This window comes from Astatotilapia calliptera, chromosome 18, assembly GCF_900246225.1.
Source record: "Astatotilapia calliptera chromosome 18, fAstCal1.2, whole genome shotgun sequence".
NCBI lineage: Eukaryota > Metazoa > Chordata > Actinopteri > Cichliformes > Cichlidae > Astatotilapia > Astatotilapia calliptera.
The window spans coordinates 32,980,545-33,107,484 of record NC_039319.1 but is presented as its reverse complement, the minus strand read 5'-3'; the positions used below and the strand labels follow the sequence as shown (position 1 = coordinate 33,107,484).

Sequence of the window (126,940 nt, the reverse complement as noted above, 5' to 3'; positions counted from 1 at the left end):
TTAGACTGCTTTGTTTGTTTTTGTCAGTCAAGTCATTGTAACAGACTATTTTCAAAGGAAAGTTATTTGTTGTTGTTGTTGTTGTTGTTAAGCCGCTGAAGACTGACCTATGAATCATTCAAAGCATACAAAAGGCACCTAGCTCAAGGTGATTTCCAGTGAGCTATTAGCTGATCCACTCTGCAGTCCCACCTGGAAAGTGTCCGATTGGTAACAGCTTCATTTTTCAGTCTGACAATGATCCCAAACACACTCCCAATGCAGTAAAAACATTGGATAGAAAAAACACGCAATGAACACTATCAGTCATAGATCGGCTTTAATCTTGTGCATGACACTGTATACATCTTTTTTGGTCTTTACATTTCCAACACAGCCCCGTGGGATTAAAAAGCTTTTCCAAGCCCTGAACATTCTGTTTTTTGTTTTGTGGAGTGTGGAGTGAATCTGGTTTTGACAGATACAACTGTTTCAAAAGATTTGTGAGATTGTGTGAGAACAATTAGAAGTTCATATAGTGCCAAATCACAACAGCAGTCAACTAAACATGCTTTATATTGTAAGGTAAAGACTTGACAAAGCCAATCAAAGGGGCACAGAGAGATTGATTTACAGCCTAAACTCCAGGAATTAAATGACCCCCCTTTGATTCTAGGTGAGGTTGTTTTTCTGGGAAGAGGTTGGATTTAGTTTGGTGATTCAGTAGTGGTCAGTGTTTTGGAATGACTCACTGAACCAAAGCTTGTACTGATGGTGAACAATTGACAGACGACTTGGAGCCATGGGCTTCTAATACACTTTCTAATAACAGTTTTATTTTTTCAGTTATTATACAGGAAGTTCCACTTTTGATTTTACATGTGGTTGAATCTTCTTCACACTCACAGTTTGTAGATTATGAATCCTTATAGATGATGATTATACTGTAAAGAGAGAAAGCGGGAGCGAGAATGACATTTGTATATATGAAATTAAAACTTGAAAATATTTAGAATGTTTAAGCATGAGCAAAATTACATTCAAATAAAATTTTCAAATATGTCTAATTAAATTCTGAGTACACTGAAAGATGTTTGAACATTAACCTGTGACTGATAGTAATACTGAAATCATCCACAGGATAGCCTTCTGAACACTTGGATTTTAAAACTGCAATCCTGAAATGTTCTGTTTCTTAGTTTAATTTGAAAACATTTTGACACCTGGCCATATGCAAATCAATGCCAGGAGGAGGCTATACTGCATCACCACCTCAAGGATTTTAGTTCCATTCTTATTGCAAGTACAAAAACATATTTCTGAGAGTATTGGTTGTATTAATGATATTGTGTCTGTCAGTTCAGGCAGGGTATTATTAGATGCTATTCTTGGTAGCAAATTCTTACACCCATCACACCTCACTGAAGTGATTTGTTGGTCTATTTAAAGCCTCTCACAGCTGCATTCATTCTGTGAAATTCACCCCACCCCAAACTTCCTCTGCTGTAGTCAGACTGTTTTTGTAATCACCACAAACAGATCAAATGGATTTTACAAAGACAGACTTTCATTTTAAGTTTATGATTCAGTCACTATAGAGCAAAAATAGGTGATTTTTTTTTTTTTTTTTTGAAGACACCCACCTGGCGACCTGTGCAGCTGCTTTGCGACTGAGTTGCCCAAAGCCTGAGAGTGACCAGTGAAATAATTCAATAGAATCACCGAGCATACACAGATATATCTTAATCACAAGGAGGTTGCTTCCTATTTTTGCTCAAATCACACTAACTGCAATCGTTCCCAGTCAAGCTTTGCAAGTATTACTTTTTAATTTATAAACTCCAGATCTGACAGATGCTGAAAAAAACAAGCAAAAAAAACTACCCCAACCCCCCCCCACCACATTAAAAACAATCACCAAAGCAGGGGACAACTACGCTCTCTTGACCTGTGTAGTGCACTCTATGTAGTATTTTGCATTGTAGTAACTGTAGACTGGGATTTCTAATCGATTTAAAGGTTTCAAGCGTATCTGAGACCAGAAGCTTTGAAGTTTTCCGACTCCCATTTTGCAATAGGAAAGGATATTGATTCATCCATTCTGGAGAGTGTCCTGTATATTTTAGACAGTAATTTGGGGGTTTTGAGATAAAGGAATTGTACCACATTTTCTTGTTTGCAATTTCACTTGATTAGGCTTAAATTTCGTTTTCAAAATAGATTTACTTTTTTGACATTCAACAAATCCAGTTTTGATAATCCATATTGTTTAACTAATGTATCAAATAGAATAAAGTCTATTCTGTAATTGGCTAATGGGTTCTGGGTCAAGACAGTTTAACTACAGCCAGCTTGAAGGCCTGTGGTACATAGCCGATTATTAGAGATAGGTTGATCATATTTAAGATCGAAGCATTAATTAATGGCAGGACTTCTTTGAGCAGTTTTGTACGAATGGGGTCTAAAAGACCCGTTGATGGTTTGGAAGAAGTAATTATTGAAGTTAACTCAGAAAGATCAATTGGAGAAAAAGACTAAATGAATATCAATGGTGCTGAAAGTAGCTGTAGATAATATTACATCTGTGAGATGATTATTAGTAATTTTTTCTCTAATGGTTAAAATTGAATTTTTTAAATTCATGAAGCCATTAATAGTTAATGTTGAAGGGATGGTTGGCTCAACAGAGCTCTGACTTTTTGTCAGCCTGGCTACAGTGCTGAAGAGAAACCGAGGGTTGTTCTTATTTTCTTCAATCAGTGATGAATAGTAAGATGTTCTGTCTTTGTGGAGGGCAGCAAACTATTTCTCCAGGCTAAATGATGATCTTCTAAATTTGTGATACACCATTTCCTTTCCAGATTACGAGTCATCTGCTTTAAGCTACGTGTTTGAAAATTATACCACAGAGTCAAGTACTTCTGATTTGAAGCCTTATTTTTCACAGGATCTAGTATTTAGAGTCATACGAGGTGTGGAGGCAAAGTTATAAGCAAGATAATCAACCTCTGTGGGAGTAGCATTCAGGTAGCTGCTCTGTGTTGGTACAGGGCATTGAAGATGATAAAAGTGAGTGGATTATATTCTTAAACTTAGTTACAGCGCTTTCAGAAAGGTATCTACTGTGATGAAGTCTACAGTCTGACATTAAAGACATTAAATTTAGTGACCTGCGATTGACGTAACCGAGTGTCATTACTGCCAACATGAATTATAATTTTATTGGAGGATGATTTTACAAAACCAGTTTGGTCAGGATGTATTAAAAGGGGGTTATCTTCACTAATCTTTTTGAGAGAGCTTTGCAGATTATTTTAAGTGATATTGGGCGATAGCTGGTAGGAAATACAGGGTCTTCCTGGTTTTAGCAGGGGACAAATTTTGGTAGAATTCATATTTAGTGGTAGTGTGCCATTTTCCTTGATTTCCTGCAACATTCCATGGAATACTGGTGCCAGAATTGTCCAAAATTCTTTGTAGAAATCTGCTTGAAATCCATCTGGACCTGGAGCCTTATTATTGGGTAAACAGTGGCTTCCTGGAGTTTTCCTCATGTCAGTGGTAAATCCAGTGCTATTGCTTGACTGTCTAATAATTTCAGAAGGTTTATGTCAAGAAACATCAAGAAACTGATCAATTTCGTCATTGGATGGGTTTACAGAAGTGAATATAAAGTCTTGTAAAAGTCTCTGAAGGTGTTATTTATTCTTTTAGGGTCATATACTGTGTTCCCAGATAAGTCCTTGGTCGTTTTTTCTTTCTTTATTTTCACTTTCTCTGGTTCACTTAAGATCAACCTGATTTATTACCATGTTCAAATATTTGCAAGAAAAGATTTCATATTAAAATTTTCTGTTAATAATTTTATTTAATTCTAGATTTGCTGTATGTATTTTGTTCAGCATTTCCTGTCACAGGCAGGAGACAGACTTCTTCTAAGGATTTGATGATTTCTTCTAATTCCTGAATACATTTGTTTACTCTTTTCTTTTTATCTCATGAGAATGAAATTGTTTTACCTCTCATCACAGCTTTCCCTGCTTCCCAGAGAACAGATGCTGATGTTCCAGACACATCTTCACCGTCTAAGCCCAAAAATATTCCTGACAACTCTGTCAGGACCTCCTGCCTTTAGCCTCACTAAAACAAAGCTGACACATCCACAGGATTCAAAGAACGAATGAATGAGTGAATGAATCTTTAAATTTGTCTGCTTGATATACTCAGCTAATCATATGCACATCAACCGTTCAAGAGCAGTTATTTCAACTCACGCGGACAATGCCTGGCTTTAGACTGCCACATTCATGTCACTTCTAGTTCCTATGAAGTAATCACAAGGTTAGGGTTCAAATCCCTTACAGACCACAGAAAAAATTCTTTTTCCACTTGACTGTACTCTAAATGATAAATATCGCCATGAATTTGTTACAAATATAACATGGAAACTTAAATTTTATGGAAACTTCTTTTTAGCGTTATTCTAATTTCTTAAAGGATATTTGCCTTTTTCCAAGCCGCCACTGTAAATATATGTAAGAATGTATTCTTAATGACTTGTAAATTATGAAAAAGTGAGAAAAAGTAAGGCAAACACTAGTTCAACTTCAGCTGATATCTCTTGAAAACAAAATACAGATTTTCCAAAACCTCTATGTTTTATGTTGAACACATTCTGTTGATGGCATCAGTCAGATTTGAAACACTGAAAAAATAAACCAAAATCTGCAGTCTGGCTTTGTGAAGTCGTTGCTGTTTAAGTTGACTAGTTCAAGATTAGTTGCTGACTTTTTAATAACAGCACTGTGAATGCAGAATGGTGGAGTCATTTTGGTATATGTCAGTTTCTGTGCACCTTGCACCTTTGAAATCCTACTGCAGGAATGAACACCTGAATGTAGAAGATCCTCTACTACTATAATCATCATCATTAATAAATGTAAACTAAATCTGTTATATTGAAAATATGGTGGTAATTACTAGCAGTCTTCTACTCTGTTGGTGTTCTTTTAAGTACTTTCTAACCACCACACACATTCACACTCTGATGGATCCACTGGGGACAGTATGGCATTCAATTTCCTTAGCCAAAGACATTTTGACATGTGGACTGAAGAAGCTGAAGAGTGAACCACCTACCTTCCAACTGGTGGAACCCACCCGAGCCACAACCGCTCGCTGAGCTTGCTGAAGGTTAGCAAGAGATTGTGGGTTGGGTTAAAACGTGAACTTGAGAGTGAACTTAAACAATTACTTCTTACTAGCTTACAACTGCTTCCTTCTCTCACTTCAACCTGGTTGCGGCAGATGGCCGCCCCTCCCTGAGCCTGGTTCTGTCGGAGGTTTCTTCCTGTTAAAAGTTTAAAAGTTTTTCCTTCCCACTGTCACCAAAGTGCTTGCTCATAGGGGGTCATGTGATTGTTGGGTTTTTCTCTGTGTGTATTATTGTAGGGTCTACCTTACAATATAAAGCCCCTTGAGGTGACTGTTATTGTGGTTTGGGGCTGTATAAATAAAATTGAATTGAATTGAATTACAACTAAGGTATGCTGAAAAGCATACATCAGCATCAGCACGCAACACAGAGAACCTTGAAGCAGATGGACTACAGCAGCTGAAGGCCACAATAGAAGATTGGAGAAAAATTGCAAGAAATGATTTGTTTCAATATCTGCTGCAGCACTCAGAGTGTTGGGTCAGAACTTGGTGTGACCAACATGAAAGCAGAGCTTCCTCATATCAATGGTTCAGGCTGCTGATGGGGTAACACACCATGTCACAAAGACCAAATCATCTTAGACTGTTTACTTGAACATGACAGTGAGTTCACTCCACTCAAATATCCTCCACAGTCACCAGATCTCAATCCAATAGAGCACCTTTGGCATGTGACATCAGAATGTACCAAAACATCTGAGGAATGTTTCCAGCAACTCTTTGAATTCATGCCATAATCAATTAAAGTAGTTCTGAAGTCAAAAGAGAGTCCAACCTAGTACTATCAATATATAACCAATGAATTGACAGGTGAGTGTATACCAGGGGTGGGCAACTCCAGGCCTCGAGGGCCGGTGTCCCTGCAGGTTTTAGATGTGTCCTTGAACCAACACAGCTGATTTAAATGGCTAAATTAGCTCCTGAAGTTCTCCAGAGGCCTGGTAACGAACTAATCATGTGATTCAGGTGTGTTGACCCAAGGTGAGATCTAAAACCTGCAGGACAGCGGCCCTCGGAGCCTGGAATTGCCCACCCCTGGTGTATACAATAATTTAATTGTTTATTAACAGTAATTGTTTATTACAATTTATTTCACTATTAATGTACCATTTATTAACAGTGTTAACAAACAGCACATACTCACATCATCATGTTCATTAAATCCTTTAGTGACCCCTCATGAATGATGCTATCACTCAGAACATTTATTTACTCCTCTGAAGTGAACCATTCAGAGTCAAGCATACTTTTTTAGTTACTAGTATACTAAGTTTAAAGTAGCCTATCAATAGAATGTAGCGCTCACCTTTGTCCTGTCATTGTTTATGTATTAAGCATGTGTGCACTTTAATAACTGCCGGTGTGATAGATTAATAATAGACCTTTTATTTGCTACCTTGCCTGACCCCGCTGCTTTCCACTGCATGAGCAGACTGGATGAACTGTTAGAGCCTGTGTACTGTCCACACTATCAGTAGCATTCTCCACCTGATAGCAGGTGGAGAGATAAAGGCTTGCTTTTACAAGAACAGATCTGAGCCATGCACAGAAGATATAGTCATAGAAGAAAAAATATCCACCACAACTACACGGAGAGGCTAAAGCGGTTATTGTCAGGCTGGTATAATGTTACTTTTTGAACTACAAAGGACAATACAAAATGAGTTTAGTTAGTAAAAAAATAAAGTAAAAAACATAAAATTATATGTTAAAGTATGAAAGAGGACTCCAGCATGTCTGACCCTGTCTGTCCTTTCTGGCTTTCCAGTTTGGAACATTTTCAGCAGCAGGACAGGGCAGAGGAGATCAGGTCAGCAGCTGTTTGTGTTGCCAGTCAGTCTTTAAGGGGGATTAGAGGCGAGATCCCACAGCTGACAGCTTCGATGACTGCCACACAGATAGCCAACCCTTTAATGGATCCGGAAGTGGGAGAGGCAGCACAGCATTACTAGCTTTCTATCACATCAAAGAGAAATTCAGAGTCACACAGTACAGAACAAGCTTGACAGATGTAGGAAGCGAAAGGTTTCAAAGATTCTGGAAAGAAAATTACCTAGAGATGTGTCCAGAGACACCATAACAATGGCCAAAACACTTATGAATGACTTAGCCAAGTTGGGAAATGTAGTTCCAATGAAAACAATCACTCCAACCTTGCAGAGGGATGGAGTGCGAGGTTGCACTTCACTTGGCTGCTGGTTTAGCTCACTGGGATGAGCGGGTGACCATATGCTGCCTTGCAGAGAGCAGCCGGCCTAGGTTTGGTTCCAACCCGTTGCCCTTTGCAGCATATCTTCCCTTTCTCTCTCCCTCTGTTTTCCTGAGAAGAGGGAGCATAATCTCATCAAGGTGCAAGGAATCGTGAAGAAGAAAGCTATGTGAAGATTTTGAAAGAAAACCCCAAGCAGTCAGCAGGATAACTGGGTCTGGGTCATAATTTTGTCCAACATGCTGACCCATAATGCTCCCTTTGAAGAACTATTTTCATAAGTTAACATTATTAACTGGGAGCTTACTTGAAGACATATAAGAGACAAGTGTCAGTTGACTATTTTTTTATTTATTTTTTTTGCTGGATAACAATTATTATATAATTATTTTAAGTTCAATCAGAAAGATCTGTGGTCACACATCTGTCTGCTTTCCAGGTTTTTGGTGGCTAATTTAAGTTTTACATCACTTTCCCACTCTGTCAAGCTCACTGTGGACATCACTGGTCTAGTCCAATCATCTTTCTCCCTGCGTTCTCAAGGCCAATCAGCCTCCACTCCCCATACTTTAAATCTGTCATTCTGCCTTGCAGATGCCTTCATGCAACCCACCTCCTCCCCATCTCCTCCTTACCTTACAAGTTACTCAGTCTCCATCCAAGCCTCCATGTTCATCTCCACCACCAGCATCTAGACTCCACTGGATCCTGCTCTAACTCCTATCATTCTGCTGTGTTGGGCCGTCAGAGTTTAACTGCCAAATAGATTAATTGAAATCTGTATATCAATAAATCATGTTCAATTCTGTCTCCTTTTCAGGAGTGACTGTTGGCATCAGAGGGGTACTGAAACTTGTTTCTGCCACTGAACAAAGTTTTTTTTGACATGCATAACTCGAAATTTTGAAGGTATCTCTAAATCCCCCACTGTTCTGTCTGCTCTACAGTTGTACCTACATGATGCCTCCATTACTTTGTGTTGTCGACTCTGTGGTCTGCTACAGCTGAACACAGGATTGTCACACCAGAGGATCGCAGCAATGGCATCCTGGTAAACAGGAGCATGACTCATTGTCACAATGATATCACCAGATTTTGAAAAGCAACTACGAGTATTGAGATTGAAAAGGAAGAATGTGACCATTGACTTACTATGGTCTGACTGGTCTGATCACTGGTGTGTGCCTGCATGTAAATGTAAGTGTGTGTGTGTGTGTGTGTGTGTGTGTGTGTGTGTGTGTGTGTGTGTGTGTGTGTGTGTGTGTGTGTGTGTGTGTGTGTGTGTGTCATAGGGACATTTATAGTCATATTTTTTATAGTCATCCTTTGGGGGCACAAACCAAGTTTACTTGGTGATGGCTTGTTTGAGTTCAGGTTATGTTTAGGGTCCATACTGTCCATTACTTGTTACATGAAGGTGACTATGACTATTACACCGGTTGCAGTAAACTGTTATGTCTCAGCTGATCCACAGAGTGGCAGGGTTTTTGTTCACCCCCAATTCAAAAGCATACACTATACATATAAGTTCTAATATATTATATATAAATGTACCTGTCCACTGGTCGATCACATGAGCATGTGGAGGCAGGGAGTTCATAGCACAAGCATGCTCCCAACCTATTATAAGATTGTGCTTTGCATTATTAAATATAATGTGTTTTATTTATCCATTATATTTCTAAACATGAAGAAGTCACAAGCAAAGTGAGACCACACCACAGCACATGTTTAAACAAGGACATAAAAAAAACATGTATGTATTATTGTAGGGTCTACCTTACAATATAAAGCCCCTTGAGGTGACTGTTGCTGTGCTTTGGCTATATAAATACACTGAACAAAAATATAAACGCAACACCTTTGTTACTGCTCCCATTCCCCATGGGATGGACGTAGAGACCTAAAATTCATTCCAGATACACAATATAACCATCCCTCCCAAACAGTGGTCACAAATCAGTCCAAATGTGTGGTAGTGGGCACATCTGCTATATTGAGATAATCCATCCCACCTCACAGGTGTGCCACATCAGGATGCTGATCTGACATCATGAGTAGTGCACAGGTGTACCTCAGACTGCCCACAACAAAAGGCCACCCTGGAATGTGCAGTTTTGTCTCACAGCAAAATGCCACAGATGCCACAAGCAATGAGGGAGCGTGCAACTGGCATGCTGACAGCAGGAATGTCAACCAGATCTGTCGCCCGTGCATTGAATGTTCATTTCTCAACCATAAGCCGTCTCCACAGGCGTTTCAGAGAATATGGCAGCACATCCAACCGGCCTCACAACCGCAGACCTCGTGTAACCACACCAGCCCAGGACCTCCACATCCAGCAGGTTCACCTCCAAGATCGTCTGAGACCAGCCACCCAGACAGCTGCTGGAACAATTGGTTTGCACAACCAAACAATTTCTGCACAAACTGTCAGAAACCGTCTCAGGGACGCTCAACTGCATGCCCGTCGTCCTCATCGGGGTCTTGACCTGACTCCAGCTCGTCGCCGTAAAAGACTTGTGTGGGCAAATGCTCACATTCGATGGCGTCTGGCACGTTGGATAGGTGTGCGCTTCACGGATGGCCAGCATACTCACCCATTGAGCATGTTCGGGATGTGCTTGACCGGCGTATACGACAGCGTGTACCAATTCCCACGAATATCCAACAACCTCGCACAGCCATTGAAGTGGAGTGGACCAACATTCCACAGGCCACAAATGACAATCTGATAGACTCCATGCGACGATGTGTTGCACTGCATGAGGCAAATGGTGGTCACACCAGATACTGACCGGTTCTGGGTCCTCAGACCCCCAATAGTGCAAAAAACTGCACATTCCAGGGTGGCCTTTTGTTGTGGGCAGTCTGAGGTACACCTGTGCACTACTCATGATGTCAGATCAGCATCCTGATGTGGCACACCTGTGAGGTGGGATGGATTGTCTCAATATAGCAGATGTGCCCACTACCACACATTTGGACTGATTTGTGACCACTGTTTGGGAGGGATGGTTATATTGTGTATCTGGAATGAATTTTAGGTCTCTACGTCCATCCCATGGGAAATGGGAGCAGTAACAAAGGTGTTGCGTTTATATTTTTGTTCAGTGTAGATGGACCATGACAGTCTCAAAACAACATTTCTCCATATTTAATTTTAGGCTAATGTTGATTGTCCAATAATGCGTATTCAAATACAAATAGCCTTCAACAGATCGTTCTGCAGTCAAAACTCCAGTTCTCCAAACTGAATATTAAAAAAGCGTAGCTCTAACAACAAGATAATGGTTCTCATTGACTCTCAATAATCCACATTTTTTTAAGACGCGTGGGGTGGGGGATTCTTTCAAGTAAAAAAAAGCTTTTCCTGTAGATGTCAGCAGCACTACAATAATGAAATCCAAGCACAGAGGGTCTCTGTATTGCTCTTGGGAGTGCTGTTGCGCTCCAGACAGCGCTACACTGAATCTTACAAACGCTGTTGTTTGCAATCATGTGGAAATCATCTCACGATGGTGGAGCTGCTCGGGATAGAAGTAACAATGCAGATGAATGGTCAAATAATAAGTTAAAGAAAGATGAACCTGATTTCATCATCATTTCAACTGCTGTAACAAAAGAATTTGCCACATCTCAGATAAAGTATTTTTCAATTATTCACTCATATTTGTTCATGCTGAATATGTACATTAGCCAAAATATTGAACAGTGCAGTGAGATGCGGCAGTCTGTGTAAAATGATACACCTGTAAATCAGACGGTGTTACAGTGTAACAACACATAACACAGAAACACACACACTAATAGAGACATTAGTTTAGGTAATATAATGAGAGTAAATAAAAATACTGAACATATTTCAGTGGCTGATTGAGTTCTCATCATTTTTTTCATGCTTACAAAAACTATAAAACTATAGTTTTATATATAGTTGAAGCTTTCTATTTTAATTGTTTATCCATTCATCGGAGCTTATCCACTATTCATTGCTTCTAGCAGACTAATCTTAATGATGCATTGGTGTTGTCTTGACATAGGCTGTCCAGCTTCATTGGAGGATTGCACTGGACCATTGGTTCAGTACAGGAGGCAGGACTGACAGTAGGCACCAATCTTGAACAAGGGCTTAAAAAAGAACATGCTGAAAGAGTTACAGTGACATAAAAAGACAGAGGGGGAATACTGTGGCCTGTAACGATACTCCTAGAACACAAACACGTTTTGTAACTTACTCAGCACACTAAACATAGTCTTGGTCAGGTATCAAAAAGTGTGATTCAGATCCTTTCATGTCATGGATTTCCTCAACAAAGCCTGCTCATAAGATGCTGGTTACAGTTATGTAATGTATTTCCCAAAATATTGAATTTATCAGAACTAATTTTCTATGAAGTCTACATTGAAGACAAAGCTATTGACTGTAAGTAATTAATGCAACAACACTGAGACTGCTAAGCAGAAAAGATCTAGTGCTGCTTAAAATGAAAGTGAAGTTTACAGAATGGCATACAGTTGATATGTAGTATGAATATAACTGAAAATTAATCTGACTAAAAAGCAAAACAGCTATATATTTAAAAAGTAAACAAAAACAAAGACTTAATAACAACCAATGCAGATGAAATTATAAGAAAAAAATAAGAAAAACTGGACTTATTTAGAGCATGCTAAAACAGCACAACAGTACAACGTAACAACAACAACAACAATAACAATAATAATAATAATAATAGTGCCATTTATTGGTATGATGTAAGAGCCACTAAGAGTTGAAGGATCACTGTGTATAACAGAAATTGTTACAGAGAGAGCTCTGTGGACTTTAAGTGACTGGGTGCTGAGAGGACAGAAGTGCCTTGGTCAATTTGGCTCAATTAAAGAAACTAAATGAAACAGAATGACAGCAGACCGCGGAGAGCAAGAAAGGACAGCAAGTGATTGACAGAGACAGACTTCTACAGCAGCTGAGCCTCAGCTCAGATACAGTACAAAGGTTATAGCTATTAATACACCAGGACACATACAAACACACACATAATGTGACACATTTAATTTAATTGATGTCACTTCTGGTTCATGACGCTGCTCAAGTCAGCATTGCTCAGTTTACTCTCACCCTTTAACTTTGCTTTGCATTAATGTGAATAATCTGAAACCCCATGATATCCATTTTACTGTCAAGGAATCCATGTCAGTGGTTCGACCTTCAGCTACTCCAATATGAGCAATGTGACACGGGTAAGAGCACACTATGTACATATTGGGTGGTTGTGAATGACAAGAGCACTGAGGGAGAAGCTACTGTTACACTGAAGATAGCAGAAGAGTATTCTGGAGCTACAACTATGGGATGTCTCTGAGTGTCACAGCTGGGTTGACACTGCATTTTTGAAGAATCAGTGCAGGCGTGACCAGTGACAAACGCACAGTCTCACAGTCGCATGGCAGGAAACCAGGAAGGAGAGAACTTCTTCAACAGAAGCTCACTCAGCTCTGAACTAAAGCTGTGAATGGAGAACAGCAAACTTCCCTGACTCAGTAGAAGTGCCTGCTGGACTGAAGAATTTTAGGGCTGGATTTCATGGGTTGTCAAACGCCAGTTGTCAATTCATTCATACATACCCCTGGAAGTAAATACTAACGTCACAGCAGCTAACATTAGTGGACTTTTATCACACCCCTAAGCAACAGTGGATTTCTGGAGGATCAATCATCATTAATAATCATGCTCCAATGGATCTAATCTTTGAAAACTGCAGTTTGTTTCCCTAAATTCAGTGACTTTATTGTGCATTTGCATTTGTCTGGTCATTGCTACTATCTCCTGGACTACATAAGATGGTGAATTCTTCTTGTTTCTTCTTGAATTCTTCTGCAAATGTAATGTGTGGTTAGCGTTACATGCATTCTGTAGAGGATTACAGATTCATCACATGAAACAGTGAACACTGTTGGGTCTGAGGTGGATAATCTGCACAAACACAGCGAGCAGCAGGTGGCTTTTGTATATTGTTTGAAATTCAGTCAGCATTTTGGTCCAAATGTTCCTCAGCACAGTCCTTGTAGTCCTGACAGACCTGGCAGCCAGGTTTATGGGTACCACCTTGTTCCGGCGGCACTTCCACCTGTTGTTGTCAGCACTGGTGATGTTCGGTCCCATGCTGAGTCTTTGGGTGTCTCACCACAGCATCTTTGCCAAGAAGAATCACTTCCTCTACAGGTGAGACTGCTTCCTGTTACACTTCCTGTCAACTTTGTTCTGTCCTGATATTTAATATTTCATATTCAGTCGATATAATTTCTTCTTCCATCACGTCCTGTCTCCACTGCTCTCATCTCTGTTCTCCTTCTTCCAGGATGTTCTTGCACTCTGGTTGGGGTTGGACCTGCATCTTTGTTGGCTCTTTTGTTTTCCTCCTCTCCTTTTCCGTCCGTCGTTCCCTGTCTCTCTCCATCCGCCACCTCTCACGGCTTGCGGTGGCCGGTGGACTATGGCTTGGTTTTTGCAAACTCTTGGACCTCCTGGAGAATGCCACAGGAAGCTGCTATGAACCTTTAGAAGCTGGAACAGTGGTCACAAATGGCCAGACTCTGCTGGTGCTGCGAGAGGGGGAGAGCAAGTCTGAGTGTCTGAAAGCTGGAATGCTGTGGAGGGGATATGAGGTTTCTGAAGACATTTTCCTTCTCTGCCTTTGCTGCCTGCTGCTGGTAGAGGAAACAGCTGTGTTTGGACCTTATTTGAGCCTTGGGGGAATCTCAGATGCCCCACTGAGAATCCTCTTTCTGTTCTGTGTTCTTCTGCTCTGGCTCTGGATCTTCTTGTTGCTCTGTCTCTTAGCTTACTTTCCTCAGTTCCCCACCCAGCTGCTGGGGGGTGCTCTTGGCTGTCTCAGCTGGAGAGGACTATATCAGGGCTGGTACCGCCTGGGGCCCAGCTGGTACTGCCCCGGGAGGCCTGGTTTGGGACTACTTAACATAAAGGCTGTCGGTAATGACGTGGAGGATGCACAACTGAAACAACCAAATCACGATCACTGCAATTAACTTAAAAAACAAACAAACAAACATTTGAGAACTAACTGTAAAATAAATTGAATTCCAAACAAACAGATGTACAGTGTGGGTTATCAGACCTCTTAATTCTTTCATGTCAAATATGTTTATTTACCTTTTCTGTTACATACAACCGATGATTCACATCTGCTCTTCCTTTGAAAGCTAGAATTGTGTGACAGCCAAATCAACCCAGCACTGGAAAGACAAATGGAGAACACAGAAGCAGATTTACAGAGACATTAATTTGGTCGAATTTGCTCACTTTCTGTTTTGTCCAGATTTTTTGCTGTGGACTTCAAGGCAATGAAGAAGTGCCAAAAGCTACAGTCCTGTCACTTGTAGCCAGAGGTGGCAAAATATAGACATTCTGTTCTAAAGCAGAAGTGCAGTTCTTTATCATAGCGAGACTATCTCTGCACTCTGTTACATATTCCATATGTACGGGGTATGACCCCCATTGGCCGTGGCGTTACACCCCATACATATGGAATATGTAATGAAGTGGAGAGATAGTCTCTCACTCAGAGATGTTACAATGTAACCGTACAATAGTTGCATTAAAAAAAATACTCCAGTAAAAGTTGAAGAGTAGTGATTAAACTTCTTTACTCAAGTACAAGAGAAAAAGAAAGTGAAAAGCAGCTCCTTGAAGGACAATTCTACTAACCATTTTTATGCATAGATAACTGGACCTGCCGCTATATTAATATAATATTAAAATGATATTAGTACATGAGAATACACATATTAGTCAAATCTAAATTCTAATGAATGCACCCAGCTTGAATCTGTTGTTTAGGACACAATAAGTAAAGTATTTTTTTCTTTTAAAGAATGTTAAGTGAGATTTGGCAAGTGGGGGAACACTAAGATCTGTTGTACTGGCTCAACGTGGGGAAAATGCTAACACTCACAATAATTTCGAATGTAAGCTTGAGCATTAGTAGACAAATTGTGATCAGCTTAGCTGCTGCTCTTTGTGGATTTAAACGACTGACTTCAACATGTGTTTCACAGCCATCTCGGTGGAGTTTCATTTCTTACACTAACAGTATACTGGATGTTGCCTTTATACTAGACAGGTGGATGAATTCATTCAGTGAATGAATCTAAGCATCATCAGCTTAAATGCAAATCCATCATCTACACTACATGTAACCTAACACTGACAACTACAGCCACTGAGTATCAGGCTAACACAGTGTTTTACTGTAAATTCACCAGATTGATGCAAGCTAACCTGTTTATCCTGCACATAACTACCCTGAATGTTCATGAAACATTTGATGAACACATAATTAGTGCATGGTACAGTAGTACCATTTGCTCCAGTTCTTCTTGTTCTTGTCCCCACGCTTTGTCAGATGCTGACCAAGTCTGTAGGGGCTACTTTGGGGTTTAAAGTTAAAAAACCAGGCTGTGAGACCACGCGTGGAAATATCATAAACAAACATAAAGTACCTGCAAAGCTGTGTGCCATGGGTCCTTGATGTCATATATACTGTTTTGTATATTTTGTTTTTCAGGACATTTCACAGTATAAAAAATAAATATTTTATCAAAATACATCATATACTGATAAAATATGGGATTCAAAATGATAAAATCACAGATAACCTTTGAATATTATTTTGTGTGCAGTTTGTTACAGAATGTGTCGCTAGACAAAGCTCCAGCTGACTTTTTTTTTTTCGGGGAGATAAAAGAAAGAGCGTTAACTTCACTCAGAGATGGAGAAAGATGTAAGAAAAGAAAGGACAGGAGAGGAAGACGAGAGGTTATGTTTAAGGGTAAGAACTGCTCAGTGAAACATGGTAAATTCCAGTCTGTGTTTTTGGTGATGTTTGTCGAGCTGATAGAAATGTTGTTGAAAAATTATGTTGTGTAGAAATGTTACACTCTTTGTGCTCATTTCTCTTTAGCGCAAGCTAGATCCTGACTACAATATCACTGGTGTCGCCCACTTTTATACTTTTATACTTTAATAATCGCTATAAATGATACAGTTGAACCTAAAGTAAGGAGCCTGTTTTGAAGACGTAAGGAGTAGGTAGTATAGATATTTGTGTTAAAATGTAGGGAGTAAAAGTGTAAAGAATTTTAAAAAAAAAAATGAATACTCAAATGAAGTACAGATACCTGAAAATTCTACTTAAGTAGAGGAACAAAGTATTTGTAGGCTACTTGTTTGTTATTTTTAACAAGTAGAATAGTATAAACATGAACAGTAGCAGTAAATCAGACCAGATGACCAAGCAAACTTTAAACCAAGCCATTTTTACAGGGAATGTTTTTCACTGGAAGAAAGTCTAGTCTCACTAACATCTGGCTGTTAGTGAGAGTTCATAGTTCATAGTTCATAGTTCCGAATTCCATGACTTTATTTCTCCTGCTGACAGTTTTTTTTTTATCTTGTGCTCATTTAATAGATATAACTTCTATTTGATTTTAACTTGTGCTAATGCATGATCACTTTATCTAAAATATATTTAATAGTCTTTGATGGGAGTGAAAAAGGGAAAGAACTGTCAAAATAACTTGACTTGGTGTGAAGGCTTAAATACAACATTCAGACTGTTGGAGGTCAAAACAAGCTTACGTGAGGCAATTTAAAGTCAAAGCTCAGTATAACCAAAGCCAAAGGAATCAGGCAGGTGAACAAAAAACGATGGCACAAAGCATCGTCTGGAATAGGGTTACGGGGCTCCGTAGGCCTTGGGAGAGAGCTCCGGGGAAAGAATCTGGTGATCAGGCCTTGGCCCTTAGGGTGTAACCGGTTTCTGCTTCACTCTGCTCTAACAGGCCAGCCCAAATAAACTGCTCCACTCTGCATAGGGGTGCAGGGTGGATAAAGAAATCACAATTTTTATTCAGAGTGCCAGTAGATTTTCTTTGTGTACACCTGCTCTGGTGTTTACTGCTCTTTGTAGGTTTATGTATATGTATCTGTTTAAAATTATACTAAGGCTTAGGATTCACCCCTATTCATTGTTAGAGGTGTGTAAAATTCTTACACTTGCTCGCTGATAATTTCGCAATTAGCCCTTCAAAAATGGTTAATACTGGGTCAAAAAACAAGACAGAAGAGAGAGATTAAGGCGACTGAGGCCTCCAACTGTGGATCCAAAACAAATGGCAACCTCGGGAGCCAACTCTTATATTCCTCTAGTTAAGTTTCCTTGTACAGAGGGTACATTTCTTTTCTACTTTTTTCTAACTGGCCCACCTTGTGTGACTCACAGGTGTCCTGACATATGTAAGATTTATTTATATTATGCTTTTCAAGAACAAAATGCACCTATACAGTTCATGGATGTAGCAGCCCAGCAAACTACTATTTATTGATGACTTATCACACCACCCTCTAGTCCAAATACGGTTACCAACACTACTGTAGCCATATTGGTAACATTATGACTTAAAGTGAGTAATATCGATGTTTCTTCGCCCATCTTCTGTATACAATAAATAGTTTAAGAAGACAACTGAATGTTTTCTTAACTTATAACAGCATTTTTATTATTGCTGTATATTTTAATACTTTCCTTCCAGTATTGGCTGTAAAGACAAACTCAAGAGACATTTTTCCACCTTAATTCATTTTATTGATAAAACATCTCCAGAAAGAAAATATATACAAAACTTCAGCCATCAAAGAGCAGTTGATGGCTGCCTCGAAGTCTGACATCAAATCAGCCGTTAAAGTCCTCACACAGTTTTCACAGCACTCGAACATGTTGGGAGTTTGTCTCGTTCATCTAGCACATAGAAAGATTGTGAGCTTCTTGTTTGAAAAACAGATAACGTTTCCAATTGATGTGTTTTTCTGTAGGGTGTAAACTCAGTTTTCAACTCTTCCTAAATGAGTTCAATAATCTATCAGAAATTTTTCTAAAAGACAGGAATTCCTTCATTTAAAAAAAAAAAAAAAAAAAAGATGAGAAGGATCGATGCTGTGTATGTACAAAGCAATTCTAATGATCATCCTGGACTCACAGGAAGTACATGACAAAAGACAATAAAGGCATGGTTTTCATTTTTGTTTGCAGATGTCAATCTCAACGTTGCTGAATGTGCATCTGCTGGTCATTCCATCACCAAATAACTACAGTTGGTTCCTCAGTGGCATAATTCAGTGGTGGTGGATGACACTCAAGTCTGCAGTACTACAGCTTCTGAGCGCTGGTCAGCTGCAGCACCTCAGATGGTATAAACTACAGAGCACTGAATAATGACTGACCTGCTGTTTGTTGCTAACATGCTAACTGTTACAGCCAAGTCTGTGAATATTTTAGGTGTTTAAAGAGGAACGTGTTTGTATTATCAGTCTTAGTGAGAACTGACACAGGAAATGAAAGCTGGCCACTAGAAGGTGTCAGTGTGTTGTTAAGATTTTGGGGATAAAAAACCAAAAACGTTTTTTAAAAATGAAAAATTTCAGGGGGGGTGGGGGACATTATCAAGAGAATGAGGGGATGGGGGAGTCAACAGAGTCCAGAGCCTCCCAGTGACAATTCATCATGGCATCGTAGAGCTCCTCACTGCGCTGCATGAAATCTTTGTTCCACAGGTCGACGTCACACTCGGGAATGGGCTCTAGAAAAAAGAAACAACAATGCAAATCCCCACTCTGTGAGTGTCTCCGACATTTCTCTGGATAGATTTTTTCCCCTAATGTTATGTGACTCAGCCTTACCTTCTGCATTATCCTCATCTATGTCTTCAGCCTCCACATGGCTCTGCTGCAGAATGACATCAGGGATTAGAACTACTTTCTCAAACATGGAAATAAATCTGAAAACTGCCTGGATGTGATAATACATGGCACTAATTAACACAATATAAACACGGACAATGTGTCAGCTGTGCTATGTGTACTGGGTGTATACAGTGAACATGTTTCAGTGAACATTTTCACTTGGCAGTGACAACAGTTTGCAGTCAGTTAACTCAGCAGTGTCACTTGTCCTGTCTACACTGAAGCTGCTTTGTTCAATTGGCCCATTCTGGGTAAAGAGAGCTGGTGTTTGGATGAATTACTTGTGAGCATTCTATATAACATGATAAATGATGTAAATGAGAATCTTAAACTTTTGGAAGGAAGCTGATTGTTCTTTAGCAAAGGTTAGCAGTTTCTCACGCTAAAAGTCATTTTGCTAAGCTTTGCTAACTTCCTGAAATGTCAGGGTTCCTTTAAGCACTGGTGTGAAAGTGTTCCCCTTACCTCTACGGCTCCTGACATGTCTGTGGACATTGGTGGCATCCCCATGGGAGGTGGTGGCATCATGTGACCTGGTGGTGGGTATCCATAGGCTCCGTAACCGTAGTTGTAGCCACTGTTGTAGCCGCTTCCATAGCCGCTGTTGTAGCCGGTACTGTTGTAGCCACCATACTGGTCGTAGCCCCCCCACTGAGAATAGTAACCCTGGCTTCCACCACTATGGCTGCCATAGTAACCAGACTGAGTCTGGTTGTAGTTGCTCTGGTAATTCTGGCCTTGGCCCCCGTGGTAGCTGCTCATCTTCTGGCTGTAAAACAACAAAAAGAACAATTTTTGGTTTGTTTGAAGGTTATCTGATGAAAGATCTTCATGAATGAACATGTCTCAGAGGAGCCTGGATGGATTTAAAGGTGTAGACATATGCTGAAACAGTAAACTGGACTATACTTTTGTTACAGACAAATCAAATATAAATCAGTCATATGGTAATGGTAGAAAGTACACCTAAGTAAGCTTTTGGATATCTATATAATAAACCTAACCGGGTCCTTAGCAGGTGTTAAAGTTTAGGTAAACACTACATCAAACCAGTAACACATGGCATACTGCATCATGTCAGTTAGCAAAAACAGAGCCAAAATACTGGTGGTGGTCAGAGGGCCCGGTGGCGCCAGTGTCCGGCAGCCTCGCCTCTGTCAGTACGTCCCAGGGCAGCTGTGGCTACAATGTAGCTTGCCATCGCCAGTGTGTGAATGTGTGTGTGAATGGGTGAATGACTGAATGTAGTGTGAAGCGCTTTGGGGTCCTTAGGGACTAGAAAAGCGCTATACAAATACAGGACATTTACCAAAATGCAGGTCTGGACTTTGACTGGTCCCCTCCTGGGAAGATGTCTTGAATATTTTAAACTTGTGAATAATCTTTGTCACTGGAGAATGACTGACTTCAGAATGTTTTGAAGTGGCCTTCTAACCTTTCCCAGACTGATGCGCAACAATAACTGCTTCCCTAAGACCTTCTTAGCTTTGTGTTAAAACACACATGAACTCTCCAGACCAGCAAACTGCCAAAACATCTGCTTTTACAGAGGTGGTCACACTTAACTACATCTATTTGATTATTATCATAGTTCTTTGTAAATTATGAGAGTATAATATATTGTTGGTCATCTCAGGTTGCATTTACTCATTTTAAGACTTGCTATTATGTTATTATGTCCTAAATCTTGAAATTGAAAGAGGGTCTACTTTCATTTTACATGACTGTATTTTTCCAGTCAGGCTGACTTTGAGGCAGATTGAATTTTAAAGTGTGAATTTTAGTTCAGTCTTTTGGTTACTAAAAGACTATCAAATAAGACCTGATAATAATAAAAACCCCAGGTTTCTCTTTCTCTTGTCCTGCTAGCCCTCAGTGAAGCCTTCACCAGCACTGACCCTGTGCTACAATCATCCTAGGCTCTGGTCACTCACCTCTTTTCCCTCTCTATGGTTATAAAGCACTCTGCATTTAACAATTGGTCATTATTAAACTCTGACTCTCTTATTCAGAGTGTTTTTTATCCCACCTCCCACTGCTTTTCTCTGTCCTCTCAGTCTAACCGACTGTAGTAGATGGCCCTCCCTGAGCTTGGTTCTGCCAGAGTTCTCCTTCCTCCTTCCTGTTAAAAAGGTTTTTTTTCCTTTCCATCATCAAGTGCTTGCTCATAGGCCATCACATGAATGTTGGGGTGTTCCTCTCCATTATTGTAGAATCTTTGCCTACCAATATACAATCACTTGTGGTGAGTTTTGTTGTGGTTTGGCGCCAAGTAAATAAAACTGAGTTCAGGTGAATCCAAATTCCTCTGTCCTATTTTCTTTGGCACTTTCTCTATTCTATTCTCTCTTATCCTTGTCTGGGTCTTACCTCTTTGCAACAGCAATACTGAGCCTGAGTGGCTTTCCTCCCAGCATTGTACCCTGGCACTCCTCGATCGCCTTCTTCTGCTCGCTCTCCTCTCCAAACTTGACAAAGCCATAGCCTCTGCAAGTCAGAGAACAGTTACGCCTCCTTTGCACCGCCAACGTACACTCCATACTTGGCATTTAATAGCCACTTATAATGAGAAACAGAATATAATGGGTATTATTATGGTAGAACTGAAACTTGTTGTTTTACTTTTAACATGAGGTAGCATCACTTGAATTGTGAGTTGCTCTTGCTTAGCCTATATGGGGAAAACAATAGTTTTAGCATTAAGACGGCAAGAAAACATTTCTTCAGCCTTTTTTTTCCGAAAATAGATGAAGATGCACTGATGGTCAACGTCCATAGCACTGCTATCCAAATCATTATTATAGCACAGAAAACAGAAAAAAAAAATTACAGTATACTCTTACAACATTCATACAAGAAGGCAATACATCATACTATAGGAAGAAATACAAAATTCACAGTCAAACAGAATAATACTGCTGCTGCTGTCACGTGCACCTCAATGAGCTGACGTACCTTGAGTATCCATACTGGTCGGTGACTACTTTGGCTCCTTTGCATGAAGGGTACTTCTTAAAAACTTGATGCAGCTGGAAGTCATCTATCTCAGAAGCCAAGTCGCCCACGAAAACTGAGAACTCTGGCCTGAGAGAAGCAAGATCAAATATTCTTACTCAGTATGATAGACTCAGTACTGATATGTTGACTGCTTTAGCCCACATCCCACTTAATAAGGACTGTTATGCAAGTTATCCTTCGTATTTAAACAGGAAGTGTATTGGAAGCTGGATAATTTACGGAACAACTTTGTTCAGTTTTAGATCATAAAATTGTAATTGCCCATTTCCTACCTATAATACAATCTGGACCCCCTCCCATGATGCATGTCACCCTCAGCTTTCACTGTTTATACAATGAGGGCCAGAAGTTTATGGACAACATTTCTTTGGTCACGTTGCTTCTACACATCACCACAGTGGATTTTAAATTAAGCAATCAAAATGTGATTGACGTGGAGGCTTTCAGCTTTAATTCGAGGTGTTCAAGTGAAGTGTTGTGTTAATCGCTTATGAATTACAACCATTTTACTATATACCTATAGTATCAATTTTAAAATCCTAGATGACTTCCTTCTTGAGTTATTGCATTCACCAGATTTTTTGACCTCAAGGTCAAGGTCAGAGGGCTTAATTTGAAACTCCTACGGTGCTTCGTTCTCAGGGTGGGTGGCCCATGTTGCCCGCCCACCCACCTGGCAAGGTGATGGCAACACCCCAGCAGCCTTTTATGGCTGAGGGTAAAACAAAATAAATCAATAGAAAACTGTTATTGTCCAAAAATGTATGGACCTGTATGCCACTGCTGCATGTCATTAACTTCTATCTTCTCTCTGTTCTCATTTATTTTTTGCCCCGATTGCCGTCCGTTGTTTTCGTTCCTGTTTTCTGTGCCGTCTCTTCCTCCAGCTATGCAAGTTAGCTGGAGGAACTAAATTCTACAGAAAACTGCCTCCAAAAGTTTGGCGTTATGTAGCAAACAAAGACTGAATGGAAGTAAAGCCTTACCCTGCTTCTGGCCGTTTCCCATAGGTGGCATAGTTTAGCTTAAACTTCCGGGGCTGCACAAAGGAAGAGAAAGAACACACACTAAGCTAGGCAGACACACCAAAGACATGTAGTATAGCACTGATATTGCTGGAAATAAAAAGTGGAGTTACTATGGTTGTTATTTGGGTTTACATACCTCCACCACCCAGACCAGCCTTTAGCCCATTCCTCAGTTAGTTCCTACCAGAGACTCTATTCACCAGCTTCAAACAAAGTACATTCATGTACAAGCCTCTTAGCCACCTTCAGCAGCAGATACAGCCCAGTGAACAGGGGAGCCCAGTAGCTTGGCCAGGCCACGGGGCCAAAAGCATTTCAAACCAAGGAGCAAGCAGCTAAAGCTCACAACTTCCCAAACCACTTGGAACTGAAATTTGAAAGATGGGATGCCTTTTTTTGTCTTGCATCACCAGACTTAACTGGACCAGCCGTCTCTGCAGTTAGTATGAGACAGCTGCACTTAACATGATGTTTAACTAGTTTTGCTTCTTGATAAAACTGGTTTAAACTGACAGGGAAATCCTCACAGTGACAGCACTAAGAGCAACAAAAATCTGGTGTGTTCACAGAGACAATAACAACAGGATGTTAAACTGACTCCTAAGCACCTAACACTGTGTTTCTGTCCTAACAAAGCAGGACCAAGACTAGTTGAGCTCCACTATCCACAGATCAACAGTTAAGTACTGTTTGATAATTCTACTGAAAAAGGAAGGCGGTATTACATGTCAACAATATTTTTGTATTTATGATGAAATAATAATGATGAATAATATATGTGAGTAAATATCAACTGCACTACAGAACTGACCGGGTTTGATCCAGGAACCAGTTTCCCGTTGAGTCTCTGGACACACCGCTCCACACTCGCTTCATCTGCCAGCTCCACAAAACAGTATCCTGCTGAACCGCTGCACAAGAGAACAGAACCGGTAGCTACTTTTAGTGTTGAACGAGAAAGAGGCGGGAAAAACGCAGACAGATCAGGCATAACATTATGACCACTAACATATGAAGTGAATAGCACTCATTATCTTTTCATCATGGCACCTGTTGGTGGGTGATATATTAGGGAGCCACTGAACATTTTGTCCTCAAAGTTGATGTGTTACAAGCAGGAGAAATGGGCAACGCTTAGAAATTGAGAGAGTGGAGTAATGCTTTGTGCGATATTCTTCGGGGAAACTTTGGGTCCTGCCATCCATGTGAATGTCTCTTTGACACTTGCCGCCTATCTAATGAGTGCTGCAGACCGTGTGCAACCTTTCATGGTAACTCTTTTTCCTGATGGCTGTGTGGCTATTTCAGGAGGATAATGCGCCCTGATAACAGGAACACAGCAATGAATTTGAGGTGTTCACTTGGCTCCCAAATTCCCCAGATGTCAATCCAATCAAGCATCTGTGGGATGTGCTGGACAAACAAGTCTAAGTTCTGCAAGTTGTGAGGTGTGGCCTCCATCATTTAAAGGATCTGTTGGTAACATCTTGGTGCAGATACCACAGCAGAACTTCAGTGGTCTAGCGGAGTTAATACATATACATTTAGGCTGATGCATATATCCTACCCTGTTATCCTGTGAGTGATGATCTTGACCCCAAATGGAGACTCTCCCATAGCACTAAAGGCCTGTTTGATGAAGTTCTCATCCATATATGGGTCGAGCTACACACAAATACAAAGAAACATCATATGCACCACATTAGGTTCTGTGCAATATAATACAATGCATGTTTATGATTTACTGTATGTTATTACGCAGTAATACAGTACAATGCAACAAAGCATGGCTCTTTGTTCTAAGGCTACGTTCACACTTTAGGCGAAAGCGCATCAAATGCGACTTTTTTGACCCTATGCGACCCACATCCGATCATGGTATGACAGTGTGAACGGCACAAATCCGATATTTTCAAATCCGATCTGGGTCACTCTCGTATGTGGTGCTGAATCCGATACATATCTGATGTTTTAGAAAGCGACTGCTGTTTGAACGGTCATGTCGCATTAAATCCATCTTTTACGTCACTGACACAAGACAGACGCCAATTATCAGCGCCAGAGAAGACATGTGAACGCTTCCTGCCCATCCAGTGTAGAGGTCAGTGAAACTGTTGGGAAGACAACGTGAACATTTTATTTGTATAATCTGCAGATTCTGATAGAAATCTGCAACTATCCTTTGAAGCACCGCTCTTCTCTAAAACAGCGATAAGGATCATTATTAGGCCAAATGTAAATAACAAAATAACTTTATAACTTAAAGCAAAATTGGGAAACGTAAAGCCGGAAACAAGTCTTTACATTAAGGGCCATCAGTCAAACAATACTGTTTGCTCTGGGTCTAAACAGAGCGCGTTGTGTGTGACGTCTTCTTTTGCGCACGCGGGCCGCTTTGAGGGTTCACACTAGAGCGCGTTTGCTGTCACTTTTTATTTGTAGTGTGAACAAGCAGACAAAAAAAATCAGATTTGATCAAAAAATCGGAATTGAGCATCAAGACCTGCAGTGTGAACGTAGCCTAACTGATACTTGTTTCTACTACAGAAGCTACTACAGAATATTTAGTAAAAATAACCAAACGCACACAAATTAAACCTCATTTTAGCATTCCTATGTAATTAAGCGGTTTCGAAATCACATGAGAAAATGCACAACTAACATGACTGACAAAAAGCGACACATTTGGGATTTTGATGTCGCCCAAACCCACAGCAAAAGTCAAAACGCACAACCAATAAAACTGATTAAACTTCCTATAATTTATAATCTTGATAATCTCTTTCTGCTATTTGCACTTTTTTTTTACTGTAAATTTCCAAGTTAATTTGTAAATTTTTGTAGTAACCTGTAAATTGTAAATACTGTAAAACTTTTTTCTGTCATTTAATGGTCGGGCATTGCACAGCTACAAGCATTTCACCCCCATGTCATACTGTGTATGGTTGTGTGTGTGACAAATAAAATTTGAATTTGATCGATCATCTGTGTGTCTTTAGCACAGGCACAGCGCGCCTCCAGACCGAGGTTGTTTTTTTTGTTTGGTTTTTTTTTTTTCAAACTAAAAAAAAAAAAAAAATTGTCCTTTCGCTTAACCCTATACCAACTTTGAGTTTAGAGAATAATTTTGTGTGTGGCACTTTTTACGGCTTAATCTGTTAATCTTTGTTGGCGTTATATTTAAACTTTAATGATTAGCTCGCATCACTTGCTAAAGCTCGCCACAATACGAGGAGGAGCCTGGCCACAGACAATAACATTAGAGTTGTTTGATGACTTATCGTCGTTAATCGTTAATATGTGGTATTATTGAATTATGTTACACCAAATCTTTTCAAACTGTGTACACTGGAAGACAGTTTAGTCCAACATTTTACAAGTAGTAGGTTACCCTAACTCAACCTAGCTAGCAGTCGCCACACATAGCTAAGCTAAGATCACACACAGAAACATGGATTTCAAACATACATCACCCATCCAGAGACTCGTCTGTCTGTTGAACATCATGGATGCGAGATAAGATGGTAAGAGTATATATTCGTGGTACAAAAAGCAAATGTTTTGTTTAAAGTTATCTACACGGTCACACTGGACACGTCCATTCGTTGTTCCACTTCCGCCTTAGCCAGCAGACGTGTGCTCCGGTCTTTTCAAATTAAAAGTCTCACTCGAAACTATTGTAGCTGGCGTAGACCATAGGTCGAAATAGTCAGAATTGGGAAATAAGTCAAATTAATAATCACACAAATACATGTGCCTTGATTAATTTATATTGACATTTGGTAGCATTTCGAGGTCTACAAGGTGAAAATAAATATATCAAGGCGTCGGACATGTGTGATATGGACGCATTGCGCAGGCCAAAAGTTGGTCCTCATAAAAAAATATTGTCACACTTTCCTCGCTGGAATATTTTATATTTTATTTCCACAACTGTATTTATTACAAATCCGTTCGAGTTAACTTGACATGCAGCTTAAAAATAACCAGGTTCCACCGAGATTTGAACTCGGATCGCTGGATTCAGAGTCCAGAGTGCTAACCATTACACCATGGAACCACCACGCCTGAAACCACCGATGTATTCAAACACTTTGTCTTCTATCTGAATTTCTTATGTTATTAAGACTCTACAAAAGTGCTATTTTTATATCATGCTTGAACCGTTTCAGTGCTACCATGTGTCTGCTACAGTAATATCAAAGACTACGCAGCCCATTCCTTCATGCACACATATGCTTTATTGAGAATTCACAGCAAAAGAATGATTAATCACTCACAGAGCAAACCACCTGACAGTAACCCTCACTCCATAGCCTTTAAATAGCACACCAACTTTCATTAATTGCTTCTGATTTAGTTGTCCACTACCCTTTCATGTAAAAAGCCCCAGACGACACTGGAATAAATATGCCACCCAGCTTCCAAATTCAAAGAAACAGTTTATTATTATTGCCCTTATGTGCTGGTTAGAGGCAGAGTGAGTGGTCAGGTTAACCACACAACTGATTTGACCTCTGTATGGCTGGAACCAGAACGATTTAAACAGGTGTCAGAGTCCTATAGAAGACACAGTATTTAAAACCAGTAAACTGAAGTGACTATCAACTCATTGCTACCCCACTCCAATAATAAGTCATTTGTTATTAGTTTTATTTTGAATAAAATGTGAATCCCCTGTCCGAACCAAATGCAAATTGAGCCTACTCTTGTTAGAAAGGCAGGGACAGCCAGATAACCACACAGAATAAAACAAAACAAATTCAAGATGAGTAGGCTCTGTCTATATTGTATTCAAATTCCCACCCCTGGTCGGAAGTGTGAATACTGGTTTACATGCATTTCATCTGAAGCATTGCAGCTGAATACGTCACATCAGAATGGAAGGACTCTGGTAAATTTCCAAAAGTTACACGATTTGGTAACATTTGGTCAACTGATTATCGTTTCTAAAAGTGTCCGACAGGAGCAGGACATTGCGACTACTAAAGCACCCACTGTGCTCAAGGCTTAAGGAACTGAATACACCATTTAAGCAAAAGTTACAGGTGTCTATGAGCATGGTAGCCCTGTTTAATGTCTAATAATTGTATCCTACAGATTCACTGTAGATTGATTTTCCTAATGAAAACCTGCTGCCTACAAGTGTGTGAGGAGAAGGCAACAAAGGTCTGTAACTGACTTCTATCTTAATAATATTTTCTCATATTTTTCTTATTTAATTCAAAACTTTTCTTGTAGAACCAACAAACTAATGGATATAGCATCACTTGAAGACATTTTCACACATGAAGCTCCAGGGTTTTCTGGTTCCAAACAAACAACATATCATCACAACTGGTTCACATTCAGTCAAGGCCAAGATATCTGGGAATTTACTTTCCATTTTCTAACCATTTGGGAAGGGAAAAAGATTTAACGCTTGAGTAAATTTAAAAAATAAAAATAAAATAAAAAATCTACTGCAGACTTTATGCAGAAAAAATCTTCACCTCAGAAAATCAGCTCAGGATATTTTCCACAGTTGTACGTTCTTATATGTAGCACACATGTGTTCTTGTGTTAAAATGACTTTAGATTTCTTGCAGCTCCTTATGGAGCCACCAGCTTAGAAAACAGTTCTCACACAAAAGCACAAAGTAAGGCAATGTACAGCACTCACAAAAACACAAACACAAAGAAACATTACCCAAGTACTTGAAAAGTCTCTAATCCCTCTTAAACTGCCTACAGAGAATGACGCTTGGTATATCAACCGATGTTAGCATAGAAACATTCATTGACAGTCTAGTTTAGTGCAGATCAAACACACTCAAATCAGGTACAATGGAAATTTGTCACACTGTATATTTTACACTTAGCAAACCCAACATCTAACAGCCTTCAAACAGCTGCAGTACCATCAGTCTGTAACAGACCAATCCCACCATTGAACTTTTGGAACAACCAAAAAGGTCCCAAGTCAAACTAAAGGAACAGGTCACTCACAAGCTCAAGACACATCCTTGACTTTGTATTTCGCTGGGATTTTTCACAATGTAGCATTATTTCACAGTGAAACAGTCCAGCTTCAGGGGTTATAGAAATATCAGACAGACGGTACAGAAAGATTTCAGAGCAGTAAGCAGGAAGAGGTTCAACATTTTCAGTATGATGAAGTACTAAGAGAATTAAAAGGCTAATCAAAATTCAAAACCATGCACATGGAGTCAGTGTACAGTTTAGCATCCACCAAATCTGGCACCGGCATTTCAGCAGTTTTTCCCGTCAATTAATTTTCCAAGTGTGTAGACTGCACAGTAGCAGAAATTGTTTTCAAACTGGAGACAATATACATCAGTCCAGCTCAGGTTGTTTTACATACATCTGTGAAATACATTTCTCTATGAAAGGTTTTTTAGAAAACTTACATTTAGCTGATGGCAACATGACACCACTGAAACACACGATTGATTTTCTTGTGACGTTCTGCTTTTAAATTGATGTCAATGATTTTGACTGAGCTTATGTGGTGGGACTTATACACTGCTCTCGGCAGAGGTGAGATCCCCTTGCTGTATAATCTGTAGTCTTTAGCTTTGATGTTCTGCTCATGTATGTAAAACGGTGGAGGCGACGCTGTGTGAAGTAGCTGAGAAGGTGCTGACTGACGTCACGCTAAGTCTGACTCATGTATTTGCAGGAATCTGAAGAGGAATGCAGAAATATAGGAACTTTTGCATTATTTTAGCTGATTAAAGCTCCCATCACTGAAAGAGAAAGGAAGGACATCATGTGGTGTGGGAAAAAGTCCCTTTACTGTACACATTTAAAAATAATAATCCAATTTAAATCTGGTATGGTTGTTCAATCTTGCAGTCATATCAGACTCCCATACTCTCTGGGAGTTCATATTTGGACTTCACAGAGAGCAAACATCACAACCTGTGTCGAAACGACCAAACCTTCATGCAGCTCTCAGGATGAATAGAAACAGGCCGTGAGTCACAACTCGCAGACTAAAAAGCAGCTTTCAGTGTCCAAGCCCAAAGGTGGTCTATCAGGTCAGGAGCATGCTACATCATCAATTTGTATTTGTCCCAGGATCAGACCGCAAATAGCCTTTTGATTTTTATAGGAGTAGAAGCAGACATTTTGGACTACATCTTGTGAAATACATGTGCTGACTGACTCGTGACTGAATATATTTTACAGTGTAGCTGAGATAGGCTGCAGCCCTCCCATGACCCTGACAAGGATAAGCGGAAGAGGATGGATGGATGGGTGTATATATTACAAGAGACCCTGGACTACAGTTTGATAGACCTGCAGCTCAAGTGTGATCAAGAACAGCAAAGTAAACTATTACACCAAGTGAACTGTGATGTGTTCATATAACATAGGGTAGTTAACCCCATATTACAGTGGAAGTTTATGATATGAAGACATATGGAGTGTATTTGCCCCAGTCTCAAATAATACTACTATGGTACTATTAGTACTACTACTACTACTACTACTAATAATAATAATGAGGGGGATTACTCAATCTTGATGAGTATTCTAGTGTGCTTGCCTGTAACATGTTCTTTTCTTATTCTTGTTTTCTCTTCTGATTGTTGTGATAAAGACGATGAACACCAGAGATGTCCCTCTGTGGGTTTTGTTGCAGTGTTCAGTGTTGTGCTCCTCAGTTTGGGGGGTGGGGGGTTGTTTTCCACTGTATGTCCTTGTATGCAAGTTCCTGACAAAAGGAAGACATGTCGGTTCTCCACGCTGCAAGAAAGTATGCTTTCAGAGGAGTGAGTATTCAGAGCCATTGTGCCAGCTGTTGCAGTTTCCAGTCATAGCCAATTTGGCTCCACAGTCCTGCTCTTTTGTCCATGCTGGTAATTGTGACTCCAGTGCAACTTGATGGTAGATGTTTGGTGTCCCATGATGATGAAATCATGCAGGCCTGATTATGTTTCCAGCCCACTCTTGCTGGCTGCTGTGTCACCCTAATCAAACCACCTATGGCCCTGTCTCCGTGTGTTTCACTGCTTGTCATTGTCTGTGTTACCTCGTAGTCTTTTCAGTAAGGCCTCGTGATCTATACCTACACTGGCCACCAGTCCTCCTTCATTTTCTGGAGCTCCTCTGTAGTCGATGTTCTCTCCCTTTAGAGTTGTCATTTGGCCCCCTACAATCACAGTGATTACATGATTGAAATGGTCATTGGACAACAATACAGCTGCATTTAGTATTTCATTTCTTTTGAAGTATCTGTTTAGGTGTAGTTAAGCCAACATGCAGCCTAAGGTAATAACTGTTACTTTCATTAAGGAGGCTGCATGATTGGTTCAGTTTGCTGTTTGGATTGTCCAAAATATTATGGACAGTTATATAAAAATAGGATAATGTATTAAATCTTTTCAAATGAAACTGGAACCAGAAGCTTCTTGACGAGGACTCGTGCTTATTGTGTAGTGATCTTTTTAGCCTCGTCTGAGACGTACCATCTCACAATGCTCTTGTTAATTTAATGAAGTGGGAAAACAGGACAGGCTGGAAAAAAATCTTTGCTACGTTACCCAGTTCAGTCAGTAGTGCAGCACCAGCACAGATGTCCCACTTCTTAATAACGGTGGTGTGGACGTAAACATCTGCCTCCTCTGTAAGGCTTGTCTCACTTGAATGTGTGTCCAGCAGTGACAGTACTTTGTATCCTGAGAAAGACAGAAATATTAAACCATGTTAGCATCCTCATCCGCCATAGCTGAGGTATGACATCTTGTACTAATGTTTGAAAGCAGGAAAAAAGGAAAATTTTTAAAATTTAAAAACATACATTAGAAAAAAAAAAAGCAACAATAAAAACAAACTTTTTGCATTTTCTTAAATTATAGAAACTAACTAACTGACTGCAACACAAAGTCTTTGTGTGAATGGAAAATGGATTTGAAAACTAGACATTTAAGTGCAATTAAAGCCTTTGACTTTTAAATATTAAATAAATGTAAAGGACCACTCACCTGCTCCACCTGCTTCTATGATTGTTGTGCTGTTTCCAAAAGCATTCCGAATACGATTTTTAACTTTTCCAGAGTGAGAACGTGATACTATCACTTTCTTAGGGCTGGCGTTGTAGGATGAGCGGCGATTCACATTTGATCCATGACCTACGACCGCCCAGGCTGAAGGAATGATGAAAAGTACACAGAGAGACGGAAGAAGCTGTAAATGTCTCTTTTTCAGAGAGAGAAAAAGTCTTTTACAGTTAAAATAAATGAATAAATGTTTGCAAAAAACCCCAAATACATTTAAAGCAATTTGGCCCAAAGTTACACATGTTTTTTTGTATATGTTCAACTTTTCCAAGTGATTGACAAATGCCAATATGCAGGTGTGTGCAGTGTAATAGTGGCGCTCTGAATACAAATAAACACAATAAGTCTTCTGGATTATTTTGGCTTTAAAATGGTGTATGCTGCTCATTGCATTAGCAGCTGGTGAATGTTTAGAACATAAAGAGGGAGATCTGTTTTTAGGAGCTGAGACACGAGGCTTCAAAATGCAGAGCAAGAAGCTTTTTTTTTTTTTTTTAAACGTACAATGTATGCACAAAGTGTATCGGGTGTTCGGTGCCTCACAGCAAAATAGCCAAACTATTAACGAAGGTGACGCCTCACAGACATCCATCAGATAGAGCTGCCTGTGCCTTCAACTGTCAGTCCAAGCAGCCATGCCCCTAATAACAGTAGTCCTTAAGAAAATCCAGAGGTAAGTTGTAAACATATTCAACCCTGTACAGCTGCTGAAGTGAGAAATATCCACTGACAGCACAACAGGTTTTTATACCAGCCTATTAAAAATTCTTTATGGCCAAATTGGGCATTGTAACAGGGAAGTCTACAGAGAATGTGATACTTTTAGAGCCAGCCTCTATTGGCCAAGCTCCAAAGGAAGAGGAACGAATGGTTTCCGGCACTTGACATTTGATTAACTGTGTAGCACCAGAATTTGCTGCTTCTGCACCGTAACACAGCAATTGTGACGCAGTTGTGCTTTACAGTTTACTTATTTACCAAGATGACTTCCCAAATGGGAAGACCAATAACTTAGAAAAAGAAAACGCCCCTGAAAACTCACCAAGTGATGGACTTGGCCAATCATCCAAGAAGCTGACTTCGCTCAACAATGACCTTATATTATTGGACTGGATGTGTAACAATAAAATGTGGAGCCTTGTTTAATGTGAAAGCGGCTGAAGCACTTAACCTTACCAGTGAAGCCAGCAAATGGCTGGTGTACAACTCCAATCACAGGTTTACCATCTACAGCCACACACACCATGGTGGTCACATATTTCACCAGATTCTCTGTGGACAGATGAGCAAAGAGGCAGAAGGCAGAATGAGGATAAGACAGAAACGGATAAAAAGACATCTTAATCTAGAATAAAATGCATGAATCACAACAATAATTTATGCTGTTGTTAAAACCCAAAGGGTCCCGTGGCAGTTTAAATGTTTAAGCTTGATATACAAGCGTTTGAAAATGACTCTCTCTGGCTTTACTTTTTCCACAGAAATGTTCCTTAATAACACAGTTATGGATCCCAGCACAATACAAGTATCACTTTCATATTACATTTGCATGGCACTGAAAGCCTTTCCGCAGCCTCACATGCTACTTCTTAAGAAATCAACATGCTTCAGTTTAGAACACGTCACTGTGGCCGGTGGAAACGTTGGACGTCGGCGACTCATTGTCAGTCACCTAAATCAACTAATCATCTCTAAACACACTTCTGCTTTAATTACCGCCCACTGCACGCTTTTCAAGCGTACAGCAACCAGCATACTAATTTTAAACTAAAGTAGGTCATGTGCACAGCCTGTCACCCACAGAGACTCAGTATGCGCATACATAAGGACACGTTCACAGAGTCAGTCTCACAAATACACATCAGCACCCAGTGTGTTCCTCCATCTGGGAGGCTGCCAACGAAACAGGCCAACATTTAAACTGTTACCCGGGTACATCATGAGAAAGAATGCTAATGACATGATATATTTTACAAATAAATTATTATTCAATTTTAATCTCATTTTAATATAAATTAATAATTTATATTAAAACGAGAATGCAGCGGAGTTTCTCTTGCTCTATATTAATAAAGAGGTCAATTGTTGTTATATAACACTGTTTTATATAACAATACTGGCTGTAAAGACATTTTATCAGGATATATTTTTCTTTATTTAACAAATAATGAGCTTTAGAATAAACCAAAACATCTCAGTTGTGCAATTCTGAGCATGTTCAATGGCCTTGTGTCGAGGAAACAAACAGATCTTTACTGAACTTGTGTAACTGGATTTCTTTTAATCAATTTCCAACAAATGATTTTATACAGTATTGTGCAAAAGACTTGAGCAATCCCTTATTTATTTGTCTTATGTTCTCTTGTCCACACCATGCCAAAATACACCACGTTTCCATCTAACAGCACTTTCAGAATCACCTTTTTGGTGCAGAAATACTATTTAATGCCTATGAAAATATATTTATTATTTTTGCAGATTCAATTCAAGAAATGGGAATTAATTACATGTTTTCGAGACAGGGTTACTGCACCGAGCGCTCCAATTACCATGGACTACTGTTGCCTTCCCCCTCCACATCTTCTCGAGCCTTTCTCTCAGTATTTCTCGAGCGTCTCGTGTTCCTTCTTCCTGATGTTGCTGTCATTAAGTATTGCTACATCTATCACTACAGCCGTCTTCCTCTGCTTGTCCACCACTACTATGTCCGGTCGGTTAGCCAATCCGTATCTGGAAGTCCCACAGGATCTTAGCTCGGCCATGCTCAACCACCCATTTTGAATAGAATAAACAGACACACACAAACCCTCTATAGTCTATTCTATCTTTTGTTTTGAAAATGGTAGATTTGACATCATCAAACATCATACACAAAATAAGAAAAACCTCACTGAGAGCACACAAGCTGCCACACTATTAGTTGAATATACCATTCTCCTGTGGAACTTCAAATATGATATCAGTATGAGATGAGGCTGGCTGAGCGTCAGTGATATGCACACCTGTGTATTCCTGTGTCGCGTCTAGGGGATCGATCCACACAGTAATGCTCTCGACTGGAATGTCACTGCTCCCCTTAAACTTCTCACTTATTGCACCTGGAATGTTCTGGCTCCATTGTATTGAATTATCCTCCATGTTGTCGTGTTCTTCACTGTTCACCTAAAAACAAACACACAGAGAGGGAGATTAGTCCCAGTTTGTGATTTAACTCCCAGATTTGTGGAGCCGCTTATAAATGAGAGCCCTCACCTGCCAACAAATACAAGGCAAGATAATTTGTGTTTTCCCAGGAGATTTCAAGGCAGCATGCAGAAGTAAAGAAATCTGGGCTCACCGTAACTTCAGGGAATGTGTTCTTCAGTAGGTAAAACATCTTTCTGTGAGACTGCAGGTCGCCCATAGTGAGTGGATCGTTAGCTCCTTCCTTTGTTTTGCCCTTTGATTTCTCCTGCAGGACATTTTCTTCACGCACCTGCTTTACCTAGAGAGATTTACAAAGCAAAACAAAGCTCACATTTTCACCAGCTAATGATGGCTGTGTGTGGCTTACTTTTCTCTATAAATTCATTCATTATCCAGTTTATTCTACACTTTGCAGATGGTTTGCTTGATATCTGTGAAGGAGTCGTTTAGAAAGGTTTTTTTCTTTTGAAACATAAAAACATCAATATTTAACTACAATCAGAGATTGACACAAATTTGTCAGTGGCAAGAAATTTTATTTTCAGTCATATGGGGCTTAAATAAAATTGAACTCTTACCTCTTTGCCACCTAGTTCTGCTGCCTCCATTGAGACAGCCAACAGGTCCCTCAAGTCCACTGTTCTTCTCTGCCTGCATGGATAAATGGACAAAACAAGAATCGTTAGCTTCCCAATGAACTTTTCCTCACAGCTAACCTGCTGAAACTGTATGAGCCTTATCAGGTTTTATATGATGCTAGAATTTCAAACTCAATAATATTTAGTAGTACTTTTGATACTATGGGGAAAGCTTTGAGCTCATCTTGAAGTAATAGCAGTAATGACAAGTACGTCATTTCTTGACAAAGTAAACTTGTTAACTTTTATCAAATTTGCCCAGTTACACGTTAGTTTTACTCAGCTACGTATTTAGGATCACGTTTGGAGGTTTTAATCATTTCATTACAGATCATGACAGTAAATTATATTTTAGAACCTACTAATAAACAAAGGGTACAGCAAACAATACAATACCTAACACATCCAAATAATTTAATTATTATAAAAGAGCAGCACTATGAAAATATTAAAAATGAACTTTGGATAAAGTGAGCTTATGCCAAAATAAAAACAACTGAAAAAAAAAGAAGAAAAAAGTTCACACTGCTCTGCCTCAGTCGCAGCTCTTCAGGCCTCAAACAGTCTGATTTGACTGCTCCGTTCTGGATTTCACTCTTTGGTCCTCCACACAGCGAGCATTGTGTCCACTCTGCCACAGCTCAATATGCAAACCATTCAGCCTGCAATATTTATTGATCTTTTATCCAACTACAGTCTGGTAGCCATTACCTTAATGACAATGATTAATGTTGCTATTGGGTGATCGCTAATAAAAATTCACACGCACACCAGCCAGGTTGACATTTCTGGTAACTATTTAATAATTCAATGTTGTTGAAATGGGAGCTTGAATGACCTCTGACATTCCGTCATTTTCAGTCCAGTATTTGAACCTGATCATTGTGAGATGAATATATTTCTTTCTTAAACCACTTAACACTGACATATAAATCATTCACACATAAAAAAGGCATCCAGCTCAAGTGATGAGCCAGCGTTCTGCCTACACATGAAAGACAACTTAGCAAAGAGCCAATTTTAAGTTCTATTTAAGCACTTTATTAGCAGCAGTATAATAAAGTTTACTCCAATTTCTTTAGTTGAAGTTACAAAAATACCCAAGATAACAGGTTGAAAGGCATCGGATAATAAAATGCTTATCAGCTTTTAGCTGAAAACTTGGACTATCTCTGCATGGTACGAAGTGCATCCTTAGCAAAATAATGTTGAGGAATCTAAACAAGTAGAGGACAAAAGAAAAAGTGGGCCTAAAAAATAAAGATAAGCAGTATCTTAAACTCTTTCATTTTTCAGCATGAAAAAGATCCCAAAGACTCTGCAAACGTAGTAAAAGAGTACCCGGATAGAAAAATGGACAAATGAACATCATCAATCATGGATTGGCATCCTTAGAGCTGGGACTTAAACATTATTGACTCAGGGTGGGATGATTTTGACAAGAGAACGGAACAAAACGCAGCCAACATCCAAAGAACTTTGAATGTCCTTCGACTACTTAAAGAAATTATAGGAAAGATTACCTAAGAGAGTTCAGCCTTTCAAACTTCTTGAAATTACACAAACACGTTTGTGTTGTATGCTTGAATGTTTCAATGAATTGCTGCAGCTATTTAACATTTTTTTAGTAAGAAATGAAGGCTGGATCAAGACTTTTGCGCAGTACTGAATGTTATTCTTCATTTGCTGGCTGGTCTTGTCAATAAAGAACTAGAAAAGGGATGACATAGCTTCATCTTAGCCTTGTGATTATAGGTGTGGGTATTTAGCCAAAGATTTGGAGATTTTAAAATGGGCTGAGGCAGTGTTTAGTTTCAAACAGTGTCACAGAACTACATCAAGGCTAGTCCTAGGCATTTTTTAAACAAAACATACCAGTGCTATCACAGTATTCACAAAACCCACACTGATTACAACCCTCTTAACTAAAGCCAGTTCTCTCTCTCTATTTTTTTTCCCCTAAACTACACAGAGTCGTTTAGAAAGGCATATTCATTCTGCAGGACAACAAAGCCAACTGCACAGGCAAAATCATTCAGAGTCAAGTTCAGAACAAAGAGCCCTGCCACATGTTGCATGTGCCTCACAAAGCCCTGCATCATAGTGGGGCTGCATGAAGTGACAGCCTTGAGAAGAACTAAATCCATTGAAACTGTGGCAAGTTATTTCCTTAACTTATTGAAAAATAAAGACACTTATACTTTAATTTTACTGCCTGAAACTGTCAAGTGTTACATGTAAATGTAAGAGTGATATGAGCCTGTGTTTCAGATTACCTGGTGACAGTGAGGTACCAACTGCTATCTGTTCTCAGAGTGGATGTTAGTGAGCTCTCCCTGTATGCTGCCAACGGGGAAGACCAACCAGATTAACCTGTCACATATGTGCACCTTCTTCATTCTGACCAGATTTCAGCTCAACCATGAAGATTAACATCAGAGTTTGAGTTACAATTACATCAATAAATCTGAGATCATCTGCCAGAAGGTGTTAATAGGTTCCTTTCTAAGAAACCTTACAGGTAGTTTCTTTGTGAGGGAACGGTACATAAAACCACTGACACCTGCAGATGCCATGTATGATGTATTGTGCACGGTGCAGACATGTGATGGGTTAATCTGGTTGGACTGCCCCGCTGGCAGCATACCAGGAGCGGACTAACATCCGCTCCGAGTACAGATAGTATAAAGCAGGGGTCCCCAATCCCAGTCCGCGAGGGCCGGTGTCCCTGCAGGTTTTAGATCTCACCCTGGGTCAACACACCTGAATCACATGATAAGTTCATTACCAAGCCTCTGGAGAACTTCAAGACATGTTGAGAAGGTCATTTATCCATTTAAATCAGCTGTGATGGATCAAGGACACATCTAAAACCTGCAGGGACACCGGCCCTCGTGGACTGGGATTGGGCACCCCTGGTATAAAGTGTATGCTGCAGTTGTAGGGCTCACTAACAGCAGATCCCATAAAAATGTGTGCGAATAAGAACGTCAGGGAGAGAAATTACGAACACGCATCAGCACAGTTCTTTGGCGTCGTACTGTCACCAGATAAACTCGCGCGCTTCATCTATTAACAAAGAATTGTGTCAGCTGACAAGAAAATAAATGCATTTTAGAGACATGTACATGAGAATAAAACCACAGACAGACACTCTACGAGCAGTGACAAGTTTTATCACGTTTTACCACTTACTGTGTTGAGAGGGGAGTCTGGGACCTGAAGGCAGCCAGGCGGCTGGAGATGACCCCGGAATACAGGTGGTAGATGACACCGACTCCAAGGAGACAGAACACCGCCACACCGAGCGGTGACAACCGGATACCCATCGGAGCCATGGCTACACGGAGAGCCTTTTCGGGTTTTTTAGCCGGAAAATGATTACTCAAATCCAAAATAAAAGCACATAAGTGCTTACAGGAGCTAGCTGACGTGGCTGTCCCCCGCCGCCAGTCACGAAAACCTAGATCCGCGTTGCCTCACAACTGCCAGCTAATCTTCTGATAAACACGTCGACTGTGCTAAAACAAAGCTAGGAAACAAGCTGTCAAATAACCCAACACACTGGCTATTTTTTAGCAGCTGACTAGCCGTTTAGCATCGTCCGACATGTCTGAGAGAATTCACCCAAAAACGAGGCCACCGCTCCCGTTTAGAACGACATTCCGATTCTTGGACAGCTCCCCCGCTCCTGGTTCTCGCTGTTAACTAACTGAAACGAGCCAAGTGTTCACAGCAGAACAAACACACCTCTGTTCACTCATTTTCCCTATGCACCTACAGATGTCGCGACTGCTCACTTCCCTTCCGGGTTATTGCTGCTTTCGTCACTGCTGTCAGTTCTTCTGCGTCTTGACTTTTTTTTTTTTTAATTGCCGTTAAACTTCCAGATAGCACTTATTTTTATTACTACTAAAATTCTTCCATTTAGAAAAAATACATTAGGATGATTAAAAAAAACTTACTATAGCCAATAAATATTAGATAAGCTTTGGAAACCGATCTTTACCTAACAAAAAATCATATTTTGTCAGAAAACTGTTCATGATTTATGAAAATTATTAGTTTTTAATATTTTTACTAAAATTGGGTTCTTTTTATCGTAATGCTATCCTAATTTGACTTCTTATGCATATTAGCGAGTTATAAATGCATAATATTGACTTTGCAAGCATATAGCTTTTAGGCTTGCAAAGTCTCTAATAAGTGACTTCCTTATTTCTTTTCTTTTTTTAGGAGAAACTGGTTCCCTTTCTAGTTAAAGGTGAATGACATGCACTAAAAACAATATCTTCAGTAGACAAATTCACAAGTTTTATGTAACACTACACATACTGTGCACTGACAGTGACGGATGCGCCTACAGTATGTGCAAACCTCCCGTTTATTTTAATAAACGAATGAAAAAATAAACATGTTTATTATTTATCTATACTAATTTATTTTACGAATCCAGATTACTATCAAAGTTGGCTAGTTGCTAGATTTATGTGGCCACAGAACAGTTTCCACTTTGCCTCAGTCAATTTTATTAACACAGCAGTGCTTTTGGATCATATTCCTATATGGCTTCTTCTTTGCTTTAATCAGTATATTTTGGTGTTCACAGTTCTGGGATTACTCCCGAGTCCATGCACTAATCACACACACAAATTTCAGCCTAATTGTTGCGCACAGAGATTTCTCCAGATTCTGGTATATTATGCACCGATATGAAATTTTTTTTTCAGTCATCACAATTTTACATTGAGGAAATGATTCTGAAATCATTCTATAATTTGTAAACAGTGTTCTTCCGACTGGTGAACCTCTATCCCATTCTTACTTCTAAGAAACAGATTCACTAAGATGCTCTCATTATTGTTTCTGACCTGTTAGTTGTATCTAGCGACCATCAAATTCAAACTGAGCTAATATTTCCCATGAAATGATACACGTACTGAGACTAAAATATGGGTTTACGTCATTTTCAAATCATTGCTTGCTGTTTTTATTTACATTACACAGAAGATGTATGAAGATCATCATGAAAATCATAAGTGAGAATCTCTGACTTTTGGATTTTAAAGTTCTGCACATGCTGAAATTGAACTTCTTGGCATCAAAAACAATGACATTATAGATTTATTATTATTTCATATAATGCCTCATTTGAACATGTACACCAAACCACCCCATAATAAGCAGCTGTACAGAATCAGTAAAAAGATATAAATATCTAAAAAACTTGATACGAAGGACCACAAACATAGAGGGACGGCAGCATCAATGCAGCCACAAGTATCTCTTGTCTCTGTTGTTTTGCCATCTGGCACAGATCTTACAGCCTCAAAGTCTTTTTGCTGTCTGCTGATAGTCTGCACATCTCCTCAGCCTCACCAGACCTGGGACTACACAGACATCCTTCGATGTCTGTGGTTCTTCTTAATCACTTTCCCTCTCTTCCTTGCTCTGTTGGCATTTTAACAGAAATGTGGTAACACTTCAGGTCCTCTTCAGACACCAAGTCGGGTGCACGGCTCATGAGGTCATGACCGCGGAATGACTTGGGGAAGGCGATTACGTCGCGGATGCTGGGAGCTCCGACTATTATTGAGACCAGTCGATCCAAACCTAGAAAAGGATAAAGAAATAAAGAGACAACTTGATCAATATACTGTTCAATATTGCACAATTTACTCTGAATTCACTGTTCAATTGTCCATGCAGGCTTCGCAATACATGCATTTTATACTAAGGACCTGGCAGAAAAAAGCTTGATCGTGTTCAGTCGAATGGTACAGACAGATACAGCTGAAATGGGCTAATAGTAAGAGTCAGACAAGTTCAGCACTGCTGCGCATTTGTCAAGTCACATCTTCCAAACCCAAATCATTTTGCACAATAACCGACTTGCTCACAGTTACTGAAACTCCATTCAGGCCCGGTGCTGCTCTGCTCTGAACATCTTATTCAGGTGTCACTGTGTGCCAGCTAATGACACAAACAGTGACAGTGTTGCCACCCTGTGGTCAAACCAGAAAGTACAGCTTTCAACTTTATCATTTCTATTCACACACTTCACACAAAACAAATACCAAACAAAGAACCACAAGACTCACAAACTACAGAGCAGTTTGGATTGTGTCTCTGCAGCATGTCTTTTGTCCTGTGTCCCTCCCCTCACCTCCAACCAGTCACAGCAGATGACCGCCCCTCCCTGAGCTTGGTTCTGCTAGATGTGTCTTCCTGTTAAAAAGGAGCTTTTCCTTCCCTCTGTCACCAAGTGCTTGCTCAAAGGACATTTCAAGATTGTTGGGTTCTCTCTGTATTATTTTTTAGAGAGTATTTACAATATTAGGTGCCTTAAGGTGCCTGATGCTGGGATATGGCACAAAATATATAATAACAAAATTGGACCCCCCCTCCAGCCTTAAATTATTCATTCACAAACTCGGATGCACAAATTGACCAGAAATTTTAATAAAAGTACCATCCAACTGTAAGTGTCTCTCCTTCTCTGTTCAGCGTACCAAAATGTTAACTCTAAGTTTGAACAACAAACATTCTGAGAAATCTCATACAGTTATGAGCTAAAACATAAAAATCCCACAAATGAATTATAAACTGATCCATCCTTATTGTCTTGGTCCAGCACTGTAAATAATTATGTGGACTTTAGCTGCTGGCGTTGTAGCACGAGACAGTGGTTTGTGGGCTGAAGAATGACCTGCCTAATGAATGGCATGGGAACACTAATAATTACCCAGTTAGTGCTATAGTGGGGATTTATATACAACTAATGGAGAAACATGTGTAACTAAAATCAAGCATGTTGCCATGGATATGTGTTAGTGCTAAGAGCAATTCAAGAAAATACACTGATCTCTTTTCAGTGGTTAGGGAAACTGGACCGCCTACAAACAGTATTTAGAGTGAAAGCAATGATATCAGGTTGATACCGTGTGGTTAGTAAAAACCCAGTGTATGCACACATGTAAGTCATATACGAGCTCAGTGATAAATCGAGCAGAGTTGAGCTCACCCAGAGCAATGCCTCCATGAGGCGGCGCTCCTGAATCCAAGGCCTCGAGGAGGTGGGAGAGAAGTCCGGGGTCCTCCTGAAACACAAAAACAGTTGGAAACAGTTAGTGTTAACACTGAAACGTCCCACTCTTTCATAAGTGAAAGACTGAACTGCACCAAGATGGAGGAAGCCACTGACCTTAAGGACATTCTTCAGTACATAAAACTGCTCTGAGGCTTTGTGGATGCGAATGGAGCCTCCTCCGATCTCACAGCCATTTAACACCAGGTCATAGTGCTGACCACGAACCTGTGAAATACAGAATTTACAAACAGACGATACATCCTGCATTTTTCTACATAATTAAAAATAACTAATAAAGTACTACACGAGTACCTTATGTGGATCAGTATAGAGTAACCGTGTGTCCTCTGGCACTGGTGCAGTAAATGGATGATGAGCTGATTCCAGCTCCTCTGGATCATCTTCTTTGGGCAAGAAGAGAGGAAAGTCCACGACCCACAGGAAGTGGAAGGCTGAGGGGTCACGCACGACCACACCATGAGACTCCAGGAGCTTTGCACACTGCAGGCGAAGATGACCCAGCAATGGGCACTGAGAGCAGAAAAGAGAGTCAGATGAAGGGAGCGTTTGTATCAGCTCTGTGCTTCTTTGTTTGACAGCCGACTCAAACCAAGCCTCTTACAACAGTGTGGTGGGAGCCTGCTGCAATCAGAAGCAGGTCTCCTGGCTTGGCTTCAGTCCACTTCAGCAGCTCGTCTGTGACAGACGAAGACAGCAGCTTCTTCAGGGGAGACTTCAATGTCCCGTCTGCTCTGACCAGCACCAGGCTCAGCTCCTTAACGCACGAGGAGAAAACACAACTTGTGACTTTCTACTAGTGTTTGTAACACACAAGTGTTTGTAACACACAAGTGTTTGTAACACACAAGTGTTTGTAACACACAAGTGTTTGTAACACACAAGTGTTTGTAACACACAAGTGTTTGTAACACACAAGTGTTTATCTCAGAACAACGTGAGGCGTAAAAGAAAGAAAAGGATAAGAGACCTACCTGTCCAAACTGAGTCTTGGCTATTTGTTTCAGTTCTTCCAAATCCTTCCCAGTGAAAAGTTTCTGTTACAAGAAAGAAAACATAATGTGAGACACACAAATTCACATATGAGAGTTGTCAGCTTCTCTTGTGGCACAAAAACACATCTTCTGTTCTACATTTTCAGCATTCTCTGCCACAGGAAATGGTTCTGTTCTTACTGCTCCACTGGGGACACAGACGGCCCGAACGGAGCCTCCTGGTTGGCCAAGAGCTGATTGGAGGAATTCAATTTCCGTGGAAAGGAAGATCTGACTGAGGTCTATTAGCTGCACAAATAGACAAATAAAATAAAAAAATCATATAATTCACTCATGTTGTACATTAAACAAAAGAGTAAAAGATGTAGCATGTTCAGTAAGGACATAGTTTCAGTTAGGACCCCAAGAAATCAAACACCTTCATGTTGAATCTGGTGTCGGGTTTGTCCACACCGTAGTCCCTCATGGCCTCTTCATATGTCAGAGTTTGGAAAGGAGCCTTAAGAGGACCACGTTCTGCAGGCCAAGAGTACTGCAGCAAACCCTCCACCAGTGACATGATACCTGCCTGGTCCACAAAAGACATCTCTATGTCCACCTGGGAGAAACGACAAGAGGATTTTCAGAATTCAGACAACATGACATGATCCAACATGTCACATGTATGTGACAACAGGCCGGTCTATGGGCCAGACTAATCGGACTATATGTACTCAGATTACAGGAGAGACACATGGTACTCACACAATCCTGAATTGAAATCTGTGATAAAATATCACAGGAGCAAAGATGGCACCAGTATGTGTTTGCAAATCTTATTTTGGTGCAAAATCAGCAAACCTTTTAAATTACGCACATCATTGTTTGCAATGTTTTCACTCACAGCTGTAAAAGAATTCCAGCAGCAGCAGGATCCAAACAAAAAAGAGCTTTGGAATCAACTTGAAACATCGAGACAGGCTCGATCAAGATTTACAGTAAATTATATTGTGTGCTTTACATCTGGGAAGTGAGCTGCCATGTAAAAAGTACAGTTTAATTATTCTGTATTAGTTTTTTTAATTCGTCCTTTAAGTACTTTATTATTACATTTCTTAGCATTTTAAATTATTATTTTTTAGCAGTTTTATGCAACAGTGGGGTGATAAAATATCAAATCTTAGCAGTACCTTTATATATAACTTTTGTGGATTTAAAAAAAAAAATCCATAATGCTTAGGCTCAGCAGAGGACAAAAATATCCAATTTGTCACAGTAGTTTGAGAAGGAGAATCCTGGACTACATGCACGAACGGCACGCAATTAGATTTGAAGCATAACATTTTGATACAGGTTAGGATTCCTGTTTTTCACACAAGTGGCCTGGATTCAACACCCAGTATGCTCACCTGTACTTCAGGCAGGTGAGCTACACTACACAGTTTAATTAGCTGTTGAATGCACCAGTCAGCTGATAAAATATTAAAACTAACAGGTGGTCTACACACACAAGTGGTACGAAATCGCCCATATGGAAAAGATATATATATATAAATCTTATAAAGTTTGTATCTGTCGTGTGAAACTTGTATGAAAAGCATATAAGTGTGAAAACAGATATAAGATCCCTTGAAAAATTATATAATGAAACTTGTATGTTTTGGATACTTACTAAAACAATGTATGAAAGTAATGCGAAAGTGGCCACTTTCATGAGTAAATCATGTAAGCCTTATATGATTTACTCATGAAAGTGGCCACTTTCATGAGTAATCACATATAAGTTTTTACTATTTCTTTTCCGTATGGGCGGGTTTGAAGTCAGACATTTTATTTCAGAAACTGAACAAACTTCTAGTGGTTAAGATTCCAGATTTTCACACAGGCAGCTGAGGTTTGACTCCCAGTATAGGAAAGGGCAGTTTAATCATATACTCAAAGCTAACAGGACATCAGTCGTTTTCTCTTTTTCACGAATCTGTCATTTGTTTTGATGTGTTGCTCATACCGCAGTTGGCTCTGAGCTCTGGATAGCTTTTGCAACTTCTCCTGTTAGTTTTTTTTTTGTCTGTGAGTGTGCACACAACTATTTGCCTGCACTGCTGCGCGTGTGCTGCATATGTCACACATGCATGAAGAGGACTACTTGTAAATAGATATATGGGAGGTTGGCCAGCAATTTCAAATATCTCATGTCTGAAACAGACTGAAAAATGTATTTTTCTTTTTTTAAACTGTGGCGCTTCAAACTTGTGTGTATTCCATCTCACCTGGGTGAATTCAGGCTGCCTGTCTGGTTTGGAGCCTTCGTCTCTGTAGCACCGGGCTATCTGAAAGTACCTGCCACAGAGGAGACAGAAGACAGAGGTTGTTGGCCATTAACAGCAGGTTCTGACTCTAACGTGGTGGACTTCTAAAAATTCTGTTATGTGTGCAAAGCTGTCAGCAGTGGAAATCAGTCAGGTCTAAGTGCTTTATTTCAGTATGGGAGTGCAATCATCCTTTGGTTCTTCTCCCCGGTATATAGGCAGTGACATAAGATTAATACCCCTAGGCTTTTTTCTCTTTTATCCAAGTACATGTTTCACACACAGAGTACGAATCTCCAGTATTTGCTCCATGCCTAGTCATCACATTTTAGGCTGGTATAGCAAACTTGCTTTAACCTCCTAGGACCTGGCGTCCACATATGTGGACATCATATTTTGGGTTATTTAGAACAAAATACTCAATTTTGCTCTACAAGGGCCTGATATCCACTTACGAGGACATTATACTGCTACTGTTCTATCGAATTTTAAACGAATATCCTCATATGTGGCTCTCATTTTTCTTAGAAACAAAAATCAGGTTAAAAAACAAAACAACAACTGGTAATTGTTTGTTTTTACATTCATCAGGTCCCAATCAGCCCAAATATCAAAGAGAAATTAAAAACGCATGCCATGAAAGAGTTTGGGTCTTAGGAGGTTAAAATGGTTTCTTATTAGCTGATGGTGGTCAGAAGTTTGCAGACGCTCATCGTGAACATAAACGTGACAGTAATTTTAAATAACCTCTTTGAACTGTTTTTTCCCAGGGTGGAATGATACACGTGCTTTATGTACAGCATACATCTTTAATAACAAATATAACTTGACTATTATTTCTCTAATGTCCCTTACAATGCTTTGCCTCGACGAGACGCTTTGAGTAGCCGTCAACAAGCTTGTGGCATAATTCTCGATGGATATTTGACCACCACTTCTTGGTAGAATTTTTAGAGTTCATTTAAATTGGTTGGTTTCCTGGTCCCAGCCTTTATGTGTAACCAACAAATTTTCAACTAGGTTGAGGTTGCAGTATTGGGAAGACCGTTTCAACTGTCCAGCTGTGGATTTGTTGAAAAATTTGGAAGTAGTCCTCCTATATTATTCTCTCTATTTTGGGCAATTTACCCATATCACTGGTGGCAAAACATCCCCAAAGCTTGATGCTACCACCACCATGCTTGACGGTTGGTATGGTCCTCTTAGATTTGAAAGTCTCATCTTAATCCTCCAAACATACCCCTTGTAATTGTGGCCTAATAGCTCAATCTTTGTCTCGTCCAACCATAAAACCTCTTCACTTTCTGGGTCAGCACCCTCTCAGTCCATGTAATATAAAACTTGTTTCACTTGGGAAAGTGGCACTAATGTTCAAGTTCATGGCAGTCTTAAGCCCTGTGCTTCCTGGGTTGTTTCCTGAATAACCTAATCAATTTCCTCTCCTCTGAGGGAGAAATTGGTCTTCTTCCAGACAATCCAAACAATTTGCATTTACATGCAGTTGTTTGAATTTATTATCTTGCAGTATTCAGTTGTTTAGAAAGGTCTCCAACAGACCTTCCCAGTTTGTATACATCTACAGGTCTCCTTCCAAGACCTTAAGTGAGTTCTTTCCCCATTCTTGAGTGCTGGTCAGTCCAATGAATGCTGTCAAAAAATCATTTTTATACTGGCAAAAAGGGCAAAATCATGATCACTAACCAGTAGTTAAAAGACACTGTAGAACCTTGTACATACATACATTAAAGACGCATGTATGTACATCATCATTAAAAGCCCCAAATTACCATGACATTCATGCTCCCGACGAGTGGATGAAAACTTCTGACCAGAACTGTATGCTCACTATTCGTTCCCTTTTAACTCTGTTTTCGATCTGGACCAGTGCAGCGTTTAAAAACAACAAACATCTTTCTGTTAAATAGCAGATTGTGGAGCCTGCACCCACCTGTCTACACCAGCCACCATGAGAAGCTGCTTAAACTGCTGTGGACTCTGGGGTAAAGAGTAAAATAATCCTGGCTCTCTGGAGGGAACCACAAACTCTTTGGCTCCCTAAAACACAAACACTCATTAAGTTCATTAAAATATCAGATATGAAACCATAACATGTAAGCCAAATTATGTTTTTGCTGTTATATTTATATTTAATAGAACCAAAGAATTTTTTAGAAACTGTTCTTATAGACCATTAAAGGTGGATTGTTGTGCAAGTTTCTGCTCTTTAACCTGGTAAACATGTAAAAATGTCTACAAATGTCTTACCCCTGGTGTCCTTTTGAACAGAGTGGGAGTTTCCACATCCACAAAGCCTATTCATTACAGCAAAACAACAACAACAGCAAAAAGCATATGAAAATCAGAGCTTGCTACAGCAAGAACAGATTAGTTCCTGCACCTGGTTTCCTCTTACAGGCAACAACATCAGTGACAGTCCTGTGACCTTTTATGTCTGGGCAAATTAAAGACAGAACACAAACATGGCTGTCCATACCGTGCACATTACAGAGATACTCCCTCATCTTCATCACCAGCTGGGATCTCAGTCTTAGGTTCTTCTGCATCTGTGATGACCTCAGGTCCAGGTAGCGATACTGCATCCGCAATGACTCAGACTTCTGGTGAGTAAAAAAATTTTTTATTATTACAGCGTGCTCAATAGTCCACGTCCATGTAACGTTAAGTTACTTACTTTGACAAAGTCTTTTATCTCAAACGGCAGCTTCTGGCACACATTGAAGACCTCCACATTCTCTGCCAAGACTTCGATCTCTCCTGTCGGCATCTCCTGGTTTAAACACACGATTCAAAACAGAATTAGGCGACTAATCACCAAAAGTCTCATTATATTGCTACAGAAAGCAATTTAAGATTGATGAAATGGTATCAATTCACCAGATTATTTAGGACAGACAGTCACTCCTTGGAAAAGAAAGTTTCTGATCCCTGTCCTTTACTATGTTCATTAAAGGACAGAACATTATTATGCTATTTGATAAATATAGTGAAACATATTGATGAGAGAGTGTTGGTACTTTTTTTCCCCTTCCACGTTTAAAACCAGGCACTCAGTATATTAAGCACAGTGTGACTGGATGCTGTAGTAATTAGGATTCCTGGCCCATGTGGGTTAAACTCAAAGTACAGGAACTAGACTTTCCTCACCACCCCCTGCAGGTGGGTGGTGTTTCACTGCACCTTCAGAAGCACGTACAGACCTTGTTCTCCTGCCCCACTGGTCGGTTTCTGACTGTTCCTGTAACCTTGATGACAGACTCGGGCGTCAGATTGCACAACGTGGCTTTCAAAGTACTTGGAGACTTAAAACAGAGGAAACAAACTATTTAGTTCTGTATTTTACAGCACAGCGTTCATTGGTAATGTTAGTGTATTTTGCTGTTTTCTTCCATACTTCCTGATGAATTAGAATTTGTGTCAAGCCGCTGAAGTCTCGCAGGATGACGAACAGGTCCTGCCTGTAGGGGGCAGAGACACATACTGTTTCTCAAATTTATATGAGACCCTTTGAAGAATGATGAAAGAACTTTTTTTAAGATGGTCTTAGTTCTCTTGGCTTTCTTGAGATCTTTCAGAGTTTTACTTAAATTTTTTTTGGCCTTTTTCTGCTTGTACTCGATAGAGTACAGTGAAGAGTGACGGAGAGAGAGGGGAACACGTGTGGCAAAGGGTTGCGGGTCGGATTCAAACCTGTGCTGGCCACTCTCAGACATACGGCCTGCTCATCCCAGTGAGCTAAACCAGCACCCAGAGGTTTTCTTAAGACGTTTGCTGCTTTTTCACTCATTTCCAGTCCAGTCCTTGCACCTGACCATTTTCAGCTGGTTGTCATGAAGCCATTCTTAAGCAAGGGAAACGGGGAGAAAAGGCTGGGGAACGCCAAATTACACAAGAACCGGCAAAGGTCTTATAGAGCGATTAACCCAAATTGGACACTTTCGGTTTTGGAGGTCAGGAGAGAGGTACAACAGTGGGTTACTACAGCCATCTGTAAAACACACTGGGGGCTCAGTCATATCAATCAACCAGTGGCTGACTACCTGAGATACTGGACCCAGCCACACAGAGTGACTTTCTTCCCCGCATCATCTGATCGCAGTTCTCCACAGGTGTGACTCCTGAACGACAGACTGCTGGGACCTGATCGTAAGATGGATTTGGGACACAAGTCACAAGTTACACTTTGATACTCATTTTAAGTACTTACTGAAACTGAAGTGAATTTCTGCCGCATTAACAGATATGCAGAAATGTATAGAATTACAGTTTTTACAGAGACGGAAGAACAAATGTTTTACAAAATAATAAGTGTCCAAAAGTCTTAGATAATACAAGCAAACACGTCTCCTACAAAGTGGAAGATTCTAAAGGATTCTAATGAAACATGAATGATGTGGACAAGCTGGACTCAACTGAGAATCCTGTCCAATAACTACAAATGTAGACAGGCGAAGACCAGTAGAAGACCAGTAGAAGAAGTAGTGGCATTGGGCGCACGCACGTCACGTCAGTGTACAGGCTGGAGTACAGCCAGCTGATGAGTACCTGTGGAGGGCGGAGCAGCCCCGCAGAGTCCGTATGAGCAGCTCAGATGTCTGAGCTGAGGTCTCCACAGCAGCCGACCTTGACTGGGAGTCGAAGCTGAGCTCTGATACCAGACAGCATGAGCTCTGAGTCCTGTGAACACACTCCGCAGCACCAGCCTGCCTTTTGTTGCCATTTCTTTCAAAACACAGAGTGAAGCTCAGGCTGAGGAGAGCATGTTATTCAGAGCCGTGTCTGTCGCACTCCTCTCCCTCAGAGTAACAGGCTTGCAGAGTCCTTAAGGTTGTAATGTGAGCATTATGAAGCTCCACGGCAGTGAGAGCAGGTGAGCTGCCGTTACTCTTCCTGGATCCGGATAAGACTCGTGAGAAGTTTTCACGACTGCCTGCTCATGAGGATGGGCTGCTGTGCATCTGTTCAGTCTCATCCAGTCATGTGGCAATCGGCGCATTTTTACCGGACGTGACGTCACGTTGCTAGACGAGAACAGTCAACCTGCGACATGATCGATCTAACTCGCGAGGAAAAAGTCCACACGCTTTCAAGATTTCATCAATCTCCGATTCTTTTTCTAGAGACAACGCAACTTTTAGTTTAGTTTTTCAAGGATGTTATTTAGTCTGTTGCCAGATTATTTATACGCAGCATTAGAATTACAAAACCAACCCCAAGTTTGTTCTCTTCTTAACTCGTTAAATTTGTTTAAGAAAATAAACCACAGAAAACATATATTATAAAGAGTGGTGTCACACTCGTGTCACATCGTGGGCCACACACAGCCCACTTATGATCGAGTGGGCTGTGTGCCGCATGACTGGATGAGACATGACAGCCCACTCGATCATAAGTGGGCTGTGTGTGCAGTGAAACTCCACAATAAATGTGTAAAATGACAGAAATTTGTGATAGTTTGTGATAGTTCATTGCACTGAGTTCTAACAGTGCAATGACACAACTGTTTTAAAGCATCTTCCTAACTGCTTATCTGAGATGAGATATATCTCCCCTTGTGGTTTGTTTTCCGCTTCTCCTTGTATATGTGGCCTTAATGTATTATTGCATTCTGTTCATTAATTCTGTCTCTACAGATGTCTGTATCGAATGTCTCTGTATTTTCCATTTATATTAATTTTTACAGTTCCCTTAGGCAGTTCATTGTATCATTTTAAATTTATACAACACTAATTTCTATATTTTCATTTGTACTTTAAGTATTATGACAGTGCTATTATATTTCCCCATTTAAAAGCTTATCATGATCATGGCCAAATCTTCAAATTATCAGGTCAGTATATGTAAAAAGTAATCCCTTTAAGCCCCAAGTTCAGGCGTCACATTTTCCAAACAGCCGGTTTTCTGGTCTTGACAGAGAGACGCTGTCACTACTGTGGTCATCTCAGGCACACAGCCTCACCCATGTGCAGTGGAGAGGAGCTTTTTCCTTTTTCTTTGAAAGGATTGTATGTATGTTCCCACTTAGCCTGTTTGGTGCCCTGGGCGAACACCCACTCTCTGTTAATTCTTGATATTTATAGTGATCTGTACATCCATCCATCCATTCGCTTCCGCTTATCCTTTTCAGGGTCGCGGGGGGTGCTGGAGCCAATCCCAGCTGTCATAGGGCGAGAGGTGGGGTACACCCTGGACAGGTCGCCAGTCTGTCGCAGGGCCAACACACAAGGACAGACAACCATTCATACTCACATTCACTCGTACATTCACACCTAGTGGCAATTTGGATTATCCAATTAACCTATCCCCACAAGCTGCATGTCTTTGGAGGGTGGGAGGAAGCTGGAGTACCCGGAGGGAACCCACGCAAACACGGGGAGAACATGCAAACTCCACACAGAAAGACCCCGGCCTGATGGTGGAATTGAACTCAGGACCTTCTTGCTGTGCGGCAACAGTGCTAACCACCGTGCCCTAATACAGGGAGTGCAGAATTATTAGGCAAATGAGTATTTTGTCCACATCAACCTCTTCATGCATGTTGTCTTACTCCAAGCTGTATAGGCTCGAAAGCCTACTACCAATTAAGCATATTAGGTGATGTGCATCTCTGTAATGAGAAGGGGTGTGGTCTAATGACATCAACACCCTATATCAGGTGTGCATAATTATTAGGCAACGTCCTTTCCTTTGGCAAAATGGGTCAAAAGAAGGACTTGACAGGCTCAGAAAAGTCAAAAATAGTGAGATATCTTGCAGAGGGATGCAGCAGTCTCAAAATTGCAAAGCTTCTGAAGCGTGATCATCGAACAATCGAGCGTTTCATTCAAAATAGTCAACAGGGTCGCAAGAAGCGTGTGGAAAAACCAAGGCGCAAAATAACTGCCCATGAACTGAGAAAAGTCAAGCGTGCAGCTGCCAAGATGCCACTTGCCACCAGTTTGGCCATATTTCAGAGCTGCAACATCACTGGAGTGCCCAAAAGCACAAGGTGTGTAATACTCAGAGACATGGCCAAGGTAAGAAAGGCTGAAAGACGACCACCACTGAACAAGACACACAAGCTGAAACGTCAAGACTGGGCCAAGAAATATCTCAAGACTGGTTTTTCTAAGGTTTTATGGACTGATGAAATGAGAGTGAGTCTTGATGGGCCAGATGGATGGGCCCGTGGCTGGATTGGTAAAGGGCAGAGAGCTCCAGTCCGACTCAGACGCCAGAACTGGTTTGGGCTGGTATCATCAAAGATGAGCTTGTGGGGCCTTTTCGGGTTGAGGATGGAGTCAAGCTCAACTCCCAGTCCTACTGCCAGTTTCTGGAAGACACCTTCTTCAAGCAGTGGTACAGGAAGAAGTCTGCATCCTTCAAGAAAAACATGATTTTCATGCAGGACAATGCTCCATCACACGCGTCCAAGTACTCCACAGCGTGGCTGGCAAGAAAGGGTATAAAAGAAGAAAAACTAATGACATGGCCTCCTTGTTCACCTGATCTGAACCCCATTGAGAACCTGTGGTCCATCATCAAATGTGAGATTTACAAGGAGGGAAAACAGTACACCTCTCTGAACAGTGTCTGGGAGGCTGTGGTTGCTGCTGCACGCAATGTTGATGTTGAACAGATCAAAACACTGACAGGATCCATGGATGGCAGGCTTTTGAGTGTCCTTGCAAAGAAAGGTGGCTATATTGGTCGCTGATTTGGTTTTGGTTTGTTTTTGAATGTCAGAAACGTATATTTGTGAATGTGGAGATGTTATATTGGTTTCACTGGTAAAAAAAAAATTGAAATGGGTATATATTTGTTTTTTGTTAAGTTGCCTAATAATTATGCACAGTAATAGTCACCTGCACACACAGATATCCCCCTAAAATAGCTAAAACTAAAAACTACTTCCAAAAACATTCAGCTTTGATATTAATGAGTTTTTTGGGTTCATTGAGAACATGGTTGTTGTTCAATAATAAAATTATTCCTCAAAAATACAACTTGCCTAATAATTCTGCACTCCCTGAATTTGCAATAATGTCATTTTTTTTTTTTACTAGCAATGCTCCAAAGCTGTTCTGTGGATGTCGGCAACCAAATACCCTCTGATGTCTGTGTACGAGGAAACGGCCCAATCCGTTTGTGTGTAATGAACACAAATGTTGCTCTGTACGTAATCTATATTAAACCAGAGGCATGTTGATAAATATATATATATATATATATATACATAAGTAAGACGAGGGCTTGGTCTCTCCAAAGTTTCCTTTCTTTGTTTCTTCACGTTTCTGTGAGCAAAGAGAATTTTTGGATAAGAAGCTGCTGGGAAATCAAGCCCTCTGATCTTTGAGACCAGCCAGTGTTGCTGCCTCTCCAGTCTATATGACGCATCTTTTAAGCTGGTGTGATCACTCTGCTGCCCTCTACTGTTAGGAGTGGGATCAGCATGGAGACGCATTAATTAGCGCTCAGCAGTATAACTTACTAGCACTATTATTGAAGGTCTTATTAGTATGAATGACCATATTCTTGACATTGGGAAGCGTGGGCTGCAGGGTTGAGAATGAATACACGATCAGTGTAGGATCAAACCTGACCAACGCTGCTTTGACTTTTTGTGTTTATTTTTTTAAAGAGATGAAATGTAGAGTTTGATGTATTTTGCACATGTTCTTCTGAAAGGTGAACCTAAGGACTTTTCTGTACACACCATCTTATTTTAATACCAACACCATTCCTTTGACGTTGATTTTTCTTTTTTTCGAACTGCTGTTCGATACTGTTGCCTCTGACTGACAGATGTGTAGAGATGAATTGTAGTTGTGGGGCTGCTCTCCCCGACACTCCCTGCAGATTTTTGTTTAAGGTGAATTGTTTTTGTCCATTGAGTTTGTCCAAACACAGCTTTAGGACCTGCTCTGTTTAATCTGGCTCTCAGTGCCATTTCTTTTCTGTTAAAATGCTTCATGTTTGTTTTTTTGGACTTTATGCCTGTCATTGCCTTGCCTATTTTACCAAAAATAATGTTAATCAAATAATAATGGGTGTAGTTTGTAAGGTCAAGAGCAGACAAAGAATGTATTGAAAAAGCTGTTACAATCAGTTTCTTTGAAAAGTCTCATTTATTTGTACATTTTGGCGACAAAGCATCACGTGACTGAACTGACTGAGGACGATGAGAACATGGACGATGCGACAGCTCCCCAAAAATGAAGCGGATGGGACTAGGGTCAGACTAAAATAAATTAATTCTCCTTAGATAATTTTTTTCCAAAGATTCTTTCTTTTGTTTTCAATAGCTCTCATCACGCTGACGCAACAAAATCAATGTTTGTTCTTCAACATAATTCAAGGGTTAATTTCCAAAACTTGCTTATGATCTTCAATTTGTAGCAGATCCACTATCACATAGCAGCTGGAGCAGTCTCCAATGGAGGTCAGTCCACTGCTGCCACCTGTGGCCAAATACCATAGCCTACTACTAGATTAACTTGTGACACATCTGCACCTGCTGCTATGATCACATTGAGTAGAGGCTGAGTGGCTGCACTTACCCCTGGTACATCCAAATCTACCCACAAACATGTTGACAGATGCAATCCCAGCAATGTGGATTGTCAACACTAAAAACAATCAGTAAGCAAAGACAACAGGGATAAATTTTTTCTGTTTATTTAGCACCCACAACATTTGTAGTCGCCTTCTGCACAGGGAAAGTGCACACACACACTGTGTGGTACCACTTTCCACAGAAGGTGCATTCAATCTGCAAGATTGAATGAGATTGTCAGAGTCATTGTCTGACTGTTTATTACTAATCACCTGCTGTACATTCACAGTAACTGCCATCTCCTTACAAATGTTTATTAGATTGACCACACTTATGCAGACTGTATATCACAACCAACTCTGAAATGTTCGTTTGCAGAGGGAAGACACAGGCAGACTATGCTAACGACATGTGATGTTACAACACTGGTGAAATATTACTGTGTCATATATTTGTTCACGACATTTTTCGTATGGGCAAAAGTATTGATATCAGGATGGTGATTCTTATGACTACGTGTATGTCATTTGGCATTTTGTACAAATGTAGGCTGATAATAAATACATGATATCATTTCATTCATTTCAATGGTTTATTTCCATGACGCACAAACACACAGTTGAAAGGTACAAATGTATTGTGCATGAAACGAATTCAAACGTGCTGCAGATGTGTGTCACAGGTTGATCTGGCTGTAGGCTGTGGCATTTGGCCAGATGTGGCGCTGGTTGATTCGACTCAATGTTAGTGCACAAAGTAAACTGCTCGCTTTAGTTGTGCAGCAAAAACGCTGAAACCGGAGAAATACAACGTGCCAGGGGAACGATGACGACGACAAGTCTCCCGATCGTTTACTCTTGCTGTCCTGTGAACAACAACGGCGTGGTACTTGTTTGCTGTTTTCGCGATCGCGTCGCGCATGAGGATATCACCAGGTAAACTCGCCACATTTTTAAACATTTTGTTGTTCACCAGCATCAAAACTGACGGAGTGTGTTTGAGATAACCTCACAAGTGTCACAGCTGACACATTTGGCATTTTTTTTGCTGGTTTGTCGGTAGTAGCTCCTGAAACGCAAGTCTGCCACACATCTGTTCGACCAACGACAGTTGATCTAAACGCCAGTAGATCTGGAACACCGGTCGTCACGGCAACGCTACAAGTGCGTTTCTCAGCATGGGCCCGAAAAAAGCTCTGTCAGCCGAGGAAGGTGACGATATTAAGAAGTCGCTGGAGTTTATGACAGAGGAGATTTCTACTGTCAAACTGCAGCAGAAAGCCATCCTGGACCTGGTCAAGGAAGTTAAGGCTCTCCGCATCCAGAACGCCGAGAAGGATCGGCGGCTGGCGTACCTGGAGAACAGAGTGGCGGATTTGGAGCAGGACACCCGGATGAACGATGTTATCATCACGGGGCTTTGCATCAAACCCCGGTCATACGCCTGGGCGGTCGCCGCTGACAATGTAGGAGGGCCAGGAGAGGAAGATGTCAACTCCACGGAGCATCAAGTGGCTACCTTTCTACGGTCCAAAGGTGTGGAAGTGGATTATAACAACATTGAGGCTTGCCACCCTCTACCCCGAAAAAATGACAGTGACAAACCAGCCATCATTGTGAGATTTGCAAACAGAAAACAGCACTGTTAAAACAAGGAAAGAAACTGAAAGGATCCGATGTCTTCATGAACGAACATCTGATAAAAAGAAATGCGGACATTGCCAGGAAAGCACGTTACTTGAGGAAACAGGGAAAAATTCAAAATACATGGACCACCAACTGCAAAGTATTCATTAAACTCAATGGAACACCGGAACAAGCCAAAGTGTTGGTCATCAGAAATATGGAGGAGCTGGACAAATACTGAGGTCAACTTACTCTGGAGGTATGAATACACATGTGACGTGACACACAACACAACACATGGCACAGTCCAAAAGAACTTCATCTGCATCCGGCAACAATATCAACATAACTCATTGGAATTCTCTTTGTGATAATCTGGAACTGAGAACATTTCGATACACAGACCATAATGTTCTAGACTTAGAAAAGTATAGACCCGGAAAATAATTTCTTCTACAACATTAGCAGTAACTGCTGCTACTTCACCGATGAACAGTTTAAGCACACCATCAACACAAAAAATAAATTATCAATAATCCATTTTAATAGCAGAAGTCTGTATGCCAACTTCAACAATATAAAGGAATATCTCAATGAGTTGACAAATCCATTTGGAATTATTGCCATTTCTGAAACATGGATCAAATCGGAGAAAGGAATGGACTTTGGACAGGAGGGATATGAAGTGAATTTTGTAAATAGAAGGAACAAGAGTGGAGGGGGAGTAGCTGTGTATGTGGATAAAAACCTAAACTACAAGGTGGTAGAAAGTATGACAACTGTAATTGATAATTTACTAGAATGTATAACAATTGAAATTTATAAGGAAAAAGAGAAAAATGTAATAATTAGCTGTATATATAGAACACCTGGCTCTAGTATTCAAGTATTTAATGACTTCATAGAGGAAATATTTTCTAAAACAAATCAAAAAGTTATGTTTATCTGTGGTGATTTTAATATTGACCTGTTGAATCCGAAAAAGCATAAAATGACAGACGAATTCCTAAACACTATGTACAGTTTGAGTTTACATCCTAAAATAACCAGGCCTAGCAGAATTACACCACATTGTGCCACCTTACTTGACAATATTTTCACTAACAATATGGAAAACAACATTGTGAGCGGAATATTAATTAATGACATCAGTGATCACCTACCAGTTTTTGCAGTTTATGACACTAATTATAAGAAAAATCAGCATGAAGAACAACTGAGATACAGACGTGTAAGGACAGAAGAAACTATGAATGCATTTAAGAACGATCTATTAAATCAGGACTGGGACAATGTGTACAAAGAAGCTGATATTGATATTGCATATGGCATATTTTTAAGAATATTCATGGAGTTGTACGATAAAAACTGTCCAACAATAAAATACAACAGAAAGCACAAATATTCAGATAGACCATGGCTCACTAAGGGTTTACAAAATGCATGTAAAAAGAAAAATACACTCTATAGGGAATTCCTGAAACAAAGAACAAAAGATGCTGAAAATAAATATAAAAAATACAAAAATAAGTTGACCAAGATTAATATTGAACAACAATAAACATAATATGAAGGGAATATGGGATGTTTTAAACAGTATCATTAAAAATAATTCTGGACAACAAAGTTATCCTAAATACTTTATCGACAATGGCAATATTATGGAAAACACTGCTGATAAGGTCAACAGCTTTAATCATTATTTTGTAAATATTGGACCAAAACTGGCAGAACAAATTCCTGAGTCACTGCCATCAGTAGACTGTAGTTAAAACCTGATTGATAGGAAGCCTAACTCAATGTTCCTCACATCAGTGGAGGAAAAAGAAATAATTGACATTGTACACATGTGTAAATATAAAACATCTACTGATTGTAATGATATTGACATGAAAATCGTCAAGAAGGTCATTGAAGGAATTGTAGGACCTCTAATATATATTTGCAACTTATCATTTCAGACGGGAAAAGTGCCAAACAAAATGAAAATAGCTAAAGTTGTGCCGCTGTATAAAACCGGGGACAGACGCCACTTCACAAATTACAGGCCTGTTTCTTTACTACCACAATTCTCCAAAATCCTAGAAAACCTGTTTAATAAACGATTAGACAAATTCTTAGATAAATATAAATTACTCTCTGACAGTCAATATGGATTCAGATCAAAAAGATCAACATCTCTGGCATTAATCGAATCAATTGACGAGATTACAAATGCTATAGATCAGAAACAGTATGCAGCTGGAGTATTTCTGGATCTCAAGAAAGCATTCGACACAATCAATCATAACATATTAATTAATAAACTGGAACGGTACGGGATCGGGGGGGGGGGGGGGGGGGGGGGGGGGGTTGTACTGCAATGGGTGAAAAATTATTTAAGTGACAGGAAACAATTTGTGAAGCTGGGTGTCCATTCCTCATCATGCTTGGACATTGCTTGTGGTGTTCCACAAGGCTCTGTACTGGGTCCAAATTTATTTATTATTTATATAAATGATATTTGTAAGGCATCTGATATATTAAAATTAGTATTATTTGCAGATGACACAAATATTTTTTGTTCTGGGGGGAATCTAAAAGAGCTGCTGGATAATTAAAAAATGGTTTAACAGGAACAAACTATCGCTAAATCTAAGCAAAACTAAAATTATCTTATTTGGGAATTCCCTTAGAAATGCACAAGTGCAGATTCGTTTAGATGGTGTGGAAATTGAAAGAGTACTTGAACATAAGTTTCTTGGTGTGATTATAGATGATAAATTAAACTGGAAGTTAGGGCTGGGCGATATATCGAGTTTTTTAAAAATATCGATATATTTTCATACAAGATATAAGATGTGACAATATCGTTTATATCGATATATAGTCTATGTTACGTTATAATTATACTTGTGGAGCCGCAGGTTTGCCTCTCTTTCGTCCACTTTTGTCTCTACGCAACCTTACTTGGCCTCACCTCTCCTTCACTGAACACAACTCCCCCTCCACCATAGCTTCACCTGCAGGCAATGACAAGATGAAAGCGGAAAATCTCCGTTAGCGAGTTACCGTGCGTGGGGCTGGACGGCGTCAACGTGTTAGCGAGCTAACCGCGCTAACGACATGCAGCCCAGAGGGGCTGCACGGCTGCACCACTTGATGGATTGTTGGAGGATTACGGCTACCGGGGAGGAGCCTCGCGGAGTGATACGTACTGTGTGTGTATAAGGACCACAAATGGCACCTGTTCAGAGACGTGGTGCAGCTGTAAAATCTGTCTCTTTGTTATTATGCTCAGCGTCTATTAGTTTACATTTTGACTGCACAATTGTGAGCTTTTTGTTATGCACAAAAACAACATTGTTTTCTTTTATTTATGGACCATGATTATTTAATAAATGCTGATAATTTATTTTTGAGTAATTTCTTCATGTACATCTACGCTGTATGTAAATAAAAGTGCCCGTGTGACATCTGGGACACAGTGTGACTAGGAACACTCTTTTTGTTCTTAACTTATGGCTTTAAAAAAAAAAAAAAAAAAAAAATCGAGATATATATCTTATATCGCCATCCAGCTAAAAAATATCGAGATATGAATTTTGGGTCATATCGCCCAGCCCTACGAAGTCTCATATAAATCATATACATAACAAAATTTCAAGAAGTGTCTCAATCTTGAGATAAGTAAAACACATTCTGGACCACAAATCACTCCACATTCTCTATTGTTCCCTGATTGGACCGTATTTGAATTACTGTGCAGAGGTTTGGAACAATACTTACAAATGTTCGCTATCATCAATCTTTATATTAAAAAAAAAAAGGGCCATAAGGATAATCCATAAAACTGGTTACAGAGATCATACAAATCCACTATTCTTAAAATCAAAAAATCTAACATTCACAGATCTGGTTCATTTTCTCACTGCACAAATTATATATAAAGCAATAAATAACCTGCTTCCTGACAATATTCTAAAAATGTTTTCTAAAAGGGAACGGGGATACAATTTCAGGGGGGAATTAAATTTAAAACATCCTCGTATCCATACAACATTAAAAAGTTTTGCATCTCTGTGTGTGGAGTGAAGCTGTGGAACAGACTAAGTAAAGATATGAAGCAATGTCAGAGCATGGCGCAGTTTAAAAAGCGGATTAAGGATATGGTTTTTACAGGGTACAGGGAAAAGGTAGAGATTTGATAGGGTGTTCTTGTCTAATATTTTCATGTGTGTGCGGGTGCACGGGTATGTTGGTATGGGTGGGTGTGTGTGTTTGTTTGTTTGTTTGTTTGTGTGTGTGTGTGTGTGTGTGTGTGTGTGTGTGTGTGTGTGTGTGTGTGTGTGTATATATATATATGTTGTGTATCCTTGAGGTGTTAGAAAATGTGTATATGTGTATACGTATGTATGTAAATATATATATATATATATATATATAAAAAAACATTACACATAACATATAATGTAATTGCAAGGAGGTATTTCTCTAGTCTATTGATACTAGATAGTGGAAAAGGGGTGGGATTAAACAAGCTTATGCTTCTTCCTGCTCCTTTTTGAACATGAACGTTATTTGGAGTTGTGGTTGCTCGTTTTCCTTTTGTTTTGCTTTGTTCATTTGTCTCTTTTAATTGTATTTTGTTGTACTTTTCCAACATGTTCAAAATAAATATTCAATCAATCAATCAAACGTTGCCTAGCAACCGGGCTGCCTAGCAACCGGGCTGCCTAGCAACCGGGCTGCCTAGCAACCGGGCTGCCTAGCAACCGGGCTGCTTAGCAACCGGGCTAGACAGTTGGAAACGTTTCATACAGCTTTGTTTGACAGAAATGAAGGACAAAATCTTTTGTTCATTTGTTTGTTTGTTTCTACATGAGCTTTAATTTGATAAGTATCTGAGGCTGACTGTGAAATCATGATTATTGGGCTTCACTTCTGAATGTTAACTAGAAAAGAGTAATAATTAGGCAGAACCCCTTCAAACTCACTTAAAAGTATGTGAAGAGAAGATTCCCCCTGGTGGAAAAAACAAAAAACAAACAAAAAAAACAACAACAATTAGGGAACAGTAAAATCCAATCTCTACAGCCTTAAACAACAAATAATAGTAATAAAATAATATCTAAACCACAGAGAAGAGTATACACTAGAGCAGGAGTGTCGAACTCCAGACCTTGAGGGCCGGTGTCCTGCAAGTTTTAAATATCACCCTGGGTCAACACACCTGAAACAAATGATTAGTTCATTACCACAGTGTAAAATCTAATTAGTTCCCAGAACTCAAAAGAATTGAGGAAACTCGTTGCCTCAAAAAACTAAGTAAAGCTTACTTAAGATGACTGTTAGGACAACTTATACAGTGCAAGTCTACAGTATTAAGAATAACTTGATATTTCTGTCTGTACAATACTAATTGTTTACCTACTGACAAACATTTCAAGTTCAACTAAATGAAAAAACAATTTGTGGTAACCTGAATATGATTAAAAATGATTAACAACACTTTTTGTAATGATGTTAAAATCAGCCCAACTTTTATTTTCAAACACAAAGTATAACAGCCAACATACTGGACACTGTTCTGCTGAACAACAAACAATTATATTGCCATCACTGTTATACTCTTACGATGAAACAAAGTCTCAGATGTAATTATTCTGAAAATAAGTTTAGGCCTACCACAACTTTGTTTTGTACTTACATTACTTATATAATCAAAATGAAATACTTGTTGTTCTGTCACAAGTGCAGTCTCTAATTTAAACAACACATTCTTTTTGCATTCCAACACATGAGCTGGAATGTTGTAATATTTTAAGGATGGCTTGTTTCCAGTCCAGGCATTACTGCCTGATTGACTATCATGGATCGAGGTGATCCAAATATAGGTGCAGAAGAAAGTCTTTAACTTCCCTTAAGTACAGTGCCAGTGGATGTGGGTTGGAGATGCAATGAGCTTGAACCTGCAGGCGACCATCTTCACTCACCACACCATCTGTGACGAAGCACTCATCTCTCCTGGTGTCCTGCAAGCAAACAATCATATTTTTTTGGACATGAACTTAATTGCTTTCTTAAAACATTTTTTTCTGCATTTGGTATAAAACAGACTCCAATTTGGACAATCTCAGGCTCCTTCCCCACTGGAGAGGTGACATTCAATGTCCCAATTGTCAGTCTGGATAGCCGTGACCACCACCCAACATACAATAATGTCATGAAAGCATCATTTTAAAAAGGGCTATGAAAACATGGCCAATAACTTTCATTCTAATGATGTGCAAAATGATTTGGGCACAAAACAAATTTTGCTGTTAGAAAATTTGCAGACTTCACTATATTCAGTGTAGACCCTCTAAACTAAGTTTGGGGGATGTGATCTTTCAAGAAATGCAGACCAAACTGTTGTTGTTTGTTTACTTACACAGCATGTCTTGTAGAATTAACTGGAGTCACCAGCAACAGCCTAGTGCAGTCATATCTCAAGTCTAATAACAGAAGACAGGAAAAGATCAGTGAAGAAACAACTTCCCCAAACCAAAGCACAAATAAAACAATAAGTAAAACAGGCTGATCTAAAGTATGATTAAAGTTCAGCATGATTGATATAAATGTCACTGACAGTTGCTAATATATTGGAAAACCAAAATACTTACCACTGAGTTGATGTCTTTCTGTCCAACAACAGGAGTGCTGGTCCCGAGCCTCAAAGACAGTAAGAAGCAAGCAGAGGGAGAAAAAACAGAACTTTTTTTCAGAAACCAAATTGATCCTTAATGGCTGTGCAATAATTGTAACATAGAGTCTACTTATGTTGTTAAATAAAGGCTAGATTTGACATTAATAGATGTCACAGATGGTCAAAAGCTGCCACAAAGCATGAAAAAAATTTTCACACGTGAAGTCAAAACTTTCTGGGAAGTTGAGTATATTGGATGTTTAATGGTAGAAACAGACTTTTTAGACTTCTAGAGACTGACTGATGTTAGTTTAAATCAAATCTGAATCCGATGTGCTTATCTTTCTAGTTGTGGTCTGCACAGATGTCAGGTTTTTAAAACGCCAGACCCGACGACAGCGCCTAAGGTGGTGCTGGACCGAGGGAACCGCCAGCTCTCCCTCAGAGATGGAGAGGAGGGGGGGTTGATACCTGTTGTGATATTTTGATACCATGGTAGCATTTACAGGATATTGTTTTATAGTGATATTATACAGGAAAACTGTTACTCAATAAGGCCCATTTACTAGTTGTTTTTCTCTTTCTCTGTGACCCAAGAATTGATGTGTAAGACTCACAGGCTGGTACCCCAAGGTCGAAAATACCACAGAGACGAGACCACTCCCTTACTCCCATCCTCCCTTCCTTATCCTTTAGAAAAGAGCTTGTTAAAGGCCAGGTGGTTTGTTTCAGAATTCACTAATGAAAGAACTCTGTATTCTATGTCTAGGAGTGTATTTTGCTGGGATGATCATAAATTGTAGCTGAACTGATAAACTACACAAAGGATACTTCTTTGCTCAGAAGGCAGGAAGACGTTTCCTTATTTGGTCTGTACCGGTTTGAACTGAGAACCTGCTGACACACGAACCTTTTTTCCCTCTATATAAACTGTTGTATACTGAATAAACCTTTGAGTTGATTTTGGAAGAGCAACCTGAAGCAGTTTCTGTATCATTTTGTTCTCCTAACTGCTCCTGACATCGTAACTAACCCAGCTGAACGGCATACCTGAGCGTTACTTTGAATAATTAGGAATCTTATAAGGAAAGGACAAAACTCTGCTTATCGGTGCTCACGCCTTGGAGGAAACCCGATCCACGGAGAAACCCGGGACGGAGATTTCTTTCAATACCCCAGCAATGCCTCGAAGGGCGAGAGTCCAGTTGCTGATGACGTGCTTGCGTTGTGGGCATACTCCACCCAGGCCAACTGCTCGCTCCAGGTCGCTTGGTTCGATGATGCGACGCAACGCAACATGGCCTCCAGCTCTTGATTGGCCCTTTCGGTCTGACCATTAGTTTGGGGGTGGAACCCGGAGGACAAACTGACCTGAGCTCCCAATTCTGCACAGAACTCCTTCCAAACCCGTGAGGTGAACTGAGGGCGACGGTCGGAAACGATGTCCTGGGGTATGCCGTGGAGCCGAAACACATGCTGCGTCAGTAACTGGGCCGTCTCCAAGGCAGAAGGGAGCTTGGGCAGAGCAATGAAGTGGGCGGCCTTGGAAAAACGGTCAATAATGGTTAGAATGGAGGTGTTACTTGAAGAGGGAGGCAAGCCGGTGACGAAGTCCAGGGCGATGTGCGACCACGGGCGTTTTGGAGTGGGTAACGGTCGCAGGAGGCCAGAAGCAGGTGAGTTGGAGGTTTTGTTCCGTGCACACACCAGGCATGCCGCAACATAGTTCTGGACATCGAGAACAAGAGAGGGCCACCAAAACAAACGTCGTAGAAAGGAGACAGTGCGATTTTTACCTGGGTGGCACGAAAACTTGGCAGTATGTGCCCAGTGAATGACCTGACTATGCGCTGTGGCCGGAACATAAAGTTTCCCTTTCGGGCCCGTGCCAGGGTCGGGCTCCTGTCGCTGGGCGTCCCTGACCACCTTTTCAATCTCCCATGTCAGTGCACCCACGATGCAGGTGGGGGGCAGGATGGGTTTTTCCTTCTCGTCCTCATTGGTCACGGGTGCGAACTGGCGCGACAACGCGTCTGGCTGGTGTGTTCACACCGAACGCGATGGACGCGAATAAAACGCCCCAAACGCCCCTAATTTGACGCGTGTACATTCGCGTCTCAACGCGTGTCCAAGAAAAATCCATCGCGCGTCAACCGGAAATGTGGGAGGAATGTGGGAGGGAGTTGTGCCAGACCGGTATCTTTGCAAGATGGCAGCTATCGAGCTAGCGCTTGAAGAGAGAGTCTCCCTTCTCTATGTACTGTGGAGAGCAGAGCAGCAGCGTAAAAGACGTCCTCGCCGTACCTGGGTCCATCAGGTCCTCCAGAGGCATGAGCAGTTTGGTGAGTTTCACCACTTGCTCCAGGAGCTAGGAAACACTACAACAAGTACAACATATTCTTCAGTTTTAATATGTGACCATACTGTGCAGACTGCTGATGAGTTACACGGTTACATTTCATTAATCATTGTTAAACTAAAGTGGTAAGCAATTACTTTATCCTTTCACTTAAAATTTCCAGGAAAAACACTACCTTGGCTACTTTTGTGCTTACATTTGATCTATGCTGGGTCACTACTTTTGCACTATAATGCTGCTGCTGACACCTTGGTTCACACTGACAACTAGAAAAAAGCTGATAGGAAAAGAAGGATGGAAAATGCCTGGAATTTAGTTACACTTGCAAATACTGCTTCCTCCAAACTGCAAGCATCAATAAAATGTTACAGTATTGTTTTCTAGATCTGTGCATATATCCTTATTGGTAGTTTTCTCGAAATAGAAGCTCTTCATTTAAAAAAAACCAAACTCTGATAACATTGCTGAAGCTAGCGCCCACCCCTACTGCACGTACTGCAAATATAAAACTGATATATACTTACATCATGAAGCAGTTGATGTCTGGTTTCCGACAAATACAGTAAAGAGGTGCGTTCTCCCCCTCCTTACCAGTGTTCTCAGGCACTGGTACATGGTCAGTGTCAGACACTTCACTGTCCTACAACATACCACATAGGACCACATTAGAAATGACATGAATGTAGACATGCTAATTATACCTGGCTAAATGGATGCAGTAACAAAATGTTACTTAACTACTCTAGTTATTAGTTTCCAGATGTGTGCAGTTGCTCCAGTCTTACTGACAATATACTGTTTCAAACACCAGTGCCAACATTTTATTTTTTAAATCTTAGTATGATTCTGCACCAAGACTTGTGGCCTGTTGCTCGGTAACTTATTGTCTGACTACATTAACTACAGTTCATAAACATCATTCATTTTCTCCTACTTATTTTATTCAGGTTGTATTCCAGCTGTCATAGGGCAAAAGTACACCCTGGACAGGTCGCCAGTCTGTTGGAGGGTTATTAGAGAGACTCAGACAACCACTCACACCAACAGCAACTAACCTAACCCCGCGCATGTCTTTGGAGTTCAACACCAGTCTGGCCGAATCACAGATAAGCAGGGTGTCTGTGCTGCAGAGCACAGCTGTGTCAGAGACTCTCGACATCAATGTAGCGTTAAGGATGCGGAGCGATGGGTGCACTAACACAATGTAAATATTAAAGTTCTCGCCATTGTCAATATGCTGTTGCGCCCTTGTTCGTATTATTGCAACCATATCTCTAGTCTAGCTTACCCTAAAAGTTTGGAGAGAATTGGTCTGTTAATAAACGCGATCGATTGTTTGGGACTGCTCTAGCCATCACGTCGCATAAACAACTCTACTTCCGGTGGGAAAACTAATTAAGGGTAAAGTCGCACTAATAACACCTACCACTCACGTTCATAAGCATACACTATGATCACTTCCGCGCAGTAACGTTGTAATAAATATAATCCCCGGTAAAGTCAATTAGCGAACACTACTGGCACGTAATGCCAATGGCGACCATTTCACAAACTGTAGAAAATGCTCAAAATGTTGTCGGCACCAAAAGTGAAGGGCTGACAGTTGTGTTTATATACGAACCGTAAGCGCTAATGTTGGTTAGCATCAGCTAAAGCGAGGAAGTTTGACACTTGCAGAGGCAGTGAACGCAGAGAGAGCTTAAAAACGCATTGTGGGGTTTTTTTTGTTTTTTGTTTAGTCTTTGCTTCGTTGCGTTGATTTGGGATTTGATTTTTTTTTTTTTTTGCATTAAGACGTTGCACACAAAATTACAGATATAACGGTGACTTAGCTGCTCGTTGGATAAACCCATGGACCTTAGAAAAGATCAACACTACTCGGATGTAAGCACCCGTGTATAACACAATAGGCAAAATTACGCTTGCTAACCTTTCCACATCACAGGCTTCACATTAAATAAACATTTTTTCAAATACTCACCATGATCTGAGACCGTTTAAATATTTTGTTGCTCTGAAAATATGGCAGTATGAAGCTAAACCTTTAGCTTGACGGCTAAAGCAATGCTAAGATTTACACGGAAACGATCAGCGGACATCGTCAAAGTACTATTGGTCTACATTCTTCTTCTATGGTAGCAGCCTGGGCAGAGTAACAGCCAACTTTAAACTGCGCCATCTGTTGGCACATATTACAGTAGAAAACATTATTGCGACAACACGTTTTTTGGGGAAAATAACAGAGATTGAAACTTTATTGATAATTTGTCCAAGTTGAAAAATGCCCTCCTCCAAAAATATCACGTGACAACCTCATTGCCTTACAGAATTATGACGTCACACACGTAGAATCTTACCACCATTCTTTCCTTTGATCCGTTGACCCTTAAAACCTATAAATAGGGGTGAAGAGCAACGACTTTTAGTCCGTTTCTCGCAGCCTTGATGTGTGCAGCATTGAACCGTTCGCCAGAAAAGCCTTTTGAAATATTTGGATCCTTTGCAGTTGTAACTGTATCCAGACCCAACATGTCTCAAACAAATCCAAAGGGACAAGAAGTTGACCCATACGCTCTTCCCTGGGATGAGCCACTAGACTCTTCCCTTTCCTCTCTTCCTTGGTGTGACCAAGTGGAACTAGAGGAAAAGCGTTTGGAAGAAATGGAGGATGAAGCGCTCAGAAACACAGAGAAGATTAAGTTCTTGATGGAGGAAAATGAGCGAAAGAGCGCTGAACTAAAAAAGTTGTCATACCAGCTTCAAGAAAAGGAAGCTATAATTGAGGAGAAACAACAAGATCTCCATGACATGGACAAAAAGAACCAGGAGCTCCAAGGAAAGCTTGATGAAGCCCTGCAACAAAATAAAAAACTTGTCCAAGAGAAGAAACAAGATGGCATGAAGAAGAGAGGGCTGCACAGCAATCTCCAAGAAATGGAGCTAATGTACAGTGTAGACAAAAAAAGGCTTGATCGCACACTGCAAGAAAATGAAAAGCTTCTCAAAGAGAAAAGGCAAAAGGAGTTAAAAGAGAAAGAAATGCATTCCAAGCTTCAGAGCATCAAGCAACACATTGAAAGCTTGCAAGGAAAGCTTGATCAAGCTCTGCGACAAAATAGAAAACTCCTCCAAGAGAAGATGCAAGACAGCACGAAGAAGAGAGGCCTGCACTCCAAGCTCCGAGACATGGAGCTAATGTACAGTGTAGACAAAAAAAGGCTTGATCGCACAGAGCAAGCAAATGAGAAGCTTCTCCAAGAGAAAAGGGAACAAGAAATCAAACAAAAAGAAATGGATTCCAATCTTCAGAGCATCAAGCAACAAAATGAAAGCTTGCAAGGAAAGCTTGATGAAGCTCTGCGACAGAATAAAGAAATCCTTCAAGAGAAAGAGCAGCTGGACAGAAAGCAGGGAGACATGGAGTGCCAACTCCAGCTCATGGAGGTAAACGACAGGATGCTGCAGGTAAAGTTCGAAGAGACACTGCACAAATATCAAGACCTGCTTCAAGAGAGAGAACAGCTGGTCAGTAAGCAGAGAGAAGAAAAACTTCTTCTCCAGGAGTTTGAGAAACAGGAGGCAACATCTAAAGTGCTGAAAGAAAGGTTGGAAGAAAAACAAGCTGAAATAGAAGAAGTGGAGAAAAAATGCAACAAGCTGCAGAAGCAAAACACCGAAACAATCGAGGAGCTGAAAATCCTCATCCTCGAGAAAAAGGTGCTCGTGGAAGAGCAGCTGAAGAAAAAGAAAAAACGCTTCTGCTTCTTCTGGAGGAAGAACACTCCTTCTTTCAGTACTGCCAATGTCACCTCTTCTTCCCCCACCTCTGCTCCAGCTTAATTCCCCCCCCCCCCTCCCCTTAACTACTAACACCTCCCCCATCTCCCTCCCCTCTTTTCACAATCACCCCCCAACCAGTCCCGACAGTTGACTGCCCCCTCTAGAGCCTGGTTCTGTCATAGGTTTCTTCCTTTAAAGGGAGTTTTTCCTATCCACTGTCGCCTAGTGCTTGCTCAGAGGGGATTGTTGGGGTTTTCCTCTCCTCTCTCCCTTTACTTTCCATCCCACCCCCCCCCACCTTTTCTTTTTTCTTAATAATTGAACAATAAAAACAATTGGCCGCTAATTAAATGTGTCAAATCAATGTCTTTATTCAAGAATACAAGAAATGGGTAATAGCTGCATGTGTGTTTGTGTGTGTGCATAATATGCATACTTTACATGTTGGATCCAAATCCCACAAGGAATTAAATAAAACAAGAAGACAAACAAAAACAAATAGTTCTCTCCCTTCCCAGGTCAGGAATCAGGATGAGGAAGAAATGAGGTCAGATCAGTGCAGGTTTTTGCACTACTGACATAAAGTTTCTGCTGATTAAAAAAAGTATGTCGATATTTCTGAAATACATTTGCAAACAAATAACTTTGACAACTTGTGTTTTTTCATAAAAGAAAAAAGAAAAATCAGAGAGCAGAGCTGGTAAAACAGCTTAGCTCCGCAGGTTACAGGAGATCAGATGCCAAATACTTTTCATGACAGTCTTCGTTACTGCATAAATCTCCCCTTTTATCATTGATCAGTAAATCACTGCATATACATTCATCTAACCATTATAATTTCATGAGTAAAGACTCTCAGATGACTGAATGGCGGTTTTAGTAAATGTTGAACTTTATTGTGATTTCTATTTTTAGAATCAATAGCACACATTTTGATTTCGTTTTGCAAGCTGCTGATTTCACACAGATCCACTGCCCAAACGTGCCTTTGAGTTTTTCATCATTTAACAAGAATAGGCTCAGGCAATCATTGTGGAATTAGGCTTTGGGAAGGTCTGGGGACAGGTATGATGGTGGTGGTTTTAAAGCACTGTGGCACAACAGCTTGACTCAGGGAGATGTTAAAGATGCCCGCTAGGACATCAGTCAGCTGGTCAGCACGGGCTCCGAGCACGCGTCCAGGTATATTGTCTGGTCCAGCAGCTTTGTGTGGGTTGACTTTAGTGAGTGTCCTTCTCACACTGGCCGTGGACAGGGACAGCACTTGGTTGTCTGGCAAGGGGGTGGCCCTCTATAGTCCGTCTTGCGTCCCATTTAAGCAAGTGCGTGTTCACACTGCCCCTGGATGTCCTGGCCTCTGAGGTTAAGGTGTACGGCTCCTGGTTGTCAACTGACCAATTTATCATGGCAAAGCCTGTGGTGGACAAAAGATAAGAGGCTGATTATAAAAATGATCCATGCACGCCTTATGACCTACAGCATGTACAGTTAACACAGCTAAATGGCTGTGAAATTGTAAAATTACTTTTGAAATAAAGCTATTCAAAGTCAATTAACTGTGACTATAATAATAGCAATGTTAGCCAGCAAACAAAACGTTAGCACTAATTAAAATAAGCTGCTAGGTGATGTTACTGTTTCAAGTTCTCTCATTGTTTGACATGTAGGGCAGATATTTTGGTGACACTGAGATCAGCCAGACACTAAACAGCAGTGTAATATCAACGCTAGATTAGATGTTTTCTAATCCGATAAAATGACATTATTCCTGTTTATAGAAGATGTTTGTCGTCTGTTTGTTTGACTGACAGGAACAGGAAATAGTGGTTGGAAATTACTGTTGGTGTTACATGAGGGTAAAGAAGGGCTTTAAGCACCTGGGTAAAAACTGGACCCTAGACACCAACTACAGGCGCTCAATCCCACCTGCAGAGCGCCTGTCCGTCTGCCTGAGGTTAGTAAAACTATTTAATATGGTAGTCCTTTATTGATATTGTTATGATATTTTGATACCACGGTTAGCATTTACAGGAAAACTTACTCAATAAGGCCCATCTACTAGTTGTTTTTCTCTTTCTCTGTGACCCAAGAATTAATGTGTAGGACTCACAAGCTGGTACCCGAAGGTCGAAAACACCACAGAGATGAGACCACTTCCTTACTCCCATCCTCCCTTTTTCTTTATCTCCTGGAAAAGGCTCGTTAAAGGCTAGGTGGTTTGTTTCAGAATTCACTGATGAAAGAACTCTGTATTCTATGTCTAGGAGTGTATTTTGCTGGGATGATCATAAATTATAGCTGAACTGATAAACTACACAAGGGATACTTTGCTCAGAAGGCAGGAAGACGTTTCTTTATTTAGTCTGTACCGGTTTGAACTGGGAAAGCTGACACACGAACCTTTTTTTCTCTATATAAACTGCTGTGTATCAAATAAACCTTTGAGTTGATTTGGGAAGGCAACCTGAAGCAGTCTGTGTTTCCTTGTTCTCCCAAGCTGCTCCCGGCGCTGTAACTAACCCAGCTGAATGGCATACCTGAGTGTTACTTTAAATAATTAGGAATCTTAGAAGGAAAGGACAGAACTCTGCTTATCGCTCACGCCACGGAGGAAACCCGGGACGGCAATTTCCTTCAGATATCTGTGCTAATATGCTAATCCATCCAGTTATACACTGCTAACATGGATGTGCTATGCTAACAGTGAATGCTGTCGGTGTTTACTGAAAGCAAACTGTGGTACAGAGACGACTCTTTATAATATTTCTAGTGATACTCAGAAGCTCTCATCAAGTCCCGATTTAATTCGATTTATGCTGTTCTCAGTGTTTGCATGATAGCATGGCTGTGGTGTCACATCAATGTATGCGCTCGGTGTTTGCTGATATCAAACTGTAGCATTAGGGCCACTGAGTTAACCTTTGTAGTGATACTCACTCCTTTTTATTTAGACCTGGTTTAATTCTGGGATAGTTGAATATTTGTATATAATCCCTGCAGCTGTCAGACTCTATAACAGGGGTCACAGCCTTTATTAAAACAGAGTTAGATAAAACTGTGAACAGTTTGGTTCATCTTTAGTTACATGGTTCTATCTTGATAAGCTGTCTTATCACAGATTAATTTTTCAAAAATATTAATGATTTAAGCAAGGAAAGGGCTACATGTCAACATACATGTCAACATTTCTATTAATGTCTCACTTCATTCCTACCTGATTGACATGTTTAGGAATTATGAGTGATTGGCTCACTGTAGTTGTGAAAGTTGCTACCAATCAAATTATGATATGTTAAAGTTAAAACAAAACACAACTGTTTTAGATATTATCTAATATACATTTTCTAATTATCCTTATAATTACAAAAGGTTTTATGTAAGATTCATGTTTTGTGATTTAAATCTGACATCACAAAAGTGTTTTGGAATTTGAATAATGTATTTTGTAACTGCAGTACACATAATACTGATTTTGAACAATTTTGTCCAGGTTCCTTGTCACCGGGGACTCCTTCACGACCAAGCGTTCAGTTTCATAGTCGGTGTGTCCACGGTGAGCCAGATCACCCCCCAGGCAGCGACGTCCATCTGGGACTGTCTAGTGGACGACTTCATGGCTGTGCCTTCACCTGGAGACTGGCGCTCCATCACAGAGGGATTCCAGGAGCGCTGGAACTTTCCTCTGTGCTGTGCAGCTCTGGATGGGAAGCACGTCCAGACAAAGGCACCCCATATATCATATAGGAGACACACACATTGATATACACTAAATATTTATTTCATTTCTTTTTTGTGGTGCCCAAATTGATGCACCTGCTTGATTTTGTTTAAACAATTATTGCACACTTTCTGTAAATCCAGTAAACTTCTTTTCACTTCTCAAATATCACTGTGTGTGTCTCCTGTATGATATTTAACTGACATTTTTTATTGTAACAACCAACGATTTATACAGGAAAATAATGTCTATTAACAAGGTTGCCCAAACTTCTGCATCCCACTGTATCAGTATATTTTGTCATTAGTATAATATGAAATAAATTCTACATGTGTCAAGTCGTGTGCCAACATTTGCTGTGTAGTAGAACTGAGACATTAGTCATTATAAACATTTATTTGAAATAATATTAAAAGTCTCAAACAGAAAAACATTAAACATAAATATATAAAATATAAGAATTTACAGAGAGACAGGAATAAAAAGGACCAGCTGCTCTCCAGAGCAGGAACAAGGCTGAGGAGGAAATGCTCCATTGGAGACTGGTGTGGCCTCTTCAGGGACTCCACGATGGCCAGCTCCACCGCCGATGGACCGTCCTGGGACCCGTCCCTCATCTGCCTCGGAGCCGTCCTCCTCTGTGGGCCTGTAAAACAGCACAAAACACAAAGAAATGAGAAGGCTGCTACTAGATTTTAGTTTCAACATTGAAAAAAACAAAACAAACAATAACAGGATATAATCAGATTGGTTGTAGATATTTAGTAAAGGTGATCACAAGGGAATCCCACCGACTAAAAAGGTATCAGTGCTTGCTGTACATACCTGTGGGTGCAGCAGCAGGAGCTCAGGGACTGGGGATGCTCTGCTGCAGAATCAGTTGGTTCTATCAATACAGTATTAAATGTTAACAGGTTGGATATAATAATCGTAGAGTAGACAGTGGTCCCTCATTTATTGCAGGGGTTCTCAGAATAACTAGCCCCTGGTCACAGTTCTCACAATTGATTCTCAAAGTGCAAACCTTTGTAGATTGCAAAACGTAAAAGTATTATTATGCCGCAGTTTGTCTTCATCTGCCCGCCACTTTCGTGCGCCTTTTTCCCCTCACGGTGCAGGTGTCTATTTCCGAATGAGGGTCGTAGTTATGGGTGTTTTTGTGCTGTTTTTTCTATTGGACGCGATGGTTATCAAAACCAAACGTGATAAATTTGGCAAGCGCAGGAGACACGGCACGGAGCAGATTTGTCAATCAGGCTGCAGAATGCAATGCTGTACTGTGCAATAAAAAATCAGCGAAAAAGCAAAGCAGTGACGGATGAACAGCGGGACCACTGTGTGCTGTTTATTAATAAACAATAAAATATATTCCTAAATGACAACATGCATAAAAGCAGAACGGTATTTGTACGTCAGTGGGAAAATAGCGGTGGCTTGCTAGCTTTTGTGCGGCTTCCCCGGGTCAGTGAAAACTTTCAAAAGAGAAATGAATGAACTTACCAGGTTGCCCGATCTCTTCACATATCTTCCTCCAAGCTCGGTCCTTTTTATTCCTGTCTCGGTACTGAAAGCAGCTGGTGTTGTACGGCTCCGGGTTGTTTGCTACCGCATTGATTAGCCTTCCCCTCCATTGAAGTATGAAAGGCTTTGGCTGGATCTGCCCCTTTGACCTAGGTAACAGCCACGTCACCAGGCTCCTGATTGGTTGTCACGGCGCGATTTGACGCTGGAGTTCAGATTTTTCCAACTCGAGCGGTAGACGCGAAACGCGCGTATGCACAAAATGCAACACAAAAACTCACGCGCGTGGTTTTATTCGCAAGTCAAACGCGCCAGACGCGCTACACTGCCGCGCGTTTCACGCGTTTTGGCGTTTTCGCGACGCAAATCTGCTTCCGAATTTTCGCGGGACCCGCAATTGCGCGTCATCGCGCCTTTCCATTGACTTTACATGTAAACCTGACGCTCTATTCGCGTCCATCGCGTTCAGTGTGAACACACCGTTAGTGTTCCTAGAACCGGGCCTGTAAGTAATGGAGAAGTGAAAACGAGTAAAACAGTAAAAGTAAAACACAAAACAGCAAACAGCATAACAGTAAAAGAAGAACTGACTGCGTTACAGTTAGTGCGGGAGCAGCAGCTTTGCTCATGCGCGGTTCATTTGCAGTTTGGACGCATAGGTGTGAACATCTCCTGCAGCTGGGGGAGGACTATCCTCCGCCCGTGAGCGCTTTAGCACGGGTGAGGTGCCCACAGCCGCACCGCTGCTTGTTGAGAGTAAGAGCAACACGCCCTTTCACGTCAAAAAGTCGTCATAAATAAGTCTCCAATAACACCAGAAAAAGTCGCCAGATTTGTCGCTAGTCACTTTTTAGAAAAAAAAGTCGCTAAGGGGTCTGAAAACTCGCTAAATATAGCGACAAAGTCGCTAAGTTGGCAACACTGCGCACGCCAAGGGGCTGCGAGACATTTTTACAGCCGTATTTAGCACATGACTATGAAAGGCGGAAGAGGAAGTAGTTTCTTTGAATGTAGACAATCCGAATGTTATAGTTTCTTTCCACTGTGTTCCTGTTAATGATAAACTACAAATTTACTCTAAATTACTAAAATATTGATATTTTAATGTGAGAATCGATTCTAGAACATAAATGATCGATCCACACATCACTACAAAATAACCAGCTTCACTCATTCCATTTCAAACAGGACAGTGGCAACAACAGTAGGCTATGGCCAATGTTAAGTTTTAGATTTTAAATAGGCTGTATACATTTCAGTGGGAGCAATAGGACAGTCAAATGTCGCTGATTTTACTACAGAGTGGGACGGATTGTAGGGTAGCTAACATTGTCGCAAAACACGTTTTCAACACTGCAGGTTACCTGGGTGTAATGTTTTTCAGCTAAAAAGAAACATGGTCTGACTCCTACCTAACTATATAAAGAGTAACTGAAGGTTAAATGCAGTTAACATGTCCTGTTTTAAGCCAGGCACTCACACCTCCGCTCCGCTGTGTCTCAGCCACCATTGCTCCGGCAGCAACGGCACTAGAGCCAGAGCAGGGGAGAAGCGAGCTGGAACAAACCATTTTGGGAGAGAGGGAGGGGGGTGGTATCTATACTTTTGTTGTTAAAATGTTACGTCTCAACCAAGTACTGTATGCTTTTTATATTTTTAGTAGTGTGTCACACAAACAGCAAATATTATCAAAAAAAGTAAGAAATCTTTGGGGGTGCTTTGATTCATTTTGGCACCCCCAAAAATGGGCTAAAATCGCCCCTGCTACCAACTATACTTATGTGTTTCCTCAGTGGCTTTAGATGGTCAGATTCTGTGTTTTTACATACATAGGCTGTGTCCCAATTAAGAGACTGCACGCTTGAAGTACGCGCACTACACGTACTACGTACGGTGCGTACTATAAGTACGAGAAGTGCGGAAGTGAGAGGCTTGTGATATGGGACGGTATACGCTTCGTCGCGCTGTTCAGGTTGCCTAGCAACCATGATACTAACCGCGAGACACATGACATACAGCTTTGTTTGACAGAAATGAAGGAGAAAAATGTTTTGTTGGTCATTCATTTTTGTCATGACATCACTTTAGTTGAGTATCTGAGGCTGAGACCACGGGACTGTAAAACATGACTGTTGGGCTTCATTCCTGTGCTGAACAGTCATATAAGATTAGTTAGTAAATAACAATTAGTTAATGTTGTTCATGAGACTACATTGCCACAGTGAGTTGACTTTAAATATAATATGGCCAATATTATAGTATTGTCAGATTATTAGAGAGAGAGAGAGAGAGAGAGAGAGAACTTTGGAATTTGTATGTGCTTCGCAGTTATTTATTCACTTCACATAAAATGTAATAAATAAACTAAAATACAAAAACCAACTATTTACATTTCAACTTTTAACTATTTAAATTTTCAGCTTTCTCCTTTTAAACAAATTTAAAGTGAAACAACACAAAACACTGCAATGCAGAGTGAAGCGGGGAAAAAAAAGTGTGTGTGTGTGAGTGAGTAAAAGAAAAAAAAAAAACCAAAAAAAAAAAAACCACGGCTCCCAATAAGGAGTCGGCTCGCGTTGTGCACTTCAAAGAGCCAGCTGATGGGTCTGTCTAGCACAGCCCCTCAGACCATTCTATTACAACAGCAAAAGCAAGACACAAGTCACCAGAGCTCTTTGTGTTACTCGTGCACGAGGGAGAAAACAGTGACAGCGCCGTTCCTTCGCTTGACCCGAGTTGCTCTCGTCTGCTCCCTCATAATACTGGTCTTTATTGAGTTTACATGAATATGCATAAGTTCATTAACATATGACGTCTTACATAGATATACATGTAACCAAAGAGTACCGTCTGTGTGTGTGTGTGTGTGTGTGTGTGTGTGTGTGTGTGTGTGTTTCAAGATGTGACCCCATAAACGACTTCTGCCTGGAAGTCCAGCAGTTGATCTAAACAAAAGGAACTTATACTAAAACAGACATAGATGTGTTTATCCTACCATAAAACAATAAAATAAGGTACGACCTCTCTCATGACCCCAGGATCTGTGTGTGCATGCCAGTACACTCTGGAAGGCACACAGAGTCTTTACAGACTGCTAAGGATCAAACCTCTATCATTATGCGATTATAAAACTAAGCATATGAGTAAATATTTCTAAGCATAAATGACAATCATTAATATAAACCTGACACCGGCTCTAAGAGCCATTTCGTTCATGACCGACACATCACTAAGGGAAATGAACAAGAAGCTCAAAAACTAAAGGCATGAAAATAATTTACCAGAACAGCTGTAAATAATCCCCCAAACTAAAAATTCTAATAATAAACAAAGGCTCAGAAGCCTGGAACCATGACAGCAAAACTTAATAAAGGATTGTTTAACTTGGCTTGGTTACACAGATATGTGATTACCTGAAGAATAGTTTAAAAAGAACACACGCAAACACACACATATGGAATAAGTGCAATAGTTGACTCACCAACCCACAGAAGGAGAAGGAGGAACAGATGAGCCATTGCTGTCATTCAGCTTGCAGTGAATGCTGTGCTGGGACCTTTTTAAACCTCTTCTCACTGTGCTGGTGGCCATGGAGCCACCAATCACAGAGAATAATTTTATCAACAAACCCCCATTGGCTGGAACGGTCTTCATGCAAATATACAATCTTTTTTTTTTTTTTATTAAGAAAAATGTTTTGCTTCTCATTAATTTCTTTTTCTTCCATGTACTGACAAAGGGAAAGACCCTACAGTATAAGCAGAAGTTATTTTTTTAATACAATTTGACCACAGCTGGACTGGCCATCAGGTGTACAGGGTGCACTGAAAAAGAGAACGTGTTGGATTTACTTAATTCAGTACTGTACATTGGTTGCACACAATTTTTTTGCTTTGGGTGAAACGTAAACAACTGTGTTATATCGAAACAACTTATTCATATTCATAAACCTGTGCATTTTGGGTTTATAAAACGTGATTGAAACATGTTTAGATGAAGCAAGTTAAGCTCTTGGAATATTTCAATCATTCACAATTTTGTCATTTTATTCCAACACTAATTCAGTAACTTTTACCCAATTCTACTTGGTCACTTAAACACTGCATGTTGTCTTCATATTACATAATATTCAGCAAAGTCTAGATTTTGGTTAACATACAAAATTCAATGGATTTACAGGTTGCTGGAGGGCTGGGGCATAACGCAGAAGTTATAGGGTACACCCTGGTTAGGGTGCCAGTCTATCACATAAGCTGTGTCCCAAAACGTCGGCTGCATCCTCCGGAGGCCGCATTTGAAGGCCGATTGCGTCACAGCCAGTAGTGATGGGTCGGTCGCGAACGAAATGGCTCTTAGAGCCAGGTCTTTGACGTGAACCTACCTCTCTCTCTTGCACTTTTTTTCCGCTTCACTCCGCACGCGAGCCTTGTGCTTTACGCCAGGGCTCTAGAGTGCGACCAAATTTTTCAGTGGTGCGCCTAAAAAAAAATATATTTTTTCGGGTAACAAAAAAAAAAAAAAAAAACCAATCTCTGCAACTCTCCGTGTGGTCAACAACAGACACACATTATGCCCCTATCGTGGACTAAACCAATCAGAGATAGTCAGGGGCGGGACCTCTCTGATTGGCCGTGGTCCAGTTGAAAGTGCAGGTGGAAGAGAGAGAGGTGAGTAGCTTGAATAAAGCGATATCAATTCATTAACGGATTCCACACAAAGACGTAAACACAGAGCGGACCCGACGCATCAGAATCAGCTTAGTCTTTCTCGGCTTTCTCACCCCACGGCCTGAACACGGACATGCTGTCGGAGCTTAGCGATTCTGATGCTTCGGGTCCACTCTGTGTTTACATCTTGTTTGCGCTAGAATAAAATACAAACAAACACTGAAACTAATGAAAAATTACACATGATATATGAACTGTGGAAACTAACTGAACAATAAAACTCAGAATAAACAAATGAAAACATTATATGAAAGGTATAAACTGATTTGCATCTTATTGATTTGCAGGCTCACTTAGCTCCAGGACTTGACGACTGGCCCAACCCGTACAGTCTTTGTCTCTTAATACCGAATGTTGAAAACTGATACTCATGGACACCTTATTTCAGTCTCTTTACTTTGCATAACAGACCCAAAGCATTACATTAACATGATGTTGTCTAGTGGACCAGCACGTCCATTACATGTTTTGCCGTTATTGCTGTTTGCCGACTTATTCATCTTAGAGCAGTTTGTGTGTGTTTAATAACTCCACAACATTAATAGATGATTCCTTTGCTCTAAACTGAAGATTTGTTTATTTTGGGTTTTGCACATTTTGTTTCTGAATAATTGTTTGATTTGTAAATTCTTATTTCTGTGTTATGTAGAGAAATGACACTCTACATATTTGAAAACACAGACTTTGACCATCTGCATCCACTGAGGAAACACAGCACTACGATCGGGGCGATCGTAGCTCAAGAGTTAGGAGTTCGCCTTGTAATCGAAAGGTTGCCGGTTCGAGCCCCGGCTTGGACAGTCTCGGTCGTTGTGTCCTTGGGCAAGACACTTCACCCGTTGCCTACTGGTGGTGGTCAGAGGGCCCGGTGGCGCCAGTGTCCGGCAGCCTCGCCTCTGTCAGTGCGCCCCAGGGTGGCTGTGGCTACAATGTAGCTGCCATCACCAGTGTGTGAATGGGTGGATGACTGGATATGTAAAGCGCTTTGGGGTCCTTAGGGACTAGAAAAGCACTATACAAATACAGGCCATTTACCATTTCACTACAAGCACAAAAGTAGATTTGGTGGAAATTTCAAACAGGACTGCCTCATAGTGTGTGACTGTGTTGACTATAGCTAAGGACATTAGTGCTAAGTCATGATTTTCTCAGGATGTTGCTGCTCGCTGACTTCAGCTTACAACAAATTCCACTTCTGCTCACCCAGCATTTGTTTCATGTAAAGTACATTTATGCTTTTGATCTGTATTTAATGTTTTTAATTGAATGTCCTCCTCTTCTGTATGTGTGGATGTGGATCAGTGGACCACATCCACACATGGCAAATCTGTGAGGAACAGAGACGGTCAGCCACCAGTCAGTCAGAAGTTTTTCTCTTTGACGAAAAAGAAAATCAGTTGATTTCAACATGCCACAGAAGACACTCCATCACACTAATGCAGGGACCCATAATAAGACATCAGTCCTCTGAGATCTGAGAAGAGACTGTTTGTATGAAGTAAACCATGAGAAACAAAGTTTATCTGGACATACTGACATACAAAAAGCTTAACAAACACCACAAACTGACAACTGACCACAGAGCATATAATTAAAGTCTTTTTGTTGGCTCTGTTGGGCATTTATAAAGAGACCATGCCTGGTAAGATAACGCAACATTTATGCAGCACTGTTAGCGAAGCCATGCTGAAACCAAACCCAAATTTCATTGCAAAGTGTTTATGACAAAGGATTTAGCTGATGCTGCGGGCAATAGGCTGTTTACCCTTAACTTGAACTTTTACAGCCCTATGCCCCTAGTAGGTCTCTGAGGTCGAGTAGTCAGGGCCTACTTGTCATTCAGTATACGAGACTGAAAACTAGGGGCGATAGAGCTTTTGCTACTGTGGCCGCAGGCTGTGGAATTCCCTTCCTCAGGACTTACGATCCGCTGATTCATTGATTACTTTTAAAAAATAGCTAAAAACACATCTTTTTAAAATTGCTTTTTGCCAACTTTTTTTTTTATTTTTTTTTTTATAATCTGTTATATCTTGTAAAGCACTTTGTGATTTCTATCTAGAAATGTGCTATATAAATAAAATTTTACTTACTTACTAACCAAAGTGAGAGGAGGTTTAGCTCTTTATCTCACACCTCATCGTCCTTATGACTGCTCCATTGACTCGCTTACTGGTCCTCCTTCACCTTCCAGTAATCAGTATAATTTTTAAACCCAAATGGGTTGTTTCGGTTATTTGAAAATAGCATTTTCAGCAAACGCACCAGAAGTCTTTCAGGCCCTGGTCAATGACATCCTTTGTGACTTCATCATCCACATTTTCTTTATTTCAACAATATTCTTAACTTCTCCCAGTTGTCCTATACCTGTCAAGTCCTTCTCAAATATCTCGTAGAAAAAAACATCTCAATTTAAAAGGTGAGAAATGTGAATTTCATGTTGATTCAGTGTCATTCCTGGGCTTTATAGTTGAAAAAGGTCATTTAAAAGCACACTCAGTCAAAGTGGTTGAATGGCCAGTTCCCTCAAACAGGAAGCAGCTTCAACAATTGCTGTTTTGCTGACTTTTACTACCTTTTATGATTTCAGGAAAATAGCTCTATTGTTATCAAATTCAAATTTTATTTGTCACACACACACACACACACACACACACACACACACACACACACACACACACACACACACACACACACACACACACACACAGTATGACATGAGGTGAAATGCTTGTAGCTGTGCAATGCCCGACCATTAAATGACAGTGGTTTTACAGTATTTACAATTTACAGGTTATTACAAGATTTACAGATTTAACTTAGAAATGTGCAAATAGCAGAAAGATTATAAATTATAGGAAGTGTGCATGAAGAAAAACCAGAGTGCGTGTGGTGATGTGATGTGTGTGAGAGTCCAGTCTTATAGTGACGTGTGTGGGAGAGTCCAGTCCTACACCTGGTTCAGGGCCCGAATAGCCTGGGGGAAGAAGCTCCTCCTCATTCTCTCTGTTTTGGCCTTAAGGGAGCGGAAGCGCTTCCCAGACCTCAACAGTGAGAAGAGTCCATTGTTGGGATGGGAGAGGTCCATCATAATCTTCCTAGCTTTGGACTTGCACCGCTTGGTGTAGATGGACAGCAGGTCAGGGAGCTCTGATTGAATGATGCGTTCGGCCAAGCGCACCACCCTTTGCAGATCTCGTCTGTCCTGCTTGGTGCTGTTCCCAAACCAGGTGCAGATGTTTGCCGTCAGGACGCTCTCGATGGTGCAGGAGTAAAAGTTCTTGAGCACGTTCAGTGGCAGATGGAAGTCTCTAAGTCTTCTGAGGAAGAAGAGAAGCTGACGGGCTTTCTTAACCAGGGTGTTGATGTGACAGGACCATGACAGGTTCTGAGTGATGTGGACATCCAGGTATCAGAAACTGTCCACTCTCTCCACTGGCGTGCCACTGATGAGGGGCTTGTAATTCCTCGCCTTATATTTCCTCCTGTAGTGTCAGTACACTGATTAGGGCTTATACAGAGTCAGACTGATACACACGGTAGCTTGTATCAGTGTGTACACAAAGCTTAAGAGTGTTCAGTCTATAACGGAATTGTTTGTTGGGCAGAAACCAGAGCGTGACGAGTGGGGCAGTGGGCTGGAGGCCATGCAGTGTGCTCTGCAACTGGAGAAGAAAGTCAACCAGGCTCTGCTGGACCTGCACAAGCTGGCTTCTCAGCATTATGACCCTCATGTAAGCGGGAGTAGGAGGGAAGAGTTTGGGGTTAAAGACTGAACTAGTTCATGCAGTATATGTTTGACAAATCATCAAATGTTAACTATAATTTGTGTGCGTTTTCCCAGCTGTGTGACTTCCTGGAGAGCCACTACCTGGATGAGCAGGTGAAGTCCATCAAGAAGCTGGGTGACCACATCACTAACCTCACCCGCATGGATGCCCACACAAACAAGATGGCAGAGTACCTGTTTGACAAGCAAGTCTGGGTGACAAGAGCTAAATACTGAGACCTAGAAGTGAGCCTGGAGTCAAAATTATAACAACACAGGCTTTGAAGTAAACTCACTTCTGCTCCACCTGTTTCACTGAGAACGATTTCTTTCCTGACTTAAAGGTGGCGTCAGTTCTTGTATGTTGTGGTGTTTTTGTGTGAAATGTCACATGGAGGGATGGATGTTATAAGGTCATGGCTCTGCTTGTAAGCTGTCTGACTTTTGGAAATGTTTCTGATCTGCTAATCTGAATAAACAATTTAAGCTAGATCTTTGGTCTGTCTGCATCTGTTACTCATTTTACTGATTAGTTCAAGCAGTCGGTCTAAAGACTAAATAAATCACTGCTTCATTACCTTGTTGAATTTGTGAGATTATGGTGTTGACATGTTCTCTCAAAAGGTGTATGAGTTAATCTTTGTACACATTGGTACCAAATACAAACAAGGTATTAGATTATTCTGTTATTATATGTTACCTTATACGCAAGAGCGAAACACGTCCGTAGGTTTGGTTTATGATACGGCGTGTTCCGGTGGTGCGGCCGTGAAGTGCAGTAGTGGTTGGTGCTAGTTTTAGTACATTTGATAGAGGTTTTGACGGTGGTTTGTGGCGTCAGTCGAGTATAAAGGGCTGCGGTCATAATACAAAGTAAAAATTTAGTACATAGCAACACTTGGTTTATGATGTCAGGTATAACTTCGGGGATGCAAGCATCACTTTTATGATGCGACTTTGCCCCGTGGTGGCGGTCATAAGCGCAGAGAAAGGAGTATTTTGGTCTATGGTGCAGTGTGCTTTAAGAAGATCTAATAGTTGAGCTCAGAGGTTTCTGTGTAAAATTCCCGCTGAGGAAAAGTGTTGTGGGTGAGTGTGAAAGTGCGCTCTGGGTGAGAGAGTGTGTGTGAAGCTACGAAGCGCGCTCTGGGTGCTGTCTTGTGTGTAAAGCGCGCACTGAGTGAGAGTGTGAGTGAGGCGCGCTCTGAGTGTGTTTTTTGTGTGAAGTGTGAAGCGTGAACACAGTGACAGTGACGGTTGATGTGTTTGATTAGGAGGACATTAGAGCAAATACACATTTTAGGATCAAAGGTTGATGCCTAGTGTACCTGTGGAACATTTTGCCTATGGAGTGGCGACCCTCCTGTCCGTGGACGCGCGGCCAGGACCGGCGGCGTCCGGGTGCCGAGGTGGTGACTTGGGGAGGTGAGGGCCCCCGCATAACTACGGAAATAACACTGGAACGGCCGTGTAATCACGGGTTCACATTTATTCCGGACTAGAACAAGACACATTTTGCGAACAAACGTTGAGTCTAGATTAGTTAAGAAATAAAAAGGTTGAATTCCTCGTTTCAGTGGTTGAAATTGTTGTGTGCCTGTCCCCTGACGAGTGTGAAATTAAAATAAAGAGGGAATTTGGAGCCACATAGAGATAGACGGGCATAATTGGGTGTATTACTCTGTGGTGTAATAAAAATAAAAAGGAGAGATAGTAAGAGGTGTGTAGTGGAGAATTATGACGCTGTCAAGGTAGGCGTGTTGCCTGCTTATCTGTTTAACAGTGATGAAAATGAAATTAAATAAATCTCTTAGTGTGTTAATACAGGAAGCTGCGGACCTGGACCAACTGCCCCCACAAGCACAGCGGCCGAAGCAAAATTATAGGTAATGGGAACCACACCCAGCACGAATCAGCAGCTGTGAAAAAGACAGCAGCGAGGAGAGAATTAGAGGAGAAATTAAGAGAAGTTTTAACACATAAAATTGGGGCCAACGGACTTGTGGAGGTTGGGAAGGCGTCCGGAGCATCACAACAAAAAGGTGAAACAAAAACACACACAAGCAGAGAAATCTGAGAGAAAGGCTCCTTTTAAGGTAACGCCTAGTTTGAGAAAAGATAAAATTAACCTGCTTTTATACAAATGCACATACACGCAATGAAGAAACAGCTTACACTCATGAACACGTGAAGATTTTCCAGCAAGGTTAAAGAAAAATTAACATACTTAAATGATGAAGTCTATACATTACTGACAAAGAAACCCTCTGGGTTGCAGGACAACAATTTAACTAAAAAAAAAAAAAAAAGGAACACTGGTCTAACCAACCAGGCAAGACACAACAAATTTAGTGGTTAAAAGATTCAAATTGTGACATGTTTTCTGTTGATTGATTAATAAAAGTGATTACTGAATGAAAGAAAGTTCCTTTTTGGGCTTTTAAACATGATCTTAAGAATTTTAACATATACCGGTGTTGTCCTGTCAACTTGGTGGGTTAGGAGTTGATCATATCGGGAGACAAAAACCAAAAAAAAGGGGGAGAGAAGGCTGACACAGGGCCTGGCCCCATTGTCTCCCCTCTGAATAACACAGCCAACACAACAACATTTTCCTGTTCGTTTGTTTTTGTTTTTTGTTTGTTTTTGTTTTGTTTTTGTTTTTTTCTATACATATTTAATTACAGGCTGCTTTGCCGGCCCTGAAAGCCGAGGCTGACTGGACTCCTGCTCTCCCCTATACGTGACACTGACCAAATGCTGCAACAGCTGGACCCACAACAACGACCTGAGAATGTCAACAGACCTGCAGGAATGTGATCTCATGCAGCCGAGACGGAGAGCACTAAACCTAAGGCCCGTTTCACTACACGGGGGAAAATTCCCAGACTGCGTCAGCTGACAGAGCTGTGACGAGACGCCCGCCAAGCCCGAATGAAAAGTAAGGCCGAGCGAAAGAATGCTGACCTTGATAACTTTGCATTCACACTGTGCAGGACAGTGATGGACCAACACGGATGATCGGGTGGCGAAAAAGGGCGTGACCGAGACAAGAGGAGTAACTGAGGACAGAAGGCACCTCAGAATGGACAAAAACACAGAAGAAGATGCAGGTTTCACCTGCGGTGAACATCGACACTGGAGAAAGGACTGCCCCAATTGGGGTCAGAACCAGGACGGACTGAATTTTGAGCAGCAGCAGCAGCAGCAATGATCGCAAACAAACTGAAAAGGAGGGGGGCAGGACCCCAGGGCATGCTTCAGGCCGTGGTTTACCCAGAACACCAGAACAGGAAAGTGATGAACACACACACACACACACACACACACACACACACACACACACACACACACACACACACACACACACACGTCTCCAAACACACAGATTCAGAATGAAGTGAAATACACACATGAACACGTGCACTCGTTGAGTGAGTGAGAAATGACACACACACACATATACACACACACACACACACACACACACACACACACACACACACACACACGGGAATGCTGATTCACTGAGAAGTGATGCACACACATACACATGCACACGCTTGTGCAATGAAGAGTGATCCACACGCACACACACATACACGCTGATGCAATGAAGAATGCTTTGCTTATGCTGATATGCAAAATGCTGCACACAAACATCCCAATGCATAATTTTTTATGAGGAGCCATTGATTACTTAGAATGTGTTATATGTCACCTAGAAGGCATTTATGTAGATTTTAGGAATAAGCTCTAAAACGGTTTGGTTATGAAAACAATGTCTGTGCGTGATGTCTGTTTATGGCTCAAGGCCTTGACTGAATTCTTTGCTGTGCTTCACACAGCCCTGATGAGGAACAGTGGCACAGAGTGAAATTGATGAATTAATAGTGTAAGGTTAGGTCGGAGTACGGCATTTTCTGTGATTGAGTTTTAATTCAAGGAGGAACAAAAGGTGTTACGGCACCTGAGGTTCTCATTCCCACACAATATTGTCCCGGCAGGAAGCAAAATGTTCCTGTGAATTTCTGGTTGATTGTTTGGTTTTGTTTAGCGCTAGCTTGATTTTATCAGTGAGCTTTGGCTTGTGTTCTTTCTCGTAAGCGAGAGAGGATAGTTTTATGCTTGGACATGTCTGCAACGGGCTCTAGTTTGTGTTATTTTAGTAGTATTTTGTTGGTCATGTCTGTTTTCGTTTTTGTTACAGTGCACTGGAGAAAAAAAACATCTGAGAGGTGTGATCCACCGGTGGTGATATGTTGATATTTTGTGAGTTCATGATTTAACAATCAGCTCTTTAAACCAGGCCTGAAAGATTGAAATTTAAAGCGCTATAAAATATTATTACTGTAAACAGTTGCAAAGTGTGCTTCTCCATGATTGTAATTGGCTTGGGAGAAATTCACTTATAGGGAACACTGATCTAAAAGGATTGCACCGAGTCAATCCGGCCCAAAAAACAACAAGGAATTGTTTTCCTTTTAAAATGATGACGTCATCTTGCTGGTGATGGAGGCTCAAATAGGTTGCGCGGGAGACTCCATTATCAGCAACATCTGGTATGAATGTGTATGGAGGTATGCATGTGAATGGACTGTGATGGACTGACGACTAAAAGCTTTGACTGACTTGATACTGAGACAATGACTGCACCCACTTTAGGATTAGTAAATACCAATAAACAATTCATAAACAATTCACCCAGCCGACAAGAGAAGGGTGGATGCTTCGCTTTGTTTTGTTTTGTTTTTTCAGGAGCAGGAGGATAAGAGAGACTGGAGGAGGAGACTCTAGCTTCACATAAGTATGAACTGCAGACTTAACACTGTGGTTGCTGATTTTGAGTTACTGATGTTTGCATCAAGAAAACTGTGCTATATTAGCTGTGTTTTGATTAAGGTATCATGTTATATTATTGGGAATGCCAAATGCTACAGTGGAGATAACTATTGATACCACTCATGACTGGAATATGTTATTATTAACCATAGCAGGCCACTGTAAAAAAGTCAATTAAATTTTATAGAGGAAAATCGCCAAAATTGAACAATACCTATGAATGACTGGCCACATTCAGAATAGAGATATGCAATAATAAACATTGGTCCACGTGATTTAGGTTCTCACTTGAAATAGTAAGTTATTAAATGTAGAATATAATCGACAGGGACATTTGATAGAATGTGGTACTGCAAAAGAACAAGAGCAAAGTAAATAAAGAAAATATTGTGTTTAGTTTGGATAAATTCAAATTAAAATGTACCATTACACTCAGAGGATCAATATGAAATAAAACATATGCAAAATTTGTAGGAAGTACATGACTGATAACTGTTCTGTCCTGAGCGTTTGTTTCTAGAGCACCCACTTGACCACACCAACAGTTTCTCGCCACCGAGGAGGGGTACTTGCAAAAAGAATAAAATAAAAATCTGAGTTTAACAAAACATTTTAAATGTAAATATCAAGCTTACCTTTCTTTTTCCATGAAATGTGCTTGTGGGCACGCCAGACATTTTGAAAAGGTGGGCAAAGCAATTGGCAAGGCCACACCCCCACACATGTGATATAATTTTAAAGGTACTGTTGCCCTCTCTAAGAAACATCAGGAATTAGAGGAGTGGCAAGTAGAGTATGCGAGCTACAAGCAAAAACTAAAATGTGTACTACAGTGTGCAAAAATGAAATACTGGGTCATCAGGGGGTCATGAGGGACATTTATAAAACTAAAAGTCCCACTAACCTTAAAGTGCACTTGAAAAGCTCACACAAGAAGGTTAACCTAGCTTACCTAGAAGACCTCATCAGGGGGAGCACACTCCCCCTCCTTGAAGAGCTCACCCACTCAACCCGCATCCCCAGGAAACAGCTAACCCCAGATAAGGCAGCGTGATGTATCCCGAGACAACAGGACTGGGACATCTAAATAAAGGTGTGAAACAATCGCCTTCAAAAGGTTATCAATTCACTTGAACCAAAATTAGGACCACACGGTGCGGCAAGAGTTAATAGTTATTAGTCTCAACACCCAAGGATAACCAGAAGAGACTGATATGATGGAACTGGGATTTTGTTACACTTAATTTTTTGCAAAACACAAATAAAACTAAATTGAAACTAAGGATTTTCAGAAAATAAAAACTAAACTAAACTAGCAAACAATTGGTAAAAACTGATTAAAACTGATGAAAATTGCAAAACTATTACAACCCTGGTCCAGACTAAAATGGTGTTGGACATCTTCAGGGCAGAAAAGGGTTGGTGTGACCAAGGTGTGGTTTGGCTTGTTGTATGTACATTTCAAAATGTTACAGCTCTGGATGGACCAGTTACCAGGGCATGGAAGGATGACAGACTTTATTACATGAGGAGAAGGGACATTTTCGGGATCGAAGATCCTCAGGGATGACAAGGCTGGAGCAACGGTACTCGAGAGAAGAATTTCTGATACTTTCTGAGATATGATGTCACTAACCTTCTCTTTTAAGTGTCTAGCTCCAATGAATTGACACATGGGAGTGTGTCAAAAAGGGGGAGTTGAGTTTGAACATCAAACAATGGTGATATGAAAATTTCTATGAGTTTATTTTTGTGTTTAATAATTTAGCTATGGTAAAACTTAAGCTTATAATGTGTTAGACTTAGAAAGGGTTCACTAATTTTTGATTTCTTTTACACACACATAAATTATGATTAGAATAAGTCCTGAACATAATATTTTAAACCAAATTTGAATCATTAGAAGAACAATGGATAACAATATTAGATTATCAAGGCTAGGGAGAGAGGTGTTTTGGTTTTCTGTCTCTTGCAGAGAAAGGAACAGACACCAGACGGGGACCCGGAGATGTGAGGACCCTTCACAGCAGGGACAGATGTAGGGACTGCCGAGACAGCAACTGGGGTCAAGTGTCATGACGTTTGGGCTCCTGGAGAAGATGGATCCCACAAACACAGCAATAACCATGAAGGGGTTGGCGAAAACCAGGAACACAAGACCAACAAGGTTCGAGAGGCTCTTGGCAAAAAGGGGGACACGTCGGTGACCCCAAAATACACAGATCTTTGTTTGAAATCGGGGCAGAATAATCCCCAGAACTGTGCAATGACTAAAGGGTGGTCTAACCCCGGAGGTCGAAGAAAGAAGCTGAGAATCACCCAACTGGAAGATACTGGTAGCTGCAGCAATAAAAATAAAGGTTAAAAGCTCTTTAGACAGAGGTTCTAGTCTAAGTACATTTGAAAGGTATAAGGGGGCATTAAAATGGGAGTGGAAAACTGGAGCACCAAAATAAAGCTGTGGGAGAATTGGGGAGTGATGGGAGAGTCATCTGTAACTGCTGTTATGGTTGTAAATCTAACTTTGCTTGCATCTGAACTGCGTGAACACAGAGGTCATCCCACATATGGTCCACCCGTTAAAGGGGGACAGAGGGCCTCAGGATCAAGAAAACTTGGACCTTGCGACCCTGGAGTGCATGTTGTAAGTGATCTCTTTCAGAGATCAAAAGGGGGAATTATTAGATTATTCTGTTATTATATGTTACCTTATATATGTAATCAAAGTAGTTGAATTAGAATACTGCTGTAGATCACATTATACCCTTTAAAATAGAGTGTGTGAGCTGTATGTAGTTTAGTTCTCATTATACTTTTGAGTTAACAGAACATATTCACATATTAGTTCATTAGATAAATGTGCACCACTCTGTATCCTTGATCTGCTGGGAATGTGTTACACTGTTTTCTTGACATGCTTAATTGTTGAATCATGAAGAGAAGGTTGTAAGCAGGAGACTCTGTGTCTAAAGACAGGGGAGATAGATAGACCACATTCCACACCCCCACCTTACAGAAAGCAGAGAAACAACTGCCGAGGTCATAACTTAGGCGCTGTAACAGAGAAAAAATGTGATGTTTTGGCTTTTACGACTAGCTGGGGGCCACTAGAGACTATAAAAAGCTGAGCAACCCGTCACCATTTTGAGACATGTGCCTGACCCTCTGGTAGCATCTCTCCCGTCCGGATGTTGTAATGCTCTTATTGTTGAATTGTATGGAAATAAATGATTGTTGATTGAGCATTTATACACCGAGTATTGTCCTTCCTTCAGCCCAAAGATTCAAAGAATTGGGAGATTTCAACAAAGGCCATATCAGATGTAAATGTTACTGGATATCTTCTGGAGTTCTCCCCAGTGAAGTATCAACTTGACCTACACTTCTGATGCTGTGATTCATACATCATATCATACATCAATCATATCATGCTACACTACATTTGTATTTTGTCATTTTTTTCAGGAATTAAATAAACTCAAAGATTTGTGTTGGAGATTATGTATTGGAATTTCAGGAGCAAGACCACACCTCCAAACACACTCCTTCTGGCTGTCATCTATATAGGTTCCCCTAGTTCTGCAAGCTGATCATTCTCGTTTACGTGCCCAACCCTCCCTCCCTCCTTTTCCATTCTTCAACTTCTTCACTTCTATTTAGTACATTGGGATCTGCCAGGCCCAGGAGCCATCGCCAGTCCCCTTCGAGGCCTTCCCCAAACCGCAGCTCAATTCATGTCAAAGCATTCACTTTTACCTATACTAAACTGCTTAAAAAACTTAAAATGAGGACATGGGCCCAGCTAGTGAAGTCATTTTATTCACTAGTATTAATGTTATTTACAAATAAAATTACATCACAAAGAAATCATCTCTCACTCTTCTCTTGAAAATCCAGGTGTTTGCTCAGTTTTATATCCATGTTTTGGAAAGAATCCATGATTAAAATTTTCACCAAAATGTCTCAACAGCCACATCTGCAGGCTGGAGGTCTCAATTCAATTCAATTTAACCAATTGCCACGACTGGTTGGAGGTGACGGGAGGAAATCGGGACACGACACACTGTGGAAGCGAGCCAGATATTATACATAACTAACAATTAAATATCGAGAGATGTATAAACACTAGTGACTAAAAAGGCTGACTGGAAGAAGAAACACTCAGTGCATCATGAGAATACCCCAGCTGCCTAAACCTATTGCAACGTAACTGAGTATTCTGTCCCTCGGATTGTTTCTGAGGTATGTTATAGGTCGTAGTCATTATTGCTGTAAGTAACTGAATAGATGTGTCAACAAATATGTTTATTCCTGGCCTGCTCATGGCAAAAGCCTGCCATCTAGTGGGTCAACAGCAGAAACTCCTAGTAAGGGGAGAGAAGGAGAGTTTTGCTCCGAGCACTTAGCAAGGAAGGTCCGGTGCTTTTTTTTTTTTTTTTTTTTTTAATAAAAGAAGGAGTCAGAGTTTCTTTTTATTATTATTGTCAAACATTTATCACATTTTTGTGGAGCTGAATGTGTTTGAAAACCCTTTCACTTATTTACTGCCTCATATATCAACTACTACGCCTGCTGCACCCTCTCATCTTTGATGTTTGTTTTAAGGACAGAAACCATTGAAATGAACATAAACTTAAAATGCAACAGAAGTATCATGTCAGTGGCTGCCTTATCTGTATGTTTAGGATCATTATCCTCCTGCATTGACTAAACCTGAAGGACTGTTTGTTTACTTCAGTGAGAACTCTGACATTTCTAAAGTGAAGTTTATTTATATAGAATAAAGGGTTAAGAAGCTTAAAAGTTGATGTAAGAACTACATTTACAAAAGGGTTCAACACAGTATCGCTCACAAACCAGTCCTCCTCCTGGAATGAAACTTGACAGGCTCCATTCACTGCAGAAACACATGATGTTGAGATCAGAGCTCAGACTAGTTTCAGTTATAAGGAAGAGAAACTCACACAGTCACTGAAATGGCAGAGAAAGGAGTTCAGCTCGACCTAGAAACCTTCTCTTGTTCCATCTGTTTGGATGTGCTGAAGGCGCTTTGTTTCTCTGACAATTCATGCTTCTGTTGCTCTTGAGATGGCATAATCTTTTTACAAGAATGAAAGTATGCTCTCTCTTTCTCCCGCTGTCAAAGCTGTTTCCTGTTAAAAGGGAGTTTTTCCTTCTCACTGTTGCCAAGTACTTGCTCTTAGGCTATATTAACTATTATAGTCACTCAGTCAGAGTCCTGGAAGGGACAGAAGTTGAGGGTTGTTACATTTTGAGCTTGTCCACTCTTTTACAATTCAGTTAAGTTGCATTTGGATTTTAAAGGTTCTGTTCAGATTTCCTGGGGGAATTTTAATCTAGCTCCATGATATAACTAAAGATTTGCAACCTCTCATTTCAAGCAGCTGCCTTTCTGCTGGGACCTTTTTACATAATCCTACTCCAATTAGGAAGTATTATTAGAAGACACAGGATGCATTTCCAATGCAATGCAGCTGATACCCAGTTATAAGATAAGATAAGATAACCTTTATTAGTCCCACATGTGGGAAATTTGTTTTGTCACAGCAGGAAGTGGACAGTGCAAAAGTTATGAGGCAAAAATTAGAATACAATAAGAATAAATACAGTACACAACTGAACAGAATAGAATAAAATAAAATACTATATACAGTAGAATAAAATAAAATAAATATACAATAAGATAAAAATAGAATACAAATACAAATACTATATACAACTGAGTAAAAATACAACGATGACAGAAAGGATTATTGCACTTAGTATTATTGCATATGTATGGATGTGTGTGCTTGATCAGTTAAAGTCTTTATTATGGAGTCTGACAGCAGTGGGGAGGAAAGACCTGCGAAATCTCTCCGTCCCACACCGTGGGTGCCGCAGTCTCCCACTGAAGGAGCTGCTCAGTGCTGTCACAGTCTGCTGCATGGGGTGGGAGATGTTGTCCATCAGGGATGACAGCTTAGCCGCCGTTCTCCTGTCACTCACCACCTCCACTGGGTCCAGAGGGCATCCTAGAACAGAGCTGGCCCTTCGGATCACCCTGTTCAGTCTCTTCCTGTCCCCAGCAGAGATGCTGCCGCCCCAGCAGACCACGCCATAAAAGATAGCAGAAGCCACAACAGAGTCATAGAATTTCTTCAGGAGTGGGCCCTCCACTCCAAATGGTTATGGTTATTTATGAAGTCAGATGACACAAATACGACATGTCTTATAGGCATAAAGGCCTGGACAAACTCTAATTTTCTGCTTCGAATTCAGACAAAACTAACCCTAAAATTCTTAAAAACATGGCATCTAACCAGATACTTACCATGGACGGCATTACCTTGGCCTGTAGTGACACTATGAAGATTTTTGATCAGCCAAAATGATGGACACCACACAAGGACTGTCACGGCGAGTGCGATGAGCCGTGTGGGAAATAAAGGAGGATCCAAAAGCAGGCACTTGTAAAGGGGTGAGGGTGGTTTATTAAATACAAAATAAATATAGACAAACAGCAAATAGAGCACGAACTAAACTAGACTGGAAACAACTAAACTACCGAGCACAAACCTGGACAAGAATGAGAACAAGCAGAGGAGAATGACGATGGACAGCAGGGAGAACACACGGGTGAGACATGGTGGATACACAGAGAAACACAGGGGAATTACACACAGGTGGTGGACACAGCTGGGAATAATCAACAAGACGAGACAGAGGTAAAACTGAACACACTCACATGAGACGCAGACCTTCACAATAAAACAGGAACAAGAAACCATCACACTAAGACGCAGACTCGACATAGAGAGAATGACACATGGAACTAAACTAAACCTGCAAAAACATGACAACTCAAAATACTGGGTCAAACTGACCCAGAACCGTGACAAGGACACCACAAAAGATGGACATCACACATTAGTTGCACAAAAAGCTAATTTATAAAAAAAAAATAAAAATAAAACAACAACAAAAAAAGCCCAACAAAAGTCAAATATGTTGTCAGTTCAGTGGTAATGCGTAGTGTGTGTTCCTGTGCTGTGTAAAGCAAACAACATTCAAATAAGCCCGAATGGCCTAAAGGCTGAGAGAGGCCAACTAATACTCCCCTAATCCAAGTAGCCAATGGTGGTCCTAGCCTGTTTGGTGCCCTGGGCGAACACCCCCTCTGGCTGAGCACCTGATGGCTTTGACCTTTTCTTGTCCACCTTCCATTGGTTTTAATTTTGCACTGTAGAACACCCATGCCCCAACACGAGGATCACCACAACATAACCTAACAGACCTACACCTTAGTTCACAGATTCGCTTTGTCTAGGGTTTATTTCTGGTATTTCGCACAGCCCAGGATTCAAATCATGAATACATAATGGGCTTGGATTTACAACATTATGAATGAAATGTGCTCTATTTGGAAGCAGCCGCCCCCTTCCCCTTTCAACAAGTTGAGTGAGACTTTAAATCATCAAACAGTAAATTATAAATGTTAAATTGTTATTGATCCCTTTACCCCGAGTCCTAAATTGTATATTTATTTTCTTACTCTTCTTATATATAATGTTTGTTTACTTGCACTGCTGTAACTGGAGCCTCGTCGTCTCGTCTCTCTATATACTGGACTGTATGTAGCGGAGATGACAATAAAGTTTATTTTGACTTCAGCAGCGAGCAGGCGCACCGAGGGCTCTCGCGCTCACTTTTCACGTATAGAATTTCGAAAAAACATCGGTGCAAATTATAAGTCTGTATCATGTCTGGTGTTTTCGTGTTTGTTGGTTTGTTTATATTTTGTTTTATTTTGTGAGTTGGTTATTAGATGCTGCTCCAGCCAGCCAGAGAATCCCCCGCCGCCCCGCCCTCTCCTCCGCACCTCGCAAACGGAGGGCGCCCTTACTCCCAGCAAACGGGCGATGGAAAACCGATCGGTGCCCATAGTCATCGCCAAAATGCGCTGGCTGACGTCGGGGCAGCATGAGTACGAGCAACTTTTTTTTGTTGCCCGTGATGCCGCCCCCACCACGATGCGGCCCTGGGCAACCGCCCAGTATGTTCCTCTGACAGTGCTCCACTTTTACAGTTTCAAATCCGAAAATTTCAGATTTGAAAATGAGCAGAGTAAATTTTCCTGACACACATACAACACAGATGAATGCCACATTAAGAACTGGACTTACTGTGCTGACGTGCACTGAAATTAGTGGAAAGGGATCCAGCTAACAACTGTGATCAGTGTCGAGTATCAGACAGACTTTGCATAATAATTCCAGTGTGATGTGTAAATATTGTGTGGTATTTAAAAAAAAAGTACTGCTAAATGTAACACATAATACTTGTGCAGCTGTGCTGGAGTATCCCACAGAATTACAAAGTAAAAGCCGTGTGCGCTCAGTGTTGGCCTGGACTGCAGATGTAGTCGACGGAGCACTTCCCCAGCCGCACAGGAGAGGGCGACAATACAGAAAACCTTCAACAAATGCCCCAAAACGTAGAAGAAGCAGCGCAATTTGACGCAGTGTGGAAGTCCTGAAGAGTACGACGTCCGAGTTTCAAGGTTGATTTATCTGAGCGCATGTGCGGGCATGTCAGGCAGCAGGTTGATGAGAGCCATTAGAGTGAGTGAGTTCGGAGCTCCGTCAGTCCTCAGACTGCGCTCTGACGTGACTGTCCCTCAGCCCGGGCGCACACAGGTGAGACCCACGCAGCTGGACTACTCCGTGCAAACGGCACACAGCAGCAGCTGCACGTCACAGTAAAATCACGCGTGATGTTTGAAACACACTCACTGCTAATGCTTATGATCTGCGTATAGAGTTTCATGAAATCATAAACCTGCATTACGGTGTGTTTGATTTTGGTGCTTGGCCTTCTGCATTACTTCTTTATTGTCTGATCATTTCCTGATAACATTTAAATTTACAGCAATTGATTACAGAGCAGTGGGGAGTAGATTTCATCACAGTGGACGTCTTTCTGAATGTGCTGCAACTAAGTTTAAGAATATAATCCACCCACTGACCGTCTTCAATGCCCTGTACCAACACACAGCAGAGCCGCTACCTGAACGCTACTCCAACAGAGGTTGATTATCTTGTTAATAATTTAACCTCACTATGAGTGACTCTGGATACTGTAGCTCCTGTAGGCCTCAAATCAGAAGTACTTGACTCCCTGGTATAATTCTCAAACACGTAGCCTAAAGCAAATAACTCATAAGCTGGAGAGGAAGTGGTGTATCACACATTTAGAAGATCATCATTTAGCCTGGAGAAATAGTTTGCTGCTTTGTAAGAAAGCCCTGCTACTGCTAAGCAGAAGACACCAAACTTGTGTTTTATCTGGCTTCACAAATTTATCTGTTCATGAAGCCAGATAACACACACCAATTAGTTAAACTGCAGGAATGTCTTAAAGGCATAAAGACCTGGATGACCTCTAACTTTCTGCTTCTTAATTCAGATAAAACTGAGGTTATTGTACTCGGCCCTGAAAATCTTAGAAATATGGTATCTAACCAGATTCTTACTCTGGATGGCATTACCTTGGCCTCCAGTAACACTGCGCAATAGCTCTAAAAGTAGTAGTAGTCATTCATTATTATCAGGAAGTCCTAAAAACTCCCTGAAAAGCCTTCATTTAATCCAAAATGCTGCAGCAAGAGTCCTGACAGGGACTAGAAAGAGAGAGCATATTTCTCCTGTGTTGGCTTCCTTTCATTGGCTCCCTGTTAAATCCAGAATTGAATTTAACAATCCTGCTCCTCACATACAAGGTCTTAAATAATCAGGCCCCATCTTATCTTAATGACTTCCAGCTTCCAGTTTGGATTCAGGAGACAGACACTATCTCTACTTTTAAGATTAGGCTTCAAATTTTCCTTTTTGCTAAAGCATATAGTTAGGGCTGGACCAGGTGACCCTGGATCCTCCCTTAGTTATGCTGCAATAGGTGTAGGCTGCTGGGGGATTCCCATGATGCACTGAGTATTTCTTCTTCAGTCACCTTTCTCACTCACTATGGCTGTATCCCAATTCAGGGTCTGCAGCCTTAAAGTACGCAGCCTTAACGATCCACAAGGGCCGCGTACTCAAAGACCGCTAAGGCCAGAAGTGCGAGGCTCGTAAAATGGGACGGTCTAGCCTCCGTCGCGCTGCCCAGGTTGCCTAGCAACCATAATACTAACAGCTGGAAACGTTTCATACAGCTTTGTTTGACAGAAATGAAGGAGAAAATCTTTTGTTTGTTTCTTTCTACATGAGCTTTGATCATTCTGTGTAAGATTAAGGTCAGCTATTGAACGGTGTATATTTTAAAGTAAAGGCTTTAAAACCAAGTTAGTACAAACGTCACTAATGTCACATAACTTCGCCGACATGTTGCCAACAGTAATGTTTTAATGTTCTTCATTATTAAACATTCGCACATAAATAAGTGACATAATATTCAGTACTTACTTAAAGTTTACTCTTCGGGCGCCCCTCATCCGCCGTTTTTTTCCGGCAAAATTATCCACACCCACCACTGCGCTATGCATTCTGGGATATGTTGGGCCACGAAGTCTACACCGCCACATCCTTAAAATTCAGGAAAATGAAGGACGCATTTGAGGGCTGCATTTCGAGCAGCCTTTGAATTGGGACAGCCTTCGTCGCGTCGCTGTGACGCAATCGGCCTTAAAATGCGGCCTTTAAGGCTTCAGACCCTGAATTGGGATACAGCCATTGTGTTCATAGACCTCTTTGCACTGAATCATACTTGTTATTAATCTTTGGCTGTTCCACAGCATGTCTTCATCCTGTCTTCCTTCTCTCACCCCAACCGATCACAGCAGATGGCCCCGCCCCTCCTTGAGCCTGGTTCTGTTGGAGGTTTTTTTCCTGTTAAAAGGGAGTTTTTCCTTCCCACTGTCACCTTGCTCATAGGGGGTCATATGATTGTTGGGTTTTTCTCTGTATGTATGTAGGGTCTACCTTACAATATAAAGCACCTTGAGACGACTGTTGTTGTGATTTGGTGCTGCACAAATAAAATTGAATTGAACTGAATATTTGTGGAAGTCAGATATTAAGAATACTACACTAACATTGAGATGTAAAGCTGCCTCTTTAATCATAGCCAAGTAACCACATGTGAACAATATCCGTGCTACAACTGGAAATGGTGGATCGAGCCAGATATCCATAGTATTGATACCAACGCTGGTATTGGTATCTGATTGATACATTGTCGTATGTAGCCCACTGAATTGTGTTAAATATTAATGAAAAATATGCCTCCTAACTTGAAAGACATGAAAATGTTTGAACCTTTTTGTGTTGACTGTAGGGCTGCCACGATTTGTCGACTAGTCACGATTACGTCGACTATCAAAATCGTCGACGACTGATTTAATAGTCGACGTGTCGTTTGAAGCTTTGTAAGATCGCAAAAGACGCAGGAATAAGTAGTAGGATTTAAGAGTGTAATAACGGACTGAAACAGAAGATGGCAGCACAGCATGTACAAGGATGCCAGCTGCCGTTAAACCCCGAAGAAGAAGAAGCAGCTGTGTCCCAGAATTCATAGCGCGGCCCAGCTTAGTTTCCAACAATGGCGGTAGCTAGTTAGTTTTAATGTTACTCTTATTATTCTTTCTGGGTCACAAAATAAACGTTTAACATATTTTCAGGCGAGAATGTAGCTGTGTAAACCTCAAATATCTGCTCAGTTTATCAGGACACCACATATTTTCAAAAGCGCTCCGACGTTTTCGGAGACGTCTGTTACCCACTAGCTCGATAGCTAGCCGGGGGCTAGGCTCACTAGCGCCGTGAGAACACCGGACTCCCGGCAAATTGTTTTCAAACCCACCGCCGTCTTTCGCGACTCAGGTTAAATATATATGAGTCACTTAGATAAATTAAAAATGTTGTTGTTTGGCTTTTTTTTTTTTTTTGTATTTTATTTGTTCCTGAGTAAATCGGTTTGGCTGAGATTAAAGTTATAGTTTTTACACAGCTGAATAAACGTCAAGCAGACAGCTGATTATCAGAAGTGTGAGATGCTGGAGAATATACTCCGGTGTCCTGTTATATTTTAGATAGCAAGGAGTTTATTAAACTTTACCGAAACAATCTGCAAATTTCATTAAAATTGAATAAACTATCATCTTGTCTTTATTTTTAGTTAGCACCTTAAAAGCTTAAAGCTGTAAGCTAATGATAGTTATATAAGAGCAGATGCTGCTGGTGCAATAAGCTGTAGTTTTACGTCCAGTGGATGATGATCTGATTAGTCGACTAATCGCATAAATAATCGGTGACTAGTCGACTATCAAAATAATCGTTTGTGGCAGCCCTAGTTGACTGTCACGTGTATTTTATTTATACTAGGGATGCACCGATACCGAGTACGAGTACTTGCATTTCAGTACTCACCGATACAGAGTACTTAATAAAAACATGATTTAAATTTGCAGGTAACAGCTTTAGTCCTATAATTTAACAAAAAATAAACAAGGGACTAGTTTGGAATTAAGAACATTTATTTAAAATGAAAAGCATGTTGTATGTAACATATTAAAGAATAAATAATTATAAAAAAACAAAATTTAATTTTACATTTGTTCGTCTGTTTCTCTGTTTAGAAGTTTCACTAGCACAGTCACAGCTGGGATGACATCAGAGGCTAGTGCGTCGTAGCTGCTCACTTTTTTAGTTAAACTCTTTGTACTCGTTGTTGTGTTGGGATTTTAGGTGCTTGATTAAATTGCTTGTGTTAAATGCGCTACCTTTAGAGCCTCCTCTGGACAATTTCGCTGAGCACAATTTGCAGTCCACCTTTGTTTTCGCATCTTCGTTCACTTTGAAATAGCTCCACTCAGCTGATATGTCTCGCCTCGCTTTCTCCCCGCTCTGAGCTGCAGCCGGGGTGGGCACTCGGGGCCTGGGGGCGGGCACTCGGCGCCTGTGATTAACCCCTTACATGCCGCTCAAACATAGACAGGTCTCAGACCGTGGTATCGGTCCTCAGTATCGGGGGACTTTTAACGAGTACGAGTACTTTAGAAAATGTGGTATCGAGGCCGATACTGGTATCGGTATCGGTGCATCCCTAATTTATATCCTACAGCACATTTAAATAACAGGTTCACCCAAGTGTTTTAGACACCATTACATTTACATTCCAGGTCTTCAAAAACAAAGTTTCAAAACACATGAAAAACTAAAACTGAGACACTTTGTCTCAAAACTCATGATACCCTGCTCTCCACTACATCCTTTTTTCAGTAAAAAGTATAAGTATTTGTAAAGTGGCACTGATACTTGGCATCAGATTAATACCAGATTCTGCAGTGTCGCAGAGCACTAGCTGCAAGCATAATAGAACAGAAAGGTATGACCATTAGGGAAGGGTGGAAAAGGAACGTGTACCAACAATGACCTGACAGCACTGCTACAAAACAAGTGCAAATTCATCTCCTGCTTCCTTTCAGTTAATAAAGCCCATAAAGTCATTTTTTAAATTGACTGTTGACAAAACAAATATACTTGCCTTTTTCTGAATGATGTTAATGAATTCTACATGTGAATGTAGAAGTCAAATCTAATTTAATTATTAGCAAACAGTAGTACAAGTAACACTTGTTCTGATGACAGATCCTGGATAGACTTCTGCACTGGTTATCCAGTTCTCAAAGAAATGTACTGAATCAGAGGTGGGACCAAGTCATTGTTTTGCAAGTCTCAAGTAAGTCTCAAGTCTTTATCCTCAAGTCTCAAGTCAAGTCTCAAGTAATGTCAGGCAAGTCAGAGTCGAGTCTCAAGTCACTGGTGTAAAAGTCCGAGTCAAGTCTCAAGTCTGAAACTTTGAATTTCAAGTCCTTTCGAGTCTTTAAAAAAAAAAAAAAAAAAAAGCATGTTGCAGTTATGCTAAATGTAAATATTAGACCATGTAATTTTAAAATCTGTGTTTTTCTCAACACATGACAAAATAGTGAACTTAGAAAATATACACAAATTGTAAAATTGCACCTCTTTAAAATGCAGCTCAATTAAACCTAGCTCCAAGAATAATTTTCACCGACGGTTCTGAGATAAGCTGCATGTTATTCTTGGATGCGGTTGTAGGACCGGCTTTAAAATCGCATGACAAAAATATCATACATATTAAAAAAAACTGCATCACCAACGTAGCCTGGACAACATTTGCTAGTTAGATGAAGTCAGCTATCTCATCGTAGCATATTTATATGCATATTTATAATCATACGGTTCTTGGAGTGAGTGCATACACTCATGAAGTTTAGTAACTTCAGGTCACTGCAACAAGCCCAGGTACAGTTTACCGACGGATGGGTGCAGGACCTTGAAATGCACCGTGTAGAACGAAAGACCATCGTACCTATCATAAGTTTACCAGTCTCACAAATTGTCGTCATAAATACACATTCCTTAACCGTTTATTAATAGGACCTTTGAGCTCAACGGTAATTAATTAGTAGTGGAAATAATTTCTGGTAGCATCACAGAAATGTAGCAGTGACAATAATATTGTATGCTGTAATCGTACTGGGCAATTAGTGATACAAAAAACCTGTTTTATCCTGTGAATAAAAGTATATGTTTTTGTTAATGTACCATAATAACAGAAGCGAAACGCAATATTGTGTCAGGACAATTCACTATTTATGCACAATAAATAAAGGAGCATAGCGCGACAATTTCTGTTCAGCGCCAGACTTGCTTGTAACCTATATCGCCAATTATGTTAAGAAAAATGACGCATTAACTACAACAGCAGACTGACCTTTGTGTAAATGCTTGGAGCAGACTAACCTGTGAGCTGGAGTGTTCTGGGACGTTATATTTGATCTTTGAATGGCTGCAATCCAGTCGCGTCTTTGTTACTTCGGAAACATGGCTCGAACAATTTCTCTTTAACGACGTAATCCGATAACAACCGATCTCTTTACCCGTCGGCTTCCCGTGGCTGTCATGCGACCGGCTATTGCAGTTAATAATACAACGGCTTCTTGACATTTTTGTGTTTCTTTTTATCGCTGTGTGACTGATTTCAATTGAAAGCCTAGTACCGCTTGCCACGAGTTCCCAGAATCCTTTGCGGTTCTCCCCGTGAATGACGTCACATTTTCAATCTCTATATAATATGCATGTTAAATTTTATATTTGGGGTAAAATATCAAGTCTTTTCAAGTAAACCGGTTCAAGTCCAATTCAAGTCCCAAGTCATTGGTGTAAAAGTCCAAGTCAAGTCACAAGTTTTAGAACATTTTTTCAAGTCAAGTCTAAAGTCATAAAATTAATGACTCGAGTCTGACTCGAGTCCAAGTCATGTGACTCGAGTCCACACCTCTGTACTGAATCACACAGGAATAAATTGGCACTGAATGAGTGTTAAATTGTCAGTGCGCCCCAGGGCAGCTGTGGCTACAATGTAGCTTGCTATCGCCAGTGTGTGAATGTGTGTGTGAATGGGTGGATGACTGAATGTAGTGTAAAGCGCTTTGGGGTCCTATGGACTAGAAAAGTGCTATACAAATGCAGGCCATTTACCATTTAAATGTCTGTACAGTACTATCAAAGTGGCAAAAGGGTAAACCCCCACTTGCGTCAGAACATGCATCAAGTGTCATTGCAATTACATTTTTTTACTTGAAATAAAAAAGCTGTGAACATGTTTTAAAGTCAGGAATCTGATTTTGTTATAGTCAATAGCAAATAAATCAAGGGTAAAATCTGAGAAATGTATCCAGTAGTTGAAGTTTTGTAGTCAAGCAGCTGTTTCTTAAGCTTGAAATGACGGTCAAATTGAAACATTTAGAAATTTTAAAGATTGAAGTAGCTAAGATTAGAATTAATGGCCCGAGGTGGACAAACTTTTGTTGTTTAAATGGAAAGGTTCTTATATAGCGCTTTTCTGAGCACTCTACACAACTTGTGCATTCACCCAAGCACATTTTTTTGTGCTTGTATGAATGCTTTCTAACTAACATTCACACATACACTCATACGGATGCAATTTGGGGTTAGTATCTTGCCCAAGGATATTTGGCATGCAGACTAGGGAAACCAGGAATTGAACCATCAACCTTCCGATCAGTAGATGACCTGCTCTACCGCTTGAGCTACAGCCACCCCGAAACAGCCAGTGTTTTTAACCTGTGATTATTATTCAAGTTCAAGTGATTTAAATGAAATATTTGAGTAATAGTGTTTAAAATCTCCTAATCTCTCAGCCCACATGGCATAGTCCATCTGAAGTCTCTCTCTCTCTCATATAGGTGTTGATCCGTGTCCATGCCTGTGGAGTGAACCCTGTGGAAACTTACATCCGAGCTGGGACGTATGCAAGGAAACCCACCCTGCCTTACACACCTGGCTCTGATGTAGCAGGAGTGGTGGAATCAGTTGGAGAAGGAGTGACTGCAGTGAAGGTTAGAGTACAGACGACTGTATGGATGTGATAGCAGCTACATGTCAGTTCAGTTATATAATCATGTGGGATCAGTCCTCCATCTTCTGCTTAGCATCACTTAAAACTTGTGTAAATCCAAGTTCAAGTTCATCCTGTAGAAAATACACAGAGACAATGTGAGAAGGAACTCTTAAATAAGGAGATACAGGAGGTGTGCACAGTGTGTGAACATGTGTGTGTGTTTTCCAGGCAGGGGATCGTGTGTTCACCACAGCTACAGAGACTGGAGGCTATGCAGAGTACACTGTAGCAGCTGGCGACTCTGTTTACAAGCTGCCTGATGCTTTAGACTTCACACAGGGAGCAGCCATCGGGATCCCGTACTTCACCGCCTACAGAGCTCTGATCCACAAGTAAGACACACCTGTTCTAATCAGGGTGAGCTGTAGCAGGATTCCACCATCTGCAGATCTTAAAGAGCAAAGCAATGAAATTCAATATAATATTCAATTTAATATTTCTAATTCAAATTACAAGGTCCAGTAAAAATCTTTTAGTGGGCTTATATAACAATAGAAAGTGCTGAAAAAATAATGTCAGCTAAAATATATTATAACAACAAGAAATACATGTATCTCTTCCTGCATATGACCAAGTCTACACAGCTGCGTGGTACTTATACTGCCCTCTGGTGGTCAAAACCTTGATCTTCTTCCTTCCACACTGACAAGTCCAGATATATGCATATCCCAACTCTGAACATACATCATGTTACAAAGGAAAGATCAATGTTTTTAATAGAGGGGGTGGTTAATTAGTAATGCAGCACCATACTGTTAACTTTCACCTTCTCTGTGGGTTTTTTGTGTTGTGCAGAGCGCACGCCAAGGCTGGAGAGACCGTTCTTATCCATGGAGCCAGTGGAGGGGTGAGACTCTTCTTCAGCTCTAGGAGATATAGCTCCAATTTCTAACAAGTCATCATTAGGCTGCCCTAGATCCCTAAAATATCCTGCAAGGATGCCAAAGTATAGTGACACCAATCCGATACATCTAAACATATTTTAGGAGCAGCTGTTGTATTAATCTGTTTTTAAAGCCCGAAAAAGATTTTGAACACTTGCAGTGCTTTCCTGATCTGTAGGTCACGCTAAAACTTGTTTTGCCTTTCTTTCCCCTCAAAAGTTGAAGTGTTATGTGTGTGAGTGGGTTAAGGGAGAGTATGATGGAGAATACAGTGGAACCCCGACTTACGAAATTCATTTGTTCCCGAGGGTCTTTCGTAAGTCGAAGATTTTCGTAAGTCGAAGCACCCATCGCGCCTTTTGAGTGAGGCGATGCTGAACGATAGACTATAGACTAATTGCTAACTAGAACAACAATACGTCGTTCAAGTGGAACAGCGAAGCGCAATTACGAAAGCCAAGGGGTTGTCACATGATTCGGAAGGCATTCTGGGCATTCTGGGCTCGGCCAATCAGAGCCAGCGGATTTCGTAAAATGGGCATTTTGCCGTAACACGGGCAGAAATATTGGCGTTCAGTGCCTTCGTAACTTGAATTTTTCGTTTAACAGGGTATTCGTAAGTCGGGGTTCCACTGTATTACAAAGTTTGTCCTCGAGTCTAAATACTTCATTATGCATTATGAAAAATATTACAATATTGCACACAAAATACTAAAGGAATGAGCAAAATGTGTAGAAGGAAGAAAAGTAGTCCTGATACTGATCCCTGTGGGACCCCATATTTGATAGTTATACTTTGAGATTTTTACCATTTACACACACATATTGCTCCCTTTTCTTTAATTTAATTTGATTACAAATATCATTCACACCTAATGTAAGGGAGCTTGACTTCTGTTTTTATCTCTTGGTGTAAAAAGAAAGAGTTTTAAAAAATGGCTTTTGTTTATAAGTGACACACTGAAGAGGGCTAATAGTTATGGATAGATTTTCTTTTCTTGAGATAAAATATTTAATAAAACTGTTGGTAATATTTTCATGATGTGGAACATTTCTGGCATTTTACTCGACCCTGGTGTCATTGAGCATATTTGTAAGATGTGTGCTATACCTTCAAATCATACTGCCTGAAGGAAGCATGTACAGTAGGATGCAAAAGTTTGGGCAACCTTGTTAATAGTCATTATTCTCCTGTATAAATCGTTGGTTGTTACGATAAAAAAATTTCAGTTAAATATATCATATAGGAGACACACTCAGTGATATTTCAGAAGTGAAACGAAGTTTATTGGATTTACAGAAAGTGTGCAATAATTGTTTAAACAAAATCAGGCAGGTGCATTAATTTGGGGTCCACAAAAAAAGAAATGAAATCAATATTTAGTAGATCTGCCTTTTGCAGAAATTACAGCCTCGAAATGCTTCCTGTAGGTTCCAATGAGAGTCTGGATTGTGTTTGAAGGTATTTTGGACCATTCCTCTTTACAAAACATCTCTAGTTCATTCAGGTTTGATGGCTTCCGAGCATGGACAGCTCTTTAACTCACACCACAGATGTTCAATAATATTCAGGTCTGGGCTGAGATGGCCATTCCACAACGTTGTACTTGTTCCTCTGCATGAATGCCTTAGTGGATTTTGAGCAGTGTTTCGGGTCGTTGTCTTGTTGAAAGATCCAGCCCCGGCACAGTTTCAGCTTTGTCACTGATTCCTGGACATTGGTCTCCAGAATCTGCTGATACTGAGTGGAATCCATGTGTCCCTCAACTTTGACAAGATTCCCAGTCCCTGCACTGGCCACACAGCCCCACGGCATGATGAAACCACCACCATATTTCACTGTAGGTAGCAGGTGTTTTTCTTGGAATGCTGTGTTCTTTTTCCTCCATGCATAACGCCTCTTGTTATGCCCAAATAACTCAACTTTAGTTTCATCAGTCCACAGCACCTTATTCCGAATGAAGCTGGCTTGTCCAAATGTGCTTTAGCAAACCTCAAGCGTCTCTGTTTGTGCTGTGGGCGGAGAAAAGGCTTCCTCTGCATCACTCTCGCATACAGCATCTCCTTGTGTAAAGTGCACCGAATGGTTGAACGATGCACAGTGACTCCATCTGCTGCAAGATGATGTTGTAGGTCTTTGGTGCTGGTCTGTGGGTTGACTCTGACTGTTCTCACCATTCGTCGCTTCTGTCCATCCGAGATTTTTCTTGGTCTGCCACTTTGAGCCTTAACTTGAACTGAGCCTGTGGTCTTTCATTTTCTCAATATGTTCCTACCTGTGGAAACAGATGGCTTAAATTTCTGAGACAGCTTTCTGTATCCTTCCCCTAAACCATGATGGTGAACAATCTTTGTCTTCGGGTCATTTGAGAGTTGTTTTGAGACCCCCATGTTGCTACTCTTCAGAGAAAATTAAAAGAGGAGGGAAACTTACAAGTGACCCCTTTAAATACTCTTACTCATTATTGGATTCACTTGTGTATGTAGGTCAGGGGTCACTGAGCTTACCAGGCCAATTTGAGTTCCAATAATTTGTTCTAAAGGTTTTGGAATCAATAAAATGACAACAGTGACCCAAATTATGCGCCTGCCTGATTGTGTTTAAACAATTATTGCACACTTTCTGTAAATCCAATAAACTTAGTTTCACTTCTCGAGTATCATTGTGTGTGTCTCCTATATGATATATTTAACTCACATTTATATAGCAAAATAATGACTATTAACAAGGTTGCTCAAACTTTTGCATCCCACTGTATAATCTAAACAGAACTGGTCCTATCACAGAACCTTGTGGAACTCCATAATTAACTTTATTGTGGGAAAAGGATTCTCCATTTATATAAACAAATCGGAGTCTATTATATAGATATGATTCAAACCACTGCAGTATCTGATGTGTAAAAGATTTAAGACCATATTAGTAAACCTCCTGTCTAATAATCTTGACATCTAAAACCTAAGGATAAGGTAAAATACATAAATGCAGTACCTTATATATAGTATCTTGATTTAATGTACTTACTCTTATGGTAAAATTATGTTGTTTGACCTTTTCTGGCCTGATTGTGTATGTCACTGCTGTATAACTAACATGAAAACAACTAACCAGGGTAACTTTTTCCCCAGTTTTTTACACTTGTTTTTAATACAAGATTGTGTTAGTTTATGAACTAAAGAGATGCAGTTTTCTAGAACAAATTGTCTTTAATCAAATAATATAAACAGAAATTGAGTAAATAAATACTGTAAATGTGGGGCTTTTTGACTTTTTTACTGTTACATAAATACAGTGGCTTGCAAAAGTATTCGGCCCCTTGAACTTTTCCACATTTTGTCACATTACAGCCACAAACATGAATCAATTTTATTGGAATTCCACGTGAAAGACCAACACAACACGTGAGAAGTGGAACGAAAATCATACATGATTCCAAACATTTTTTACAAATAAATAACTGAAAAGTGGGGTGTGCGTAATTATTCAGCCCCCTGAGTCAATGCTTTGTAGAACCACCTTTTGCTGCAATTCCAGCTGCCAGTCTTTTAGGGTCTGTCTCTACCAGCTTTGCACATCTACAGACTGAAATCCTTGCTCAGTCTTCTTTGCAAAACAGCTCCAGCTCAGTCAGATTAGATGGACAGCGTTTGTGAACAGCAGTTTCAGATCTTGCCACAGATTCTCGATTGGATTTAGACACCAGACAGGTCAGAGATAAAGTTATTGAGAAATTTAAAGCAGGCTTAGGCTACAAAAAGATTTCACAAGCCTTGAACATCCCACGGAGCACTGTTCAAGCGATCATTCAGAAATGGAAGGAGTATGGCACAACTGTAAACCTACCAAGACAAGGCTGTCCACCTAAACTCACAGGCCGAACAAGGAGAGCACTGAGAGGCCCATGGGGACTCTGGACGAGCTGCAGAGATCTACAGCTCAGGTGGGGGAATCTGTCCACAGGACAACTATTAGTCGTGCACTGCACAAAGTTGGCCTTTATGGAAGAGTGGCAAGAAGAAAGCCATTGTTAACAGAAAACCATAACAAGTCCCGTTTGCAGTTTGCCACAAGCCATGTGGGGGACACAGCAAACATGTGAAAGAAGGTGCTCTGGTCAGATGAGACCAAAATGGAACTTTTTGGCCAAAATGCAAAACGCTATGTGTGGCAGAAAACTAACACTGCACATCACTCTGAACACACCATCCCCACTGTCAAATATGGTGGTGGCAGCATCATGCTCTGGGGCTGCTTCTCTTCAGCAGGGACAGGGAAGCTGGTCAGAGTTGATGGGAAGATGGATGGAGCCAAATACAGGGCAACCTTGGAAGAAAACCTCTTGGAGTCTGCAAAAGACTTGAGACTGGGGCGGAGGTTCACCTTCCAGCAGGACAACGACCCTAAACATAAAGCCAGGGCAACAATGGAACGGTTTAAAACAAAACATATCCATGTGTTAGAATGGCCCAGTCAAAGTCCAGATCTAAATCCAATCGAGAATCTGTGGCAAGATCTGAAAACTGCTGTTCACAAACGCTGTCCATCTAATCTGACTGAGCTGGAGCTGTTTAGCAAAGAAGAATGAGCAAAGATTTCAGTCTCTAGATGTGCAAAGCTGGTAGAGACAGACCCTAAAAGACTGGCAGCTGGAATTGCAGCAAAAGGTGGTTCTACAAAGTATTGACTCAGGGGGCTGAATAATTACCCACACCCCACTTTGCAGTTATTTATTTGTAAAAAATGTTTGGAATCATGTATGATTTTCGTTCCACTTCTCACGTGTGCACCACTTTGTGTTGGTCTTTCACGTGGAATTCCAATAAAATTGATTCATGTTTGTGGCTGTAAAGTGACAAAATGTGGAAAAGTTCAAGGGGCTGAATACTTTTGCAAGCCAGTGTATATTCTTGCATTACTTGTACTACCGTGGCTCATCAGCTTTAAATAAAAGTGACTAGAAATGTGTGCTAAAATGAAATTTAGCTACAATCAAATACTTTCTTCATCCTATAGGTGGGCATTGCAGCCTGTCAGTTGTCCCGTGCTCTGGGTCTTCAGGTTTTTGGGACAGCAGGGACACCAGAGGGGATGAAGTTGGTCCTTAACAATGGAGCTCACCTGGCCTTTAATCACAGACAAGAAGAATACACAGACAAAATCACGGTATTCACTCACATAGAAGTCAAGTGGCAGGAAAAACTCGTTCTGACCTTCTGAAAAATGCTCTGTGTGTTTATGTATTCCAGGAAGCCACAAAGGGCCGAGGTGTAGATGTGATAGTGGAGATGCTGTCAAATGTCAACCTCAGTAAGGACCTCCAGATGCTGGCCTATGGAGGGCGAGTGATGGTAGGACTACAGTTTTTCTTTTTTTTTTATAGTATAGTCGTGGGATCTTTTACTGGTTTATCAGTTTACTACTCCTCAGAAATGTGTTGTTAACAATCCAGCTGTGGTGGACTAATAATAATTATAGTACAATATTAAAAACAGGACAGCTATAAGGAAATACTCACTTCACTCCACACAGGGAGTAGTCAGCTGTTGTTGACATATCAGGGTGTGATAAATACATCAGAGGGTTCCCCAGGCTAAAATGTCCTCTAGCAACAATCAACTACAAAGCAAGAGGTGAGAAGCAAATAACAGACAAAGCAAAATCTGTCCTATTTTTGACCTGAGTTGCTCACGTTCTGTTTCACTTAAGGAAGCCTCCCTCTGTACAGCCCGTGCTGCTTGTAACTGAACCGGTTGTAGGTTGTCAATGTAAAGTTGTTGATGCACCTCTATTACATCATTAACTGTACAAATGTCCATACCAACATAAGAAAAGCTGTCATGTTCTTCACGGCCCACAAGGAAGGTAGATTTCAGTACAGGAATGATATGAGTTGCAAAGTGACTTGAACCAGCCCAAAGGAAATCATCAACGTGACATGCAAGCACTCCTGTAACCTCAGATTGTTCATTCTGCCAATAGAACACTGCAGGATCAACCTGTGATATTTTACCACCAGTTTTGAGCATAATGTCTTTGACCTTATTGTACCAATAAAGTGAAGCATCTGCAAGTCCATAAACACACTTTTTCAGTTTCCATAGAACATTGTCCTTGCCAGCTTCAGGTGGGGGACGAAGATAGATGTCTCTTGACAGTTCCATTCCCTGCAAGAAGGCAGATTTAATGTCCATTGAATTTACTCTCCACTTGTTTTGACATATCACAGCTAGCACCAGTCTGAGGGACTCAGACGCACATGTTGGAGAGTCTTTCTGTAGTTCTTTAGTATTTGCCTCTTCAAACCCCCGTGCCACAAGTCGAGCCTTTGGGACAACACCATTAGTAGTTTCTTTGAGTGTACAGACCCATCTAGTAGACACACATTTTTGACCCAGGTCTTTCACTTCATCAAACACACCATTACTTTGCCAGCTCTCAATCTCCTGCTGCTTAGCAGAATCAAAGGAAATATCTTTTGTTATGAGTACATCTGCATCTCTGTTTTCAGCTTCAGTGCAAAGACCATCAACAAGTGACATGTCTACAGCTTTCTTTTCACCTTCACTACCATCATGCTCAAGATATTGCACATTGTACCAGTTTTTGTATTGCCCTTTTGCTTTTCCCGCTCTGCCTAGCACTCTGGCTGTGTGTTGAACACCGTTGTCTCTGTTGGTAAAAGCAATCAGCTGTCCTGATCTTAACTTTACATTTGCAGAGACGTGATCAGTGGGTGTAGAGGGCTCATTTGCAGTTTGTGTGACAGACATGTTTTCTGTAGTGTTGGTTTCTCTGTCAATAGTATTTAGTATTTATTTATTTATTGTCATTGTCAAGAACAATGAAATTGCGTTTGGGGCTTCCATACAACCCAAAAAAAGAAGAAAATAATAAATACCCCTTAAAACCCAAGTGTACATATTTAACCCAGTGTGACTCCAATGCAATAAGACAATCCTTAGCAATAATGTTCGTAGAAATTCAGACAAAGACCTGAGAAACATGACAAAATACAACAATGCAACCCATTCAATATTATTGTACTGTGAGATATGATATCAGATATGATAGTTATCTATTTAAGAAAGAGGGGGGGGGGGGCAGGAGGGGGAAGAGAATAAAGATATGATGCACCAATGCAGACCAGTTCATTGCTATTAAGAAGTTGGATATGGTTATTGTCCGTGAGAGGGGGGCAGAGAGTTCAGGAGCCTCACAGCCTGTGGATACAGGCTGTTGGCCAGTCTGGATGTTCTGGCCTGTATAGACCTGTACCTTCTCCCTGAGGGCAGCAGATGGAAAAGGTGGCGCGCAGGGTGATGTTGGTCCCGCAGGATACTGTGCACCCTCCTCAGACAGCGAGTGGGGAAGATATTACTGATCTCTGGCAGACTTGTTCCAATAATTCTGCCAGCTTCTTTCACCACCCGCTGGAGTGCTTGCTGATCGGCCTTGGTGCAGCTGGGGAACCACACTAGAAATCCATACGTCAGAACGCTGCTGATGGCACAGTTGTAGAAGTTCAACATCAGAGATCTGGGAATGTGTGCGCTCCGCAGTCTCCTCAGGTAGTAGAGGCGCTGTTGGGCCTTCCGTGCAACTGAGGTGATATGGTTGCCCCAGGACAGGTCCTCGGTCACAGTTACCCCCAAGAATTTAAAACTGCTCACCCTCTCCACCGCCTCACTGCCAATGAAGAGAGGCAGATGGTTGTTATGACCCCTCTTCCGGAAATCTACAATGATCTCCTTGGTCTTTTTGGTGTTTAAGACCAAGTTATTGTCGTGGCACCATGACTCTAGTTGTTGCACCTCTGTCCTATAGTTTGTCTCATCATTGTTGGATATAAGTCCGAGCACTGTGGTGTCATCTGCAAACTTAACAATGAGATTGGACGCGCAGGAGGAAATACAGTCATGGGTGAAGAGAGTGTATAGCAGAGGGCTCAGAACACACCCCTGAGGGGCACCGGTGTTGACCACAAGGGTGGAAGAGGTGTTCTTACCCACTCTGACACTCTGTCTACGGTTAGTGAGGAAGTCCACAATCCAGTTGCACAGAGAGGAGTTAAGTCCCAGTTGGTGGAGTTTGGGACGGAGTTTGTATGGCCGGATGGTATTAAATGCCGAGCTGTAGTCTACAAAGAGGAGCCGTGCATAGGTGTTCCTGTGTTCCAAGTGCTTCAGTAATGTGTGCAGCACTGTGGCGATCGCATCCTCGGTTGACCGGTTCTCCCTGTATGCAAACTGGTGCGAGTCCAGGGATGGTGGAAAAGCAGCTCTGATGTGTTTAATGACCAGTCTCTCCAGGCATTTGGCGGGAATGGGGGTGAGTGCCACAGGTCTGAAATCGTTCAGACATGTGACATTTGACTGTTTTGGGATGGGAACGATGGTTGCTGCTTTGAAACAGGATGGTACCAGTGAACAGGACAGCGAGGTGTTATATATAGAGGTGAAGACGTCCGCCAGGTCCGCAGCACAGTCTTTTAGCACCCGGCCCAGCACTCCATCCGGCCCGGCCGCCTTCCTGGTGTTAATGCTCCGGAACACACGCCTCAGCTCATGAGTGCTCAGGACCGGAGCAGGGTCGGTTGAGGGGAGAGGGGACAGGACAGGGTCGGTGTTCTCCCTATCAAAACGGGCATAAAAGAGATTTAGATCCTCAGCCAGAGTAGAACTGTCGGCTGAGGGTGATGGTGTTCTTCTTTTGTAGTCCGCGATAGCCCTGATGCCCTCCCAGACCTGCCTTGGGTTTGTGTTGTTCTCAAACCTGGCCTCGATACGCCTCCTGTGCTGCTGCTTGGCAGTCTTGATGCCTCTTCTCAGGTTGGCCCTGGCAGCACTGTATGCCTCCTGGTCCCCGGATTTGAAAGCGTTGTTCCTTGTTCGAATAAGTTGTTGAACTCCGTGTGTCATCCAGGGTGGATTATTAGGGAACACACGGAATCGTTTCCAAGTTGTTACATTGTCCACACAGAAACAGATGTAGTCCAAGACAGTGGAGGTGTAACTGTCCAATGCGACACGATTGTCAGTGTCCTGCACCTTGAATACATCCCAGTCTGTGCAGTGGAAACAGTCCTGAAGCATCGGAATAGCATCCTGCGGCCATGTTCTCACGGTTTTGGTTGTAATCCCAGTGCTCTTGATCTTTTGTGTGTATATTGGGTGTAGCAGAAGGGAGAGATGGTCTGACAGACCCAGGTGGGGATAAGCCTGGGCTCTGTACGCATTCGCCATGTTGGTGTACACCTGGTCCAACGTTCTATCTCCTCTGGTAGCACACTTCACATTACGGTGGAAATTGTGAAGTACAGATTTCAGGTCCGCGTGGTTAAAATCCCCAGCCGCAATAAAGACACTGTCCGGGTGTGCTACCAGGCTGTTATTGATGCTGCTGCTCAATTGTGCTAACGCTAGCTTAGCATTAGCATCTGGTGGAATGTAAACAGCGCAGATGTAAACGGCAGAAAATTCCCGAGGGAGATAGAATGGACGGCACTTTAACACCAACAGTTCTACCTCTGTACTGCACAGTCTTTCCGTTACCGTGACGTTCGTGCACCAAAGGTTGTTAATATAGATGCACAGCCCCCCGCCAGTCTTCTTACCCGAGTCCGCAGACCTGTCGGCTCGATAGGCGGTGCGGCCTGCTAGATCGATAGCCGCATCGGGAATGGCGCTGTCCAGCCAGGTTTCAGTGAAAATCATGCACGAACAGTTATTAAAGACATAAAGACCTGGATGGCCGCTAACTTTCTGCTTCTTAATTCAGATAAAACTGAGGTTATTGTACTCGGCCCTGAAAATCTTAGAAATATGGTATCTAATCAGATTCTTACTCTGGATGGCATTACCTTGGCCTCCAGTAACGCGGTGAGGAACCTTGGAGTCATTTTTGACCAGGACATGTCCTTCAACGCACATATTAAACAAATATGTAAGACTGCTTTCTTCCATTTGCGCAACATCTCTAAAATTAGAAATATCCTGTCTCAGAGTGACGCTGAAAAACTAGTTCATGCATTTATTACTTCCAGGCTGGACTACTGTAATTCATTATTATCAGGATGTCCAAAAAACTCACTGAAAAGCCTTCAGCTAATCCAAAATGCTGCAGCAAGAGTCCTGACAGGGACTAGAAAGAGAGAGCATATTTCTCCTGTTTTGGCTTCCCTTCATTGGCTTCCTGTTAAATCCAGAATTGAATTCAAAATCCTGCTCCTCACATACAAGGTCTTAAATAATCAGGCCCCATCTTATCTTAATGACCTTGTAGTACCATATCACCCTATTAGAGCGCTCCGCTCTCGCTCTGCAGGCCTACTTGTTGTTCCTAGAGTATTTAAAAGTAGAATGGGAGGGAGAGCCTTCAGTTTTCAGGCCCCTCTTCTGTGGAACCAGCTTCCAGTTTGGATTCGGGAGACAGACACTATCTCTACTTTTAAGATTAGGCTTAAAACTTTCCTTTTTTCTAAAGCATATAGTTAGGGCTGGACCAGGTGACCCTGAATCCTCCCTTTGTTATGCTGCAATAGATGTAGGCTGCCGGGGGATTCCCATGATGCATTGAGTTTTTCCTTTCCAGTCACCTTTCTCACTCACTATGTATTAACAGACCTCTCTGCATTGAATCATATCTGTTATTAACCTCTGTCTCTCTTCCACAGCATGTCTTTATCCTGTCTTCCTTCTCTCACCCCAACCGGTCGCAGCAGATGGCCGCCCCTCCCTGAGCCTGGTTCTGCCGGAGGTTTCTTCCTGTTAAAAGGGAGTTTTTCCTTCCCACTGTCGCCAAAGTGCTTGCTCATAGGGGGTCATATGATTGTTGGGTTTTTCTCTGTATCTATGAAGCGCCTTGAGGCGACTTTTGTTGTGATTTGGCGCTATATAAATAAAATTGAATTGAATTGAATTGAATTAAAAGTCCGTCGAGTGGCGATCTGCAGTCGTATTTCATCCAGTTTGTAACGGATTGAACGGGCGTTGGAGAGGAATATGATCGGGAGTGGTGGTTTAAACGGTCTAGTCTTTAGCCGTGCCCACAGGCCTCCCCGCTTGCCTCTCTTCTGCCTCCGATCGCAACGTCTCCTCCTGCGGCTTGCTGTTGCGGGTAGCCCAGCAAGCCGCAGGAGGAGACGTTGCGATCGGAGGCAGAAGAGAGGCAGTGTCATCATTTTCAACTGCGTCTTTGTTGTCATCATCAGTAGTACTGTGTGGAATTTGTTTATGTCCAGTCTGTGAATCCACTTTAGTCAATCTTGACTGGTGTACTCTTACAAGAGTCCCCCCATGTCTTACAAATACAACAGTTCCATCCTGCCCAATAACTACACCTGGACCCTTCCACTCTGTACAGTCGACTCATTTGTAGTATACTTTATCTCCTGCCTCATATTTGTCATCTGTAGGCCTAAGTTGTTTGCGTAGTGCTCTCCTGATCCTTTCTGAACACTCTGCCTCAGTAAATGCTTTCCTGGAAGCATGTAATCCTGAGATATGTTCAGCTACTCTTGCACTTACAGTTGTGCCCTCTAAGGCAGGTGGCTTATCCATCAACACAGAAGGAAGGTTGGGGTTTTGGCCAAACACAAGTTGATGTGGACTATAACCATGTACATTAAGCATACTGTTTTTGGCCATAAGGGCCCAGTCTAGCGCAGTGTGCCAGTCACATCCTCGTTCCTTTTTTACCTTCAGGAGGATTTCTGTAAGTGTCATGTTATGTCTCTCCAGTAGTCCGTTGCTCCAGGGACTATACCGCGCCGTTGTTTTTACCTCAATGTTGAAGTTTTCAGCCATGTCCCGATTGTCTGTGTTGTTGAACTCTCCGCCGTTGTCTGTGTAGAGCCGTCTGGGGGCACCGTGAATGCTTATCCAGGTGTGAATGAAGGAGTTGACGATCTCTGCAGCTTTCTTTGTCTTTACTGTACTATGTAACTATCTAGCCACTTCTGACCACAAACTGTACGTGTACATGCAGTATCAATAATGGCTGACCCCAGTGCCTCAGTCAGGAAGATTTCAGAGTCTGTCATTGAGGCTTTAGTGTACAAAGTAATGTTACACTCCTCCACTTTCCCATCTTCAGTTAGCTTTACTTGGTCACCATTACGATGAGGACAGTCTTTCGCCCAGTGGTAAGTGCTCTGACAAATAGCACATCTTGTTCGCTTGCCAAACTTGTCAACTGGGTTGGTACCTTGTAGTGGTTGTCGCTGTCCACTCCATGACGAAGTACCGTTGTTTCGTTTGTATTTGGGACCTTTTTGTTCCGTAAGGAAAACTGCATCTTGGTTCAGTTGAATTCCGCTGAAAACTCCGGTTACTTTCCCTCCGAAAATCCGTTTCAGTGCAGACTTCATAGACGCAAACATTAAGTCCGTGCACGCTGTCAGTGCAAGCTGTCGACTTTTCTCATCAAGACAAGCTGTATCTAGAAGCTTAAATGCTAGCACAGCGTCAGGCAGCGTCATGTTGTACTTTTTCATCCGGTTATAACGCTGTTCAAAGTCTATAATGTAGTCTGCCATGGACACGCTGTGGTTCTTTGCAATGGAGTCAAAACACGAGTAGGCTTCATAAGCGCGGTCTTTCTCTTCTCTCTGAAACACCGCGTCAAGTTTTGCAAGTAGTATTTCCATACCGTCATCTTTGTCCAAATCTTCCGCGGGTATCTCCATGGCCGTTTCTCTGGCTCTTCCCTCGAGCCCCAGCGCCACCGCGAGTGCCTGTTTCTTTTTATCCAGCTCCGTAACTCGTCTCCAGATATTGACTTCATTCTTCCAGCATTCGTATGGCCTGGCTTCATCAAACTTTGGTGGTACTTTGTAATTGGAAACCATCCTCTGCTACCAATGTTAACTCAAAAGACACGACGTCGTACTCTCATTCACAGCGCTTTATTCGTTCCGCCATTTTTCATACGGACCACAACAACAACACTTCGCGGGCAACAGTACTCTCGCGATAAAACAGAAAATAACAAGTTAACATTTCTTACCTTGGCCATGTCTCTGAGTATTGCACACCTTGTGCTTTTGGGCACTCCAGTGATGTTGCAGCTCTGAAATATGGCCAAACTGGTGGCAAGTGGCATCTTGGGGGCTGCACGCTTGACTTTTCTCAGTTCATGGGCAGTTATTTTGCGCCTTGGTTTTTCCACACGCTTCTTGCGACCCTGTTGACTATTTTGAATGAAACGCTTGATTGTTCGATGATCACGCTTCAGAAGCTTTGCAATTTTGAGACTGCTGCATCCCTCTGCAAGATATCTCACTATTTTTGACTTTTCTGAGCCTGTCAAGTCCTTCTTTTGACCCATTTTGCCAAAGGAAAGGACGTTGCCTAATAATTATGCACACCTGATATAGGGTGTTGATGTCATTAGACCACACCCCTTCTCATTACAGAGATGCACATCACCTAATATGCTTAATTGGTAGTAGGCTTTCAAGCCTATACAGCTTGGAGTAAGACAACATGCATGAAGAGGATGATGTGGACAAAATACTCATTTGCCTAATAATTCTGCACTCCCTGTATCTACCAGAAATGTTCTGATATACAGTTATATACAGTAGTTTACAAACACTCATTAATCATACCTCTACTTTGCTCTTTTTCTTTAGGTTGTTGGCTCCAGAGGATCTATAGAGATCAATCCCAGAGACACCATGATTAAAGAGAGCAGCATAGTGGGAGTGGCCCTTTTCTTTGCAACACCGGTACAAAATAACAGCATCACAAAATTTGTCAGTAATCTAATTTTTTTTAAATTTCATTTTAAAATTTTGTTTTTAATTCAGTTAAGCCTATTTTCCAGAGTAGGTTTGATTGTTATTATTTGAAAATGTTTAGTTTGTTAAGGTTAGTGTTCCGTGCTATTATTGTTATTATTTTTTATTTTATTTAGTTTTCCAAGTAAGCAAAATCATGCACATTGGTAATGCTACTGCCAAAACCTTTGGCTATGACTCCATACATGATACATGATAAATATGTACAGAATTCTTATTCCGTGCCCCACTTGGTGATTTGGACATCTTTCTTCTCCCCCTGCTCCTCTCAGGAGGAGTTGAAGGAGTGTGGAGCTCTACTGTATGCAGGGATGGAAGCTGGTTGGTTGCGTCCGGTCGTCGGTTCCCAGTATCCGCTTGAAAAAGCTGCCCAGGCCCACCATGATATCATTGAGTCTCCCGGGGCTGCTGGGAAGATGGTCCTGACTATGTGACGACCATGTAATGGGTCACAGGTCACCTTTACAGTTTTTACAGTTCAGACTGTTTTTAAATGGGTGATACTTTAATAAAAATTTTCAGGAACAGTTAATGTTGTTGTTTGTTGCTTCTATGGCAAAAATCAGTTTGCTAGATCACAGAAAATAATGCAGAAAATCCTTAGGCTGGATTTGTTTTTACTGTACCATCATGGTGCAATTTACCAATTGGATGAAACCTTACTGTAGTGAAGTTATTTCTTTAGTTCGTGTTAATATACTTTTGTATTTCTAAAGCTGAATTTAATAGTTTTTTTTTTCAGAATGATCAGAGTGTTTTTGCAGATCTCTTCATAAGGTCTGTTGTCACTGATTTTAGGTTTAGTTCTTGTGTAATTTGGCATATCTCACTCTTTTCTTCTTGTTACCCTTCCTTATGAAGGGCATCTTGACAGCCAGCCTTCGCCTGAGAGCATTTGTGATGAGGCTTCATTAAACAGTAGATGAATAAACTGAAGGACTCCATGCATATATCATGTCCTGTGTCACGTCTATTCTGGTGTCTTTCACCCTTTTACTTAAGGACATGACTGCTCATCTGCTGTAGATAGTTTTTTTTTTTTAAGCCTCCCACTTTTCTTTTGTCCTTCACTTGTTCAGTTTCCTCACATTGTTTTAAGAACACACTACACACTGTGTCAAAATATGGGTTCAAGGTTCTTTATTATTTGTCACATGCATAGTTATACAAGTATAACACACAGTGAAATGTAGCCTGACACGCTCCTCGACATGTGCAAAAATTGGGGGGGGGGGGGGTGTAGAGGAAGAACATTATATATAAATATATATATATATATATATATATATATATATATATATATATATATATATACACACATATAGTATATACACTGGGTGAATGTGCAGTAGTAGCAGCAAGCAGGTGAATTCTGTACATTAATATGAATAGATATCTGACTATTTTACATGATAGACAATATCAACATATTTAAAATTAAAGGAATTGAAATGTACATTGTGCCTTGGTTTAGTGTCTGGAAGAGTCCTGTCTCAGTCAATTATAGATGATGTGAGAGGGCGGGTGTGTGTGTTTAGGGCACGGATGGCTTGGGGATAGAAGCTCCTCTTGAGTCTCTCTGTCCTTGCCCGGAAGATGCGGAACCTTCTACCAGATTGCAGGTTTTGTCATCTACGGTTCATAACATCATCATAAGATAGACAGAAAATCTGGAGAAATCTCTGTGTGCAAGGGATAAGGCCAAAAATAAGTATTGTATATCTGTAATGTTTGGGCCCCTTGGTAAAATTACATGAAAAGCATGCATGATTCTGTCCTACCCTCAGGAACACTTCCTGAAATCATTGTCTGTGAACACAGTTCACCGTGCCTTCCACAAATGCAGATTAAAGCTCTGTTGTGCAAAAAGAAGCCATCCACCAAAAAAGCCACTGCCTTCTCTGGATTTAAGATAGCCTGTGACAAAGTGGAAAACACTTCTTTTTTAAGCCCTCAGTTCAAAAGCCTGAATCTCTAATGCCTACAGAACCGACAGCTTGCTCATCTGGAAAGGCACTATCAGTGCTGGAAGGTATAAGCATGTTGATGGGTTTGTCTAGCATAAACCTATTTGCTGGAACGTTCAAGACAATTCTACTCCACAGCAAAGCAAGACACAAGTTGCCAAAGTTCTTTGTGTTACTCGTGCATGAGGGAGAGAACTGGACGAGCGCCGTTCCTTCACTTGACCCCAGTTGCTCTCGTCTGCTCCCTCGTAACACTGCTCTTTATTGAGGTTACATGAATATGCGTAGGTTCATTACCATATGACATCTTACATCTTACATTTGTTTACATACATGTAAACAAAGAGTACCAGTCTGTGCATAGTGTAGGTGTGTTTGCCTGGAAGTCCAGCAGTTCATCTACACAAAAGGGACTTATACTAAAACAGATATAGAGTAGGTTTCCTATAGTATAAATCAGTAAGAGAAGGTATGACCTCTCTCATGACCTTAAGATGTGTGTGCATGCCAGAGTGCTGTGGAAGGCACACAGAGTCTTTGCAGACTGCTAAGGCTCTGTGTGCCTTCCACAGACATCCTGTAATTATGACCAACACCAACATATGCATGCAGATGACATCTTTTAAATGTTGTTACACCCCGGCCTAGGCAACCGGGGTGCAACGTAGAAAAAACAGAAATAAGGAAAATAAAACCACGAAGGCTCTCCACCAAAATCCCGAAACGAAAATATCCCATAACGAAAGTATTGACAAACCCATTCACAACTATTTACAACAAACTATTTATTTACAACACGGGGGGAGATCGCGACCATGACATACTGAAACACAAGGCTTAAATACATAGAAGGAGCAATAAGGGAAAGGACCACAGGAGGGAAACACAGCTGGGGCAAATTAGACCTGACGAGACAAGGAAACGTAAACTGAACACACTAAGATAACACAGACTTTCAAAGTAAAGCAGGAAATACATGACAGTCACGCAAAAACAAAACACTGACAACACCGAAACGTAACAATGTAAATAAACGAGATCAGCTGCATCTATTCCAATAGCACGGCTTTGTAGTAGGAGGATCCGGTGCTGAACTAGTCTGCCTACAGTTTGGATCTTTCACCAGTTCAAAACATTCTATTTCTCATGAATGTAAAATATGGCAAATATTATATGGCAGACTCAGCACTTGAATCCAATATCAAACAAGAATGGGACAACAGTCCTCTCCCAGCAGCTGGTGTCTTCAGCTCCCAGATGTTTACATACTCTTCCTGTCCAAACTGTTTTAAAACATGTCATTGCCATCAAATTCAAAATCACCTTATTTTCTTTCTTAAAATAGCATGTTTACTCAATTTAATTAGCCGATTGCTCATTTTGAAAAATGCACCATTTTTACCTCCTGGTAACTACTTTGTTTGCTGCTTAGCGACATTTAAAGAAAAAAAATCTGTATTTTTACTGGCATCACTTCCTGACATCAGTGAATGTCCTCCAGCTTTAAGTTGGTCTTTAGTTCCTAAATGGAAATTAGAGCATCTTTAAATGCAGTATAATGTAGCATATACATAGCAGAGAGAACCAGAATCTCAAGACTGGCTTTGATTCAGATGTAGCAGTTACAATGTGCTGAGTCCTGCGTTGTGAAAGTGTGCTGATCATGGAGCACTTATGCTTGCCATGGTCAAATTTGTGACATTCATTTGGGCAACCAACAGAAATGCAGAATGACAGGAAGAAGGTGCATATAGTACAAATAAAGACCATAAGTGGCCACACACAAAAAATGGTTAAACATCAATAGAAAATCCTCACTTTGAAAGCAAATAGTAATTATTATGTAAAACAATGCATCTTTTCAGTTGCAGTCACTCTAGACATCAGTGATACTTATACTTAGAATTAAGATAAACAAAACAAACAACGAAAAAACTAAGACAAAGTTTAAGGCTCTATTTCCAAGTCAGACATGACATCTGTTCCTCTCAGGTAACAGCCAGCTCTACTGAGCATGCTTCAGAGACGGCCAGGTAACCTGAGCTAGACCCACTCATATACACGGTACGTGTTGCAGCACTACAGCAACCAGTAAATGATGGCTCTACAGCAGACAAGCACTACAGGTCATTCTGATGGATCATGTGAGTGGAGTGCACCATATCAGGAGCAGGGTTAAAACACTTGGTTAGGAACAGGTAAGGAACCTGCTAATGTTTTTAATGGATTTCTATGATGACGATCTGACAATGATCTTTTTTAAAATTAATATTTAGATGTTCAGATTAAGAAACCAAGCTGTAGTAGATGACACTGGAATAAAGGTATACAATTTGGTATTTGGTAAATACCAAATTGTAATTGGGTCACTAATAAGCTCTGTTAAAAGCATATTTTCCAAATGTTGTAACTGTCTAGTGAGTTGCCGTGACGATGGTGGGTCAAACTTATCCAAGGAGTCAGTCAACTAATAAGATGGGAAAAGTTTGAACTGGACTGAAACCTAATATCCCATGGTTAACATGTGTGTACCCTGACCATCACACTATCATAAGGCCTGGCGTGCTTCAGTGAAAGTCTCACTAATGTAGTTTCCAGGCAAGTTCGTAGTTTCTTCCCAGCACTTCATTAACCAGTGCAGTTCATCAGGAAATCTAGGCTATATTACCAGCTGGTAATGCCATTTTCAACTTAAACCAGCATGAGGTTGGCTTTACCTCAGGAGGTAGAGCAAGTTAGGTACTAATTGTGACTTCCTAATAATGTACTAACTAATCCAAAGGTCAGTGGTTTGATCCCTGATTGTTTCAGTCTGCATGGTCAAATATCCTGGATAAGATACTAAACCCCAAATTGTGTTTGTTGAAGTGTGACTGTTGGATAGAAAGATGGTAAACAGTGCTTGTATGAATGGGTGAATGAGACATAGACTAGAAAAGTGCCACATAAGAACGAATCCATTCAGTATTACCACTGAAGCTATGTTTGGCTGCTCCCTTTAATCATAAGGAGCCACCACAGCAGGTAGCTGTTTTGACTTGGCTGATTTTTGTTCCTCACACAAACCCAAAGAGATCTGTGTGCCTCCTCGGGATTGAACTGAGGGACCTTCAGACTGTTTTGTGAATGTATGAACCACTACGCTGTGACGTTGCTCAGTGATGTTTCACTAACAGCAGGCAGAAAATCTCTAAAGCAGATGTACTAGAAGCTGAACATCCTTAAAACAAAATAACACATCGACTTCAGGAGGCACAGACAGGCTCACTGCCCTCTCATTATAAATGGAGAATGAGTGGAATCTGTCTCCACCTTCAGGTTTCAGGGCGATCACATCTCCGCTGATCAAGTGCAGCAGCAGCTACACTTCCTCCTGAGGAAGAATAACATGGACCAGAAGCTGCTGCTGCTACTGTTCCTCAGTGTAGAGCAAGCTCTCCTACTGTGTGTTCTGATGTCTTATTATTTATATTTTGTTCCTGCACAGTAGATGTGGAGCATCCACAATTTCATTTTTTATGTACAAGGACAATAAAGGGCAGTTCTATTCTGTTCCACTACAAATGTATATTTGTCCTGGTCCTAGGTTCTTGCGTTTACTTATTATTACTGTTATTCTGTGCCTGAAGATTTAGATTACTATCTGATGATTGACTTTCTATCATACTGTTAATTCTGAGTGTCAGTTCTTGTTGTATTGTGTGAAGTCTGTTGGCTGTTTAGTTTCTATGAAATTTTGGCTACAAGTCTAGATTGCTTTACTGTTATGGTGTTCGGTCTGAGTTCTTTGTTTTCTGTCTCATCCACATGTGTCTTGTCAAGAGACAACAAAGAGACACAAAACAGCTTTAAAGAAATACAGTACACAAAAAAGAGATGCACCACAAAACAACTTTTTTTTTTGGCTGCTCCCTTGTCACAGCCGATCATCTGCCTCCATCTAACCCTATCCTCTATCAACAATTTCTGTTCCCCTTCACTACATCCATAAACTTTTTCAGAGGTCTTCCTCGTTTCCTCCTGCCTGGCATTTCCATCTTCAACATCCTTTGTCTAATATATCCACTTCCAACTCGAGTTTCTAACTCTGTCCCCAAACTGCTCACCCTGAGCTGTCCCTCTGATGATGTCCATCCTGGTCACTCTGTCACTTGCACGTCAGCCTCTTGTCTTTTTCTTAGAGCTACTGCCTCCAAACCCTGCATCATAGTAGGTCTCACTACTGTCTTGTAAACCTTCCCTTTCTTGCTGCTATCCTTTTGACACAAATCCCCCTGACACCATCTCCACCTACTCCACTCTGCCTACACTCTCTTCTTCACCTCTTGTGTACTGTCTGTTGCTGTGGATAGTTGACCCCAGATATTTAAAGTTGTCTACCCTCACTCCTCTATTCCTAGGAGCTTCACTGTTACACCTGTCTCCCAGGTGTCTACTGTCTCTTCAGTAGTATTAAGACGAACTATAATGTCAGTTAAAACAGTTCCCTACAAAAGAAAGCTATGCAAAAGAACAACAGTGTCGAGACTCACAAAAATGGGGCAACATGACAGAGACAAAAGAGATTAACGTGACACACAAAGATGCATGAAATGACAACAAAGAGACTTGATGTGATGAAAAACAGACACAAAACAACTACCAAGAAATTCAAAATCACTATGT

General features: G+C 40.9%; 8 protein-coding genes, 1 long non-coding RNA gene and 1 other non-coding gene across 11 annotated transcripts in view; 5 read left to right on the top strand and 5 right to left on the bottom strand.

Moving 5' to 3' along the window:
• Nucleotides 1-12,150: 12,150 nt before the first annotated feature.
• fitm1l (fat storage inducing transmembrane protein 1, like) lies at nucleotides 12,151-15,058 on the top strand. Its single transcript, XM_026149623.1, has 2 exons — nucleotides 12,151-13,631; nucleotides 13,768-15,058. Exons 1-2 carry the CDS (start codon nucleotides 13,453-13,455, stop codon nucleotides 14,453-14,455), a joined length of 867 nt encoding a protein of 288 aa, XP_026005408.1. The 5' UTR covers nucleotides 12,151-13,452; the 3' UTR covers nucleotides 14,456-15,058.
• Nucleotides 15,059-18,059: 3,001 nt separating this feature from the next.
• On the bottom strand, nucleotides 18,060-26,927 carry trnau1apb (tRNA selenocysteine 1 associated protein 1b). Its single transcript, XM_026150314.1, has 9 exons — nucleotides 26,741-26,927; nucleotides 24,840-24,937; nucleotides 24,084-24,183; nucleotides 23,231-23,283; nucleotides 22,182-22,310; nucleotides 21,597-21,713; nucleotides 19,692-19,995; nucleotides 19,164-19,209; nucleotides 18,060-19,063 (listed from the first exon to the last, which is right to left on the bottom strand). Exons 1-9 carry the CDS (start codon nucleotides 26,777-26,779, stop codon nucleotides 18,927-18,929), a joined length of 1,023 nt encoding a protein of 340 aa, XP_026006099.1. The 5' UTR covers nucleotides 26,780-26,927; the 3' UTR covers nucleotides 18,060-18,926.
• Nucleotides 26,928-27,260: 333 nt separating this feature from the next.
• On the bottom strand, nucleotides 27,261-27,332 carry trnaq-cug (transfer RNA glutamine (anticodon CUG)). Its single transcript has one exon. It is a non-coding gene; the product is annotated as a tRNA-Gln (tRNA).
• A 158-nt stretch (nucleotides 27,333-27,490) lies between these two features.
• bpnt2 (3'(2'), 5'-bisphosphate nucleotidase 2) lies at nucleotides 27,491-39,993 on the bottom strand. The gene is made up of 8 exons (XM_026150109.1): nucleotides 39,360-39,993; nucleotides 36,105-36,177; nucleotides 35,678-35,824; nucleotides 35,343-35,502; nucleotides 33,517-33,612; nucleotides 32,266-32,427; nucleotides 31,825-31,959; nucleotides 27,491-31,433 (listed from the first exon to the last, which is right to left on the bottom strand). Exons 1-8 carry the CDS (start codon nucleotides 39,500-39,502, stop codon nucleotides 31,288-31,290), a joined length of 1,062 nt encoding a protein of 353 aa, XP_026005894.1. The 5' UTR covers nucleotides 39,503-39,993; the 3' UTR covers nucleotides 27,491-31,287.
• Nucleotides 39,994-40,957: 964 nt separating this feature from the next.
• dars2 (aspartyl-tRNA synthetase 2, mitochondrial) lies at nucleotides 40,958-51,656 on the bottom strand. The gene is made up of 17 exons (XM_026150505.1): nucleotides 51,119-51,656; nucleotides 50,614-50,713; nucleotides 49,968-50,031; nucleotides 49,774-49,875; nucleotides 49,248-49,343; nucleotides 49,050-49,173; nucleotides 48,821-48,867; nucleotides 48,504-48,610; nucleotides 46,517-46,586; nucleotides 44,686-44,865; nucleotides 44,448-44,555; nucleotides 44,247-44,309; nucleotides 43,877-44,029; nucleotides 43,567-43,785; nucleotides 43,369-43,479; nucleotides 43,189-43,264; nucleotides 40,958-41,777 (listed from the first exon to the last, which is right to left on the bottom strand). Exons 1-17 carry the CDS (start codon nucleotides 51,291-51,293, stop codon nucleotides 41,593-41,595), a joined length of 1,980 nt encoding a protein of 659 aa, XP_026006290.1. The 5' UTR covers nucleotides 51,294-51,656; the 3' UTR covers nucleotides 40,958-41,592.
• An 11,617-nt stretch (nucleotides 51,657-63,273) lies between these two features.
• On the bottom strand, nucleotides 63,274-64,892 carry LOC113011092 (uncharacterized). The gene is made up of 3 exons (XR_003270453.1): nucleotides 64,378-64,892; nucleotides 64,146-64,209; nucleotides 63,274-63,747 (listed from the first exon to the last, which is right to left on the bottom strand). It is a non-coding gene; the product is annotated as an uncharacterized LOC113011092 (long non-coding RNA).
• Nucleotides 64,893-68,767: 3,875 nt separating this feature from the next.
• LOC113011091 (trichohyalin-like) lies at nucleotides 68,768-70,753 on the top strand. Its single transcript, XM_026150477.1, has one exon. It carries the CDS (start codon nucleotides 69,205-69,207, stop codon nucleotides 70,597-70,599), a length of 1,395 nt encoding a protein of 464 aa, XP_026006262.1. The 5' UTR covers nucleotides 68,768-69,204; the 3' UTR covers nucleotides 70,600-70,753.
• A 10,405-nt stretch (nucleotides 70,754-81,158) lies between these two features.
• LOC113009884 (ferritin, middle subunit-like) lies at nucleotides 81,159-84,511 on the top strand. The gene is made up of 3 exons (XM_026148455.1): nucleotides 81,159-81,266; nucleotides 84,114-84,239; nucleotides 84,350-84,511. Exons 1-3 carry the CDS (start codon nucleotides 81,159-81,161, stop codon nucleotides 84,509-84,511), a joined length of 396 nt encoding a protein of 131 aa, XP_026004240.1.
• Nucleotides 84,512-97,594: 13,083 nt separating this feature from the next.
• On the top strand, nucleotides 97,595-121,258 carry cryz (crystallin, zeta (quinone reductase)). Of its 2 annotated transcripts, none has more exons than XM_026150490.1 (8): nucleotides 97,595-97,815; nucleotides 105,408-105,560; nucleotides 105,791-105,954; nucleotides 106,418-106,469; nucleotides 111,521-111,670; nucleotides 111,754-111,855; nucleotides 120,141-120,263; nucleotides 120,581-121,258. In XM_026150490.1, the coding sequence occupies exons 1-8, from the start codon at nucleotides 97,708-97,710 to the stop codon at nucleotides 120,740-120,742; spliced, it is 1,014 nt and encodes a 337-aa protein (XP_026006275.1). In that variant the 5' UTR covers nucleotides 97,595-97,707; the 3' UTR covers nucleotides 120,743-121,258. The 2 variants fall into 2 exon arrangements, with proteins under 2 accessions (XP_026006275.1, XP_026006276.1); XM_026150491.1 differs by having other exon boundaries at nucleotides 97,611-97,815; nucleotides 120,141-120,236.
• A 3,142-nt stretch (nucleotides 121,259-124,400) lies between these two features.
• The window catches only part of lrrc53 (leucine rich repeat containing 53), a 9,868-nt gene continuing 7,328 nt past the window's right edge, over nucleotides 124,401-126,940 (top strand). Inside the window, exon 1 of the mRNA XM_026148483.1 lies at nucleotides 124,401-124,473. The gene's annotated coding sequence lies outside the window, so the exon portion shown is untranslated. The remainder of the gene's footprint in view (nucleotides 124,474-126,940) is intronic.

Excerpts from the sequence above, each read along its gene's own strand:
- fitm1l (XM_026149623.1), top strand. The coding sequence starts at position 13,453 with ATGTTCCTCAGCACAGTCCTTGTAGTCCTGACAGACCTGGCAGCCAGG. Across the intron at positions 13,632-13,767 it reads AAGAATCACTTCCTCTACAG|GATGTTCTTGCACTCTGGTT; the intron begins GTGAGACTGCTT and ends TCCTTCTTCCAG.
- trnau1apb (XM_026150314.1), bottom strand. The coding sequence starts at position 26,779 with ATGATGTTCAACAGACAGACGAGTCTCTGGATGGGTGAT. Across the intron at positions 23,284-24,083 it reads TGGTTCCTGGATCAAACCCG|CCCCGGAAGTTTAAGCTAAA; the intron begins GTCAGTTCTGTA and ends TCCTTTGTGCAG. Across the intron at positions 19,210-19,691 it reads ACATGTCAGGAGCCGTAGAG|CAGAGCCATGTGGAGGCTGA; the intron begins GTAAGGGGAACA and ends GTCATTCTGCAG.
- bpnt2 (XM_026150109.1), bottom strand. The coding sequence starts at position 39,502 with ATGGCTCCGATGGGTATCCGGTTGTCACCGCTCGGTGTGGCGGTGTTC. Across the intron at positions 33,613-35,342 it reads CGCGACACAGGAATACACAG|AGAATCTGGTGAAATATGTG; the intron begins GTGTGCATATCA and ends ATCTGTCCACAG. Across the intron at positions 31,960-32,265 it reads CATAGAAGCAGGTGGAGCAG|GATACAAAGTACTGTCACTG; the intron begins GTGAGTGGTCCT and ends TGTCTTTCTCAG.
- dars2 (XM_026150505.1), bottom strand. The coding sequence starts at position 51,293 with ATGGCAACAAAAGGCAGGCTGGTGCTGCGGAGTGTGTTCACAGGACTC. Across the intron at positions 49,174-49,247 it reads AGATAAAAGACTTTGTCAAA|AAGTCTGAGTCATTGCGGAT; the intron begins GTAAGTAACTTA and ends TTTACTCACCAG. Across the intron at positions 41,778-43,188 it reads TCATGGAGGCATTGCTCTGG|GTTTGGATCGACTGGTCTCA; the intron begins GTGAGCTCAACT and ends ATCCTTTTCTAG.
- LOC113011091 (XM_026150477.1), top strand. The coding sequence starts at position 69,205 with ATGTGTGCAGCATTGAACCGTTCGCCAGAAAAGCCTTTTGAAATATTT.
- LOC113009884 (XM_026148455.1), top strand. The coding sequence starts at position 81,159 with ATGACACTCTACATATTTGAAAACACAGACTTTGACCATCTGCATCCA. Across the intron at positions 81,267-84,113 it reads AAGAGTTAGGAGTTCGCCTT|AAACCAGAGCGTGACGAGTG; the intron begins GTAATCGAAAGG and ends TTTGTTGGGCAG. Across the intron at positions 84,240-84,349 it reads CTCAGCATTATGACCCTCAT|CTGTGTGACTTCCTGGAGAG; the intron begins GTAAGCGGGAGT and ends GCGTTTTCCCAG.
- cryz (XM_026150490.1), top strand. The coding sequence starts at position 97,708 with ATGTCAGGCAGCAGGTTGATGAGAGCCATTAGAGTGAGTGAGTTCGGA. Across the intron at positions 105,561-105,790 it reads AAGGAGTGACTGCAGTGAAG|GCAGGGGATCGTGTGTTCAC; the intron begins GTTAGAGTACAG and ends TGTGTTTTCCAG. Across the intron at positions 111,671-111,753 it reads AATACACAGACAAAATCACG|GAAGCCACAAAGGGCCGAGG; the intron begins GTATTCACTCAC and ends TATGTATTCCAG.